A 121,161-nucleotide genomic window follows, 5' to 3' on the forward strand; every position below is an offset into this window, starting at 1 on the left:
TACGTGTAGATGTGTTTATTGTGGACGGCGAATCGTTTACGGTTTTGGAGTGGTGTGAAGACTTGATTGCAAAGCATAAATGGGGTGGGCAGGCTAGGGTTACAGTCATGACCACCACCTTTTTATTTTTATTTTTATGGACCTGCTTTTCTTGTTGGTGTGCAATAACTGTTGGTGAGTGGGTTAGCCGGCATTTTAAAAAGAGTAAAACTTACGTGTTTGCTTTTGACGGTTCCGTTATTGAATTGGAGCTTCAAGCTTCCTTCGCCGAGTGGCTATTGTTGGTTGTAACTACAAACTTTCCTTAAATAGTTATCCAGTCACCATCTGTCACTCTACTATTGAAACACGTGTACCAAAACATTACTCAAAACTCTGATTATTATCACTCCAATGTTTGGTGCTTCTAGAACGTAACCTTTTTCATTTCTACAACCCAATCAAATCATTTTTTATCAAAAAACGTCGAGAGAAGATATTTATGGTATGCTTGGTTTTACAAACATCTAATGTCATCTTCAAGTAATCTAATATACCTGATTCGGACATATAGCTTTTTACTAATTTATTACAACACGAAGCATGGACAACACTGAGTATCGTACAAGCTACCAAAAGGTCCAAAACAATCCACGGACCTTCCGTCTCACGCCTGCCGACTCTTTTTTCAGAAGGTCAAGCCCCCAAGTCTCGAGTCATCACCATGTTCGTCAGTTCGTGTCACCCTAATAGTCATAGTGACGTCTCTCATTATATATATATATAAGTTGAAAATCAAGTCTGATACAACACACTTATGAGGCCAGAGATAAGTCAGATAAATATGTACAAATACAAAGCTTTATCTATCATGCTTCACATGGTTTAGTAGTGTTTTTAATTATAACATGTATATCAGTGTGTGTATATATATACATACGAAATGACATGGAAGTGGAAGAGGGTATAGAGGAAGTTATTAAGCTGCTTCCGCAAATCCAACTTGCAAGTTACCATAGTCGAACACAGTGTGGTAGCGGCCCATGAAAACATCTCCCAAAATCCTGCATGGCAAAACACAACCTCAGTAATTTGAAGAACTCATGATTTCATTTTCAAAATATTCTGGGAATCGCTTTTCAATATAGCAACAAATAAGTGTCTTGATACAGACAAAGATGTCAGAGTGACTATTAATGACAGATGCAAGTACTGAAATCATCTGGTTTTACAGATCAGAAAACATGTTTATTCAAGAAAACGCTAGAATGCTATTTAATTAAATGCTTTGGTTGGATCATTTTGAAACCGTATCCCTAAATCTAATTCTTCAAAACCATCTTATGGTGAAAGACACCAAAGATCTTGTGCTATTACTGCAGGAAGCCGTTGAAGGGGGTGCTTTTTAAGTTTTACTTAATTCTAATCACTTAAAAGATTGTTTCAATTGACGATGGTTAATATTGAAGACCAAAAGACTTAACAATTAATAAGATAAAGACGAATTATGCAATGAGCAAACGCTGGAGGAAGAATACCAGAGAGGACCGCGAGGTGGGGCGATATCTAAAGCAGTGAACCCACTGATGCACTGGGCAACAACTCCCTCCCCAACTTTAAGAACGTACTGATTTTCATCCAAAAGAATGAAGAAAAAACATTAGTATGGCTTGAAACGTACTCCAGACATCCAACACAAGGAAAAAACGAGAGTAAATGAGATAGAGAAATCAAGTAAAAACACAAATATCATATTCTGTTCTTCGCAGTAGGTTATCTGAAAATACCTCTTCCGGGGCAAGGTCGAACACTTTACCACCAATTGTGAATGATACATTAGGCATGGAAGATAGGTTAGTGCATTCAACTACTGACTCTCCATTGGGACTGGGAATTCGATCACAGAGCTGCAAACATATTTGAGGGCAAGAGTTCCCCTCAATGTCATTCCTATATATATATATATATATATATATATATATATATATATATGATTCGCAAGGCTAAATTTGGAAAAGAAGGCGACAAAACCTGATTCACATAATTCAAGATCTGTTCTTCTGTTTGATTTCTCCTAAGCCGATTTTGAATCCATACCACGGCCATTTCACAAGCATAGCACATACCATCATGCAGACCATCGGATGACTTGTCTAGGTTCTTATCCACCATGCTCTCAATGCCCATGCTGTGGGAAAGGTTATATTCATTCATTAGGCTAATAGCCATACCTTGGTCATTCATTAGGCTAATAGACATACCTTGGTATCTAACATAAAACCACAACACCACTGATAATAGTTCTACGAACTACCCATCATAGTTGAAAAAAAGAAAAGTTGAATCTCACCTGACACCCCGAGTCCCATCAAAAGTGCAGAAACCAATCTGAGAGCAAATTTTTTGTGGTTGTGCCTTTTAAAGACCAAATGCAAAAACATAAATCAGTTTATTGTTATGATGTTAATGATTGAGTCTGGGAAGAAGTAAAAGATGACCAGTAGCATCAAATTTAAACAGCAAGTAAAACCTCAGGAAGAGCAGAAGTATGCGTAATATTAGAGAGAGAAGTTGCTAACATATTATTTTACCTCAGCTATCAGCATTTCCAGTATTGTTTTTCCATATTGCTCAACCACTGCTTTGCATTCTTGGCTTACAACACCAGAGGCTCCAATGGCATGATTAATTTGAGTAATGATAGTCTGACAAGAAGTATTAAAAAATGTTGATACCAACAATGATTGCATGACAATAATATGTATATAATGTCATAAGCATTGTGAAGCATATAAAAATCCAGCCAACTGACTATTAAACACCTTGATTTTCCCTTTTTTCCCCTTTCTTTATTTGTTTTTCCATAAAGAGGATATTCAATAAAAAAAAGGCACATCAATCAGATAAATGCAATGCAGTGATTTCAGAATCCAATACAATTTGCAAGTGAAATTCTACTAGTACCAATTTTAAATGGTGCACAAGGGAAGCACATAAAATAAAATAAAAAACCATCTGGAAATTAATGTCAGGTCCATCAAAAAATTACCATTTCATGATTATCAAATTCATGGATTTTCAACTTGGAAACCAAGGACGGTGACAAAATGTTGAGGAACTTATTTCAACAATTCTCTCCATTCCAGACAAAGCCAGTAAAAAAAAAAAGGAATACACCAAAAATATTTCCTATCACGAGGATAAAGCCAAAAAAAAAAAGGAACCCCCTTACCAGCGGAAAAGTTGGAATGTGCAAATAGAATTACGGAAAAAAACCTACCAAAAACACATACCGTTGGACCCGCCAACAAAGAGGTTCCAGAATCAGCAATTGCAGAACACCCATCAGCACAAAATCCTGAAATATGGTGCATTTAACTATCAAGTAAAATGGGCTTAAACATCTAAAAGCATACATCATGCTCATATAGCAAGGATCCTAGATCAAATATTATACAGTTACCAGTTGTTTCCCCATCAATTAGAACATCACCCATATCGAACTGCAAAATGAAACAACAGATAGTCAAATCATTGCAGAAAGGAGAAGATGATTATATCATAAAAAATAGGGGCTAACAAGAAGAACAAATTTGAAATGCTAACCTGCCAATAGCCTTTCTGAGTTACGGGTACATACGTATGATCACCCTTGTAATGCTTCTCATCAACCCCTCCAAACACTATTTCTCCTCCTTCATGTCCTTTGACATTGCGATTTAACCAAAAGGAGAACACAGGATCTTTTACGAGACCCTGATTTACCATGTTGTACCTAAGACCACATACATGGTGGTAAAATTACAAGCCTCAATAAACATATCAAAATTGAAAAGCAGACAATTTATAAAAGAATTCTGATGCAGTGACTAACCAGACAGGAATGGCATTTCCAACAGAAATCTCTTGAAATCCAAGTCCAAGAATACCATCAAACTTGGCTGCCAAGAATGTGATGCCAGGCTCTCTCGTGGCTTCAATGAACTCCTACTTGCAAGCAGTTTCACAGATATAAATAACAATATAAGGCTTAAGGATACCAAAGAGTAGATCGCATCAAAAATTCAAAATTACCTGATCTTTGACAACAAGATCACCGACTTTGATATGATCATTGCTAAAGAAACCTGAAATTGCCCCAGTTCCATAATGGATTTCAGCAGATTTCCCTGCAATGAACATGACACATAATTCAAAGAGTTGGACCCATGACCTCTAAGTTGCAGTAGAAAAAAAAAAAACTTTCACCTCGCCAAGGGGTTGCCCTAGGAGAAAGTACATAGTAAAACAGTTGATCAAACCCTTCGTGCATAAATCAAGCTACACCATGCAGCATACATATATCATGATATAGATTCAATCATATAAAATAAAAGTAGGATATGCACGAATAATTTCTTAATGTTGATATCAGAGTTTACAGAGATTTATGAAGTAATGGATATGCTTTCTATTACCAAAACCATCCATTAATTTTACCAACACTAAAAGGCTGGAAAACATCTCAAAATGCAAAGACAATCAGACAATAAATGTGTGTGTGTGTGTGTGTGTCTGTGTATGTGAGAGAGAGAGAGAGAGAGAGAGGAAGAGGCAAAAGTGTGAAACAAAGGCAGAATAAGAAAAATACCATTTGTTTTGTAGGAACTTGATTCAGCAGATCTATACTTCGAGTGCAAATAGCAGGCAATCTGCAGAGACATTTAGTCATTTTAATTATTTTGATTGTAAATAGCCAGTAGAAGTAAAAGTATAATGAACCAAGAGTTGTAAGGAAGACAAAACCATGGTAATAAGACCAGATAATTTACCGAGAAGTAACACTTTGATGAGGGAACCCAAAGATTGGAACTTCCAGTATCAAATATCACAGTAAACTTCTGAGCAGGGGTTCCAATACCAATCTCACCAAAATACTGAGCATCCAAGTAGTTCTTCAGTGCAACAATATCAGTGTTGGAATCTTCAAGATTCCCCTGGAAGCGATACTTTTTGATAGGAGTTCTAAATACTTCCCCATTTATGGAGTCAACCTGTCCTGTTGACTGGTAAATTTGATCCAGTTTCTTCTTCTTCAATTCAATTCTGATCAACCCATCATTGGGCACAGAAATAACTGCAGGAAACACAAGGAGAAGCGCCAACCAAAAGGATCTAAATAGGGTACCCATATTGACAACTGTGAAATTCAGAAAGGGGAAATCAGCATTAACAAAGTGACGATTATCAATTACAATGATCAAACGATATAAGACAACACTCGATTCAACAAAATGTTTGAAAATATAACATAGAGTAGTGGACTGTAAATTCATCAAAATAGGGCACCCAGTTGAGCTAAAATATTTGACTAATTAGCAAGGATTCTATCTCGGAAATTGAAACAACAGGATACATAATATTTGAGTCGGCAGCAAAGAAAACAACCAAAAAATTAGCAGAACATAACGGCAGTATGATATTTCAAGCAAAAATACCCAAATTGTCAGGAACTAACACAAAACCAAATTACAAAAGCTAGCGTTTCCTAGGTCAACATCATCGGAAAAAAAATAATAATAAAACGGACTTTCTTCCTCATATTCTTCCGCAAGTGATAGAACGAAGATTATAGAAGTACAGAGCCCTTGATCCACACTGCAATTTTAAACTATGCTACTGCAATATTCAATATCAAACTAAACCATCTACAATCGAAAGAAAATTATAAGCATAATCGGATGGTAGCAATAAATTTAACCACAAGCAATCACAAGAAAAGATAAACTCACATACCTGAGAATTTGATCGGTCCGGAGAAGAAAGAATAGATGAAGAATGAAGTGAAATATCTAGTGAGTGTGAAGTCCATTACACTGGTGCGCCAATTCGTTATCCGGACCAATCTAGCCAACGGTGCAGAATTACAATAATATAAGTGGACCCTACGTGGCCCGTGGGCCGATGCAAATAACTAGCTTTTCACTCATATAGTACCAAACGGTCTTTTCATAGCCTGCATAGACCCGGGCTTAACGACGGGATTTAGGCCCAATGTTACGCCCAGCAGGCCAGACAATAGGGTATCGAGTGGGCTAGAATGACCAGAAGAGACCAAATCGAATACGACAAGCAAAAGTCCTCTGTTTTCTTTATTGTGTCCAACAAATCCCTTATGATATGAAATGGGTCTGTTAACGTTGACGGGCATTTGATGCACGTATCTTTGAAAACACCAAGATGTTTATCCTTCTCTCTTCTCATTTTGTCTTTCTTTCTTCTTCGTGTTTACTCTAATTGTCTTCATCTTCAGGAAAAAAACAAAGAACGTAGACTATAACGTATAAAACAACCTTTGTTTGCTTTCCAAAGCTACACAGAAACACTGAATTGTGTTCTTTTTTTTTTCGTTTTCCTCTCTTTTTGACTTTATGTTGACACGTACAACTGGCAAGAAAAAAAATACCAAACCTATGCAGCTACGCTTTGTTAAACATCTCACTTTATCTCTTAATACATAATCCTATTTTGAATAAACAAGAAGAAACAAAAAATGGAAGAAACAAAAATACTAATCTTTAATTCTCCGGGAAGTTTGAATTATTGCTCTTTGTTGCTGTTGCTGGTAGTAATATTGCCATTGCTAGTGCCGGTGGTGGCAAGGCTGGTATTATTATTAGTAATGCCATTTGGGTGGGCACCACCAATTATTGAAGTGATCGCCGCGGCCAGAGCAGCCGTGAAGTTGGGATCTGCGGTGATGGCAGCGGTGGCCGCGCTCACTGTGTCAGCGAATGTGGCCTGGTGCATTGCTGGTGGTTGCAATTGTGCAGGGTGGTCCATATCTTGCGACATTTGTAGGCCAGAGAATTTGGATTGGTTATAAAGGGTCTGACCAAATATATGAGGCAGCAGTGCAGCAGGTGATCCATTTGGGAAGGGGAGAAAGAATTGGTTTTGTGGCTTTTGGAACTGTAAAGAGTTTGGTGTTTGTGTTAGGTCCAATGTAACAGTGGGAAATGGGGCTGAAGCTGATATTGTGGCCATGCTAGAAGAGCATGGAAGGAGAGTCCTGGTTAAGAAATTTGAGTTCATTAGTCCATCAGCGCTTGACATAGAACCCGATAGCAGCATCCGTGCCGCCGATGTAGTAGTTGATGACATTGCAATTGCCGCTGGTGGCAAAGGGTGGTTGTGATTGCCCTCATATGTAGTTATTAGTATTGTCCGATCCTCAGCACACCTTTGCACCTGTTTGATAAAATGTCAGCAAAAAATATCATTAGCCAACAAGAATTAATAATCAGAGACTAATTGAAAGGAGGCTCAAAACATACTTGTTTTCGAACTGGACAACCAGCGGCCATGGTACATCGATAGTAAGCTCGAGGGCATGGATTTCCTTTGGCCATCTTTTGGCCATACTTCCTCCATTGGCATCCATCAGTGATCTGTGAAATCAATTAAAAAACACGTCAAGCAAATTTAGGTTTTTCTGGCATAGACTCCAATCAAACATCAAATTGCATACCATAGTAGCCTCTGATCTTGCTCTGACCGACACGCGAGCCTTCCTCATGGTGGCCTCAGTTTGATCATCAGTTTTGGAAGAATTGAATTTTGGAACCTTATTAGACCCCGAACCATGATCTGGGCTATCCGCTCTTCCGCTAATTCTCTTCTCTTTCGACGCAACTTCTACGTTGTTGTCTCTCGGAGATCCAGACCGGTCCTGGCTCGATGAAGACAGCAAAGGCTCCTCGGTGTCCTTGGCCCGAGAAGCCAGTCCAAGATCCATGAACTTTCTAGGCACTTTATTTTCTTCAGCTTTCCCATCAATTACGCCATGCTTTAATTGTCCATTAATGTTATCAGGTTTCTGGTCCTGCTGCTGCTGCATAATTGTAACTAAATGCATCTGCAGGGCGTTGTAGTTACTCATCACCCGATTCAAAACGTCCCTTAAACGTTGATTCTCTGTGTTGATACGCTCAATCTCAGCTTGAAGAACAGCCATCTGAAATCAATGAATAGTCCAGTAAGAGAAAATAATTCAAAAACAACCAAACAGTAATCACCCCAATTTTGTTTCAATTCTTACCTCGCTCCTTACTCTCTTGTCTTCCATGTTCGATGAAATTCCATCATCCACCACAGACTGATCACTACTCGTATTCGTGGTAAGAAGATTCAATCCAGTCTGTATCACAGATAGAAAACAGATTAATCGAATAACGATAACAAACTTTGAAATACCTTACTCACGTTTACATTCAACTCTAATCCGGCAAGACTTTTGTCGTCCTCTTTCATATCGGTATCAACAGGATTGGGGTCCTGTTTTTTCTGGCGGAAGAAATCCATCTCGTCTATGACGGTCCTTTTATCATCAGAGTCGCAGTTGAGATTGAATGGGAATTGGATGGTGGTTGGAAGAGACCGATCAGGATCAGCGGCGGCATCCATGAGTCTGTACTCGAGGTGTTTGATGTTGTTGGCGTGAGTGCATTCGGAGGAATTGTGAACGATTGGGTTGAGTGGGAAGAAGTACCGAATTGGATCTGAATCAATGGAGAGTCCACCACCTTTGGCCATGAATCTTAAATCAAAGAGAGATATAGAGAGAGGGAGCGGAGCTAAGCGGTGCAGTGCAATGGACTCGGCAATAAAATAGGCATGGAGACTTTAAAAGAGAAGACCGATTACTAGTGTCACTGTTGGGATGAATCAAGTTTGTTTCGTGATGCTGACGTGTGATGATCATAGATGCCAAGTCTCCGAGTCTTGGAGGTATGTGTGGGGCCAGTTTAACAAGTGGGTTCTACCGTCTCCGTGAGACTAAAAGTGGGCCCCTGGAGTGAGTGAAAGTCGTTTGAGCTTTCTGCTTGTCAAAAGAGCGTGGGGGGTGTGAGATTGACGCGTTCCAAAAATTCACCACCCCGATTGGCTCGGCATGAAAAAGGGTTGCCTCAGTCAACGGTCCTGATGGGACCTTGGGCTCACTCTATTTATACTTCTCCATAGACTTAATGGTCCTGATGGAGCCCACTCTTGTGATTTTGACTTTTTGACACGTAGTATGAGTGGGATCGATCTGGAACGACTCCATCGCCTCGTGGTAGACCGAATAACTTGGGTTCAAAGCAATTTGTCTAGACTAGAGAGACCCTCCAAGTCTTGACTCGCTCATTTATTTTCATATTTTCCAATTTCTTTCTTTTTTCTTCTCTTTTATTTCTAGTCCTCAATCCATGATGTATTGCTGTCACGTTAAAAATCATATTATTTCAGTCATAAAATGTGGCCATCACCCATCATTTTGAATCACCATATCACACAAATACACATTATTAAAAAAAAATTGAATCAAATTTGGCCGAATGAGTTTTTCATAAAAATAAAAATAAAAAATTGCACCAAATCACCTCTTCACACGTGTGCACACGAGGTCACAGGTTCTATCACCCATTATGACGTGATTTGACTTTATTTCCGTACTAGGTTTTGATCCAATATCTAACTTGTCTATGTAATTTGTGGGTATTGCATGTGCCCTGTAAACTTATCATTGTGATAGAGTCCAATGAGAATGTGTTTTCGATGAATTCCCTCGTCACATAAAAAAAAAAAATTGACCCTCATCCGATCGGGTTAATGGTGAAGTAGTAGGTATCGATTAATGAGGATAGTTGGTTAGGTGGGCCGCATTGTTTGAAAAAAGTAGTAAAAGGAAGCCATATGAACGTGCATTTCTTCTTCTTATTCTTATAAATTGTCCCTAAGCTAGCTTTACTAGCTACTTGTATATATTCACGTTAATTACTTATATTCAATACAAGACCTATACGGCAATTCATGCACTCACATATAGTCACATTATCATTTTTTTTTATATTATTGTATTGTCATAATTTAAGTCAATAATGAACATATTGATTGATTTTGTTCGTAAAAATTCCCGTGACTTTACTTTAATTATCTCTAGTTTCTAAAAGACATAGTCTTGTGAGTGACTTTTTCTACATGCATGTTTAAAAGTGCATGAACACGAGAAATATTTTTTCCTTTTGCAGAGAAAAAAGGAAGCAAGAGGAGAGAAATGTGGTGGGTAATTGGGTGCTTTAATCAAATGATTTGGTTCAAATTTTAAACATAGCTAGTAGCTCTAGTAGGACCAAATTGAGCAAGGAAAAAGTGGGGGTGGCTGCATGCATGTAGTCCAAAATGAACAAACGGACAAATGGAATTGAAAAGATTAACAAAAAAAAGGTGTCAAGGAAGTGTGATAAGATATCACAAAAGGAAAAATTAAGGAATGAGTGACAATAGATAAAAAAAAACTTACAGTTTAATACATTAAGATCGGTTTTATAGGCCTAAGCAAGAATGTTAGGCCTGGATGAATAAATTTGTGAGGGTTTCGGTCCAGAGCGGACAATATCTTAATATGTTTAGACTTGTGGGCATTACGAGTCTATTCAGAATCCAACCCAATTTATCCGAAGACCAAAGGTTTTCATCAAAGTGAAAGGCTCAAACGTGAGTCAATGAATTTTGCTATCTCTAGTCACGGAACCCTAATTATTTGTTTTCATTCGTTAATTTTCCTCTAGGTTACGCGCTTCTTCTAAGTTCATTAAGAATTTATTAATAAAGTGCCATTTGGAGTCAATTAGAGGGGATAATTAGCTTTCTGCCATAGTCAACATGAAAGGCTCTCTCTCTCTCTCTCTCTCTCTCTCTCTCTCTCTCTCTCTCTCTCTCTCTCTCTCTCTCTCTCTCTCTCTCTCTCTCTCTCTCTCTCTCTCTCTCTCTCTCTCTCTCTCTCTCTCTCTCTCTCTCTCTCTCTCTCTCTCTCTCTCTCTCTCTCTCTCTCTCTCTCTCTCTCTCTCTCTCTCTCTCTCTCTCTCTCTCTCTCTCTCTCTCTCTCTCTCTCTCTCTCTCTCTCTCTCTCTCTCTCTCTCTCTCTCTCTCTCTCTCTCTCTCTCTCTCTCTCTCTCTCTCTCTCTCTCTCTCTCTCTCTCTCTCTCTCTCTCTCTCTCTCTCTCTCTCTCTCTCTCTCTCTCTCTCTCTCTCTCTCTCTCTCTCTCTCTCTCTCTCTCTCTCTCTCTCTCTCTCTCTCTCTCTCTCTCTCTCTCTCTCTCTCTCTCTCTCTCTCTCTCTCTCTCTCTCTCTCTCTCTCTCTCTCTCTCTCTCTCTCTCTCTCTCTCTCTCTCTCTCTCTCTCTCTCTCTCTCTCTCTCTCTCTCTCTCTCTCTCTCTCTCTCTCTCTCTCTCTCTCTCTCTCTCTCTCTCTCTCTCTCTCTCTCTCTCTCTCTCTCTCTCTCTCTCTCTCTCTCTCTCTCTCTCTCTCTCTCTCTCTCTCTCTCTCTCTCTCTCTCTCTCTCTCTCTCTCTCTCTCTCTCTCTCTCTCTCTCTCTCTCTCTCTCTCTCTCTCTCTCTCTCTCTCTCTCTCTCTCTCTCTCTCTCTCTCTCTCTCTCTCTCTCTCTCTCTCTCTCTCTCTCTCTCTCTCTCTCTCTCTCTCTCTCTCTCTCTCTCTCTCTCTCTCTCTCTCTCTCTCTCTCTCTCTCTCTCTCTCTCTCTCTCTCTCTCTCTCTCTCTCTCTCTCTCTCTCTCTCTCTCTCTCTCTCTCTCTCTCTCTCTCTCTCTCTCTCTCTCTCTCTCTCTCTCTCTCTCTCTCTCTCTCTCTCTCTCTCTCTCTCTCTCTCTCTCTCTCTCTCTCTCTCTCTCTCTCTCTCTCTCTCTCTCTCTCTCTCTCTCTCTCTCTCTCTCTCTCTCTCTCTCTCTCTCTCTCTCTCTCTCTCTCTGCAAGTAGGCAAACTGGAAAAGTGACACGCACACATTTATTATGTTTTTTAAGCATGTATAATATTATCTTTTTTGTAATTGTGAGTTACTTTTCCATCCAAAATTAGTCTTCCAACCAAAAAATCGTTGCTTCAGATAGTGAAATTGTATATTTGCACTGAATTTTGGCTCAAAACTTAATCGATTCATGTGATTTATGGGATGTTACTTATTATTGCATATTGCCCATGAATTTACCATTGAGGTGAAATCCAATAGTCTTCTCTCTGACTCATTATACATACATATATATATATGTATATGTATATTAGTTACTTTAAATGAACTGGGATTATGATGACGTTATGGATATCAAAACTATACATACACAAACCTTAAACAAAACTGAGAAAGTTGACGATATGATTATTTATACATATTAAATGGAAAATTTTAATATATTTTAGGGTTAAAGATTGGAGGACCAAATAATTTGAAGTTAGAGATCGAAGTAAAATATTAAATTGAATTATTTCTGGAGACAAGATATTTTTTACACCCGATTTGATCTTCTTCTTCTTCATCGACCTTTGTTTAAGTGTGTGAGGTGAGGGACCACCCTGTGGATTGTATTCTTTAATTTTGTCATCGTTTTCAACACTCTTTTTTAATTTGAAGGCTCAGTAATAATAACCTATTCACTTTTATTTTATTTTCAAACTTCAAACGGGTTTCTCTCAACATTCAAACCAACTTTGATGACCAACTAATCAAGTAAATCTAAAAGAGAGAAAAAAAAATTAGAAAAAATAATGAAATTAAACCTGTTAAAAGAAATGGTGAATTTTTGTTTCACAGAATGATTGATATATATATATATATACGATTAACAAAAATAAAATATAAGTTGATGAAGAAATTAAGTGTGATTAAGCACGATTATATGTGTGTCATATATATATATATATATATTGAAACGAGAGAGAAGGATTCGAATCCTGATTATCAAAGTGATATACACTATTCTTACCACTTTAACTAGTGACTCATGTATATATATATAAATTATTAAATTGATAGTCACTGAATAATATGAGTATTAATGACATGAACGTTTTCAATTTCTTGTTAAAATACTAAACTGAAATATTAAATCCACAATCGACCAAGACTTGTAAATAATCTCACTGAATTCCAAGACGATTCGATTCTCAACCGACAAGGAAGACTAGTATAAAAAATAATATCACCAGTTCACCACTTCTACTTAATATTTGAGCAAATTAACCAACGACTTGAATACAAGGGAAAGGATGAGGAGGCTCGAACTCGAGATCTCTGTGAAATTGTCATCTGAATTATTCGTGATTCTCAGCAACCAAGCAACCAAGCAAACAACTTCTTATAAACATAATTTACATATATATGACCAAATAGTAACTATATATTTTTCAAAGCTGTGGTCCATTTGATCGATCTTGTGTAGGCATGGACCAAGCTGCATGCATTTATATGAAAATAATGTGCAGTCCAAGGTGTTAGTTATACACACAGTCTATTCCCCCAATAATTCTGAAATATTGGGTCTTCCGTAATAATTTTTTTTTGACTTCCCATCACTTCCAAACACTGCATTTTAAGAGAGGGAATAACCACCAATATTGACTTCATATGTATGAGGTTAATTTTAAGCACAAATTAACTGCCTGACTGACTGTTGAGTAGCTGAATTAATACCCTGTGTTGAATTTGCATGTTATAGCAATGTCAAAAAAAAAAGAAAAAAAAAAAGGTTAATGAATGAAGTCCAAAATTTCTATCTACTTAGGTGTGATGTCAGAAATTCAGAATTAGTTGAGGTTGTGGTAATTGGTATTGGGAGGGTGAACGTGTATGTATGTCTTATCCCAAATTGTCAAACCTAACCTGATCATGACCCAAACTCGCAATCAATCTTGGCACATTAACACTCCAGGAGTCTCCGGACAATTTAACTTCAAATTCTTAAATGAATCCGAACACAGCTCAGCTGGCAAAGTAGATACACCCACCCCTTCCTCACGGGCGGGCTCAAATTCCGTCCCACTACTCCGCTGAAAATTATCAATCCAAACACATTGAATATATTGTCTGCTCTAGGTCGTTGATCTGCATGGATTTATTCTTCATGAGACGTCACCGTTGATTCTAGGCCCCACAAAACACGTTTTTAATTTGAGAGGAGATGGGCTTATTCTATAAATTATTCTATAGAATTATGCTGGATCGATGTGGGATTCTTAGTCTATGCGCGTGTACCTTACTCATAAGAAGGGGAAAAAAAAGAAAAAACTCCAAATTCTTCGAACATGTAATACTTTCATAGGGAAGTTGATATCAATTCAAACTTTTTGTAGTCTTAAAGAGAGCTGTTTGTCAGCGTAAATGTGCAAGTATTAACATGTTGCATGTACTTGTCCATGCTGGGATGGGCAATCACAAGTGGCTCAGACTTTGTGGGCACGCTTTCTGCACCATTGAGTCGTTGATTTGGATGCATATTATACAGCTTCGACCATGACAATCCTCTCTAGAGGGTTCTAACCAATTAATAGGACAACAGACTGATGGGTAATAATAATAGCTTTAGCTTATGCCCACTCACATACTCAGCTATACAGTTTACCTGATGAAGTTGGAAGAGATGACCTTGATTTATTATCAAAAGACCAGCTTCATTTTTCCAAGTCTTTCTCCCATATTTCAACACTAGACATAATTAATCAGAGACATTATAAATCAAACTGATGGCCGACGACTCGGAAGAAAGCAGAGGAAGCAATAATGAATACTTGGAGTTTGAATTGACAAACAAAACCAGAAAACCTGCTGATCCAGACTAGATGAATTATGAGCATCTTATGATGAACCTCACTGATTAATTTTCTTCATCAAGCTAGCAATTTGACAATTCAAGGGCAATAATTTTTCATCATCAAGTCTCAATCCACAAATCTCTCATTTCAGTCAAGCTAGCACGACAAGAAAACAAATAACACATCACAGGTTAGCACTGGAAATCAAACAGCACATTTTGTGCACGCGCCGCAAGCACCCTTTCCATCATTTGTGTCAAAAATATTCAAATAAAAAGCACTAGTAAGCAAATGTGCAGTTATCAATAATTGTGACCACAATTGTGTACACAATATGTACTGAATGTAGGGTTCGCAAAAGAGAAACTTAGCAATCACCAGATAGAGAAAAAAGGACTCATCCACAGACTCCAATTTCAAGGGGAAAAAACATGCAAATATTCACAGGAAGCAAACATTATTCGCCAACCAAACCACACAAGCAGTTACATAAGGACTAGACTCATTAGAAATAGCATCAAGTGCAATCTAAAAAGTTGCATCCACACACTTTGTAATAAGATAATTGAAGGCAAATTTGCCAACAGTAACCGGTCAACACATATTTTGGCTAGAAGGCCTGAGAAGGGTTTATCAAACTAGGAAATACTTAAGCAGACAAATATTTGCTCATCCATGACTGGAAACGTGACCATGCTAGCTGTACAGCAGCTTCATCCTCATCAGGCATTCCCATGCCCTTCCTCCTATTCACACCTTCTGGAGATCTGTTCATGAAAGCATGTGCATTGCCTGGATATATGTGCACCTCATAAGGAATTCCTGATACTTTCAGCTTTTCCTCTAGAGCTTTAGCAGCCTATAAATCCAATATCAAAATGGATAGATGTTACTACTTGCTCAAACATCTGGCTAATAAAACACTTGAGCAGTAGCATATGCAATAGTATAAACAAGCAAGTTTTAAATTATCGCAAATTGACAATAATAGAAACATTAAGTCATCTCTACAAACTTCGAACCCCATTCTTTGCAGATTTTTGAGGTCCCTAACACCTCAAAACATGATCGTCATTATACCATCGTCTAGTTAATATACGTTTAAAGAGGCAACCTTAACAACAGTTTTACACGCCTGAAGCAAGAAACTGGCATCAGCTTTTGTTAAGCGACATGATTGGCATTCATTGTGTACCAAAGAAAGTGTAGATGTGGGATGGTGAGGTGAAAAGGTTGAACAACTAGAATTTGAGATAGAAACAAGTAGTAATCATACTCAATAAGTTGATGCATCTAAACATGCAAAAGTTAACATAAAGTACCTCAATACCAATTCAATGTCAGAATTGACAAGTCAGCCAAGGAGAAAGCAATTACAGAGAAGCAAAAGAAAACATTGTTGATGGCTTCCAATGAAGAGTCCAAAAGAAATGGTGTACCATAACATCTGAAAAGCCAACAAAGTTATCAAGCTCTCCAAAATGCGCCTGCACAGGGGCCCTGGCCTTGGCAGGGTCCGCCAATTCTGATGATGGAACCCCATAAAACGCAACAACAGCATCAACATCAGGCACCAAAACAGAACTAGCAATAGAGAGAGCACCCCCCATGCAAAATCCAGTTACACCGACCTATTGCCACGAAGCACAAAGTTTTTAACAAAATGCAAGATGGACTGATTGTATTATTTACAACTTCATTGATGTACATTTGGAAAATTAAAAAAAAAATAAAAAATCATGGCACGACTTGACAATAGACTGGCAATCCATCAATTATATAAATATTTTAAACGTGCAAACTGATTTGGATTGGTGAAAGCTTGTAACAAAATTTTTTGTCAACTCATGAAGTGGACAAGAGTACAAGACACGAGATGACCTAGATGTTACTGTGCAATTTTTACTTGGATCAAGGTTTCGGTCTTATACAGATTTAAATTTGTTTTAAATAAGTTTTCATGCCATACCTACTTCTACTCTGATAATTGTCTCAGAATACAAACCAGTAAACTATCCTATCTATACTTAAATTATGAAGAACTAGCATGTTGAATGACAAACTAGCACTTAAACAAAAATCTCAACCATTGAAATTAATCTAAGGCACCAGAATATTGAATCAATACTCTAAAAACTAAACAATCAAATCAACCAAACAATCACATTTAAGCAAGCATGTGATGATCAATGATTTGATTTCTTAGAAATCAGTCTTAGTCACATGATAGGAAACCACATCAATTTAGATAAACGAAATACCTTCTTTGAACCATTCTCCTTGAGCCACTTCACAGAAGCACTGATATCCTTGACAGCACCTTGCCAATCAAGACCTTCCATCAGATGTTGCGCTTCCGCCACATCCAAACCAACCTTCCCTCGGTACAGACTGAGCGAAATAGCACACAAAAGCAAAGATCGTGTAAATAAAGTAAAATAATAAAATCACTCTTCAAAATATTCAAAAAAGAAAGAAATTGATACTTACTCCGGAATAAGAGTTTTGAAACCAGGCTCCAGCTGAGAGATTTTGATCGCATGGTTCTTGATTTCGAAGTCCACACCCCACCACTCTTGGATCACCACAATTCCGGGAGCATCGTCTTTGCCAACGACATAGGCGTCGAATTTCTGTTCAATTGCGAAATAAATAGTGTGAAATCTCAATCAAAATGTACAACGAATTAATACGGAGAAATTAAGAGAAACTCGTCACCGTATCCTCTCGCTGAATCTGGATTTTCTTGAAAGGAGAGGAGGCGGAGTCAGCCATTGAACGGACTGAGAAGCGGGAGCCGAAGGCGGAGGGAGAGAACTTCCGAGCAAGAGGGAATGAAGTGTGCTTGTGAAGAGGTCCGGTGAAGATTCTCGAACCCGATGATACAAGAGTTGCTAGCATGTCTGTTGGAGAAAACCACACTTCACTGAGAGGGTTTATAGCAAATAAAAAATGTTGCCAGACAAGAAAAATCTTTTTGAAACGGCGCTGTCTCAACGTGCGCTCATTATAAGGAAGGAATATCCTTTGCTATGATGGTGTCTGGCCTTTTTACCTGGGAAGAGAGAAGAAAGGGCTAGTAATCATTCATTCATTTGATCTAATGCACTTATGCACAGACTAAAAGAGGGCTTCAAACTAATTGAAGAAACGACCAATCTCAAAGCCCATGACTTTGCAGTACTCATCTGAGTATCTTCTCCAACTTCTCCAACGTTTCCTCAAACACCAAAACCAAGTCAAGCAAATACACTGCCTCCTAATCACTGACTCTCACCTCCTCAACAATGGAAGCAGCCCATCAAATCCAAAATGGATAAGCACCCTCTTTTACAACACTTTGATAAGAGCCCATTTTGGCTTTGGACAAGCCCACGAGACCCTTCACTTCTTCAATAGCATGCTCAATCACAATGTCCCGCCCAATGGTCACACCTTCCCCTGCCTACTCAGAGCCGCGTCATTCTCACCTTCCTTGGCCTCCCTCGTTGGATCATCTCTCCACACCCAAATCATCAGACGGGGTGTATCATGTGACCCTTTTATACAAACTTCATTGCTCTGTCTTTATTCTGATATTGGTGATATGATCAATGCACGCAAAGTGTTCGACGAAATTGCTTTCCCGTGCGTTGTTGAATTTAACGCAATGCTTGATGCTCTTGGAAAGAATGGGGATATGGGTTCTGCTGTTTTTCTATTTGAGACCATGAGGAAGAGAGATGTGGTTTCTTGGACGAGTGTTATAAATGGGTTTGCGAGGAATGGGCATTTTGGTGAGGCAATTCGGTTTTTTAAGAAGATGATATGGCATGAGGATGAAAACGATTGTTTAACCAAACCAAATGAAGCTACATATGTTAGTGTACTATCTTCCTGTGCTAAATTAGACAATGCAGGAGCTTCTTATTTTGGAAAGGAAATGCATGGATATATCATCAGGAATGAGGTTGCTTTGACTGTTTTCATGGGGACGGCATTGATAGATTTATATGGCAAGTCCGGTCTTTTAGAAACCGCCATCAAAGTTTTCGAGCAGATGGATGTCAAAGAGGTTTACACTTGGAATGCAATAATTTCTTCGCTAGCTTGCAACAGCCGAGAGAACCAAGCTTTGGAGATGTTTGAGAGAATGAAGAGTAATGGGCTCCACCCAAATGAGGTTACTTTTGTTGGTGTTCTTACTGCCTGTGCTCGTGCTAAATTGGTAGAGTTAGGCTTGGACTTGTTCCAATCAATGTCCCGTGAATTTGAAGTTGTTCCAGTAATGGAGCACTATGGGTGTGTGGTGGATCTTTTGGGCAGGGCAGGGCTACTGAGGGAGGCAAGCGAGTTTATAAGTAGATTGCCTTTTGAACCTGATGCTTCAGTTTGGGGAGCTCTATTGGGCGCTTGTAAGATTCATGGAGCCGTCGCACTTGGAAATGATGTAGGGACAAGGGTGCTGGAGCTGCAGCACCTGCAGTGTGGACAGTATGTGGCATTATCACACATTAATGCTGGAGCGGAGAGATGGATTCATGCTGCAGATTTAAGGCAGGCAATGGTGAAGTCTGGAATCAAAAAGATTCCTGCGTACAGTTCAATCAATTCTTTGTAACTACATGGGTTTGCACCTGTTCCGTGGGATGGTAGATTGCTTGATACTCATCAATTTTGTTCTTAGAGTTCTCATGATACAAAAATGGAAATTATGGATGGATGGATGGGGGATGACTAACATAGCATGTGCTGACTGACATGTACAGTTCCAATGGGGCACAGTCTTCCAATCAATCACCTGGTTAACAAAATATATCAATAGCTGACGAACTGACTAAGAACTTTAAAAAAAACAAAACAAACGAACAAACCTCCCTGACGGTTGCTTTAGTCCAGAATATCTTCTTCTCTTTGCCTTTGCCTTTGCCTTTGCTTGGACACAAGCAAGGATCCTATGTATCCTATCTTTTCTGTCTTCTATTTTTGGATGAAGCAAGATGTTGAAAGAGATATGTTAGCAGGAAGTGATTGTATGTGTGGGTGGTCGGGCTGTGCAAGTCAAATCTGCTATATTTCATCCCCTTGCATAAAGTTTTTTCTCGTATGAAATTGCCTAGTAGCAGTCATCACACCTCTCATGTCATGTTTCACTTGCCTCCAAAGAATAAATTCAAGTGTCGTAGGACCATTTCCAAGCTTTTAAGCAAAATTAATAGACAACAAATAAAGATTGTGACTTGTCTTGACTTTCCTTTCATACTGGTGGCTGTGATTAGTATAGTTTGGAAGTGGTCCTAAATCTACACTGTAAGAAAAGAAACAAGATCAGTTGAGTGCTGTGTGTAGAATGAAAGCTGCTTATCCCAGTGAACTTCGAAAAGACAACAAAATTTGGCTCATCTCTAGAATCAGTAAACTTCGAAAACACAACAAATATTTGGCTGATCTCTAGAATCAGTTTCTTTTTATTGTGAGTTCGATAGCTTATTCTAGAACCACAATGCTTCTTTTATATGATTTTTGTTGAAATTCGTAATCCAAACACATTGAATATATTGTTTGCTCTGGTCACGGGCCTGCACGGATTTGATATTCATGGGCCGTCGTTATTGGTTCTTAGACCCAAAAAACACGTCCACAATGTGAGAGGTAATTGAATTTGCTTATAAACCACTTGGATGGGTTATGCCACATCGATGTAGAATTTTTAGTCTTGACAATTTATAGCACAGGAGTTTGGCCATCATTTTCTTCATGGACATACATTGAATTTTTAATATACAGCCCCGACCCAAAAGTTCGGCCCAGAAGCCAAGAGATTTGAACTTGGTCGCCAACCATATCATACATGTTTAGGGAAATAAACATGTGTAATATGAGTATAGTAGATTGCATCTGTGCATTCAATTATCATATTCATTCATTCAATACCAGATGTGGCTCTTATGCTATGAAAGGTAAATGCATGAGCTGTATCCAGTGATAATAATGGAGCTTGCTCTTTTGTAAGCCTGAAAAAAACCAAACAACAGTACTACCATCGCAATGAGCAGGCCTCCACATTTATGTTTGTGGACGTAACACTAGTTGGTTCATAAACGTATCTTGTCCATTCCATAAAGGTTAACAGATGTTATAAAGCTGAGATTGGGTTTCCCTCATTTTCTTATTTAGTTTTCGAATCTCTAGTGTCACTATACATGATCTGTAGGAATACGTACACAGTGGATATGCTTATGTTTTTGAAGAGTAATTCTATGCCACAACAATTGCTGCAAGAGTGCAAGTACATGTCCAACAATATCTCTATAAATGATCATGAAACCACCCATAGAAAGAGAAAGTTCGAGCTAATCTAGCAGAAGGACTTCTAACAACACCACTCTCCTTCTGCATTGAATGGCTCTCTCAAACTCTCCTCCTCTGTATGAGAAAATCCCTCTCAGGAACACTTTTCAAAGAGCCTTGGAGGTCACAATCCTTTGTCTTCTCCTTTCACTCCTTGTTTATCGTCTTCTCACTTTCAGCAAGCATGGATTTGCTTGGTTTCTTGCTTTGGGATGTGAATCATGGTTCTCCTTCATCTGGTTTCTCTGGTTGAACTCCAAATGGAGTCCAGTGGTATACAAAACATACCCCAAATACCTTCTTCAGGGGTAAGAAACATGTCACCATATTGTTTACTACAACGTTATTTTTACACACATAGATGTTAAAGCCATGACTGATTCATTGTCCATGATTTTCTTCTTGACAGGGTACAAGATCTACCTCCTGTGGATATGTTTGTTACAACTGCAGATCCAGTGCTCGAACCGCCGTTACTCACTATAAACACCGTAATTTCTTTGTTGGCAGTTGATTATCCAGCTCACAAGCTAGCTTGCTACGTATCTGATGATGGTTGCTCTCCTCTTACTTATTACTCTCTCATTGAAGCATCCAAGTTTGCTAAGATTTGGATTCCATTCTGTAAGAAATATAGTGTCCAAGTTCGAGCTCCCTTTAGATACTTCTTAACTGATGAGTCCCAGTCTCTTGATTGTCCGCTTGAATTCCAACTAGAATGGAAAACAATGAAGGTAAAGTAATGACAAAACAGGGAGAAGACATGGTGATGATTTTAGGTATGCTTGCAGGTACTTTTAGAAGATTTAATTGTTTGTATTCATCATTACAGGATGAGTACGAGCTGCTAAGCCGAAAAATCAATGATGCTGGTCGGAAATCTGTCCCATGTGATCTAACAGGGGAATTCGCTGTTTTCTCCGATACAGAACGTAACAATCATCCAACAATAATCAAGGTATCTTGATGAGGTTTTGTATAATTAAACATGAAAAAGATTACTTTATCATTAACCAAAACTTTGTAGGTGATATGGGAGAACAAAGGTCTTTCAGATGGGTTACCACACTTGATTTATATTTCAAGACAAAAGCTGCGGAAACATCCACACCGTTACAAAGCAGGAGCCATGAATGTACTAGTAAGTGCCTCTTCATGCCAATCAAGTTTCAATGGTAGTAGTATTTGTGTAACTAATAAACTGAATATTTATTTCCCTTTGTTTGATGATCAAACAGACTAGAGTCTCTGGTTTGATGACAAATGCTCCATTCATACTGAACGTGGACTGTGATATGTATGCCAACAATCCACAAATCATTCATCATGCCATGTGTCTTCTACTGGGTTCTGCAAATGAAAGAGATTGCGGATTTGTACAGTATCCTCAAATGTTCTATGATGGAATAAAGGATGATCCATTTGGAAATCAATTAGAAGTTTTGCAGGAAGTATGCTATTTTTTTTTTCACTTAGACAAGCAATAAGTTTTGAGCTAATAGGTTAACCTATTAGGTTGAGATGGTAAGCATATTGTAGGTGCCAGAATTACTGACTAAAACAACATTATTTTCTGTTCAAGTCTTTTGGGCCTGGAATAGGGGGAATGCAAGGACCTGTCTACGGTGGAACGAACTGCTTCCATAGACGAAAAATTATATATGGTCGATCACCGAATGATGCAAAGAGTGAAAGAAAAACTTTTCCATCAGTTAAAGGTACGCTAACAAAGATCTAAGTAAATTTCTGTTGCAATAAGCAGATATTTTGTTCTGTCTTTCTGAATATTGAAACTTTGCAGGAGAGCTAGATGTGGATGAATTACATAAAATATTCGGAAACTCAAAGGAGCTTGTCAAATCAGCAGCTATTGCATTAAGTAGTGAGACAGGCAACCCAAGCAATCTGTCGAATGCTCTCGAGGCAGCACACCAAGTTGCAAATTGTGACTATGAGTATGGAACCGATTGGGGTAGTAAGGTTGGGAGGAAGCTGATATGCTGATTAAAAAAAATTATTGATTGATTCGATCGTATTAACACTAGAATGTAAAGTTAGAAGAACTATGTACATTTGACTCGTTCGCACCATTAATGGCTACACTGTTTGTAGGTTGGTTGTCTCTATGGATCCACAGCAGAAGACATCCTCACTGGACTAGTGATTCACACCAGAGGCTGGAAATCAGTGTATTGCAAGCCAAACCCTCCGGCATTCTTAGGCTGTGCACCATCAGGTGGACCTAGTTCAATGATGCAAATGAAGAGGTGGGCAACAGGTTTGCTTGAAGTTCTTCTACACAAAAATTGTCCAATTTTTGGCACCCTCTATGGAAAGCTTCAGCTCAGGCAATGCTTGGCCTACATGTTGATACTTGTGTGGGGATTTCGCTCCATTTTCGAGGTCTGCTATGCAGCTCTGCCCGCATATTGCATCATCACAGACTCTAGTTTCCTGCCCAAGGTGAGTTGAGGAGAAATTACATTATTCGTACAATAATTCACTAATCTTGGATTCTCTAATCTCGAAGTACCGATTCGTGAATATATGGAGAAGACTACAATTTCAGAAACAACATGTTTTATTTTAAGTCTGCTCATTATTTTTATTGCTGGATGGCTACACAACTATTCTATACACCAACTCTTGTAAACAGCCTAATTCTAAATTAACATTCACAAATTTGTCAATGCAGGTTCAGGAACGAGCCATAATCATTCCTGTTGCCCTTTTTGTGATTTACAACATATACACCCTATCAGAATACCTTCGAATCGGCTTGTCGATCCGTTCATGGTGGAACAACCAGAGAATGGCGAAAATAAATTCGACAAGTGCATGGCTGCTTGGGTTTTTAAGTGTCATTCTAAAGATCATTGGATTATCTGAGACAGTCTTTGAAATTACACAGAAAGACCAATCTTTTGATGGTGATGATGCTAATGCCGGACGATTCACCTTCAATGCATCCCCAGCTTTTGTACCAGGGACAACCCTTGTGCTGCTGCAATTGATGGCAATGGGTTTGGGTTTGTTTGGGGTGCAGCCACCAGAGCGTCATGGTGAGCAGGGTTCAGGGACAGGAGAGTTTGTTTGTAGTTTGCTTGTGATGGCCTACTTTTGGCCATTTTTTAAGGGACTGTTTGGGAAAGGAAAATATGGGATTCCCTCATCAATCTTAGTCAAGTCCTCTGCTTTGACATTATTGTTTGTGCTCTTCAGCAGATGAACGTCAGTTGGTTCAATAATTGTACTTTGAAGTATCAAATTAGATCACGATCTCTTCTGAATGGAGACAGGAGAGGAAGGGAAGAATGGGCTGGTTGCATTTGTTTTGGGCCTATTGGGCTCGTATGTATGTGTTATTGGTATTTTGCTGGTGTGGATTAAGGCTCATTTGGCTTCCATAGGCAATTCAAGAATGAATGCTAAAGAAGGAAATTCCCCCTCATCAAAATTTAACTTTTATTAATTTATGGCTGACGGTTGTTCGACCTTTTTCTGATCGTTGACCGACAAAAACTAAAACCCATATGGTCCAAACCCGTGTCCCCCGTGCGGGGGTTCAGTAAGAAGTATTTTTTTTAAAACGATAATGATAAATATTTCAACAGGGTATTCTCAGTTATCTTAGTTGTTGAGTTGAACGCACAAATTTTAAGTGAATTCATGGCTTCACATATCCCTCAAGATGCACATAAGATCTTGTGCGTGCAACTCAACAGCTGAAATAACTCAAATACCAACCACTAAGACTCATATCATAACTATTTTTTAAAAACACGGGTATAAGAAACAGTTTTATTTAAACTACAATCAGTATATGTCCGCAATTAAGAAACCGCGCTATACAGAATTTTTGTGTTGTAGTGATTACTGATATCGCTAAGAAGAAGAAATATTCTTTACCTACTATAAAATATTTATGACCTCCCAATAAAGGAACAAAATCTTGTTTAATAATCTTATTAAATAAAATTTATAAAAATTATACTTTTTTGAAATTAATCTTATATTTGAGTGGGATATCAATTTTTTATTTTTACGATATTTTCCCCTTGACTGAGATTTTTTCTCCTCCTGATTTTTTATAAATTTTATTTAATAAAATTATTTAATTTACTAAAAGATCTTATTTAATCGAAAGATAATAGTACGAGGGTTTAATATTGATTGGTAAAGTAAGATGGCTTAAAGTTCACTTGTGTTTTTTTCCTTGGAATTCAATAAAAAACCACGGCAATATAGTATTTTTAAAAATTGGGTATAAGAAACGGATTTGAGACTAACAATTCACATCTAATAGTACGAAATATTGTGTTCTCAATGGCTAACGAAATCTTTCCATCTCTGTACCAAAAAAATCTACCGCAAGAACAATGTTCAAAGAGTGTTGGCGGTGTCAATCCTCTGCCTCCTCCTTTGGCTCCTCATTTATCGTCTTCTCAGTCTCAACAACCATGGATTTGCTTGGTTTCTTGCTTTGCTATGTGAGTCATGGTTCACTTTCATTTGGGTTCTCACCCTCTCCATCAAATGGAGCCCTGTGGAGTACAAAACACACCCAGAACAGCTCCTGCCAAGGTGATAAATTAAACATCCTCAGCATTGTTGTAATTGCTTTGATTTCACTTATTAACTCACTAATTCTCAAGACATATAATACCACATCGGTAAGACACGGATCTTCCTAGTGGTATATATGACAAAACCCACCTTCAAACAATTAATCAAACTTTTCCCGGGCTTAGTGATTTGGGCCACGGCTCCAACCCATGTGGGTATCCGATGTATCTATGGGAATTGAAAATGGAGCGTAAGCAGCAAACAAGCATCCACAAGTAGCCCAAGCATTGTCTGAACTGAAGATTGCTATATAGTGTCCAAACGATGGGGCTATTCTTGGTGAAGAGTATTTCAAACAAGCCTGTGGCCCACCTCTTCATTTGAATCATCGAAGGCAGCCAATCTGTCGGTGCACACCCTAAAAATGCAGGAGGGTTTGGCAATCTTCAGTTCTGTTACCTAAAAATGAAAAACTAATTATTCTTTCCATTAACTACCCATCTCACCAAACTTGTGGAAGTAGTTAATTATGCCATGCAAACATGGGCTTGGCCCAAAACTTCACTTGAATGCAAACATGGGCTTGGCCCAAGACTTCACTTTCAATATGATACAGAGATGATTTTCATTAAATAATAAGCGAGTTTACCATTTATCACCCAGACAATGTCAATATATCAACGGAATCCGGATAATATTAATATATTAATTATCCCTGTGGCATGTTTCATGTGGTGTTAGTGCTGCCATGAAAGAATTACAATCACGTTTGTGCTGTTGCTGCCAATAGATAAGACATGCAGGAAACTACTAATAAAGATGGAAATTCCACCACCTCATCAAAATTAAATCTTAATTTATTGTTGACACTTGACGGTTGTGAAACTTTTGTCCTTATCAATGCGACAAAGAAACTAAAACCATAGTTGACTCCGAATCAATTAGGACTATATGAGGTAACGCCTGGTCGCATGTCGCCACGTGCAGTTCATAGCGTCAAAACCGGTCTCTTTTTTTTTTTTTTTGTCTGAGAATAAAATTGTGCATGAAAGACACGTCTAATAACTGCATGGACATTTGGGCTCCTTCTTATACACCCCGCAAAAAAATCGTGAATCCTGAGAAATTGAAGATGATTCTAATCTTAATGATTCAATAAATTCAATGGGACAGTCACCCTTGCGCACCTGCTAAATTATTATTTTGTGTAAATGATTCCACATTATATGAACCTTCATACGTATAAAATTCAAGAGAGACTGCAGAGCTTCAAATCTGAATCGAACCTATGCTTATAATAAGCAAATCATCACTAGATTACAATGTTTCTCATATATATGCTCAATCTAACTATATATATATATGTGACATTTTCAGTGAAAGTTACTAATTGGATAAACTTAAGGTTTAGAGGGAATTTATGATATAAATGTTAAATATAAACACCATTAATTACCAAAAATGCCTTTTCTCAAATCATTTTCTAAAAATGTGAAGTAATTATAATTCCATTTCCCATATGATGCCATTTGTTTTATTATACTAATAAATTTTTTCTAGTAATAGAAGTATATTATTGTGAATTTATTAATGATCAAACATGTTCTTATCAAAAAATTTATAACTCAAGGTCCTACTCCCTCAGTCAAAATTGGTCAAAATCAGTCAAACCCAATAACACAAGAATTACGTGCCTCCTTCAATAAAAAACAACTCTCATAATTAAAACAAAATAGAAAAAGGGCCGCCACCTTCACTATAAAAGGAGCCAGTACACTCTCCCCGAGCATTTTCTAGTGCAAACGCACGCTGTACGTTCTTACTCACCAACCCCTCACTGTGTAATCCAGATTTATAGATTAAGAAAAGAAATTAAGACTAACGCTCCTTTCCTTTTTTTTTTTCTTTGTTCTTTTTTTCAGGTGATCCAGAGAGTAAGTATGGGAAGCAAACCATTTTCTTTTGATTTCTTGAATGGAATTTGGGCAGACGGCTCTAGCACGAGCTTCTTCAGTGTTGAACCAATTGGTCCACGAAAACCGACTTTCTCTGTGCTGGAGATGGTTAAGGCTCTCCAGAAACCTGACACCCGAGCCCGTGCTCTTCAACTCCTTTCATCGGTATGTATATATATATATTAATATATATATCATCACCACCTTCTTTGTCATTTTGATCTTGTTTTTCTCTTTGTTTGGCTGCCGAGAAATCTCAATGATCTTGTGTTTAAAGCCTTTGCATGTCGCTTTTGCCGTGTTGATCTTGAAAATGAGAGCGTTGAGGTGATGAAATGAAGGTTATTTTATGTGATTGCATTTTGATAAAAATGTTTGTTTTCCCCTTTTCTTTTGTGATCTATGTTTTTCTTTTATGATCTATGTGTTTGAGTCTATGAATGCGATATACATTTGATGTATAAAAGAGAGTTAAAAATGATTTTTTTTTAATTATTTGGTTTCTTTCTTGATGCTTTTGTGAATGAAAACCATTGAATTTATACCATCTATAGACGGATCATTGGATTATGATACGTTTATGTAGAATTAATCTTAGTCCTTGTACTGAAGGAAACCAGTTTCTTCTTTGATTTATTGTCTTTAAGTTTATTAACATGTAGTTAGGGTATGTTGTATGCATTGTTTGTCAACCGAGATCTTCTAGGGTTTGCTTTCAATGGAGATTGAATAAAAATTAAAGGGTTTATTATAATTCGATCTTTAAAAGGGATCTCTGCGAGTGTAAAATTTCAAAATATTATTGTAATTAAGGCGCGTGGGTAAAATTTCAAAATACCGTTGTGATTAATTAACGAACTCACAGAGAACACGTGGCCTAGCATCGAAAGTTCTCACGTACGTTTTTCAAAAGAATTTATATTAAATTATCGAACCCGACAAATTTAGTATTAAATTTTCCTTTATTATAAATTTTTATTGAACTTTAAGTATTGAAAATTATGAAATAGGGCAATCCATGTTATAAATTGCGAATTCATTGAACTTGAAAAATTTTAGATCTTGAAGCAAGGGGATAAAGAAAACAATAGAGTATGAAGGCTATACCACACTGGCACACTATATACTAATAGTTGTTTTATTTATGCTCTCTTTGTTTGCAATGTCACCTTTTAGAGACCAATATCCTCTGTTAGCAAAAATGCATCAACAGTTTCATTACCTGTTGCAGTATAAGGATCCTCGCGGGGATCAGTTGGCACCGCTGTTATGGAGAACTTATGGTACTATCCATGTACTCTTGCAGGTATATATATAGTACTATAACCGGCTTAGTTGAAGCTTTATATGTAATTGCCATTCCTTTGCATTTTACTTCTTTTCCTACAGTATGACAGGCAATCGGTTTTGATATTTCAATTCTGGTTCGAAAAGGCTCCTTTTATTTGTCGTACTAATCATCAATGCCCGTAATATTCACCATTCGCGACTGATCATCATCGCTGCTTATTTTGTTGTAACTGTAGGAAGTAGTTGCAACATATCACGTAGTGTCAACACCACAGCTGACTGATAAAGTGGTAGCTCGAGTGTGCAATGCTCTTTCTTTGCTTCAGGTCAAGTTTGCGGCTTCAACTTCTTTAGACATTACTATTTCCTATTGATGTTGATTGTAAGCATTTACTTAGCTATAGTTAGAAACTATCTGTTTGGGACAACGGCGGTGATGATTACTTAATAGATTCATTAAGACATTATCGCCGGTGCTGATAAAGTAATTTCATCTAAATTGTTGATTAAATGAAGATCTTATTGATGAATATTGGAACATGATCGCATGCAAATGGAGATTGCACTGATGGAACATTTTTCTTTGCAGAAGGTAGCTTCCCACCCAGAAACAATGCTGCAGTTTATGAGAGGTAATTTAATCTTGACAACTTCTTGATTTGCTAAATTTTAGGAACATTGTAATATCCTTTTAATTTAATTCCATTGCCGCAGCTAAGGTACCACAATATCTCTACCCGTTCCTCAACATCACGGAGAGGGATAGGTCTCATGAATACCTAAGGCTTACCAGTTTGGGCGTGATCGGTTCCATGTTGAAGGTTTCATGTTCTTCAAGTGCTGATAAAATTTGATTTTATTTTTTCATTTACAAGCTAATCAGAATATATATGTATAACAGTGCACTAAATCTCTTGCTGTTCATAAGGTCCTGCCATTTTCGCTTTTAGTAGACTAGTTTTACTCACTTTATTTGAACAATGAGTTCCTGATTAATCCACAGGAAGACAGCAATGACGAAGCTGTACTATACCTTCTCGGTAGTGAAGTATTCCCTTATGTCCTTCGCTGCATGAATGTGGGCGCTGAATTGTCCAAAACAGTAAGTACCTCTACTTTCTTGAACTGAAACTAGCTAGTTTCGGACAATGTAATTGTAAGAACTTCTAGGCGTACTTGCAGCACAATCTCGAGTATCTCTTAATGGCTATACGTACGATCCACATGCAGGTTGCTGTGTTCATAATTCACAAGATCTTACTGAATCGGGAGGGGCAGAGATATTGCTGCACTGTCGCGGAAAGGTTCTTTGCGGTGGCTAAAACATTAGCCAGGATTGTTGATGAACTCCCTGTCCACATATCCTGCAAAAGGCTGCTGAAGCATATCATTTCCTGCTATGTTACCCTCTCGGAAAATCCAAGGTACCGACAAATAGATCGATATAACTCTTCTCGTTCGATGACTAAACAATTTTTTGCAGCTACTAATTGCTCTGGCCGGCTTCTTTATTGTAGGGCTTGTGATGGATTAATTACTTGCTTTCCAAGGAGGCTAGTTGATGGTAGCTTTTATCACCTCTTGAATGTAAGTTCTCGAAGAATCAATAACGCAACCACACAGGCTTTTTAAACATTGTTTTTGTAAATATTATATAAAAAATTAGGTGGGTAAATTACTTGTAACTGACTCTAATGACTTGTGCTATTCCATGTCAGGATGATCCGGCGGCGAAAGGTTACCTGCAAAAATTGATCACCAACGTCCAAGGTGGAAGCCAGGCTAAAATTCATCCAGCTGAAGAGGCATTAGCTCGATTGATCGGGCGCTAGAAAACAGAAAGTTCCATCCAAAGTCGGCTGAGGCTCTTCTGGAAAGCAGAGAGCATATATATATATATATATATATATATATAGAAGAGACATGATATAATTTGAAGTTTAGTATCGTTATTATATATCCTGTTTTCTGTATGAAAACTGAATGCGATGTTTCCTTTATGCTTTTGTTATTTGGCTTGTTTTGTTCTGGGATTTGCCATTGTGCTCTTCCTGGAGGATGATACTAATTATTAAGCTATATGATTATGGTTTGCGTTAATTGGTTGTTGTATTTATTTATAATTTTGTTCCATTTGGGAATATGATGAGGTTGCAGAAATCTGATTAGTCATCAAGGGTAATGGTTGAATTAGGGAGAGATTGGCAGGGAACTGGAGGATTGGGGGAGATATGTGGAGTCTTGGCCTCTTGGGGAGGGGGAAGTGGACGCTAAGAATTTAGGGATTTGAGATTGAGAGGAAATCGGGTGCGAGCTCGGCTTTGGGCTTCGTAGCCACTGGGCCGAATGTGTATATTGTTTTATTGGGCTTACTGTTTGGGGTTTTCCTTGACTGGGCCGAGTTATTCTGGCTACTGGCGGTCCTCTTTTTAGTTTTTAGTTTTTACAATGTAGATTTTAAGGCCTACCATGAATTCAAAGCCCAAGTCCAAAATAATCTCAGGCCCTTGAATTTATAGAGCACTGATGAATTTGGGGAGAAAGAAAAGTGTATGCAAAGGATTTAGGGATTTGGGGAATTTTGGGAGGAAATGGCGTACGAGCCTGTAGGCAAGGCTTTTGGGCTTCGTATCTACTGAGCTAAATGTGTGGTTTTTCTGGGCTTATTGTTTGAGGTTGGCAAAGCTAGCTAGCAACCCAGATGTTTGGGCTACTCATGGGCCTCTTTTACAATGATAATTTTCAAGACCTGCCATGATTGAAAGCCCAAATAAGCCCAGTCGTGCTAGACAGTAGATATGATGGCTTGCAACAATCATCAACAGAGCATCCTTATTGTTTTGGCTAAAACTCACCCTCATGAGGAGCCAAATTAAAAATTATAAGCAAAATTGTAGTCAGCTACAAGAGCGAATGTGCTTTTTTATCAGACTTTCACAAACTACCCAGCCCAGCCAACTAAAAGTTGCTGAGCAAAAAACCAGGAAATCAAAGCCATCTAGCATAGAAAACAGATGGACAAACATCATAAAATGTTGAACAAATTAAATCAATGATAATTATTACTAATAAAGAAATTGGATCTAATCTTTAGAGAATGAAGCAGAACCATCTAGTTTAGTGGGTATTGTGAGTTTGTTTTCAAGCATAAACGAGAGATCATGCATCTGTGACATCAACATCTCTACATCTCCATCTTTTGCTTCTTCTTCAGCACTCCCTCCACCTCTGACATTTACATCTGCCATCCTGAAGCATGACAGAAAACATATCAGGAAAAGTTACCAGGCTATTTATTTGTTTTGCCAAAGGTTGACATGTAATCTCTCATAACAGAATCCTAATTTAAAAGAAAATGAAAAATCATCTAAACAGTCAATTATAGCATAGAATGTTGCTTTGAAGCTCATTAGTAATATATATAATACATTGAAGAAATTAGGAGGTCTGTGTACCCAATTACACATACCTCTCAGAAACCGAAGCTTCCGACTGCACAGATATCAATTCTGTAGAACTGCTTTGATTCCTTGGTACTCCTGAAAATAACTCTGGTTGGAAGAAGCTGCCAATATCGAAATTCTGTGATTGTTTTTCACCGCTCAACAAGTTTATCTCTGAGTTCTGTTCACCAGAGGTTTTCACGTGGTTAACTGTTTGTTCCGAAGAACTCTCCAAAGGATCATGCGCACCAGTTAAGCTAGGGAAGCCATCCCAATCAACCAAATCGTCATCTTTTCCCATGGCCTTGGTATCTTGCAAGCTGTTGGCACTGCTGAAAAAGCTTGCTCCAGGAGAGGGCATCATGTCATCAACAGTTGGTTTCCCAGAACTCTTAGATGGATCTTGCGCACCTTTTGAGCTCGTGAAATCATTCCAAGCATCAAAACCATCATCTTTATCCGTGGTTTTGTGATTTGGCAAGTCCACGGCACTACTGAACAAGTTCATTTCCAAAGTCAATTCGGCAGAAGGTGCCAGGTGATTAACAATTGGCTTCGAAGAACTACTGGGATTACCTTGAGCACCAGTTGAACTTGTAAACTCGTTCCAAGCATCAAGTGAATCATCATCATCCATGGCTTTGTCCTCTGACTCCTTGCTTCCACTATTTTGCCATTTATCTCCTTGAGTCCAATCAACAGTGGTAGAAGAAGCATTTTCATACTCCACTTGTCCAACATGCGTGTCACTTATGGCTACTTCAAATTGCTTGTCCTCACCAGCTATGTCAGAGTTGGATGTATGCCATGTATTATGCGAAAACAAGCCATCTGCGTTGGATGTAGAAGAAATTGCATCCTCCATTGCCTTTACATCAGAAGGATCTACTTTAGATCCAAACACTGTATCCAAGTGACCAGAAAGATCCACTGAGGAGCTGGGAAAAGCATCAACCGATTTGGACTCCTCATGATGAGTTCCAGAATCTGCAGAATGAAAATCGGCCTCCCAACCAGTAAAAGAGTCATCTTCAGTAGACCTTGGAACTGCCTCAGAAGGCTGAACATTCTCAAAGAAGTTGATATTGCCATTAACTTCCTCAGACCTCACAGTTGTTTCAGAATGCTGAATATTCTCAAACGATTTAAGCTTGTCGTTACCATGTGTAGTACTCCCTGTAATTTCATCGACTTTCTTTGGTACTATTTGCTCTTCCAATGCATCGGAAGCATTCCTTTCCTCCCCCTCAGCAAAAAAGTTGTCAAGATCAACTCCAGCCAAGTTCAAACTACTTTGTTGCCAAACTGAAGGCTCTTCTGAAAAACTAGACCCAAATTTCTCCGACTCAGAAGTCCATTTTATTTCTAAATTTAAAAGATCAGACAAGGGGAATTCATCTTCTGTTGCATTCTGTTTTCTGCTTGATTCATTTGCTTGAGAGAATGGTCCTACAATCTCCTGCAAGACAACATGCGAATTAAACCTTCCAATTTACGATCAGCACCATAAGTGTCTTCATAAGTAGCACAACTCGTGGCATCAAAGAAGTATTTTTGCAGACTACATTAAAGCTCCATATGAAAACTGAAATAGATAGAAAAAGACAACCACACAAATGACACGATCAAAAGCATTTTCTAAGTGCAGTACCACCAACACTCGATTATCCAGATTTTCAACTGCTATGAACCAAGTTATAGCGAAATTAAAATATTTTGGCTAATAGAACAATTTAACTCACTATACGTCAATCAGGAAAAAGAATTCTTTTTTATCCCTGATTGAAGATAGGGCAACAGAATATATCATTGCATAGATGGGAAGCACTTGTGTTGAAATTTTGCTTGTCGTGATTAATGAAAATCAGTAATAAGTTGAGAAATTCAAATAATATCAATATAAGGAACACAGAGAAAGCAAAAGGCTGAATCACCGATCCATCTAATTCGAGGGATTGAAGTAGCCAACGACACCCCAAAGTGTTCCTGAAGTTGATGGCCTCAGGAGGCAGGTCCTTGCTCTGTTCTCTGCCACAGAAAACGCAAAACAGTGACTCTATTCCCCTAAGCAACCTGCCTTTGCAATGCTTGCACCGGAGGTACGGCGGCGAGGGGTCGAGCGCGGCGATGGATTCTTCAGGCGATGGGAGATCAGGCAGTGAAGGATCGTCCGGATCATAGGAAGAGAGGTTCGCTCGTTTCCGAAGTGAGATCTGGAGTTCGTTAATTAGATTGTGTGGGATTTGGAACGCCATTGTTAGGGCATTTGAGAACTTGTCACTGATCTCAATGGAGATGACGGGTCACGATAAACCGAACCACCAGATTTCAGCTCCCTCAAACGACGACGTTTACAAAAAGCATCGGGTAATTCAGTAATTCTATCGTCTTTTAATTGTGATTTTCAATTTCCAAATTTAAGGACTTGATTGCACAAAAATTAAAATATTAACACTCCATTGAATAATAGTATAAAACTCGAGGGCCTTTTGTCATATTTATCTAACCATCGAGCCGTGTCTGCCATTAGACGGACTTGAATAATTAATTAATGAGAAGGAAGATTAACCCTGTTTTTCAAACTTAATCTCTTCGTTAATTACCGTTTAGATTGATTTTCACTTCCCATTGATAAGGACCGGCATTTACAGCTTTCCATCACACATTCACACCCCACCTGTGAACAGTGAGAGAGTAGTAGTGGTCGTTGATGGGGTTGAACCAGGCGACAGCGGTGAAGGCGGGGCTTGTGCTGCTAGGGTTGTGCGTGTTTGGCTACATATTGGGGCCTCCTCTCTACTGGCAATTCAGGGAAGGCTTGGCCGCTGTCAGTCGCTCTTCTTCCTCTTGCCCCGTTTGTGTATGTGATTGCTCTTCTCAGCCCCTTCTCACAATCCCTGACGGTAAGTCTTCCTCTCTTCTCTTGATATACTGGATTTGTATAGTTAAAGCAGCAGATCTCGCTGAATCACTATGTTTCCTTGTTTGATCTAGCATTAATTTTGAGTTATTTGCGTTTTCAGAATTGATTTCGTAGTTCACGATTGCGTAGTACATTTAAGCTATTGAGTTGAGATTCACTCTCAGTCTGCTCGATTCTGATATACTTCCGATTTGTGAAATTGTGATTGTTTTGTCTTTAATTAAAGGACCTGAGAGCTAATTTGGAGGAAAATAGGGGATTGCCAACAGGCCCAACACAATGTGTGTGTGGTTTCCTCATAACTTTTTGAGAATGATGCTGCATGGTATAATGTATGAAATATTTGGCGTAGGAACATATTTCAATTGGCAAAATGAAGGAGGATGGTTGGTTTGAAATATTTGACATAGGAACATATTTCAATTTTCAAATTGGAAATTACTCTTGTTGAAGAACTTACTGTGGGTTTGCAATCAGTGTGCTTGTTTCTGCGCCATCTTTTGGGCAGTCTGCTTTTGTAAAGCAGTTGTGCCATGGCTTTTCGGTATGTTCGACGCATATTTTGAGACACCTATGTTTTTGCATATAATCTATTAATCATTTCACTAAGCTGGAAAATCTCAGTACGTAGTTGCATCAGTCTATGTTGGTACACAGTCAATTTGCTTATTTCGTTCTCGTTCATGTGATGGTGCAGGGCTGAGCAATGTCTCCTTTGCAGGTTAGTTTCTTCATCGTCAACAAATTATCCAAGGATGTTATTTCTTTTAGTATATGATCTTCAAATAGCATGAGTAATCTGTTCATGAATGTTGCCCGTTGGTATATGCATGAATTGGTATTATCCTCTCCTTACCTTGCAACAACAGAGGGGGTTTTTTGGATCACAATCTTAAATTGCAGTTTATGGCATTATGCTATTATATTATTCTTCGTTTAGTTTGCATGAAACACTTCTATTTCCCTTAACATTCAGAGAAAGAAATAGCTGCTTAGAAGGGAATGCCCTGATTTTGTGATTTGCTAACAAGCATGTTAACAAAAAAAATTGTACGCATAAGATTGTATTCTTTGATTTCAATGCTTCCATAGATTTGTTAGTGGTTTACAAAGGCTTGTCTTGGTTAGTAGTGCCCGCCCACATATTGTTCATGCTCGCCCACCTGCCGGTCCAAGCAGGATCCAATACCTGTAGTGCCTCACTTTCCTTGGTACTAGATAAAAAGATAACTCCATCAATTCAAATATCATCTTCGATTATGGCCAACTTGATCTTTTAGAATACTTTGATATGGTTTCTCTCATTATCCTGTTGTTTCTTTTCCTTCTTTCTCAATATGAAGAGAGTTATCTATCATAACCTGCATGATTTTGCAAATTATGTGCACAACTTTGATAATGATGGTAAATGTACATATGGCACTTTTATTCATTTTTCATTCCATATGATATTTTTCGGAAGTTGAATTGTAGGCTTTATGGTACTGAATGTATTTGTGGACATTAAAGTATGTCGGTTTGAAGCTACAGGGCATCTTTTGCACTGTGCATGAATTGATTCCCCTTGAGAAGGATAATGAAGCCTTAAGCTACTCAGATCACATGGAGCTTACAGTGATTTTTATGTTGCCAAAGATTTTGTAGAACTTAGCTTTACAAATTAATAATATCTCTGCTTTACGTGATCTAAGATATAATAGCTTTTCTCTTTCTACGATATGATTTCTAGTTAACCATCTTATGCATAAAGGATATGGGCATTTTGAAGCTCAAACAAGGACCACATAATTTTTTTTGCTAAGAAGAGGATCATGCCTTTGTAGTCCACAAATAAGTTTCTTATGCACTCGATGTTCATCTTATGGTCAGAGTTATGTTGTGGATATTTTCTGTCCCGTTCCTAATTTCTTATATTATGCAGATTGTGCGAAGCATGACCCAGATGTGAATGAAGACAGTGAGAAGAATTTTGCTGAGCTGTTGACTGAGGAGCTGAAGCTACGTGAAGTTGAAGCTCTCCAAAGTCAGCAACGTGCTGATGTGGCTCTGTTAGAGGCTAAAAAGATGGCATCCCAATATCAAAAGGAAGCAGACAAGTGCAGTTCAGGTATGCAAACTTGTGAAGAAGCAAGGGAGAAAGCTGAAGCAGCATTAGTAGCTCAGAAAAAATTGACAGCGCTATGGGAACAAAGGGCGCGTCAGAAAGGATGGAGAGAAGGTGCCGCCAAATGACACGTTAATTCTCAGGGAAAGGTCCAGGCTGCATAGAAAACCTCCCCAGACCAGGTTTAGTTCATGTCTACTGATTTTACTTCATGCTGGTGCTGATGAAATTTGTGAGCTATGACAGCTAACGTGCATGATTCGCATATATCAGAGTAAAGAAATTCCTTGGCAGTCTTATTTATGTATGTTATGTTTCATGGTGAATGTAGTATTCATTTCTAGGGAGCCATTGGAACTTTAAAGGAGCCAAGCTGTGCAAAAAGGTTCCCGTTTTCTCTTCTTCTCCCCATTTGTATTCTAAAAGTAGAGAATGACACTTGTTTTGACGAAAAGGACTTGATATTATTCCTTGCTTGCAAGTAAATGCCTTGATACTATGGCTCTGGAATGTATTTTGGGTTTTGGGCTGTTCTACTAACTTAAAACCTTTCCTTTGTAGGCGACTTAAAGTTCTTAATTTTGACCTAACAATGGCGGTGGATCAAAGCAGCAAAACTAGCTTGGCCGCTTGGGGCATGATATTTCAATAGGTATGCGATCTCTTAAAAGGCTCTGTCAGATTTAAGATTTTTAATTAAAAACTGCACATTTCAATTTGCTTAGTCCTTGGTATTGTTTATGCTTTACGCAATTATTTAAAAGTCAGAATACATGAATCCTTTTGAACTAATCACTGTTGGTTGGCATGAACACCCAAATAACAACTAGATAACTAGATATGCCCAACCAACCCAATTAACAACTCAGTCCATCTCAACAACCTGATCCCCATCCACATCCAGCCTTGTTCATCCATTTAATCTTAACCAAACTCTCAACTTCCGGCCGATAGTCTTTGTTTTTTTTGTCTCTTTATTGAATTCAAAGCAAACTAAACTCCTACACTCTACAATCATAAGAAAAGGCTGATAGCATCATCTCCGTCTCTTGTCTGAACTCAAGAGTCGTTACATTTGTGTTAATTGTATCCTGAGAAAGTTTGTGTGCTGCCAATCAACCACAACATCCGGGTTGTATCTGTGACACCTCATGCCGTGATCAACAATCACCTGTCACTATTATTGGAAACCATTGATAATCTATTATTCAAAGCACAGGCCTGTCTGTTGTTAAAAGATGTAGCTGTATTATTGACAACTACTACAGTTTTATAATGTTATATGCAGGAAAATCCACTGCTTGCAACAGACTGAAATTCTTGCGTCTTTATGCCCTTTGTGGTTTCTGAAAAGACACTTCTATAATTTCTCCTCCGCTACTTGCTAATACCACACACCTTAACACGTTCACATTGAGTTCACTATTCTTTCCGAGAAATTCCATATATTATAAACCTTTCACTTTCGATAATCAGTACAGGGAGTGCGATTCAATATCAAGTCCTGTAAAGTCTAAAATACTCCTAAAAATAATTTTTTAACTAAAAGAAAGAAAAAGAAAGTTCGTTTTTATTACACATGACGAAAAGTCTACACATTGGAGATAATGCCGGGTGGCCCTCTCTCTCTCCGATCATAGTCAATCAAACATCAAAATCACCAGAAAAGTACAAAACATTATCGTCACCGTACCCTTTATTCAAGTGAGAATATTCGACACGAGAGTTACCGTCCAAAGCATCACGATCACAATTCACAGGGAATCACCCTCCCCTCGCATCGCATGACCGGTTACTCAGGTAGCCTTTACAAGGGCTTTGAACGAACTCGAGTCCCCACTAATAGAATCATACCTGGAAAACAGGTAGGCCAAAAACAAAGCTGCCGAGAGGGTCACGTGATCCTTACCCGCACACTGTTTATTCGACTCGCTTGGTGACCCGCTCTGTGGCCCGTTTGACCAGTACAGATAATTCAGTAATTTCTTACCCTCGCCAACGAACCGGTCCGGCTTAAAAGTCTCCGGTTCATCAAACACTTTGGGGTCCTTCATCACCAGCTGTTGAAACCCACAAAGCAACTCCCCCTTCTTCACATCAAAGACATTGTCGTGTGAGCTGAGTTGGAAATCTCTTCTGGCTCGAGCGTATTGGATAGGAACGGGTGGGTCGAGTCGAAGTGTCTCGTAAACAACTGATTGGACGAGTTCCATTTCTTTGACCGAGTCGAAACTCAAACCCTGGCTTCCTTTTTCTCTAACTTCTTTGACTAGTTTTTCTTGTAATCCGGTCTCGTCACTGACCACTCTATTTATTACACCCGGTAGGAAGAGTGAGAACCCACCAAATGCGTTGAAGCCGAGTGTGAAGAGCAGATTGTGGACGGTCTCTTCTTGACTCAGCCCATACTCTTTCTGACCTCGCTCCACAACTTCTTTACCTATACAGTAGTAACAAATAACATTTGTCAAAAAGCTAAACACCGAATACAAATGATAATTAACATCATATTGGAGTTAAATTAAGTAACTAATCAATTAACTTAGGCAAATAAACTTGCATGCATTACCTTGTTCGAGAATGAAGTTTTGGAGTTTCTTGTAGCCTCCACCGACTAAGAAGAAAGGATAGGAAAAAGAGTGAAGGAAGATCTCCTCAAGGGGTTGGAGGACACCTACATGGACTGTGGGAAGGAGCTGAAGGGCGAGCCAGCGATCGATCATGAAATGACCAGACTTGGCAATCTCAGGAGTGGTGGAGGGGTCGGCTCCAACAAAGGCCTTGCAGAGGAATTCAAAGAGAAATTTCTGCATAGGTAAGAGGAAGCTAGCACTACCTTTCTCCTTGATGGTGGTCTCAAGGTTGTAACACATTGTGTCCAAGCTGGAGAGGAACTCGCTGACCCACACCTTGGAGCCGCGCTTCAATATATCCATCGTGAAATTCTTCACCTGTCATGGTTTCATCGGCCATTCAATATTTGTTCCAAATCAGTACTAGCTAGCTGCCCTGGTCTATACGATTTTATTGCAAAGAAAACTAGAATTACATCAGTCTCAAGGCTAGCACATTTCCAAAGGCCTACATAGACAAGAATAAACTTGGGAATGCAGCCTCTCCACTGTACTGTCGCTGCCCAATGAGCAATATTGGGGTCAAGATTGTTGGTTAAAATCGTAATAACTAGGTCACAAATACTTGGATTTCAAAAACATAAATGCATACAAATGATCTATTATTATTGCATACCAATCGCTTGACCGGATAAACCGATTATACTGTATGTATACCAGCCGTCTGACCAATATGATTCTCGTATAAATATTCAAAACAACGATGTATTGATGTTCACTTTTTTTTTTTGTGTGTAGAGATACACGTATTTATTATGTAAGCATATATGGACATATCGGAACATGGGCTCCGGGAACATGAGCATATTTAGACCGACATTTATTATATATTTAGAGTGCCCAACATGTGCATACTTATAATTGACTGTAATTTATTGTTATTTAATATGTAAGGATGTATGAACATATGGGAATATGTGCATATTTATAATTGACTATCATTTATTATTTATTTATCTACCTGCCCGACATTATTAAAGGGAGTAATGAATTTCAAATCTGGATCTAATAATCTTGGAAATGACCCCACAACTGTTTAATATTATTACTACAATTTGCTCATCCCCATGCCAAGACAGCGTCCTTAATCCCTATCCATCCCCACTTTATATCGTCTGCACGTCATTCAAAATTATCCAGCCGAATATAAATAATGCATAATACATACATAGAATTATAGACGCATACACACAGACCAAATTCAAATTGACCCTAAATGTAGACAACAATATCTAGATATTTCACAAGTACTGTCAAGATGTGGTGACTCATCTCTGTATCAACATCTTTCGTAGGACCATGAGGACCAATTTCATAACCCAGGACTCCACTACTGAACCCTAAAACCAAGCAACCCCTTCTGTGTCTATATATATATATATATATATATATAGACAATCTGACTGGTTCATCTGGATACCCTCACGAAGTCTACCCCCAAGTAACTACTTATTATCTTCAAGGTTCCTGTATAAATACAGAAGAATATAAAGCACACATTTTCTTCCTTTCTTTTTGGGCCGTAAATTTACCAGTCCACATCACATGTGGGCCAGGAAACCCAGACTGTTTAAGCCGGACGATCATCATTATTGCCAAAAAGGCCCCCACAAACTCAAAGACAAAAACACAAAAGTCAAAAAGTGAGCCCACCATGTTCAATCCAGCTTTCTAGTTCGCCTTCCAAAATATTATCCTCCCCTACAATTACACTAAAAGTTTAAGGAAAGATTTTTTTCCCCCTTGTTTCTTAATTTGAAAATCTAAATCTAAATTTCAAATTTGAAAAGAACTGTCGAGAATTTCAGGGTAAAAAAATATCCACCACATAAAGTACTAAAAAAATCAATTCAAAAAAGTACAACCACATCTACATCAGCTACAGAAATCAGATCAGTTTAACTAATTCAATGATTAAAACTTCATCGTCTGAGGATTAATCAAGTAAAAAAAGCAATTCATAACTACATCAGCTACAGTAATCAGATCAGTTTAACTGCTAGTTAAGAGATTAAAATTTCAACGTCGGAGAATTAAAACGTCGTCGTCATATAATCAAATCATGCAGATCGGGAAGAAGCGAAGAAGGTCAAAATCACAAGGCGATTAAATTTAATTAACTAGGTTTCGTTACGTACCTGGGCGTGCTGAGGCTCAGCAGTATCAAGATAAGCACAGACTCTGATGTTGCCGGTGAACTTGACACTAGGCATGAAATCGCCGACCAGTATGTTCTTCTTCTCCACGATGTCCATATCGAACATATGAGCGAAGGACTTGCAGTCAAGCACCGCGATCACGTTTGGATTAACCCTAAAGAAAGGGAAGCTCGGAGGCACATTTGTACGAAACACCGTGCTCTGATGCTTCTCAATGCGATTTTTAAAGAATTTCTCCGGACCTTGGAACCAGAAATAGTCGAGCCGGTCCGATATCGGGCCCAAAAGAGGCCATCCGTAGGATCCGGGGATCGTACGGAGTGGAAGGGACGTGGACGGTTGAGGAGGTTGCGAGGTGACAGACTGCCCAGGTGTCATGCCTGGGGCTGAGCTCATCATTTTCGTCGTCATCATAGTGGTTCCGGCCATAAGATCTCGAGCACTTGCCGTTAGTCCGCGGTGGTTTTGACGACGTCGTAAGGAGAGCGATCGTTTGTGTTGTAGACGGAGGGGTAATCGAGGTATTTATAGTGAGGACATTTGGAGATGCAATCACAAGGGCGTGTGTTTTAAAATGATGAATGGGGGAGAGTGGCTACGCTTCAGCTAGAGATATTTAATAAATTATCTATTAGGATTAATTAATCCTTTTTTTTTTTTTTTGTAAGGATAGATGAAGTATTTCACTAGCGACCGCAATGCAGATTTTTTTAAGAACTCTACAGCTGTCAGAAGGGAAATAATTTTATGCAGTCGTATTTAAATATTTCAGGATAGGATGGTCTGAACTTTGAACTCAAATCAATGTAGGAGTGCAAAAAATTTACCTTGCCGACATTGATAGTGACGTATTAGCCGTGGGTGATGTGAGATTATATTTTAGGTCTCAGATTTACCATAATTATTAATAACTCGACTTATTTTAAAAAAACGATAATTCTCATTTGCTCCGTATACGGACGTCAACTATCATCGTATGGTTACAATAAACCACGCAATAAGTGTGGGCCAATGCCAATGGTGCGGTTTAAAGAGGAGTCCGTAAACAAAATGGGACGTCACGTAGCAGAGAACGACTCTTTATAAAAGAATTGAGAACTTTAATTAATTATAATGCATTATCATCAAAACTTCATAACTAACAATGTAGCCGTTGACCATAATAAATTCATGAGAAAAATTAGTTGAAATCCACCACCATCTGAATTCTAAACCATGCGCTAAATGGAGTTCACGTGAGCCCATGAGCAGCGAATCGAAAAGATATCCTCGTGATTTACGTGGAGGGTGTTGGCCGGTGGACATAAATGATATTTAAATTTTCAAGCAATCCATCAAAATTTCACAAATTTGTCCATGAAGCGAAACGTTTTTCATATGGGGGAAGAGACCACATCACAGGACAAGTTACAAATAGACTCAAGTTACTCCTAATGTTGACCATATTTTATAAACTATAATTATCTTTGCCAGTCTAGAATCACTGTCATTGTCACGTCACAAATGGTCCATGTTTACTATTTTTGTCCGACATGTTTTATAGGATATGATATAATTCTCCTATACGGATTACTTTTAAGAATGTGAATAAGTGAAATAACAAGTGAACCTTATTGCTTTGGAAATCATATGTTCCAAAATTTTAAAGGTGTGAATAAATAAAATGATAAATATGACCCACTGCTTTGGGAACCATATGTTCTAAATCAACGGTGAAAGAGTGGTCCACATTTTATACCCGCATAAAAGAATTAATGTATATATATACACGTAACAAAAATGTAATTCCTGTTATGAATCAATGCGTAAAAGAAATAGTAAATGAAAATGCTGCAGCTCACGCAAGGTGTATCGGCAATTACCTTTTAGTATAAACTATGAACTCTCTCGTTTGTCCCTGCTGCATCTCCTTTGCTGCACTAATTTGTTATGCAAGAACAAAACAATAAATATCTTGTGCAGAAAGTTGTGGAGGAGAAGAAAGTTTACAACACAAGGTTAGCTCTCACATTCACAGAAGCTGGGCCAGCACGACAAACAAAGCCCATAGACGAATCTATGTTAGCCACGTGGGTAACCCTATCATAGTTCAAACGAAAATATAAGATGCTAGAATAAAACAAAAACAAAAGTCTGACCCAAGTTCGACTTGTAAACGGGTAAAAATCATAATGCGTTGGAGTTCTTCGTTAGCAAGATGCGATGGATAAACACACAATCATTGCCATTGCAATCATGAACTACAAAAAAAGCTTTAGTGCAGTCAAGAGTTCTATATCACCTCACTTGTACGCTTACCAGTAGAAGGGAGGTTTATGCTGAGGTCGTCTAAATTGGTGCAGCCATGGATGCTTAACCCGTGCTCATTAGCCAAGTGTAATAGGCATATGAAACACAAATGAGGGGAGATATCTTTGATTGTTGGAGCAGCTCGGCAGTCGCTAGGAAAACTCTCCAAGAGGTTCTTGAAAGATAACTTCTCTTCTTGCTCCTTTTCAGAATAAGAAACAACTGAAGTTAAAAACTTACAAAGCAACAACTAGTTTAGGATTAATAAGGCAGTGGATTAAGGGTATCAATTGGAGTAGTTCAGAATCTAGAAATGATCCCTTTAAAAACTCGATGAACGATAAGTCGATAATAATCAATTCCACTCTCATCCATATTTAGTTTCTCCTAATGAAGATTATCAGCAAAAACAATCTGCAGAGCTTTCAAGTTATTCACTAGTTTCAGAACTCTGCGCTTCAGTTTCTCACCCAATTCCGCTAACTTTTCAAATCTCAAATATTTTAACATTTGAACATTAGTACCGGTAAAGTTCCAACAGTGACAGCGAACATTTCACAAAAGAAGTTACATAGATTCCAAGTAGCACCATATAACTGTTGTGCGAAGACCAATCATAGTACATAATACTAACAAAAGGTTCCTTCACCACATAATGACATGCAGACCCTACATCTAGAAATCAAGACAAATCACGTTTTCACTTGGAATTCAAAGTTCCTGATCAAGTCCAAATTGCATGCTATCGTGGTTCTAAAGACATTACAATAAGTTAACGAATATACCATATTGATAACATATAAGATGCAATTAAAGAGAGCGTAGGTTTTAGCATACCTCCACAGTCATTTGAGGATACTCTTGCATATGGTCCCAAAGAGTTTCTTTTAGTGCCTGGACATCAACTTGCTTCGAAGTTTTGTCATACTGGACTTCAATTTTATTCACCTTAATTAAAACAGGGAAGCAATTCACAACTAAAAAGTAAAGAATTCCCGTGCACAAAACTCCCGTAGTGGGCAAGGTCGGGAACAAGCAAGATGTACGCAACCTTCCCCCTCATAACATGCAGAGAGATTGTTTCTAGGAGTTTGAACTTGTGACTTCTGAGTTGCACCGTGCAACTTAACCACTGGGTCACATGTAGATTGCAACTCTAAAACTACTAACAGAAATCAATGAACCATTGATAGACATTCCTCACACAGATAGAACACAAGTCTTAAATCTGAGACAGAGTTAAGTTAAACATTGCAAACCAACCTGTCGAGGTTGAGATACAAATGTGTTGGGCTCCTCCTCTACGTCACTATGAGCATTTACATCATCAAATTGGCCCCCATGTGCACTTTCATCGTCCCAGGATTGCATTGGCTCATTATCATCAAACTGTTGCCTTAATTCATCTAATAAATAATAGATTGATGATGAGCAAGTACCATAACAATAAATATTGTACAATAAGATCATAGAAATCTGTTCCAAATGTCATGCAGCCACAAGCTGTAACGAACATCATGAAACCATGAAAAATCTAATCTGGCAGCTATTTTCAAAAAGACACCCCTGAAGATGTTTGATGCAATTCATGTGGAGTTAACTTACATGATTTTTTTCCACAAGTTAAAATTGCACAAAGAAGTTGCAAACAGTAGTCCTTAATCAAATATAATTTGAGAAAGAAAACTGGCTTTTCCAGATTAGTGTAGATGATTTCATTAATGACTATATGTGTCAAGCGGTACAACATCAAATGGTAAATGAAGCGCAGCAACAACAGCAGTGGAACCATGTAAAATATCAGATTATTGCTATATTTCATTGCACACATTTTTCTACTTGTCAAAGCAATATGGCAAACTGCAAACAAGTACACGAACTCCATATTATTTCTGAGGTTTTTAAGGGGGGAGAAAACTTTGACACATTCACTGTTATCTTTGACTTGAAATATATTACCTGAGGACTTCTTTCCTCTCTTGCCAAGACACTACAAGCAGAAATTATTTCATCAGTACATGAGGCAAAAAAAAAAGGAATACAAGATTCCCAGAGCAAAGAAAATCACCACTACATGCTCAGTAAAAGCATTACCATTACGTTCGGCAGAAGAAATAATTTGACAAGATCCTCAGGTTGGTAGTGACAATCCTCTGGAAGCATTGTATTACAAGGTGCTCTATTTGCAGGAAGCAGTAAAGACTTGGGGTTTTTGGGAGGAGCAAATACATCTGGAAATTCATCGTCCAAAGCTTTCGTAAAATCAATATCAGGTTCTGCCTGTTTTTTGTTCCTTGATTTATTGGTTGTTACTGATGAACCATTTCCTGTGGCATTGTGATCCTCTAAACCTACATAGAGTTTCAACATAGCAACTTCAGGAAAATAGACTTCCACAAGAAAATTCCAAAAGTGACTATCATCTGCTGCCTTCCTACTGCAGAACACCATCTATCCAAAAAGCACAAGCTATAAGGACGGGTGAATCTTTTATTAACCACCATGCTAACACTCAGCTTCATGCATGGGCCAATTCGGCTAAACTTAAACCTTAATTTGAGAGGCCAAAAACTTGCAACATTTAATTTTATTTTTAGGTAGGAGGTTAGGTTTGCAAAAGGCTACAAGCCTCCAATACCACGTACACATCATCTATGTTAAGAGCTTAAGCTACTAAGAAGGGTGAATCTGTAATTGCTTAACCATCTGATGGTTTTAAAAGCTAGCTTAGCTTGGGTCTTCTTGGGTTCAATTTCTAGCTTTCCCCGATCCAACTCGGCCATTTCAATCAAAATTTCCTCAGGCGCTGGGCTACTGTCATCAAGAGATTATTGGGCTAGCTAGGCTCACTCGTGAGGAGAATCTTAGAATGTGCTTAAATAAATAAATCTACCATTACCAAAATGTTAACCTATTGAGTTGAAACAAATATTCTAACACCACCATACCTTTAGCTTTTCGATACTTCCAGTAATCTGGACCTGCCCAGGAATTTTGACTTGATGTGAATCCCAAATTTAGAAACAAGTATCCATCTACTTTCTCAAATCTGTCATCAATATCAGGGTTGCGGAAAGCAATTGATTCATTTTCCTGCAGCAATTGATCATGGCCCATTAGAAAACAGCATTGACCAAACAGCATAGCCAAAGCCAGGTCTACAGTTATATGAACAAGAACCTCATCATAACTTGGAAACACTGCATCTGCACCATTGGGATCCTCGTTAACACAACTTGTTTCGTCATCATTATCAAATGCCAAGGTCCCACAATTCTCAAATGCATCACCGAACTCTGCTGCACCATCATAATCTGCATCAACTTCTTCAGTTGATTGCTGGCAATATGAAAATGTATCTTGTGGCCTCCTGTTATCTTCATCAAACTGGTTGACAATGTTCCTCAGAGTGGGCGAAATTTCATCTTTTGTACGCATGATGAGTACCATCTGTTCGATGTATTCTGTGAAGTAAGCAAGAAGATAACATTTAGCAAAATAATATTAGAAGTTTGGAGAATAGATAATGCAACAGAGACCAGAAACAACATATCTAACTAAAAGCAACACTTCTCTAGCAAAAAGAATGATGTGATTATGAAACATGAACCGCACCCAACTAAAACAAACCTCTGGAGAAATTAAGATCAATTGCATCTGAATTCTCACATCGGGTTTCACATGATGTGCACTTTCCAGGAACTTCTTGTGAATCAAAGAGCACTCGACATCCAGCATATACTCCAAGATTATTCAGTAAAAGACCTTTGGCCCCACCTTCATCAAATTGTGCAGTTGTTTGGTGATAAAGTGGATCCACAGAAAATGCAACTGAAAAAGAAAGAATATTTCCTCACAAACTCCATTTCAAATTTCACATCAGAAACAAAAACAGAGTAGGAAGGCTAGTCACCATCAAACTTTTTCACATTAAGAGCCTCAAAGGATGATTCCAATGTTGATAAGGGTGATATCTGCAGAGTGGTGTTAGTTCACATTTTTAACAAATTAATATAGTTCAAAAACCAGGAAACGCTTAACCTTTTTGTCCATCTCTTTCTTGGACTGACCTTCCTCATGGTCACCCACAATGTTAGCATCCTCCATATTTGCGTCTGATATTGAAAGATCACATCAACAGTTATTGGAAAACATTGAACTGACATTCAAATACGACGCTACATGTAAAATTTCAAAAAAGATGGTTTTTCAATCTATCCTGGTAATCCGTCCAAACCATGAAGAAGAATATAAAAGTAATAAAAGGAAAGAAAAGGAAACAACAGTTGGTGCACAAAGCTCTCATAGTAATGGCAAGGTTTAGGAAGGACAGATCTATGTGTTGTTACACCAGCCACCAAGGTTTCCCTTACAATAAAGATATAGGGAATTTCAGCTTGCTGCTTCTAAATATTATACAACGCATATTGAAGGTTGAAGCACCCAAACACTAGAAAACTCTTTACATCATCTGCCTCTCTTTGAGGAGGATTACCTACCAAGTTGATAATACTTACTAACTTCAAATTTCAGCTTGTCCTCGATTCATCAGTTGTTCAGAATCAAAAGGTGTAGAATCACCAGCCACAAAGAAGGGGGAAGACAGAAAAAGAAAAGAAAAACTTTGACAATCAACAAAAATAGCCAATCTAAAAAAATGATAACAGAAAAGGACTAAGCATGTAGACAAAGAACAAGCTAACTCTAAGAGTGTGAGATGCCTAACCTTGTTCATTATCTTGACCTGCTCTATTAATCCCACCAAGGACCTTGTATGCCTCTGAGTGTACTGAATCCACCCTTAATGAGTATATTCTAACTCCAGCTTCTAAAGTGCAACTGGCCTGCAGAAATAAAAACAAAAATAGATCTTAATTCAAGTCATTCCCACAGCTCACAGTAATCCACAACCATGCCATTAAAACGAAATTATGCAACAGAAATGTAGAAAGGAACTAAAAGCTAAAAATCAGGGAAGGGGCAGTTCAAGTAAAACCACAACAAATTGATGTCTTCTCCACTCCAAAAAGGCTTAAAGAAACCAAATAAAGATTATCATCTCAAAAACAGAGCTAGGCATAGCCATTCACAAATCTGCAGAGCTAAAAGTACCGAAGTTTAGGAAATGAAGTTTGTTTCTCTTATCAAAATATCCACTATGTTGATTGATGGATCCTTCTAGCAACCAAAGACTAGTCGAAGAGTACATACATTACTAGTCAACCGTCATCACCCATCAGTTCAAATACTTGCTTTAAACACATACAGTTACACAGCTTACACTACTTGTATTTACAATCAGAGTAAATAGTTAGACATCAAACAAAATCATTCGTCATGTCCAAAATCTAAATGCCCCACGCTTGGACGGCTTGGTCAGATTACGCAAATTTTAAGGCATGATTACAGACTTAAAGTGTACTTTTTAGCAATTCATATCCAAAATTACATGCGGTAACCAACTCACACAGGTTATGAACTTACAAATTGATGAAACATTACCTTCTGGAAATTTGTCTCTACATCACCCTCTTCTTCCACCTTAATAATCTCGTAAAGATGGTCAATCAATCCAAACTCCCATGTATTCTTCTGATTAATTTTCTGCGCCACATTACTAGATAATAAGACAAATTAAATAGAACATCACCCAATACACCAAATAAAAAATCGAGGAAACTATTAAGTAATACAACTCTTCCTCGCACTTGAAAATAAATTACACAAACACAAGCAAACTATCACCGACATTTTCGCTTGCGAGTTTGATGCAATTGTTCAGCAAGCCGAGGATCTGCTCCTTGTCTAGGCAGGGGTCAGGATCGCGAGGCTGTGGAGCATTAAACGCTAAGGACTTGCGACGGATGGCCGCAGCACGAGCAGCGCGGGCTTGGGCTCTTTCGAGGTGGTCATCGTTGGATCCAATGAAGAAAGGGCTGGTCGGGGATTGCATGCGACCGACCACGGGGAGCCTCAGCTTCTGGGTCGCCGTGGGGTTAGGGCTTAGGGTTTCTGCCATTTTCTAAACAAGTTCCGACAGAGAAATCAAAAGTTTCTGGCGCTCTCGAGAGAAACAGATGCAATCTACGAACACCGTACAGTATATCGGAGGGTCCTTTCGACCGCCGTTGTTATTTTCCCTTCAATTTCTTCCCTCCAATTTATGTTTTGAATTGTTTTGGATGAGGCCGTGGTGGGGAAGAGACGTTACAGAGAGTTCCCACAGACGTGTTTTGAAAATAACTGTACGATGAAGTATGCGGATCGTGACCGTCAAATTACCTTCTTTTTTAATATAGCGTGACCGTCATAAATTTTTTTTTTATAACCCAGACAATTCCCAGTCCAACAGCCCCTATTGGGCTAGATCTAAACTCCGGGCCACACTCTCACAATGACTGGGCAAGGCCCTGTGACCGCCATTACCTAATACTAAAAGGCTAATAGACCTACTTAGAGAATTTTCACCAATTCACGCCCACTTAAATCAGTTCAAATCTCCTTTTGTCATTGCCTACCAGAAGCCAAGAGCTGGAACAAAAGCTTATAGATAATTTGATTTGAGTCAAAAAAATTTGGAATTACACAGCAGAGTCGCTTATGGAATGTGTCATTGCAAAATACATGAACAAGAATAGACACCAACAAAAACCCATGGATGAGTTCAAACCAATTTGCAAACTTTCCGACGACTACCGGAACTTTTTCTCGTTAAATACTTGCAGTCTTCCTGGCCAAGCACATACATATAATCAACAGCTGCTTCTTACAAGGTCAAAATAATCAGTTTGGTTAATCACATCTCAACTCGTGTTTCTCATCAGATATGCCACAATGCATCCCAACAGACCCCCGGCCACAACCTATAAAAGGGATAACATGTCAATGAAAAGGTGTTTTTTTTTTGACTCCTTTATTTGGCATATTCTTTAAAATGTGAAAAGAAGGAAATGAAGTAATTATTAGTAATAACCTGAAGTGGAGTATGCCCAAGTAGTTCGCGCAGAGGTCTAACACTGGATAAGGGGTGTTCCGGAGGAAATTCGCACACAATTTGATTCAGCAACTGTAAAGAAGACCAAATGAAACAACCATGTCCAAGGATACATGAAAGAGTACGTCAGTATGTCTAACAACAAGCAGAAAATGGAGGCAATGAGGTTTAGATGAATGTTACAGGACTTACTTCAGCCTGCCGACCAGCATGAAGCCTGACCCCTGAAGCATCATACATCACCTGTGTATATCAAATATTTTCAAGCATTTCCACTTCGCTGAAATTTGTATGGGCAAAATAATACAAAACTTAACCAATTCAAGATTAATTAGAGATTCTGTACAACTTCTAAAAGATTAGTAACAAGATAAACCAGCACTAATAAAGACCTCTGATTTGATGCATCAAGATGAAAACGGCATTTCATTATATTTTAAATTGAGTTGCTTTTGAAATGGAAAGCAGATAATAATGCCATGAGTAAAAAATTAAAGTCATTAACATTAGCTTTGTTTGCCTTTGCAGGAAAGCAAGGCGTAAATCAGTCCTGAGTCCTGAGTCCTGAGTCCACTAATCATCCAATCATCTACTCTCAAAATCCGAATTACTATAGACCTCTTGGTCCACAATTTATCCAGAGTTCAGACACATAAATGGTTAAATTTTGAACAACAGCAGTACTTCATTGGCCACATTAGTTTCTAAGGTGGCTGCAATAACCAAACTCTACGAATCCAAGGTTTATATTTCATGACCCATTTGTAACCAAACGATTACAAAGCACCATCAAAGAGAAACTACACTTTTTTGACTCTTTAAATGAACTCCAAAGAAAGAAACAATTTTACACCCCTAGAACTAACAACCCATGAACAGAGCTTTGTGATCCTAGTAAAAAGATTATTTATCTGAGACAAACTTAGTAATATCACAGGTTGGAACCCAATAAAGCTCAAAGCACGAGGCACATACATACTGGACATTGAGAAATTTGATTTATTATAAAAATGCCACAATGAAACTAGGAAACAAGGGAAATGAAATCAAGCAGGTAAGCATGTGACACAATCCAACAAAGAGGACAAGTCCAAAAGCACATACAACACATGCAAAAACCACTGCAATAGCAAACGCTGCTCCTCCAGTCCCATCTTGTAGGCCTATAGCCATCGCTAGAGCTGTCACAGTTGCGGAATGTGACGATGGCATCCCACCAGAATCAAGTATCTTTTTGGAATCCCATCTCTTTTCTTTATACCTGAGCATCTAGGAAAACATGTCGAAAAACTGAGTGATCAATTGGAATACATGAACTACGTATATCAACAACATCAAAAGGACATGGTCACCTTAAACCCAACTTAAATTACACTTGAATACAGAACCCATATCACCCAAAAATAAATAAAACCCCTAACTTGCACCAGCATCCCCAATGGCAGAAGTGAGCCTCTCCCCTGGCAACAGCTGAGATGAAGCAAGCCCACCATGGTGCATCAATCAAGGAAAAAACAGGTCTTAACACTCTGTTTATGCTAAATGCATGACCATGCCAAGGACGGATGATATTCAATTATTACTGCAAGAAGATTTTAAGGTCACATACATTGTTCATTCAAAAGAAAAAGGTCACACAAATTGCATTTGCAATCCAGAGATTACAAAAGCCGCCCACCCTCCAGGACATCTAACTACAGTAATGAGCCTCCAAACGAGTTCATGTTGATCACCTAACACCTTTCTCCAAATTGTCATATAAAAGTATGAGCAACAAAAATTGGACTCTAAAATCCCTCAAGAATTCTCCTATTCAGATTATTATAACGACTAAAACACATAAATTGTTAGATCGTCATTGCCCTCTGAAACAAGTATCAATTCCATCACATTCACATTAATTTTAACTTTTTTCAGCAAAGTTTTAAAGCGGTTACTTCAATTTAGAAAATCACCGTCACAAAATAGAAGAAGAAAACTAAAAGAATTTGGAAATTAACGAATCAAAGAAATGGACGGACGAACAACATAAGGAAATATAAAGAAACTTTTTCGGTTAAATTTGACGGACCAGGTGGTGAAGAGCTTGAGGAATTGAGCGATAGCGAAGGCGAGGAAGGCAGATAGGATAGGGAGGTTATATGGAAGCAGAGACGAAGAACTCGACGTTGCCGTTTGGGCCGTTCTCAGCGATGCCGCATCCGCTGCCGTAACCACCTCGTCCATTTCTCAATCTCGTTAATCAGAATTCGAAACAGGTGATCGAACTCCGCAGATTAAATTAAACTGCTGATCGTGCAAAAAATCTTGGTCAGTCTCACAATTTTCAACTTTTCCTTTTCCAGCAAAAAGTGGGCCCAGTGGAGATTTGAGGCCCAGAAAAATGCTGGCCTGGGCCGATGAATTGAAATTGAAATTGGAAGGGCGAAGTGGTACGAGATTGGATGTTTGGACTGGATCTATACGAAACTACGAATGGTTACTGTTCCTATTGAGAGATCTCCACTCCCCCAACCTCCTCCCTCCTCAATCCAAACACAGTATAAGAATGCAAAATGTATCCGAATCCCTCAATCCGAACACATTCCGAGCGCGCAAAATGTAGGGGGAGCGTGGGAACTTGTCCCAAATGACTTCTGAATGGCCATCTTCAAATTGTAAGGCATTGTCCCTTGAATAACAAAAGATGTATATGAAATTAACAGACACAAAGGTCACACTGTTTCTGCAAGAACAAATATATTTCCCAACAAAGGAGACAAGCAAATATGGCAGGGAAGGAATCTGAGTTTCAGATATAACAACCATCACATACATCACATGCAACGTTACAACTAATAAGATCAGTATCTTGTATACAGTATGCTTAACGGAGCGAAGTGAGTTCCATTGACAATAACCAATGACAACTCCTACACCCCGATCTGATCTGGCCAACGACACGAAGATGGCGAGCAAGGATCGGTCCACATCACTACACAATGTACCTAACATCATAAAACACGCAACTACCTCCATGAAGGGCAGGGAAATGATAATAATTAGATCCCGCATCAATTCTGCTGATGAACAGCAATTTGATGGATGTCCATCTCTTTCAACATGACAGACCGTCCACAGGAATCACATGGAGCAGTTCTAGATCCACATAAACTCTCATGCTCAGACAGTCCTCTTAATCGGTCACGAACATCTGCAGCTGAGCTCCCAGCTTGAACCATGTCACCACAAAACCGACAGGTAATAAGACGTAGGGGGCAATCTGCAGCCTGATGTTGTACCTGTCCAAAATTTTTTAAAAATTAAACCAAAAGCAACATCAGAAAAACAAGTAATGTCAAAAGTAGAACAAGAATACAAATATCATTTCAGATGATTTCAATCGTTTCACTTAGAAAGAGTTCTGTATATCAAGTGTCAGCATCAAGAAAATACCACTACATATGGCTCTGATTTGACTTGAATGAAAATTTTGAATTAAACTGAGGAACAAATTACACAGGTTAGAGAGAGAAAACTATCATACCTATACTCCTACAGTTAAATATTTCTACAGGATACGAGAATATGTTTAACCCTTGTACCATAAGAAATAATGAAGGCAACTATGGAGTCATTTTTAAGACATTCTACGTCAAGGTTTGAAATGAAATTATGTCATTGATTGTAACGTGTCAAAAAACAATGTACATTGCCAACAAATTGACTAATCGATTTCTGAGACAAAATAAACATATGGTTAAACTAGTTAAAAACATTTCATATTCCTGTCAGGACTTACCATTGGTTCCTTCTCAAGGACTAGTCCACATGAACATTGAAGGGGCTCATGGAACACTTTCATGTGTTTCTCCATCTCACCCTGCTGAAAAGCTTTCCCACATTTGTCACAGTGCGCATGGTTCTTTGCCTCTTCAAGCCTCAAAACAATTCCACAACCAGCATGTTGACAAACAATATTGTGTCTGCTGCAGTAGGCTTCATGTAAAGCTATACTCCTACTAGGTATAAAATGCCGACAGTTCCTGCACTCTACTGTATCGGTCTCCATATGTGACACAGAGGATGCTTGCTGACCCACCTTCTGATTGCTATTATCCTGAATACTCGCTGCTAACTTGTACTTGGTCGTTGCCTTGAAGCCAAAGACACCAATGCTGTAACTTCCTGCTCCAACACTATTATCCTTACAGCTAAGGATCAAAGCCTTTGAACCCACGTCATGGGAAGACCATTCGTGATGGTGTTGGGTTGGAAAAATAAGAGGATGTCTGGATATATAAAGATCAGTATCACCACCACCTGTCTCAGCCTCTATCTTGACTTCAACTTCAACAACACCAGTAGCCATTTTTTCCCATGTATCATTGTCAATCAAGAACTTATAATACATATAACTTCCTTCCTCAACCATTCCGGATTCCGACTTTCCAAATACGAGTGGCTTTAGGACCGGCTGGTCAGACCTCTCTGAAGCTGCATCTGAACCAACAATATCAACCTCAATATCTGTTTCCAGGACAGACACACTGGAGGAAGGTTTTAACTCAAGAACCTGCAACTTGTATGTCAGGACTCCATGGTTGACTGTGATCATTTCACCTTGAGAAAGGGTGGCATGCTGGCGAAGGCTTGTTTCAAGAACAGCCTTGTGGTTGGGTATATCCGAAAAGCCAACTACATCTGGCTGAAGTTTCGCATAAGTCCCTTTTGGCAGCCGAACATACGAAACATCAATCAAGGGAGTTTGTCCGCCAACAGTAGCAAACAAATTATTCCATATGTGTGGTGGAAGCCCAACAGAACCTTCCTCTGCAGTGAACTCGAGCACACCTGAATGGGTTGTTTTTCGTTCTAGCATTTCACTAGCAATAATGTTTGAACTACCCTCTTGGTCAACCACTGATAATCGGAAGTAAATTGGCCCTTTATCAAAAGCACCTTGATCAGACAATTCCTTAAAGCAAGAAGGCGGCAGTTTGATTTTATCTCCACTTCCCTGAAAAGGTACAGCTTCTAACATACGAGTGAACATTATTCCTCCACCAGCAAGAGAACTTTCTTCCATATGACGTTCAGCCTGAGAAGGAAAAGTAAAGAAGATCCTCACGAGTGAGCAAACTCAAACTAATGTGAAACTATCTTTCACTAACCTATATTCTCAGGACCAGACAAGCAAGTAAAACAGCCATAATGCAGTTTAAAGAACTGATTAAAAATCTGTACAAAATTGTCCCCAGATGAAAATTAGGGAAAAAAAATTAAAGTTCAAAGGCAATTGAGATTTTGTCGTCTGAATCTAACAAGGGCAAGGAATGATGTAGTGAAAATTGAACAATAATCGTACTGATATCTTCTTGTTAATGTAGGAACAACATGTTTTCGTGATATGCACAGGAACTTCCTAGATGCAGACACAATATGCCATGCGAAGGAACCTAAATTAAGTTAGTTCTTTTATAGAGAAAAGGAAAACCCATGTTCGATTGATCGTTTTCTTCTTTCGTTTTTGATTAGTCATTATTCTTCAAAAAAATCATGAAACAACCTCAAAGAAATTTTTCGTCTCTTCATATACATACACAGACACAGACAGAGGAACAAAAAATAATCAGCCAGATCACTAGAGCCAAATTAAGGGTATTAGAGAAGGGAAGGTAGGTGAGACCTTGAGTTGGGCTTCCATGGCATCGAGCCTTCGAGATCTTTGGACAGCTTCGATTGCTTCTCTTTGCTTCCTGGCATCCTCTTTGGCTTTTCTATCTCTTTCCAGTTTCAATCTGGCTCTCTCTTTCCTCTCCTTCTGCTCCTTCTCTAACTTCTCTCTCGCTCTTCGCAGCTCAAAATCCATTTCTCTGTCTCTCTGAGATTCCTTCTCTGTATAAATATGTCACTGATCGGAGGTGCTTTGTTTGTTCAAATTGGTCGGTGGTGGAATATGTATCTCCGTAATCAATGACGATTCAAGACTTCTTCGACTTCGTGGAGAAGAAGAAACACAACAAATCCGATTCCAATTTTGATTTTATAGAGTCCAGACGGACCAGACCTGGTTGGCAATGGCATTCGGCATTCCCAACTCCAGGAGGATCTGGGCCTTTCTTTTCTGAACAAACTGCTAGTGCTAGCAAGTAGGAACCTCGTCAGCCCAAGTAACTTCTGTCTTAGAAAGGCCCTTAAGGCCCACATAAATATGGGCCTTTCTTTGTTAACTTTATCTGTTAGGAAGCTCTGTGGGCCTCTGGCTGTGCAGTAGAGCCCACGAGCCCAACAGGGTTGTGTTTTATAAAGCCCGTGATGGCGGTGATGCCCATATTGTTAAATTACACGGGCTTCCAAATGGGCTAGATTGACTGGAATTTCACGTTAATTGCATGAAGACATTTTCTGATTCTATGGGAGATGGTTTGAATCCATCTGGGAATTGCATGTTTGACGATATACACCAGGCCTTTTCACAAGCAATAAGATTCTCTCTTTACGTGTGATTTCCAAAATGTCATTTCACTTTGAAGTTTGGGATTGGGATTAAGGCTTGGATGGTTCTGATCAGAACAGCAGAACCATTGAAATGTATAATTTAATTTACAAACTCTTAACTATTTCGTGTGAAGGATCGAAATGAATAGCATAACTTGCATTCACTTTCACACGATAATAAAACAAAAGGAAGAAAAAAAATTCAACTGCATTTACATACAGATTACCTGAGTGGAAATGAATAGTTGCACGCCAACAGAGCTTACCATCTCTACCTTCCTGACATCAGACCAACAAGAGCTTGATTTTCATAGAAGGAACCAACATCCCAATCTTCTGTGGAGGATGAAAGAGTCATCAAGGCGACAACAATGGATCTCATGCTTGGACGTAACTGAGGGTTCTCTTGTGTGCATGCCTTGGCAAGCTGCGCCATCTGTAACCCACGAAAAGACATACTGCTTCTTCAGAAATGAAACCATAAAGATTACTGACAATCTTTCCAATAGATAAACCTCTCACCTTGACGACAGAGTCGAGTGGGTAGCCATCTCCAAGCCTGGGGTCAACTAATTTGCAAAGATCTTCCTTAGGATCAGGCTGGTTGAGAGCGTCCTCAAACTGTTTGACAAATTAAGCTGAAAGGTAAGCTCATCACTCATCAGGCCATTATAAGTGGCAAAGAGGGAGATGTCCAATAAATGTTTGATTCACGTCAAAAGCTGTTTGATTTAGAATATAGGACATGCATGTTAATCATTTAATCAAAGCTAAGTGTTTCAGCCTATTAAAACTCTAAACTAATATATGAAGTCTGAGGTGTGGCAAGATCACAAACCAAAGCAACGAGGCCCTTTGACTCGGCAAGAGAACCATTTGCCTTGACCACGGCTTCCTTAGCAGAAATAAGTTCATAAAGGACGACTCCGAAAGCATATACATCCACTTTGGGCGAAACATCTCCGTATTGAGCATATCTGCACAAAAGAGCGGCAAAAACTCAATTAACGTGACGGACAAAGAAATAAATCACTCCATATTTCTCTCTTTTCACAGTGTTTCTCACAAAAATGTAACTTGTCGACCAATTCGACAAGTATATCCTTATTCCTTCCTAAAATTAAACTTTGTCCGAGAAGTGTTATGTAATGTGTTTCGCACTTCCCATGCCAAAAATAAACAATTCCCTAACATCTCATTCTTATTTCCCTGAAAATGACCGCTTAGTCCAAATCACAACCTCCATCGCTGCTGCTATGAGGTTTTGATCATATATTGTCCCAAACCATGAGCTTCATAGAAGTAAGTCAAAGCATGTTTCCATAGCGATGTTTGCGGCTATTTCACTGCCATTGATTGCCCATCATAATTTGCTATGATTATTAGTTGATAAAATATTTGTACAATCTTCTTTTATTTGAGGACCCGACTCCATTTATTATGCATGATAATGTCAATCAAGGCTTTGAAAAGCTTTAACATGAAACCATTGCTCCTATCATCTTGTCTATGCAGTTATTAAGCTCAAATTCTTATTTTCTCAGAAATCGAAGTTATCTTACTCAGGTGGCATGTATCCAAATGTGCCCACGAGTCGTGTTGGGAGCGATCCGCTGCCAACCTCTGTTAGTTTAGCTAATCCAAAATCTGCAACCTGTAACACCAATATTTCAGTCCACAACAGTTCAAAAAGCTTCAAATAGGTGCTAAGGTAATGAATATGTTATTGCAACCTTCCCATGGAAATTCTGGTCTATCAATATATTTGGAGATTTAATGTCACGATGAATGTAAACAGGAACAGTATGCTCATGTATATATTCAAGACCTCTCGCTGAATCAAGGGCAATCTGCACCCTAGTAGACCACGGCAGTGGGTTCCTATCTGGGACATGGAAAAACATAAACATCAGCACATTTGCACTTGCACTAAAATTCAACAATGATCACACAAATCTAACCTGAGCCGCGCAAATGCTCGCATAAGTTACCATTCTCAATGAATTCATATACCAGGAAAAGAGAACCTTCGACACAGTATCCAATCAAGCGTACCTGCATGAATACAAATACAAAAAAGGTTAACAAAATTAAAACCTACAGGATAAACAATCCCATAGGAACATGCAAGAATATACAGATGCATGCGAAAACACATAAACAAAAAGATTGTGTCAGAGATAATTGATTGAGAGAGAGAGCTAGCCAATCCAAAAGCCTTCCGGCACAAAATTTCTCTATTATTCACTTTTTGGTCGTGATCGTATTAGTATGGCCTATGGAATATATGATGGTGTGCAGCCAGCTGTCATTGACAAGACAGTGAAGACAGATTTCGTACAAAACTGCATTAGAAGTTTAGAACTAATGTAGTAAGGGTAGCTGATGCCTAATTTCTCTAAGTTGCAAAAATGGCGAGCACTTGAAAACAATTGATTGCTCTCATCTATTCATAAGATGGAGCTAAGCATTTCAGAAATGTGATAAGTGAAAAGTACAGAGAAAAAAGGTTTGCTAGCTAATTCAATGATTACTGTAGAAAGCATGATAGATTAGATTCAACTAACATAAACAGAAAACGGCATTCTATTTTTCTTTCAAAAGCCACACATAGTTACTAAAAGAGGGAAAGATTTTTTTACCAGGTTTAGGTGATGAACATGAGTTAAGACTTTTAATTCAGCAAGAAATTCTCGTGATGCTTGCATGTCCATCTTCTTGATTGCAGCTTTCTTTATGAAGACATTGAAATGGGGAGTGTTAGGAAAAGAGAATGTAATAATTGAATAAGATATAAATGTCCAGGGAATATAGAATCAATATGTTATCTATCTATAATGAATCACAGCTATCCTTATACGCCTCTCATTTTATGAGAGTTAGATCAAACTACTAGTGTGGTTTTCCAGAAACCCCATTTATATCTGAACATCTGAGAATACTGACCTCGCCTCTCAGTTTTGCATAATAAACAGACCCAAAGCCACCTTCACCAATCTTTTTAGCCAGACTGAAGTTATCAGTAGCAGTAGCAAGTTCTTCATATGAGAATTCCACAGATTTGTCCACAGTTATGCCAGCAAGACCAGGAGATAAACCACCAACTGGACCACTTGAGGAAACATGTGTATTGGAGTTACTTCCAGAAGCTGAACAAAGGAAGGAGGGAACATGTTTATTGGAGTTACTTCAAAATTATACGTGTAAGAGCAAAATGAATTTGAAATGCAGTGTCATTTTCTTTCAATAACTATAATGAGAACAGGATCATCCTAGTAGTTGCAGCATTTCAAGCTCACAAACATCAAAGAGTTTACTGCATCTGAAATATGAGAAAAAGACATGGTATATAATCGGCTTCAAATATTTGGCAGTGAAGTAGTAGAGGACAGACTGACCTACGCTTGGTTAATATCTGATCACATCATCCAACATGAGAACTATAATGCATTTACTACGAGGTGCTCAGAGCCTCACACATATGAAGAAGCTAGTTGAAAAAAGAAATACATAGAAGTACTTTTTCCAGATTCATAAGAACGTAAATGCATAAAGAGGAAAAGGCCTAAAAATGAATATAGATGTACCGATTCCCGCAGGAGCCAATAGATCCTGAGAACGTGTTGACAGCAATGCTGCCTCCTTCACCTTCTTCTTTCTGTAAAATCCAAAATACACACAAAGTGACACTAAGAGCACTCCAGCCACTGCTGCAACAGATATGCCAGCAATTACCCCACCCGCTACTCCTGCTCATATGAAGAGAAAATGTAAGGTCAAAGTGAGTCAAGTTACCAGTGCATATCTGAGGTCCAGATATCAGAGTGAGGATAATCTTCATAAAACCAGTATGCAGAGATGTCCAAACTACCTGTACTGAAATGAGAAGACGGGAAAACACGTAAAAGTTTAATAATATATATTACATATGAGAGAAAACTCATATTCAGGAAGTACAATAAGTATGGTTGTGGGAGTTACTTCTTTAAGGGCCGATAGCTATTATCTTGATCTGCAAGTAAGAAAAACTTTCTGTGAGGCATATTAATAGCAGTCTATAGCAGCTGGAAGAGTGGAAGCTATAAAATCAAATAAGCTACAGTTTTAATGTTTTATGATTCTCTGCCAGAAAGTTTGTTATGCCTTATAGCACATGGAAACAACTTATGAGACAATCTCCTGTTTCCAATCAGATTTAAATATGAATTTCTACAGGCTTACCAAAATATCACTGACATTAACAAATTTAAATACGGCAAGAAACAAGATTAAGTATTAAGTTTTGATGCTGTGTTATTCAGAATAAAGACTATGACAACCATATTGACATGCTATATTGGGATAAAAAATGACCTAGGCTCGCTCAACAGAACACCAGTAAAGAAAATGGACTACCTACATGGTGTACAGTAAAAACACCTGATTAAAATGTACTTCATCTCGTGTTTGAAACTTTGACATAACATTTGTTCAATGATTCACTTAAACACTACAAACTAGTCTCTTTCCAATCACTCTGCCGTCTAGTCATGGACTAATGCCCCCACTACTTTATTGAACAACATAGCTATCATATCAAATGATGACTCCTCTTTAGATATTTACAAGTACAATTTAGGGCTTCAGGATGAACTAAATTACCTGGGATGAAAGTGAAAGATGCACTGCTGTAAGCTCAGCCAGAAACATGTTAAGCTCTCTCGTGATTTTAGTTTGTTCTTCCTGTTGGTTCTGTTATTTTTGAGTTTGTTGCATCTAAGTCTCCAAGGTTAAAATTGATTATCGCATGTAATACTTCATACATTCGGGTATGTTCACAAACTCCTTGAAATTCAATCACATAGCAGCCAATAGCCATTCCAAACTAACATAGAATTCTCACCCTTGACCTCCATAGAACTAATAACCTCACCGCAGTCAAAGAGGTTGCCCAAACAAGCATCTAGTCCAAAGTGTGTAGTGATCTACTCCATGCTAACCATATTTAACGCAAGAATTATTAATTCAAAACATAACAGCCAAGAAAACAAGAAATCACCTCTGCCTGGAATATACACCAAACCACTCCCTTGGCTAAAATTGATTCCGTCGTTGTATCTCTGCACCAAATCCCTACTTACATTAGCCGCTGCAGCCACAGACTCCAACGTGTCTCCAGGCCGGAGCGGGTAAGTAACAAATAACCCGTAATCCTTGGAAATCTCACTATTCCCGCACGAGCAGTTCACCGTCACATTGATCGGCACATTGGAAGGTATCCTGTTCTCGCTATAATTGTTGAAAGGCAGCAGCCACGGGATTGTCGTCAGGTTCGCGTAATACGGATTCGCAATCTTGTCGTATGTGTCTCCGGTTATGGTTGTGTACTCGAACACGTGGCCGAGGAAAGCGCCGTTGATACAGTCGCAAGGAAACGGAACGTTGATTCTGATATCAGATTGGACACTGTCCTTATTCGGAATCTGCTTGTTGTAACTAAGTACAACATCGAAGTTATTTTCCGGCATAATCTGCGATTGCATAACATCAACGATGAATGTGAGGTTTGATTCGGACCAAACATAGTATGAAGCCAAAGCCAGATCGCATCCCTTGTTGCATCGAGACTCAGTCGTATAACAAACCAGGAACAAAACCAAGAACCCTAACCCTAATTGTGGTACCATCAGATCGGAATTGAAATTGAAGAGCAGAGGAATTGAGACTCAAATCGATTTGATTAATCGGAACGTTGACCGTGTAGTTTTGGAAGGTTTTGGGGGAATGAAGGAGAAGGGATTGACGTTGAGGAGGATTCATTGATTGCGACATTATTTTTGAGAATAAACAAATCAGATTGTGAGGAGTGACCGAGTTTGTTTGCTAGTTCTGTTATGATTTCCCCTCGTCAGTCGACCTAACAGAAAATTCCCGCCGTTTTATGTTTCAATATGGTGGGTATTTGTGGGAGTGCTGTACTCTGGACAGGGAAGGGCATTGAATACACGCGCTGTCCAGAAGAAACAATCCAACAAAGGCGGCAATGTAATTGAAGTGTACTGTTTTTCTTATGCAGCGAGTGGCTGCCCGCCCCCATAAATGCAAGTGGGGATGTAATTGTAAATCTTTGCAGCACGCGTTCAATTGGTTGGAGTTGAAATTGTCCGTCCACGTCAAAAGAAAGAAAGCGACAGGAAATATGCTCAAACCAACCAACTAACACACATGATTAGGATCCCGTCATTACTTGATTAGAGGTGTAAACTGTAAAGTGGGCCTGCACGGCCTACAATCAGGCCCGGAGATTTCATAAGCCGGGCCGTCTGTTGAGATTCATGGTCCGTGTCGGGCAGGCATGCTTAGGGCCCAAGGGCAGCTCTAGCAGGCCCGCCCTTCTTTTCATGAGAGATTGATTTTTATTTTGTTGATGCAAGAGTGAGAGCTAATGTAACTAATCACTACACCACATCTTTTGCAATATATATTCCTCTATGTTATTATTATAAATAAGTTCAATTTTAAAAAAATCCGACGAGCCGGCCCGTGAAGGCCCAGGGTTGGCACGGCGGGTCATCTATAATGGGCCGGATTGGCCTTACCCGTTACAAACTATTGGGCCGGGCCTAGCATGGACAGTTGACCATGGTCAACGGGCCATTGGGCTGTATTTACACCACTACACATGATAACTATTAGCTTCCTGAAACTTTTCCCTCCTTTATTGTAATTATGTATTACCGGATACTTGTTATTAGAACCAGCAAGCTTCGACAATATCTACTGGTGCTAACCTGACAGCTATATGCTATATTGTGGTCGCACTTGTGAAAAGTTTAGAAGTATTTCCTTGTGATAACCTGTGCCATCTGTGAAGCTGATGACTGCCTATGTCCCAATGTTGTGGCTGCCAACCTTTGTGCTACGGTCCAGAGTGAAAGATGAAGTTACGTAAGTTAGCATGCTTGGGTAGTTGTGTTGCGATTTCATTTATAACAAAGCCGTTATTTGTATGACTATATGAACTCTCTGCCTCACCAACCCATGGGAGCAAAGCCACTCGAGTTCTGATCACAGCAAGAGAACACAGGCATGGGCATCAACAAAACCGCCAACAAGAGAACAAATAAAGTAGGCATATATACACTTTGCTTTAAATGTAAGTAGAATTGGTTCGAGGATAGAATAATCGAGGCTAAAGAATAGGGGGAAAAAAAAAAAAAAGATCTCTTTGCAGTACAGAATTAAGTAATATATCAGGAGGAAATCCAAAGTATTAGCTATATAAACCGAACCCCTTATAATACAAGCAATTACACTTCCAAAGCATAACAAGAGAAAAGGGCAGGGTAAAATGAATGAACCCAGAACCCAAAAATCGGAGCAAACCAGTATCAACAGCTCCACCTTCAGCTTTTTCCATTAAGCAAGTGCAAGTATGAACGAGCAACCAAAGAAGAGGCAGACAATCTCTACTTTGCACCATTAGGATCCCAACCTCTTATCATTCAAAAACAGCTGAGAAGGTATCCTACAATAATCACCATGTGCCAAGGCTCTCAGCTACCAACATTAGCTCTCGGACTTGTGCTCGGTGCAATGGCAAAAGTAGGAAACTTTGAGACAAGCACAGCCTCATAGCTTACTGCATGAGAAGCTGCCACATCCTCCAAGCGCTTCCATGTTGATTCCCGCTTGTCCTGTCTCTCCTTCTCCTTGGATTCATCTTCTTGGTATCTAACCAAACACTCATCGAACAATGCTTGATCAGCATCCGAGAATATCTTCTTTACATTGAGGGTCAAACTCTGAACTGCTTGGTTCCAATGACTCCGCGTATTCCTCTCCAGTGCTGGAAATATTATGGGCAGTATAACTTTGCGATTCTGTGTTATCAAATTTCTTATGTGATCATTATTCCACAAAAACAATGCACGTTCTGCTACCTGCCCAAGAAACCAGTCAAAAGGTGAATTAGGATCATTAAAGTAAAAGGAAATTCCAGACTACTTCACTAAACAATAGAGGGACAAATCTATTAGGATCAAAATATGAGGCAGGTGGTGAGCGCTGGTATCATGAATGATGCATGTCAAGTTACAATTTAAAAGCTTGCCTTTCCTATAATTCCATTGTATTTTTAACATTTATTCCAAAGGAGAAACACAGCTTGATAGCATAGCTATACTGCCCACTTGTCCGTATATCACTAAAATTTCACATTTTACTCCCTGCACCCCACCCCACCCGACAACAAATCTCTCTTTCTTTATTTTTGAGGCATGCAATTTCCTTCACTAGTCAAACATTAGTCACAGGCTAATGCTTTCACCGGTACTAACACCAAAAGCACAAGGCTTCTTTGACAGATTGCCCAAGAGCATCTCATGACATAAAACAGAAAGGTAGTTGAAGATGTTGGGCTTTCAAACCAGCACCGAAAAGATAACAGCAGGTGCAGCATTAAAATTCAAGCTCTTGAACAACATACTGTAAGTTACAATCTCACCTGCTATCTTCCAATCAGACCAAGGGCAGATTTCTAAATGCCATACTGTTTCTAGTTGTTCCCAGACTTGTGTAGTAAACTATTTTTTTCATCAGAAAAGGTCAGTTCGCACTTTCTACCTTGCAATAAGGCCTATCAATCAAATCAGTCATAAAATTCTCAATTAAGGGGGAAACCAAATATGTTCAATGAAGACTCATATCCAATTCAATATGCAGATGAGTAGATGACTACATTTGAAATATACGACGATTCATCTAATGACCTGTAAATTGATTTTTTTTTTCAGTTTATTGTTTTCGATTGTATCCGGAAGGCATCCTCCTGGTGCTTTGTTTAATAATCTATTTTTTCGGCTCAAGAAAAAACATAGATTTGAAAAGTAACAACAATCATGAAATGACTGCAGGACAGAATATCCAGATCTTGCTCTTAGTTGCATGCCAATATATCCTCTTATTAACTGCTGGCACAGTAAATACAATATTTTGATTCCATTATCAGGCATTTATAGCATAAACAGTTCCCATGGACTCAGGGAAGGGTATGATGTCCCCATCGTACGAGGAGCCTGTTCCAGTAATAAAGCCCAAACCCTATAACTACCATTCAAACTTCGAGAAATTTATCCTCAACTTCAAATAGCTGAAAGCCTAAACAGTAAGTCCCAACCGTAAGAAGAGTTGACAAAAACTTTTGCTAACAGAAACAAGATCCCAGACTCAACTCCACTCCTGAAGGCCAGCCCAATGGGATATTCTGATATTTAAGCAAGTGTATCTGATGGTGTGTGCACACATCAGAGAAGATTAATCTCACCCAAAAGAAAGGAGACCCCGCACGTGGGGGGTGGAACCCATCACATAAGCTCCCGCAGTGGAGGCAGATTTAGGGGACCTGTGACACCCACGTTACAGTGAAGCGACTTTACCATTACACAAACATGCATTGTTGATTAAAGAAATAAATCAGTACCACCACAATATGCACTCAGATTCAAAACCCAGTGTTTCACCATATTAATACCGCCTTCACTTCAAGAAAAATAATAAACAAAGTTGAAAGGCATTGAAGACAAGAACTACGCGTTTTTTTTTTTGAATGGAAAAATGAAGACAAGAACTATGCGTTGTAGGGCAATGCAGAACATATGCATGCTAATGTCAAAAAAATTACAATAAAGATATCTTGGTTCACCATAGAAAACCGCAAAAAATTTAGCTGTTTTGACAAGTACCCGATCACAACCAAAATGTCTTCCGAGTTCCGAAACTCATCACATCTTGCTAGCCAAAGTAAGCCAGAAGGGGTATCTAGTTCCTTTCTTGACTTTCAAATAATACAGATTTTAAGTGGCATTATCTGAACAGAATGGCTAATTATTATAATACCTATTAGAGCATGCATGTTAATTCGAAGTACATGACTACCTTCTTTTTTTTTAATGTCAAAATTTTATTTGGTTGAGGCCTTTAGCTTAGCCTCCTTGTAGTAAATGACTACTTGCCAAGATGCCACTTTATATGATACCTGGCAGATTCAACAATAAGTAAATGGAAGCATACAGTCACATCAAATAGAAAACTTATGAGTCTCCCGCACAACACTCGTTGCTACTTACAACATAGATGAAGGTAATGTCAGCGAGGCTTCATTTTTCTTTTCCTTGGCTGAACATGTGGTTGCCCCTCATGAAAATTCTATCCAAAAGTTTTATATAAAATAAATACATAAATAAGACCTATACAACATCAAAGCCTAAAGTAACAAGATTAATTACAATGGACACAGATACACTTTACAAACACAAAGGCAATAAGAGGATCTTACACTCATTGCCACGAGGACTGCAGTTCCATCTAAAGGAGAGTAGGAGACAACAAATTGAAAAATGTAGCATAATTGCATGAAATTAGGGGAGAAATGAAACATGGATAGACTGGGAAAAAAATGGTCAATGATGATAATGCATACCGGTCCTTGCCCAATAAAATGATAAGAAAAACAGAGTTAGCAAAGATGATACTGATAATCCTAAATTCAGTACCTGAAAGTGAGAGCTGTTGAGGCAACGAGCAATTTGACGGAATAGAGGGACCATGCAGCGTTGAAACTCTGCTGCTTGTGTAGCTTCCAGAACCTCCTCCAATTCACCAAGGAACATCACCTCCTTCGAACTATTAATAATGGGCCAGTACTTCAGAAGGCCTCGTATAACAGTATCAGCCAACTTGAAATCTTTCTCCACGAATTGAGTGATACAATAAGACAGCTGCTGATGGTACATGGATACACGCTTGGGCTTGTGAAGAGGAATTAAGGCACGGACAAGGAACAGCTTGTGCTCTTCCTTCAATGGCAAAGCAAACCCATTGATTATGCTGCCCAATATCTCAAGCAATTCTGCAATTCCATTGTGTCTCTCTGTCTCGGAAATGAAAAGGTAGAAGATGTTGTTGATGGCCTTCCTTATAAATGGTCGATGTACCATGAACTTCCCATAGATTCGATGGAGAATCGTCTTTAAATACTCCCTTTCTCTTTGGTCCTCAGAATCAAACAAGTCAAGTAATCTCAATACAAATGAATGGTCAATGTATCTTTTAGCAAGCTTCGCATCAGTCTCTGGTGAAGCCACGAACCTAAGCAGCAATTCATACACAACCTGTAAATGGGGCCACGCTGGCTCCATAGTTGGCTCATCTTCTTCTGGGTCATAAATATCCAAAATCTTGTTATCATGATTCGGAGCTGGAAAAGTTCTAAATAAATTGGCTGCCACCATCCTTGTCAGTTCCTGCATTGCCACCTCACTGAACTTTGATGTCACGGATGAAACATAATCAACCAGCTCAAGCAAAGTTTGCCGCTTAATGTCTTTCTCTTTAAGATTCTTGGATGGATCACTAAAATCAAACACAACACAACACATATTCAATTTTCTGATGAAAAGACTCTGCTTTTCTGAGCTTGGAACATCCCGAAAGCTCGGCAATGCCTCATAGACGCCTGAATGCATCATGGGACTGGCTTGGGTGGCCATAGGAGTAGATTTCTTCCCATGATTCAATTTGTTTGCACCCAATGAATGTGATGAAAGGCTCCCATTGTTCAAACGCGTACCGGAACCCAAATTCCCAGACTTTGAAGAAGCTGTAGTCGATTTCGAGTTGTTTAAGGAAGTGGGTCCCTGAGATGAGTTCAGATATGGACCATTGAGTCCGGCATCATTGTTGGAGTCATTGTTAGATGATTTTGAGGGTTTCCGAGGTAGCTTACCCAATATCTGCTTGATCATGTCTACAAAAAAACACTTAAAACCTAACCCTAAACCGAAATCTATCTCAACAATTTTTCCCCTTGAAACAGCTCAGAAAGGCAGGCATTCCCCTAAATCATCAATTTCGAGCCCAATCGACATAAAACAAACCCTAATTAATATGTAATCAATTCATGCAATGCCCCATCAACAGAAGTAACATCCTCTGCAATTTGATAACACATAAGATTCTTAACTGGAATAAAGGTTGATTCAGCCACAAACGAAAATCGAAGGAAAAATTACTTACATGGGGGATACGATCGAAGAGATCTGAGAAAATTAGAGAAACCAACCCGAGAAACCGAAGCTCGATTTTGATCTTGGATTGATAAACCCTAATGAGCCCTCTTTTTCCTCAATTGATTAGAGAGAGGGAAGGAACTAACCCAAACAAAAAACTGGAAAAAGTGGAGGAAATAAAAGGAAACTAAATAAAGCAGGAACAGAAAAAATAGGGAAAATGTATTAACTTATTAATTCCCCACACAAATAGAAATGTCCCTCCCTGGAACAGCAGTAGCAAAGGATCTTGAAACCAGGGTGGTGTAGTGAAACTACCTTTATGCCCCTGGTTCAGTTTTGGAGTAACCAGTTCTTGTGATGCAAATGGTGGTGGGTCCCATTAATCTAATGTCTGGAATTGGTTGACCTGGTATTGCCACCGTATTGGTAATGTAAAACTCCCTTGCCTTGCCCCCGTCACGAGATATTTTATTTTATTTGGATATGCTGCCAATTTTGAATTGTGGGCGTTAATATTCAAATCCACAGGCACCTGCCCCTTCAATATGACAACCCACAATTAATTACAAAGTTTTTTACCATATTTGACTATTTATCCACTCATACTATTTATTTCCAGGTGAAAGATAAGGGTCAAATAACTAATTTTAATATAATGGATTTTTTGGGAGATAGTCTGGTTGATCTGGTTATCTCATCAGGGGATTGGGATTTGGGTAGTTTTCCATCCGTTGTGTGTGGCCTGTGGGTCTTTCAAAAAAAAAAGTCTCGTTTGTTGTGTATATAAAAAAATATTAAAATATGATATAAATGACATTAAATAGTTCACTCCAAATTGTGATGAATGATAAAATAACTAATTTTAACATGCTATGACTCAATCATCAAATATTGATTTGTTATAGAAACAACACTCAATATTCATAAACAAGACAAAAACACTCACTCGGACAGATATGTTATTGTCTCGAACAAGTTTCCTGTTGATGTGGCGAGAAATCTGTTAAGTAGTACCACATATGTAAAAGATGTGGGAGTCTTCCACTTTATAAGATCAAGTCATCCCTCATTACATCAACAATACATTTTCCTAGTTAGCTCAAATGAGTTGGGTTTTGTCTCATGGGCTTTAGCCATTAGTAATTGGGTTAGAGATGAATAAAGCCGTACGAATTCGATATATCATCGGAATCATATAACCCAAAGTAGATAATATTATTGATCAAGAATAAATAATCGAACATAGGCTTGCATAGCAATATATAATATTTTTCTTCTTTTTCAAAAATAAAATAACAGTAGGGCTGCTGCCAGCTTGACATGGTCGGGTCAAGAGTATCAAGTTCAAATTTTTTCAAGTGGGTCTTGTGAACGTGGCCATGTTCAAAGGTTCGACGCCATCGGTTCGGTTTTGTCAACCAGACTTCAAGGTTGACAGTCAAATTTGATACTAAGGATATAAACAATGACCTTACTTTTATGACAGACGAAGAGACTTCCCAAGAAAATCAATATTCATCTTTTGTAAGGGAAAATGGTGTAGAAAAAGGTCAAACGAATCCAATGGATTATAATTACTGTATGCCCCATGCAAATGATTTCAAAAAGTCACCAACTCAAACATCACACGTGCACGTGACTATATAAAGATGACTGATAATGCTTCACACGTGCGAGAGATACTATAGAAAAATTTTCAATGGTTCCGTCTTCTTCCTTTCGATCGGAATAATGATATCCACTCAATGAGTAAGTTTTTGGGCTTGGGCCTCACTAGCCTTTATTTTTCTTTGTTTCGAGCTTGGGCCTCTCAGTCCAGCCGTTTCTCCTTCTATGCCTCAGAAAGGCAAAGTTCTGGGCCTCTGGCCCTTCTGGACGGGGCTACCCCGTGTCTCGCTTCTCACAACCGTAACCTGCCTCACCACAATTCAGTGTTTAAGGCCTCGACGTAAACCTCCGGGCCCACAACCCTAGCTCGACCATTTCAATAATGGGCAATTAGACTTCTTTATAAGTGTACTTACCCAGCCCAACATGTCTTCTCACAATAGAACAGATATAAATCTCAAACTCCCAAAACAATCGACACAATGCTAATAACAGATAAAAATCAAAGCGGACAGAAGCTCGGAAGTGGACCTATCCCACGGGACCAAAAATCCAGGTTGATTCGAAAGCCCAACCTCGGACGATATACTCCCTAAGGTCAGAGGGATCAATTAAGCTATCACCACAAAACTTTCACCCCACCTAACATACAACTACTAAGCATTTTCAGTATATATATTTCAATTGGCAAGTATTGGTTATCAATCCATTAATATTGATTGACTTGACAAGAAATACATATGTACTTCAAAACTCCGTGTACAATACATAAGATTAGCAATAGTTAGGGCAATAGTCATTAAGGCATACAAAGGGATCTGCGAGAGTGAAAAATATAGTTAAGATGGTTGGTTTGCATATATAAATGTCTAGCAGCTAGCCAGGAAATGTCATCAGAGGTGCTTATTAGGCATGTAGTCCATGGAGTAGGGGTTGCCAAGAACAGTATTGTCCATGTTAAAATAGTGAGGATAGGCAGGATCCATCACAACAAACTGCATATCCTCAGTTGGCTTCCAATGGCGTTTCCTCTGATTGATGAACCAGTTGTTAATTTGCTTCGGATCTAGACCTGTCGATTCTGCAAGCGCCATTTTCTGCGACTCCTGCACAAGAACAAGAAACTACATCAATTCGAAACAAAAATTAACAAACGATAATAATAGCAACCAAAAACAACTCAATTAAGTTATAAGTTGCATCAATGGGAGGAGACTGGTATATATAAAGATTAATTACTGATGGATAAGGCCACTTGTCATGTCTGGTCCACCAATCAAGCAACTGCTGCCGCGCTTCTTTTGGTAACTTTCCTTTCTTTTTTTTCTTCATGAATTCTTGCCTGAGACTGCCAAGATACCCACTGTACTTGCGCAAAAGTTTGCCTTTTATATCCCGTTCTTCAGATTCAGGATTCAGGTGATCATCACTCACATCAACTTCATCCTCAGCAGATTCATTTCTATTCGGTATATCCCCGCCAAAATCTGATTCCAAGAACAAAATTGATCAATAACTTTCATGATACAGATAGCATTCGTAGAAGAATGCCTGCATTTCAAAATATGACATTGTTCTAGTTCTTTGCACATAAGTAAATCAATTCGATTTCAATAAAGAAAAAAGTGGACAATGAACAAATGCAGTCTCCTAGCAATGGAGATACATGATTCCTAGAAAATGTACCACAAACAAATCAAACTCAATAAGACTATGATACATCATATAAGAACTACAGAATTTTTTGTGAAACCTTAAAGATCATTTGGACAAACAATTATAATCATCAAGTCGCAAGCCCGTCCGACAATGGAGTCCGGCACATTGTAGTAATGAGATTCAGAGAAAGTAGATATATAAATTTTACAAGGTATATATACTCTTTTTCTAAACCTACAGCTATTTGATAAACCACCCAAATCTAATTTCAAACAATTGACAATCACGAAACATGGCTCTACTAAATATTGATCGAATTCTACCCCAAATCAAATAAGAGATACAAATTTCACACTTTCCTTGTCAATAACTATTCCATTCAATATCACGGAACGAAGCAGGAAAAATTAACTGCCCAAATTCACAGAATGCCACACCTTCTTATACAATCAGAAGTACATTTTGCTCAAAAATCACCAGAAAGCCCTTTAATTTCCTTCTCCCCTTTCAAGAAGAGGAAAGTGAAAACAATCTTAAATCCCAAGTAACGATAATACTTTCGGATTGGTTAGAGTGTGTTTGGATTGAAGGATTTGGGGGGAAGGGAAAGGAAGGGAAATAGAGTTTCCTTCCAATCCCTTGTTTGGATAGTTTATTAAAAATTAAGGGGAGGGATTTGAGGGGATTTGGGAGGAAGATTTCATTAAATTTTTGTTAAAATTCTTTCTCCCCAAAATGGAGTCATTTGAAGGGAAGGGATTACTAATTAAGTCATTTGTAAGTTAAATATCTATTTTACCCTTGAACATAATATTTTAACATAAAAATAAGGATAAATTAGTAAATTAAACAAATTTTCTTTCCTTCTTTTTTATCTATCCAAACATGGGAGAGGGAAAAATAGTCCCCCTTCCCCTCCCTTCCCTTCTCTCCCCCTCCCCTCCCTTCTCTTCCCTTCCCCCCAAATCCCTCAATCCAAACACACTCTTAGAGTTTGAATTTTCAATTTACCGGAATTAAAAGATCTACCCGAGCAATATTTAAAAAATATGGCGAATTTGGAAGAAAAAGATCATATTATGTACTTTTCTCAACTCATTCTAGGGCATATATATATGCTTAACCATAAAAAGTGTAAAATGGTATTTTTAATAGGCGTGAAAAGGCATACAGAAAAATATATGGAGCACAACAAAAGCTTATATCGATGATGAAATCAAGCACAAGATCATGACCATCCAATATATTATATATTTATGGAAAATCTTACTCCTAGGGTATGCCACAAGAAATTAATCATGTGTAGTAAATTAATTATGCACATTGTCACAATATAAAACAAATCACAGGACTAGAATTTCAGATCAAATGTGACTGAAAAAAGAGAGTTAGGGAGTAGCATGATTTCCCAGCAATGTTGATTAATATGCTGTGCCATAAAAAATATCAAAATAACTCCCAAATTAAACCAATCCTTCTTCAGTATACTTTCAATTAATAATTTGGTCTACATATTTGGAAACTAACTAAAACTAAATCATGCAAAACAAATAACCAGATTCTACATGGAGTATTCCCACAATAGCATAATGATTCCGGAGAACCTCTAATTGCAAATCCATTGCAACAATGACCCTCAAATGACACACAAACCCTAGAACAGTCCAAACAAGTTGCAATAACACGTACATGGATCAGGAAACGAACAAAGACGAGCAATCAGATCTGCTAGCTAGTGATATACCTCCCTAAGCCACTCCAAAACAAAATTAGGTCAATTCACAATGCATATATATGCTCATACTTTCTTTTCTTATATTCCTTTACATAAAAAAAAATAAAAAAATAAAAAAACCAACCATATGAATGCTTTTTAACAAAACAAATATAAGAAAACAAAAAAACAAAAATGTTGAAGTGAGCGAGGATCACCAGAAATAGAAGAGGAATCAAGGGTTAGGGCTTTGAACTGGGACTCCATCTTTGACAAGAAAAGCATGGCTTCCTTGAAAGGTTTGGTGAGCTCTTCCTCATACTTAGTTAGCATCTCACAATATGCCTCCATGAACTGGTCAAGTGCCGGATCCTCACCTACTCCTACTGACACCTCATGCTGACTAGCACATACTTCCTCTAGCCTCGCCACCACTTCAGCCGGTGCCCCAACCTAATTACCATTTCTCTCATGCAGCAGTTAGTCTTATTCTTACATGCAAATTAATTCAGACAAATCAAATATGATAATAATAATAATATCAACATTATGTGGATACCTTCTGGCAGTTGACATAGGCAGTCAATAGACGAGGGAAGTGAGGATGAGACAATATTTTAGCCCTATCTTCGGATGATGATGAGGAAGCTACAGAGATTCTTTGGCAACTGGAATAATTGTTGTTACTTTCCAAGAAATAGTTACTAGGGTTGAATTCTTTGGGCATGAAAGCAGAGATAATTGATCGATGGCTATTAGAATTGTTGTTGTTCGTCATCGTAGCTGCTATATTGTTGCCGTTGTCTGCATACCCCATCACACAGACAGATTACCACTAATTTGTCCAGCCTCCATTGATCTCTTCTTCTCTCTTTAAACAAGTAAACGGCAACGTTTTCTATCACTCCTCCCGGATTTTAAGCTTTGAAGTTTGAGTCAGAAAATCCCAGTCAGAGAAATACGATAAGGTTTTCTCTCTCACTCAGTACATAAATAATAAATTATACGCCCTCTCTTGGAAATGATAGGAGGAGGAGTGCACGAGGTGATATCGTGCGCCTCTGCAAATATACTCTCACTGATATTTCTCCTTCCCAATGAAATGCACTCTCTCTCTTACTCTCTATCTCCCCTTGTTTATCGCACTGCCACTGACGCCACTACTAGTACTGTTGCTGTCTCAGATTGGACGGGAGGAAATTAACAGAGAAATACAGAGAGAGGGATATTTTAATGGAAAGTGATTATTTGATAAGCCATGATGGGATTGGCACGTAATAAAAGAGGACGCCCTACGTAAACCATTAATTGAACGGTAATCATATTGTATATAAGGATAAATCTCACTCGTCCATTTCGTTCTTCTTCGACTGTCGTAGCAATCCCCACCGTCCATTCCGTGTTTTCTTTGTTCCACTTTTGGGAGAAACCGTCGAAACCGAGCCGAAAACGACGCCCTTGGATTTATTTCATACACTAATACGTCGTCGTTTTTGTTTTATTGGTTCAAAAGTCTTTTCAGTCATGAGGTAGGGTCCATTCAATAATAATTTAGAGGAGACTGATAAAGTTGGTGGGGACACTCCGAATGTCTCTTCTGCTTTATCTCTATCTCTCCTCTGATATCATACCTTTACGTCTTCTCATACTTCAGTCTCTTTTGCATTCATTGTCATGCGCCCCTTCAGCTCTTGTGGACTGTGAATGAATGTGATCAATTGTATCCGTATCTGATCAGTTTCACACACCCTTCCTGGACCTCGTAGTTTTGCCATAGGCCACTATTTTGAAGGAAGGGAAAAAAAAACCATAAAACTAGAGGTTTTGCCATGGAACACTTGAGCAAAAATATGATAAAAAGGAAGTAAAACTCATGAACCGATCTCATCTTCTCCACGGTCCACCTCATAAGAACTACAAGATCACCCCACTGATATTTGATGTGATTGTTTTTTTAGCTGAACCCCATAATGTGGTCGAATATTTGAAACTACCATGTAAAACGCACTAGAAAGGACATTATCCTGCCGATATATATCTAGATAAGGTTGCATAAGAAGCTATTAAATATCCTTTGACTCCATGATCCTTTCATCCATGAAAGCCTTCATATATTGGAGGGGCATCCATCTAACCTGGTACTAATTGACTAACACTAGTCAATGACATGTTTGAAGACATTAATAATTTTATCATCCTCGTACTCACTCGTAAGTTTCATATGTAGATGTAACACCTTCCCTTTCAATGAGCCTTTTCATTACCCGCACCATTAAAGGCAAACTCGTGTGTCCAGCGAATGGTCTTCCACTCGATCGTCACTTCGCAATTGCGCGTGCTTGGAAGTTGGAACTTGGAACCTCTCTGTTTTAATTTTTATTTATTTTTATTAAGTAGGGTTTCCTTTGACTATTGAGTCCAATTAGGATTCCGCAAACTCAAAATTTTCACCTCGGCCAAGCAGCCCAAGTATTATGTAAGATAAGACCCGGTCCAAGCTAATATCACGCCCAATTCATTTGAACCTTTAAGCCTGCGCCTTGAAGTACTGTCCAGCCACAACAGTGAGCATAGAGATAGAGAGGAGAGAGAGTGAGGAAGAGGTGAGTGCCAACCTAGATTTTCTTCTAGGGTCCCCTCTAGCACGAAATAAAAAAAAGGGGAATATTCGCAAGACAACCGAATTGGCATATAACACGTGTCTCGAAGAAAACATAATGGGTCTACTTTCTATCATATGGATTACGGGCCTCACGGCTGCCGAAATTGGGCTTTCTATTTCACTACAGGCCTTATTACTTGATGGCAAATGGCAATGTTTGATATCGTCCAAAAGCCCAAACACAGTAGAGAGCTTCCGTTCAAACTTCGAAGTCGCTTGATCTACAACGATCGATTGATTCTCAATGGCTTAGCTTAAACCGACTCAGACTGCAATAAAAGATTGCAACATCGGTCTGCAATTTTTGCCTCCCCATTCTCGTTTCGTTCGAATTCGATTTCTGATGCTTAGACCATAATGGTTTTCCTTCTTAGATCTGTTGCGCTTAGCGACAGTGAATTTTCTTAGTGAACTTGTTATGAGTGTGTGATTTTTGAGTCTTGAGAATTGGTTTGTTGCAGTTTTAGCGTAAATCTGAATGTTGATGAACTGTTGTTTTGGTTGAATTATTCCGTTCGGTTTCAATTGCTTTAAAAGTTCAATGCAATCCTGTGTTGCAATCGCTTGGAGCCCTAACTTGTATGTAACGTTGGTGAGGGGCATAAACAGGAGGTCGGAGACTCCATAGGCGTACTTTGGTAGGGGTGTCCATCGGGTTTCCAAACCCGAACCCACCCGGTGACCCGGCCCGACCCGGGGCCTATCGGGCAGGCCCAATAGTTTTTTATCGGGCCGGGTGAAACCCGACCCGGAGATCCCTTAATAGGGTCGGGTCCCGGGTCAACATTTTAACACTTTTTGGGTTATCGGGTGACCCGAGAACTCGGAAGAAAAACACATTTAAATTAAATATTTAAATATATGAGTAATGGTGGGCCTTTTTTGTGATTTTATAACTTTGTTTCCTTGTGCTTTGCTATGTTTTCACGATGTGGGACATACGGCCTTAGCAAATTCATCAGTCTCAAAGCCTCCATTTACCCCTTCTTTATTTTTTGTTAAAACACATAACAAAATAGTTGTAAACTGCTGCAAAGAAAAGGAGAGAGAGATGACACTTGACAGAGATAAGGAAATTGAGGAACTACAGAAGAGAAAACGATGTCCACTTTGATGGACCAAGGCAATCGCAAGCAACATTCACCATGAGTCTATGGCAAAGTTAGTATTCTCCTACTCCTGCAACTCTGCATATAAATATTACACGTCTACCTAGATCCATTTTGATGAATAAAGCTGAAAGTGCTCTTTCTTGTTGTTTGTTCTAATCTTTCAACGGTTCATTTGCAATGTACCAGATCTATAAAGAATTGAAGATTATGGGCACAAGAGGTGCTTCAGAACCAATTATCTCTCACTCACCAGTCACCACCATCACCAACTCTTCAGCAATTTGAGAGATCGACATCCGCCATACTTGGATCTAAGAAGATAAAGTGAGATTCCAAGTCTTCGAGCCGCCTCCACAAACATTGGTCGGATTGAAGAGGAAGAATCCGATGGAATCTCAGTGTACGAAACATCTGATTTATCTGATGCAACTCTTATCGGGCAACCCGAAACCCGGTCCGAAAAACCCGAAACCCGATGACCCGAGACCCGATAACCCGGTGACCTCTTAACAGAGTTATCGGGCGGGTCACACTCCTGTCAAAAAACACCGGGTCGGGTCAAACCCGGTCCGATAACCCGGAACCCGGCCCGATGGACACCCCTATACTTTGGAGACGGTGGATCTTCGCAATTGCAACAGAACTGTAATACGATGGAACACTGCTACTGTCAGGGGAATGCTTCAACAGGTTAATGTACAGCTTACTTCTAATCGTTTCCATTGACGTGGTATTCGTCTTTGCTTGTTAATTTAGTTGTTTTTCTCTCTTCGATCAGATAAAGAGATTGGTGGTGATTGAAACGTAAGAGATGTAAAAGGTTCCACGCACGCCGCGCTTATAAACCATTTGGCTGGAACTGCAAGTGGTTATTCTTGACTGTCTATTTTTCTTGAGGTCAGTATTTTATTCTTAAGAACGTAGTTAATTGCTTGAAGGGATTGGTTTCACGTTCTTCGTTTGTTGTTATAAATCTATTATTCCTGTTTTGTTTGCTTTGCATAATGTTTCAACGGAATAAGCTGTTTGCATAAATGGATGATTTGGTCTCAAGTCTAATGTGCTTGACAGGTTCTTCACAATTAACAATATTACTTTTCATTGTTGTGCAATTTGATGTTATAAACTTGAGAACATGATGGCAATAAAAGGAAATTTGATTGACACTTCCTCTGAGAGAGCAAAGGATTAAATGATCAGAGATGATCATAAATTTTAATAATCGATTTGGCTTCTATAAGCATCACACAACGAATATGTACTTTAACATTGCAATATAAGTGGATGCAAAACTGGCCAGAATGTTGAGTTATTAAATACAGTATTAAGTATTAACAGATTACTGATGAGCATAAAACCTGATCATTGATTTTTCTTTTTAGGGCCATTGTGAAGAGAATATGAATAGTAGGATCTAAATACAACTAAACGCCATATAGAATCAACTTTTGCACTCACAAAGTAAATTGCACTCAAAAACTAAATCACATAATCACAGAAAACTATGGTCCCTCCATGCTGTCTTTCATTTCAATAGCTACTACTGCCATTTCCTTCGATGTCTTTTGTTCCTTCTGCATTGTGTCGCTAGAGCAATCATACTGTTGCACTTTATACTGATGTTTCCTTGCAAAGACAATGAAAACCAGGAAATTCAACACCCCTAGCACTGCAAGCATCCAGTAGAAATAATCTAACTTGCCTTTATTCAAATTGCTCATGAGCCAGTGTTTTTCGGTCACTTTGTCGACTATGGAAACCAACAAACTGCTAACAAAGAACCCCATTGAGAGGGTGCTTAGGAAAAACCCTGTGCTCAATGATTTCATTCTCTCTGGTGCCTCTCTGATGAAAAATTCTAATTGTCCAACGTAGGCAAACGCCTCCCCTGCACCCACTAGAAAATACTGAGGGACCAGCCAGAAAGCACTTATTTGGGTTTTCTTTTCAACAGCATTGTCCCTCCGTTCTTTCTCAATAATGGCAGCTGCCACCATGGCAACTATTGCAAGAATGAGACCCATTCCAACCCTTTGAAGGCAAGTGATTCCTTGGGCATTGTGTGTGAGTCTCCGAGCCAGAGGAACAAAGAGCCTTTCATTTAAGGAAGTGAAGAGGAGAATGGTGATGAAGAGAAAGGCAGAGAAAGAACCTGCAGGAATGGTCACGGAGCCGAGTTTTCTGTTCATGAAAGTTGCTTGTTCTACCGTAAAAGTAGTCATTTGAGAATATATGGTCCAAAAGAGAATGCAGGTTGACCAAACGGGGATAAGCTTCAGTACCAGCTTCACCTCTTCAACTTCGGTGACAGTTGAAACTATCCAAGGGTCACTTTTGTTTCTTGAGCCAGCCGAATAATCTTCTAGTATTGCAGCCTTGTCAAGACAGCTAAACAATGCATGCACATGAACACAAAGCGTTGTCAATTCCAAGGAAAAGATATTGCTGATTAGAAGGTATGAGTTTCGAATTTACTGAAACTTGTAGTTGCTATATGATCCTAGAAATCTTAGGATTTGAAGTTGAGACTTTTGGTTTGTGGAAATAACCAGGTTAGAACAAGCATCTCATAAGGGGTAAATTTAAGCTTTTAAGCTAGATATAACAAAATAATATTCTTTCTAAGAATTCTTAACATGATATCCTGAGTAACTATGATCAATCAGAAAAAGGAGGGAAGGAAAAAGGAAGGCCATATTGAGGACCAAAAACATAATAGTATTTGGCTTTACATTGTTACAAAGCTATACTTACTTGAACCTCTTTGTGTGAGGGACCTTGGCATTTTCATATTGATTCAAGAGGCTGGGAGGAAAAGGGTGATGAAGTCCTCTCTTCTTCCAAGCCAGTAAAAATACTCTCCATATGACAGTTAAGGGGCTTCCTTGGGGCTTCTTGAATCGATACCATGGTGTCCCGCAGAGCAATACAATCACTGCAATCACCATTATCACTGCTGAAATTCCATAGCCCCACCCTCTTCCTACATTGTCTTGTACATAAACCAGCACTATCACAGCAAATAAAGACCCAATGCTGATGCAAAAATAAAATCTATTGAAAAAGAAAATCATTGCCTTCTTCTCCTTGGGGTCAGCTCCATCAAATTGGTCAGACCCAAAACCTGATACATTCGACTTGATTCCCCCACCACCTAGTGCGATAGTATAGAGTGCAGCGTAGAGCATAGCTAGTTGCTGGCCATTTGCCTCTATGCACTGATGATGTTTTCTTCTGTAGTCATCGCATGGAGGTGGTCTCATGCTAGGAATTGTTGTGGCCATTGTTAATAAAATCACCCCCTGTTGAATGATAAAAAAAAAAATCGGAAATTAGTGCCTGAAGTCTCGCTTCTCTCTTCTGGATTTCAGACATATGAAAGGTATTTAAAAATTAGTGTTTTTTGTATTTTCTTATGGATTAGAACAAGAAGCAAGTAATTGTTCATTGTATTTTGAAATTTGCAAAATTTGTTTTAGACTTTTAGTACTTGCCAAAGCAGTGATGGATGCAAATATTGCAATTGTCAAGTAGCGGCCAAGTTTAGCATCTGCTAGGAAGCCGCCGAGAAGACCAAGAAGATTAAGGGTGCCCATGAAGTTGGTGACAACGGTTGCAGACTTAGCTGATGAGAGGTGCAAATCTCCTACGAGGTATGTCACTAAGTTCATTGAAATACCCATCACAACTATCCTTTCCGAGAGTTCGGTAACTGCAGGAAAATTTTAGATTCATATACATTGGTAGACATGATTTTAGGACAAAAACTTTAGTTGATGCTGGTGAAACCCACCTAGGGCGACCCCCGCAGCAAGCCATCCTCCGGTTTTTGATTTATCTGCTGGATTTCCTCGAAAATCTACTGTGTTACCATCATTTGCTTCTTGTTTTTCACCATTGCTTGCTACCAATACCTGTTCCATTTAAGAGAGTTGGAGATCGACAAATTGATGAATTTAGAACAAAATGTAGGATTGTTTTGAGAGAGTAGTTACCATGATGCTTTTGAGAGGAATATAGGGAGATAGACAGAAATGTGATACTGTTTTAGCTGTGGAGTTTATAAGGAAATAACAGGACAGAAGTGTATGATTGGGGTTGGAAAGAAGTGTGTGATATATGAGCGGGAGTGAGTAGGAGAACAGTCTTTTTCCCTTTCGGTGGATGTGAAAGAAATTAGAAAAGCACAACCCACTGATAAATCATAATATTGGGGGATCACTAAATCATATCTTAACATGGAATAGGAGATAGCATTGGGCTTTTTTAGATGTTGGTAAGGAGATAGCATTGGGGTTAGTTGTAGTAAAATTTGTATACAGTTTGTCTAAGTGAATCTTACTTTAGATATGTTAGTTGATGATTCCATAAGAATGGATTATGATTGGTACGTCCAAGCAAACCCCTTTGTTTCTATAGGCGAAAAGGCAAGAGGGGAGATATGAAAGTATGAAACCATTACCGCATTGCGTTCTGTCACAACCAAGTGGGGAAGGACAAGGGAACTCTAGAATTCTCAGTCTACAATTCTCATCCAATAATAGAGAATAAGTTTGATGGAGAAAACACAAAAAGTGTGGTGTTAGCAATAAAGTGTGAAACGTTGCAGGAGCATGGCTTGGATCTCTATTAGATCAAGTGGCTGATTCTGGCTGCTGTTGGTATACGTCAATGTTAGTTTAGTTTAACATAATCTTGGCCTACGCAAGAAAGTCACAGAAGAAATGTGGCTCCATTCTGATCCGTTATGCCTTCACCCTCTTTAGAAACGAATGAAATGATTTTTTTTTAAAACAGCATATCATCTCAATGAAAGGGGTGGAAGAATTCATACCCAATTTGAAAAATGAAGGTAGAATACTTATTTTACAGAAGATTTTGAGTTGTTTTTTATTTCATTGAAGATGGTTTGGTTCATTAGCTCTATCAGTGACCTTTTTTATGATATCGCCACCTGTTTGTGTTACTTTTCTGTTCTCTTTTGTTTGTGTTTCTATCTTCGGTGATGTCAAATCGAAGAAGACCCTCAAATAATTTTGATCACGGATGGAACTAATGATAAGAAGATTAGGACTACTGATAAGAAGATTAGCGATGGTAGGTCTCATTTTTTTCAGAAGAAATTGACCTCCACATTAGCACATACATGTTCCGAAACTAATAATTAGTGGCAAGTGAGCCGTTGGTTGAACTGTAATCACATTGTATGTAAGTGATCATCCACTCATTAGGTCTTGGGTTCAAATCCTACCCCTTCTTCAAATCCCTGTTTCAGAAATTAATAATTAGGATTCACAAGTTTTATAATCACTCTTGCATTCTTAAAATCTTTGCATACCCCACCCCATTTTCGTGGGCTAATAGCTTTTTTTTTCAAGGACAAATTGTAGATCAGAATCAAATGGCAGACGTGGTAAATCCCAATCAGAATCTGTACTAATTGGGTCTGAAATAACTAGGATGGGCCTTTCGAAAATGGGGGTGCTGTAGCCCAGTTTTGGGGGAAAAAATCTTAATAACAAATACAGCCATATATAATTAAATATTATTGAAGAGACGGAATGTTTTGAATTTATATCCAATTTTTAATTTAAAATTAATTTGTTTATATCTAACGGTTTAAAATTATCATATTTTTAATTTAAAATTAATTTTTTTTTCAAGCAAAAGAATGAATGTGTTGTTGGATTCGTTAGATTAAAAGAAAATATTAGATCTACCAGGAGCAAAGAAAAAGAAAGAAAAAAATTAACACTGACTTTAGCGCTACTTTATTTCCGCCTGCTACTTAACTGTAAAGGTTAGAGATTAAAGACGACAGAAGCAATGCAAGTAACACAAAGTATAGCTTTTTTCATTTCACATGGAAAGTGAAAAACTGAATAAACATCCATTTTGAGCTCTCTACACTTTAGTATGGCAACCACTGTGATAGAATGAAAACAACAAATTAAGGTGCAGATGCGGCTTGAACAATTTACTTCAGCCTGGAAATTTTTCAGAAAAAATAAAATAAAATAAAATGGATTCGTATCAATTGATACTATATATCTAATAAGAAGCAACTAAAGGCAGATTCTGACCAGCTTTTTCCTTCTCAAGTTGGAAAAACTTAGCAAAAATTCCAACCAATGGTGCTGTATTGTACGTGCAGGCCTCAGTCTGCATATAATTGTCTCTTTGGTCCATGAACTTGTCTTCAAAATCTGGTCCTCCAACCAATGCCCCAACTAAGTCATTTGGGTTAGGTTCTTCCCTGCCATACCAAATATCATACCCTTGTGTGCACCCAATGAACCCCTTCTCCTCTCTATATGACACAATTGAGGCTCCTCTGTGGTGCACCCTTGTTGGATATTTAGGTCCATAACCCACCAAGTAGCTCATGTTCATTGGGTTAGAGCCTAATATGTAATCAACTTGTGATTTTGCAAAATTGAGGATCTCTTCATGGTCTACTGCTATCTCTCCATGGCAGTTGAGCTTTTGATTCGAGGTTCGGAGGATATCGGAATATATAGTGAGAAGGAAGGCTGCTGTTGAGACATACTGCATGTTGTTCCATTGTCGAACGTATAATAAACCTCCCGGTGTGCGATCGACATTGCTGCCATTGATGTTTCTGTTAATACATGAGCATACGTAGTACTCGGCTTTCGAACGGTACTGTTCAAGTATGTAAGTGTGCTCCTTGTGCTTTTCTTCCATCAGCAGCTGCATCAGAAAGAAACCAATTCATGTTTACCATTTAGGGTTTAAGGTACATTTGTCCCAAATCAGGAAAGTTAAATCCTTACAGAATTACACCAAACTGTCCTACCCAAAATGAAATTCCAGCATGGTGGGTCTAAACAAGTTAAGGGTCTCATGGGGTTGTGCCTCATCTACCATAATCAAATCATAAATGAAAAAATCATGTCCATACACTTGGTAAGGAAAGTGGGATCCACAAAAGCAAATGGCCCCACTTACCAGTTCAGACAAATCAATCAATTTAGTTCTGCAAAATTTATCGAGACCATCTCTCTTTTTCTCCTCCTCTTTACTTTACCTTCTCTGGGCGAAATTCATGTGATGCTTGGAGTCTATCCCTCTGACAAGTGTCACTGCTTCTGGGCTACACCCACTTTAAAAGAACTGATATATATCCCATTTCCACCATCACTAGACACTAGCACATGCTTTTGTTCTTTCTTTAGAACATGAACACTGTTTTGATTTTCTCCCCCCTAGAAATGGTCCTGTAATTAGGGCTTTAACTCCTCACATGGTTTTGTTCTTCATCAACCCCCCATTTGTTTAATCACCACAGAAATAAATAGTTCCTTAATTGGAGTTTACTCTATCTATCAACTTTACCATAAAGTAAAAGAGCCTGCGACATTAATTATTTCATCTTTGAATGATGTGAAAAGCAAAAACAAGACCCCCCTCCTGTACCTCTGTTTGCTAAGATGAATTGATGATAGTGCCAATACTGGAATAATCAATTGGCAATTAATCAAACACTTGGCAGAGTAAAAATGTTTGTACCTGTGAAGCCATAATTTGAATCCCTGCGTACTTAACATCCCAGCTAAACTCTGATATGGCCCATCCAGTACCACCAAAAGAATTAGCTCTGTTAATTAAGTGGTTCAAATACTCTTCTCTGTCGGTGGCTTTGTGTAGCCACATAGCTGCCCATAACAACTCATCCATATAACCACTCACCGACGCATAGTATGTCTTCACCACTCCCACACTCGCGTCATACTTTCCTCTGTATTTGTCCCCAAACTCGAACAGCTTGAACACAGAAAATAAATAAATCCCACATCAATGAAATTCAACTAATTCAATTGAACTGCATTTTAGTGTGAGTTGTTTACCTGTTGGGCGTGGTGTAGGAGTAGATGAGAGTAATGTGGGTTTGTTTTCTTGAACACAATTGAAGCTGCAGCCATGGCTGCCGCAGTTTCTCCGGCGAGATCCGACCCGGGATTGTTCTCATCAATCTTGTATGCCTGCCGTGACGTGGTCATGTCCTCCGGCCGTTGCCAGCAGTAATGGTCGGTATCGCCATCACCCACCTGTGAAATTGAAGTTTTGAATTTGAATTTTGAAATCATTTGAATCACAGAGTGAGAAAACAAGAAACGTATGTACTGATTTTGATTCCCCGTACCTCTGCCCACAACACATTCGGGCTTGTGTGTGCTTTAATGAAGTAATCCGTACCCCATTTAATAGCCTCTAAAGCATGGTCTAGTTGTCCTGCTTCTGCGATCTGATCGCGGAATTCTATGACTCCCCATGAAAGCATTGTGACCGTGAAGGCCATAGGCAGCCCGAACTTCACATGATCCCCTGCATCATAGTATCCTCCCACCAAGTCCACCTGAAAAACAAAATTGTACAAATTCATATACAAACTCTGAACCAAGAAATATTTGCGGAAATGAAGAAGGATTTGAAATTTGAACTGACTCCTTGTTCCAAGCCATCAGTGAGGCCAGAATGGTCACGCCAAGTGACCCGCTGGTTGTATGGCAGCCGACCGGAACGTTGAGACTCGAAGTAGAGAAGACTTTTTGTCAATGCATCACTGTAATCAAAAGCTCTAGTGATGTTAGGTATTGTGAAAATGCAGAGGAGGAGAAGAAGAAATCTGGGAATGTGTTGTTTGGGACCAAAAATATGGTTGTGATTCTTCTGTACTTCCATTGCCTCTTCTGTACTATAGAGGCCCTTCTCTTTCTAGGGTGAAGGGAGATAATAGGGAGTGAGAGAGTTCACACTGTTTGTGACTCTCCCTTTGAAAGATTGCGTCTTTTAGTCTTTATAGTGCATGTGCCTTTCACATGAGAAGTAAACCTCTTCTCCATCTTGTTTTTTGTCTTACAACAGTAGCGTGATTTATGCAGCCGTTTTTATTACATTTACTTCCGCTCAATATGGACATCAACCGTGGACTCCTTTTCTCTTGTATGAATTTTCTCTGTGAAGTCCAAACTTATGTCTAGTAAAAAAACAGACGAGAACCCTGCAGTAGAAGTAAGTGCAAGTGCAGTTTTCATCACAGACGTCCAAAAAATTGTTCTACTATAAGTACCGTTAACCCTAAAAAGAACATGGAATTACATGGTTGGTCATGCAATAATTAAGGATTTTTTCTAGGCAGAACAAAAGGATATCTGGAGATTTGAGTTGACAATTAGTCTCCTGGAATGTTATAACAGAATGGGATCTTCATGCATGCTTTCGTCATTAGGTACAAATGAGATTCTAAACTATGATTAAATAATGTGGAAATCAAAGACCCGTTTGTCTCTATGGACGAGGTTTCGTTGACAGGTTCCACATCTAATGTTTTTGTTTGTTAGATTAGATAAGTATTTGACTGCTGAAACTGAGAGACTTCTGGTAAGGTCCATAGCTACTCCTCCACACACATTTATGCTGGCTGTGCTGGCATGGCCTAGTTTTGTTCAAAATAATAGTGTCGGTTTAGTCGATCTGGTACAACAACTGCTTCAAATTTTTTTTTTAATAATAAAGATACAATATTTAAATTTACACCATTGATGTAAATTACTAATATATATATATATATATATGTATGTTGTAACTCAGATTCAAGGGGACCCACGAGATTTTTGATTATGGTACCAATCAGTCCAAGATTGTGGGGTCTTGTAGAGTATCATATCACAATCACAAATCTCGAATTAGTGGAAAGGAAAGACACTATCATTAACATAGGAAAGCATGATTAAACAAACGTTTTTATTTCTCATTGTTTGTTTGTCTGCTAGTTTTAGTGGTCATAAAAGAACATAATCTTTGATTAGTAGTCACAAACTGCATCATGTTTGTGGACTTGCATTGACTCAATAAAATCATTACCAAAAGTACAACAAAAACCACTAATGCTACATTTGTATTAATATGGGTCTAAACTCGAATCGTTAAATCTGTGCTCATATAAATTTTTCACATGTTGACAAGATAAATTGGGCCAAAAGCCGGCGCGTGATCAATAAATTATTATTACCTAACAATAAATTGCTTATCAACTTTTAACATGTTTTTAAAACTAAATTCAGCAGGTTACGCTGATAGTGTCGGTGCTACGTCCACGTGTAAGAAGACTGACTCGTACGGTTGCCCTTACACAGCTCCTTCATTAGCGTTAAACCGGGAGTTGATAGTTGATCAAGTAAGACCAGTGTGGGCAGTCGGTTTGGAAGCACCAACTGAGTGTGGAGTGTGGACCTGGTTTGTTTCCCTAACCGACACCTCAGTTTAAGCATTTAGTACTTTTGTTTAGTGACAAACCCTAAATTTAATTCCAATCCAGCCTCGAAAAATCCCACAAACCCATGCCATGAATTTGAAAAATTAAAATTCCCTCCTCTTTTTTTGACTTTCTGGCTGAAATCTGTTACACGTTCATGACTTCATTGATCACTTTTAGACTTATTAGATATCTCGTAACGTAAATCAGGCAATTTTGTTTGTTTTTTTTGTTGGGTTGCGAGAAAAAAAGTTATTTAAAATAGTTGATTTACTGTTCTTGCGCTCTCATTAGCTAAAGTAGGATTGGAAAAATTATGTGGACCGTCATCGTCAAGACTCAGTTGCTTTCAATTAAGCCGGGTTTGCGGAGTGATTAGTAGCGAGTGGCGGACCAAAATCCTTCACATATGGTGGTTACAACTTACAAGCATCCATTTGGGCCCTACAGATTTTAGTGGGCCTTTTGCAGACTAGCAGGCCCAGGTGCATTAATACGTAAGGTCCAATTACCAAAATCAATTATAGATGGGGGGGATACTATACCCATCTTCATTTACTATGTCCGTAATGTATGAAGCCCGATCCAGACTCTAGGTATGGGCCCACAGGCCCGGGCTTTGGGCCCTGCAGCTTTTCTTGATTGGGATATCTAAAGTGCCCATATTTAACTTCCCGCCATGTCGGTGACAAAATTGTCTTTTTCGCGGGTTTGCTAATCAAGCCACGTATACAGGCGGTAGCACGTTTTTGTCACGTGATCTGGAGTGTGCTCGTTAGTTTCTCTCTCCGTGATCCGGGTGAGGGAGGCCTCTAGTGTTTCCACTCTGATGGCAAAATTCGGACTCTCAGCGAGGAAGAGAGAGCTTCCCGAGTTACAGACTCGTGGACAAGGTCATTGAACTAAGCCTTGTATGCAATTCTTACAGTTCCTCGTTATTTGTAATTGAATTCTTTACGAGCTTTGTTTGTGGAATTGAGATTGTAGAAAAGGAAACGTCGAAGCAGGAGAAGGTTAGAAGGTTAGCGACGGTTCTGATTTGGGATGGCTACAGCTTTTCCTCACGTTTTGACGGCTTCAATGTCGAATTTTCTCTTTGGTTATCTCGTAGGGTGAGTCCTTCCTATGATTTTATTTGTAAGGCATAAGTTAAATTTGAATTAAACTTTGCCGTTTCGCTGTGTTTTCCCTTTCTATTCTATGCTCTTTGAATATAATGTTTTAATGTTCACAAAGTAGTATCCGAAATACTTAGCAACTCATTGGCTTGTGATTGGTTGAGTACATTTTATTCTACTATTGGTAATCATGAGAACGATGTTTAGTACAATTTAGTTCTATAACTTATAATAAATCTTCCACTAACAAATGGATTGTACTGCTGAAGTTATAAATGTTGTCGTCATGGTGTTGATCAGCTTACGAAACTGTCGGACGGAAGTGTATGCTGATGTTAAATATAAACGGTCCTTTGAAATATGTTTTCCTTGTTATTGCATTGAATTTCGACCTTAGTAAAATGTCTTGTGTGGTTTGCAGAGTGATGAACGGTCCTATTGTTTCCGTTGCGAGAGAGTTGGGTTTCGAAGGAAACTCAATTATTGAGGGACTTGTGGTGAGCATATTCATAGCGGGTGCATTCCTTCGAAGCAGTAGCTCTGGCTCCATAATAGATAAACTTGGTTGTAAGTTTACTATTCAGATTGACGCAATACCACTAATTCTTGGTGCTATTGTAAGGTAAAGCTTGTGTTGCATTTTTCAATTGTATTCCTTAGTTTTGCGGACTTTGTTTCGGAAAGTCTTATGGTGACTGATCTAAGACGACTTGTAACAGTGCAGAAGCACACTTCCTGGATCAAATGCTTTGGGGGAGATCTTGTTGGCCTCAACATTGGTGTGAATACAGCAGTTCTCGTTCCAATTTAAATTTCGGAATGATATTGTTGGCCTCATAACATCATTGTTTTTAGGAATACCTTCTGAAAATGATCCCCATTGGTAAGATTCTTTATCCTATTTCTCGTTCCTTAATTAGTCTCTTAGCTCATTTGGTTAGTTATACCCTATTCCTCTTGTTATACCCTGCTTGCATTGCATGTATAGGCTGTACGATGGAATCTAATGACCATACGGGAAGTCACTTAGGGGGAGTTGGAGAAATTTAACAAGAGATTTGACTATTAGGTCCATTAGAACTGTTAATAGAGATGTAGGTGAAGTCCTTCTTACCGTGCATAAATCAGCATTCTTGTGTTGTACAATTTGGCATTTTCTCTTACTATTTTATAGTTCTTTTTAACGGATATTATCGCTCTGATTGCTCAACTTCTGGAAAAAATTAAATTTCAGAAGCAGAAAGTTTTTCCTGGAAAAAATTTCAAGGCATTGACTTCCATGGTGTTGCAGGTGTCCCTGGCTTCATTCTTGGAATTGGTATGTAGTTTGCCATAGGCCCATAGAGTAGGATTTTCTCACTTCTCTATACAGGCATCCACAAATTTACTTATCGCTTCTTGGTGCTCCTTTCCCTGAGCTATCATACTTTGGCTGTGTAGGTTGGGAGATTGAATGATGCTAAAGAAGTTATTTATAATCATTGGGGACCAAATGAAGTAGAAAGAGCTATTTAAGAATTCCAATCAGTCAACAAAAATGATGATGATTTGGGAAGTACTTGGTTGGTGCTCCTGGAAGAACCACATTCTAGAGGTTGTATTTAGTTGGTTTAAGATCCCACATCTGAAGGATTTTTTATTTCAGTTTAGATGTTGAATCTAAAAACTTACCATTAGATGCCACCTTTTTTTGTAAGTGACTTTCTTGAAAACGCCTTTGAAACTGGTCTTCAATTCCTATTGGTTTGACAAAATATAGGCTGTTTCAAGTAACTCGTGTACCGCATGAATTTTCAGTTGTGGGTGGATGTTCTTCTATAGTTTGCAGTGGCGTTTGTTGGAGGTTGCATTTTTTTTACTTCAACAGTTTGCGGGTATAAATGGAATCCTCTATTTCTTGTCTTTGACCTTTCGTGATGTTGGTGTTACCAGTGGTGCTTTAGCTAGCGTATTTGTTGGGCTTACCATCTTTACAGGTTTGATCTGGTATAGTGATTAATGTTTCTGAGTCTGTTTCTTGCTTGGAATTGTATCTGAATTTTGTTTGGTGGTCAACTGGTGATCTTCGGGTGCACTCTGTGCTTTATACTTAATGGATAAGCGAGGGAGCAGAAGCTTTTAATTGGTAGTTATTTGGGAATGGTGAGTGCATGGATTACTTATGCTGGAGATAAAATCTAGTGACAAAAGAGGGGGTAAAAACCAGTACCTTTTTCTGTTTACTTTTGAGTTCGTTGAATTTCACAGGGATTTAACTCTATATGATGGTACATTACATCTCCCCTCTCCCTTTTGCAGGCGGTTTCAATGTTTCTTGTAACGTATGCCGTCAGTTTTCCATTAGATGAACAACTCAGTCAATAACTTATCAATACTGGGAACTGCCTTGCAAGTATTTGTCGCTTCTGCAGGTTTTGAAATTTAGAAATTTTCAAAAGAATAATTTTAGAGACTTATGTTAGTTCGTTCTTTCTCATTCGCCATTTCCATACTAAGCTTCATATATTGATCCTATTCAAAATACTGAAAATATATTCTGAATTGCAAAACTGTAGAAGGCCTGACCTTTTTTCCTGAGAAGGCATCTTACCAAAATGCCACATGATACATGGGTGATGGGAATTCATGCTTTTTTTAACCTTTTAAGATTATTGACTGTGCTCTGGCCAAATTCAAATGAGGCGATTGGGGCTCTCCACTTGGTGAAAATGTTACTGAGTGAAAATTGCCTACTGTTGTTCGATTGTTTCTTGCTTTTAGTTATGCATGTGATTGGTTTTGTATGGTTGTAGTATTGTTTGAGAATGCATATTTATCTGAATCTTTATTTGCTGATATGTAATATGTAGGAACTGTAAATAACTCCTTTCATGACCCTAATCAAGGTTCCATATAGTAAATTTTCTTCTTACCGTATAATAATACAACTTTTCATTTGGTTGTTGTAAATTGTAATTGATTATTTATTGCAATGAGAAGCGGTCTTACAGAAACGCGAGCAATGGTGCTAGCCTTTCTGCCAGCTCTGGTTTCTCCCGCAAGAAGCTCTGCTTGTCACCTTCATGTGTGTTCCCTCCATTGCAACTTGAAGGTGATGTCTCTGATAATTTTTTTCTTCCTATTTATGCTTCTCGGATAACCCCCTGGCCTGGGCCGGTAATTTAAATAACACCATGCCCCCTGATGATCCTGTTGTTTGCAAAAGAGTCAAATTAATTATAGCCAAAATCTTTTGTATGTCAAGCTCACCAACCTGCCTTTATGACCTTTGATTATTTAGGACAGCATGCTATAAGCTGATTGATTACTCGCCATCAACGGTGCGTGGGTTCCAGGCGAACCCTTCATGACACGTGTCCGCCGTGACAAGTGAGTATCTGAATTTCTATACGCATGAAGGTGTAAGTTTATAATGATCAAGGGTGCCTGGGGTGGAAACTGCAGACAGTCTCTATTGCAGCCCGTCCGATCTGTCTTTAAGTGTGAGACCCAAACTGTTTTTAATTTTGAAAAACAGATCGGACGGTCCTAATTTCGACCGCAGTTTCTACTACACGCACACCCTCTTCTGGTTTATAACGCTAATTCATTAAAACAAACACAATAATGCATTTATTTTTATTCCCCAGGCAGGGAACAATTCCTGCTTTACTACTAGCAGTAGCCGCGTACAGTATTAGACCCGAATTATAATAAACCATAAAGTTAACTTACTCGGAACATGTGAGAGGGTACTTTAGTAAACTAACTAGGATAAAAGAATAATAGCTCCAGTCACATTGAAGAGTTGCTTTGTTACTTTGTTTGGCTGCTAACTGAAAGTTATTCTTAACTTCCATAATTAGTCATAAGAAATTTTATTTAATCTGTCTATTAGTGGTCTATCTGACTTAGTAATCACTTTTTTTTTATTCTTGGATTTCGAAACTCAGTAAATCTTCGAGCGATCTTGAGATCACCGAGTATAATTCTTGAATCCAAACGGAACAAATGTAGTTTAACCTTCAAATGATTATACCAGAAGATTTGAAAAGAAAAGAAAATAGAAAGTTGAGAATATCTTGGCTGTATTTGAAATACAGAGGTTCTTATTATCTTGTGAGAGAATTTGAAAACGAGAGAAGAAGGATTCGTTTAGAAATGGAGAGTATTCGTTACGTTGGTTTTGGAAGAGAATCGGATTTTTTTGGGGGATGTCGCTATCGTGCGCGAGGAATGTTGTTGTAGCCATTTGCCAAGCCGAAAGCTAAACCCCAACCCTCACACGCACGTGCAACGTCACACCCCCTTTTTTTTTTTACTTTACAGTTATATTGTCATATCTGACCATTTTGTCCTCTAGTTTCCACTTATTTACCATCTTACCACTCACTTAGATTCCTTGGAAAGCACATATTCTTTCCCTCTTTAACAAACAAAAGAAATGTTGGCACTTAATAACTATTTATGACGCCAGATGCCCCTGATTCGTCATTTATTGCCTGTCAACTTCACTGCAGTAAATATGCATCCAGAGTACTGTTAAGTCATTTACTATAATTCTTCATTTTGAATACCTACACACTCCCTAGTCAACTTTGCTTGAAACTTTTGTCATTCCATTCTAATTGGGTGCAGTGACTGCATGTACAGTGTGTGCTTTTTTCTCAGTTAACTTGTAGGGACCACTTTGAGAATCAATCAAAGGGCCCATATTAATTCTCAGATGCTGATAATCTGCATCATACGATCGACGTAAGGTGTTATCGGTCCCCACTTCATTCAGTAATACGTAGCAATAACAAATGTACCTGGGATAAACGGTACCGTTTTAACCCCAAGATGGTTTCCGTACTTCATTTATAAGCCTTTTTTGTGGAAACCTGGGGGATCCAGAAAGCTTTCTCGTAATTTCGTAGGATAGAGGGGCTGTCAGGGAATTATGAGAGTAATATATTAAAACAGATTTATATGCTTACTGAGAGAGAGAGGGGGACTTCAGTGCTTCACGGAGGGGCATTGCGTTGTGGCCTTGTTGTTGGCGTTGCTGCTTTGCATATTGTCATGTTTTTTTTATATTTATTTTGAGAAACTTTTGTTCACTTTATATCTGCACTTTACTTTGTGGAGCTTGTTCTTACTTCTTCCTCCTCCTCCTCCTCCTCCTCCTCCTCCTAGTCTTGTGAGACTGTTTGTTTGAAGTTTGATCAATGGCAGACATTACTAACCCACCCATGGAACAGCTACAAGACCTCGAATACTGCATAGACTCTAACCCTCCTTGGGGTATGTGCTCTCCTTCTCTGTATTTTGCTATGGTTTTCTTTCCTCTGTTTTTGTTTTCCCATTCGTTGTTGTTTGAATAGCAGAGGGTACCGAATGGGCTTTGTGGGCATGGGGTAGTTGCTAGTTACTATTGAGAGCAGAGCACTGTCTGGCATTTATGCGTTGCTGTGGAAATGTGACATTAAAAACTCGTCTGCATTGGAACCAAGTGAATATATATGGTTTTCCTCTAGTACGAAGCTGGTGATGAAAGAAAGGTGTTATGTCTTAGTTCAGGATTTATGAGAACATTATTAGATGTATATGTTCGTGGACGATAACAAGATGGATTTAATGGCTGACGGAATAATATAATGAATTTCAAAATTTAATTAATTTTAGTTCTTTGCTTGGTCAACAAAAAATTACCCAGAAAATATAAAAGTTGAAAATTGAAATTCTTAGGATTTTTCGGGGTTTAACTTGATGTCACCAAGCTTGGTGGTCCTCAAAGGAATCCCCTAACATGGTCTTGTTGGCTGTTACAACTTCTCCATTGCTTGTGCTCTGTGAACCTGAATATGAAGCCATAGCTTAATGACTTGTGTTAGGTTTTGGGTTCGAAATGTGGTTTATCATGCACATTTAGGTTTATGCGGTGGAATGTTCCCAGAATAGAATGAGAATATATTTGTTTGAATAATCATGGCGTGTGGAAATCAGAAAAAGTAATTCATATGATCCATTTTAGAAGTATTTAGAATTTGGCTTGAGACTTGAGAGTATCTTCGGCTGCTTGAATTTCAGCCACTTTAGTGCTCAAAGACATTGCCGGATAGGAATTTGGCTTGTTTTTGGTGGAAAGTGTTGCACAGGCTCCTTTGTGTTATGCATTGTGAGAGTTCTCTTTTTTTTTACTATATGGAAATTTATTCTCTACTATATTTAGTTACATTCAGTATGACTCAGCTGGTATCAGCAAATGACTACAAATGTCTGTCCTACTGTTCTCTTTTTCTTCTTGAAAAGGGAATTGCATTAAAGGGCATTAAGAGGGTGCAACCCCATACAATTCCCATGTACCACTTTAAGCATCTATGAAATAGGAGTGGTTGGAGGATTAAGTTTCTGTCATTTATGAGTTCTTGTTTTGTGTGCTTAGGCATCAAGTAGCAGTGAGAACAACAGGTAGATGACTGCCCTGAAATGAATTTTGACATAAAATTGTTTGAAGATGGAGATTCTAAGTATGATAACTGCTGATATTTAATACTCAATTTGATGTATCCACTTTTCTAACAGAAAATTCTCTGGTAACTTCAGGATCTAGGTTCTGATATCACTCTTCATTATCTTTATGCTGATGACATCTATTTTGAATCCCTTATGAAAGGACATGTTATTTTCATGTCTTCCCCATTTACCAACTAAAACATTGTGCTAGATTGCAGGTGAACTTTTATCTATATAAAAAAAATTCCCTTGATAAGTTGGCATAGCATTGCCGAAAGTCAAGGATATCATATTTCACCACAAAGAAACAACATGAAGTCGATCTGAATGATGATTAATGATTGATAGTAAGAATTAGATATGAATGGGTTTGGAAAGCCCTAGCTCCAGGGGACAAAGTATGCATGAAGCTAGCTCTCTTTATCTAATGGAATTAATCATAGGTGATTAGATTCTAACTAATCAAACATCCCTCATATTCTCGTTGGCAATTAGGCATGCGGCCGACGCTTCTATTTTTCCATCTTTGTTTACAATCAAAGCTTTTTCTTGCAGCTGAAACCATCATATTAGCATTCCAAAACTACATTCTGATGCTGGGAACAAGCGTGATGATCCCTTCGTTATTGGTCCCTGCAATGGGTGGAAGTGATGTAAGCTGGCTTTCTGTTAAATTACCTATGCTATTTTTCAATTTCACAAGCATACTTTTGTTCTTGGTTCAGAAATTTGGATTTTTGTCCCAACCTACTACTGTGAAAATGCTGGAAGCTTTCAGCTCACTGATTACTTGGTCCCTCCTAGGACATTCTAAATAGAAATTTCTTTCATTTTATGGTGTTTATTCTTTCTGCTCATTATTTTTCTTGTCTGAACATCCACTGTGAATTGGATAATGTGGTATATGAAGATCAAATTTTGTGTGGAGGATATACTCGTTTGGTGGTAGTTGTAACTCGTAACTAGGGTTGTTCAGCTACAGTTCAACTTTTATCTGGACTCTCCTCGTGTTTTAATATTCTTCTACTTTTTTTCTTTCCTAATTTATGACCTTTTATTGCTGACATGACCAGGGTGACAAAGCATGTGTGATACAGACTTTGCTCTTTGTAGCGGGCATCAATACACTTCTCCAAGCACTTTTTGGAACTAGATTGCCATCAGTTGTAGGAGGCTCCTTTGCATTTTTAGTTCCCATAGCTTATATTATCAGTGATTCCTCGCTGCAGCGGATTACCGATCATCATGAAGTAGGTTGCCTCTTCTCCATCTTTTTAACACTACACACCCATGGTTTCTCTATGAACTAGCCCACATCTCCATCATGAGGAGATAGCATAAAGATTTTGGTATTGCCTGAATCTACCACGAAAGCAGACAAGATTTTTTCTGAATGGCCAAAATTTCCGTGTGCATGATAATAATGGTCTAAAAATGGAACGTAGAGGAACCTTAAGTGCTCATTTTGTTATAAAAAAAAATCAGGACAAATCAAGGTTGCACTATTGCTGTTTCTTGGATCTGTGGTTAAGATTTCTTTTAGAAGTCTATATAAGAATATTTGGTTGATTCTGAACGTTGTTGTATGATACTATAACCCTCAAATGTTGAAACTTGAAATCCTTAACCGTGAGGTTACAGTTCATGTCCCATTATGGATGTTCCTTCCATTTGTAGTCCCTTCTTAGAAATTGTGCTTATTAACTTTCTCATCTGATAGGGTGATTGAAAGAGATCTTCCGCTGTGATTGGTTTGCAGAGATTTATACAGACAATGCGAGCTATCCAAGGAGCGTTAATTGTAGCATCAAGCATACAAATCATCTTGGGTTACAGTCAAGTTTGGGGACTCTTCTCGCGGTATGTCAGTATCATTTTAAAATGTTATGAAGTTATTAAACTATATTTTTCAGTATAATGTTTAATCCTCTGGGATTCCTTTTATAGGTTCTTCAGTCCTCTTGGTATGGCACCCGTAGTTGGATTGGTTGGCCTTGGAATGGTTCAACGAGGATTTCCTTTGGTAGGTTTGATTGTATAATGGAGTTTAATGTATCCATGCGGCTATCGTTCATACGAGATAATCCTGCATCCCAAATCCCAACATATTACGTCTCATCTTCCCGTTCCTAGGGAACTAACATTTTAGTTGCATTTGGTTTGTTTATTTAGCTGCTCTAGCAGTCTGAAGTTCTGAAAATCCTTCAAAATGAACTCATAGAAGTTGTATACTCTTGCTGAAAAATTTCAGTTAAGAATTATCAATGTGAAGAAACAATAAAGAAAAATGTACGACTTCCTGATAGATCTTTTTGCCCTATGTTTCCTGATAAGTCATCATGCATGTTAAATTCATTGCGTTAATGATATCAGATTGGTACTTTTATCCTATTTTCTATAACTTTTCTTTTAAAGATGATTGTTAATGCGATATTTGTTTTCCAGTTAGGTAATTGTGTGGAAATTGGGATTCCAATGTTGTTGCTGGTCATTGGAGTGACTCAGGTAGGTGGTTTTGTACTATCTCAGTGACACCCTTTTCATATGAAAATTTTTGTTTTCTAATCCTGATATGATTTTGTGAACTGCAGTATCTAAAGCATGTGAGGCCAATTAGGGATGTGCCCATTTTTGAACGATTTCCTGTGTTGATATGTGTCACAATTATTTGGATCTATTCCCTTATTTTAACTGCCAGTGGGGCTTACCGTGACAAGCCGGTAAAGACTCAAAATAGCTGCCGCACAGACAGAGCTAATCTTATATCTACTGCCCCGTGGTATAATGAAAGGCGGAGACTAAACTCCAACTCACCTCATTTGTGCTGTTCTTCTCTTGGTGTTCAAACTGCATATGTTATTTCATTTCAGGTTCAAGTTCCCATACCCTCTACAGTGGGGGCCACCTACATTCTCGGCAGGTCATTCATTTGCTATGATGTCTGCAGTTCTTGTTTCTATGGTCGAGGTAACTCCCTGGCTCCATATTCAGGCGTAATTTCTATCTGGATCATGCTATATAACATACAAGCTAGTAACGCATATTTACAATTGCTTGCAAATTTCTGATTTTGAAAATTTTGCTGATGTTGAGTTCTATCTGTAGTCAACTGCCGCATACAAGGCTGCATCTCGATTGGCAATTGCCACACCACCTCCCGCTTATGTCTTGAGCAGGGGTATTGGCTGGCAGGTGGGCTGCTTTCATATTGTTTTTAGCTCTTCTTGTTTTTTTTGTTTTTTTTGTTTTTGTATATTTACTTAGTCTGCACTATTGACCGTATAACCTTTTGCATTTAGAATTTATGGCCTTATGATTCAATATGATGTATATCTAGCTGGTAATTCGATATGTATTTGGTGAAAGGTGTAAATTATATTTATTATTTTTGCAGGGAATTGGCATTTTGCTTGATGGTCTTTTTGGAACAGGCACTGGTTCTTCTGTTTCTGTGTAAGCCATACACTTGATGATCCAAAACCCTTCTCCTGTCCCAAATTATATTCACATTGTATGTGCTTTATTAAGATCTTGTTTTGGTATAACAGGGAAAATGTGGGGCTTCTTGGATTGACCCGGGTTGGAAGTCGGCGAGTTGTTCAGATATCTGCGGCGTTCATGATATTCTTCTCCGTCTTAGGTTGGTGCTATCTTGTTTTCAAGATTTGAAGAGGGTACTTTTAATTTTTCTTTAACAATGATTTGGCTTTTCTAGGAAAATTTGGAGCTGTATTCGCTTCTATACCCTTCCCGATATTTGGAGCATTGTACTGTGTTCTTTTCGGCCTAGTGGGTATGTCATTAGCTCCATAACTGAATGTTATCATCTTCTTCTCCCTATTTGCTTCTTAGCAATACCTTCTGCTTGTGACAGCTTCAGTTGGATTATCATTTCTTCAATTCACAAACATGAATTCCATGAGGAACCTTACTATTACCGGCCTCTCTCTATTCCTCGGAATAGCTGTCCCCCAATTCTTTGGTGAATATTGGAATCCGTCACACAGAGGTCTTGTTCATACCAATGCTGGATGGGTAAGTACTAAGTACTGCCTTAACAAGCTTTACATACCAGATACCACACTGAGTCAATTAACTTCCTGACATATCATCTTTGTTCTTTATGCAGTTCAATGCATTCTTAAATACAATATTCTCATCGCCAGCAACTGTGGGTTTGATCGTTGCTGTATTCCTTGACAACACAATCGAGGTGGAGAAGTCGAAGAAAGATCGAGGTATGCCATGGTGGGTGAAGTTCAGAACATTTAGAGGAGACAACAGAAATGAAGAGTTCTACACTTTGCCATTTAATCTGAACAGATTCTTTCCACCAACGTAGCCGGCCGAGCTTGGAAAACCAGCAAAATCCAATTCCAAGTAACAAGCTGTCTTCTTTAGAGCTGTATATGCTGGATCATGAGACACAATTCTTAGGACAAAAGTGCTAATCTTCTTCATTTATTCTACTCAATTTTTGTGGGGACATTCACATTCTGTAATGATACCCAGATAGGATTGTAATCCAATGGTCATGCAATAAGATATCAAATTTATTTCCTTCCCCGCATCGAGGAATTCCAAGCAGACTAGCAAGCCTAATTCATTGTTTCACACCGAATTCATAATTGTCATCAAATATTTCCTTTTCTTTTTATTGGGAAATCCCCCAAAAAAATAAAGACAAAATACTTTCAGAGAATCAAACACATTGAAACCAAACACATTGAAACGGCGTCGTTTTCCAACTTTGAAAGTAAGCTTGGGGTGCTGGTGGTGCTGTCTCCCTCTCTTCTTCCCTGTGCGTGTTCAGTTAGTTTCAAATTGCCGTCCTGGGAGACGGGACAGTCGGTCAACAACAAAGCGACTGCTTTTGTTAGGAAAGTAAAAGAGAGGCTCTTCTTTGGTCCTTTTACGAATCATAAAAATGTCGATGGGGAGTGACACGACGTGGGTTGGCAAGAAGCCTCTCAGACGCATCGGTGGCATGGCCGATGCTATCTCCATTGCTGCCGATCTCGGTTTCTCCGTCTCTCTTCCACCTGCCCAGGTACCTCCTTGGTTAGATTCTTCATTACGACCTTTCAATGTAGATTGTGTAGAATCCAATTTGGGGATTTTTTTTTTTCAAACAAATTTTCCCTTTTTAACATTGGTTTGAACTTGTGTTTACCTAGAAGTTCCAGATATACTGGTGGAATGGAATAGCTTCTTCGAAATGCTTTTCTGAGGTGTTATTAAAGATCCCGATCCCTGAACTTGAATTGGGTCGTTTTTCCTTGGCAGTAGTGACTAAGTTCTATCAACACAATAGACATACACTAAAATGCCATACCAATTTTCTCATACTTATTTGTGTTCCCTCTGTCAATGGATTTTTAGTGGCACTCTTATTCGTGTGTATGAGATTGCTATTTGTTAAGATTCTAAATTAAGCCGCAGTTCTACTTAGGATTATATAATTTCTTCTTGTGTAGGAAGACCTCCAAAACTTATCAAATGGTGAAAAGGGCGACAACTTAATAAGAGTTTTGAGGGAGTTAACTACTGTACAAAGAAAGATAGCAGATTTACAAGTGGAACTTCAAGGTCGAAAGGTAAAGGGTTTCTGTACCAAATCTTCCATTTTCAACAGGAAGGAGCATATCAACATGTGATGCTTGTGGGTAGCGGGGTTGTTTAGTTACAGACGCCTTCATAATTTCAGTGTGTCAAGCATTGAACTGACTGTATTTTAACGACTTAGGATGATAAGAATGTGGCACATTTGACACATGCGAGTGAAATGGAAAAGAAGATCGAGACTCTAACAAGGATTACCACTATATTGAAAGATGTTATTCAGAACAAGGTAATTTACTTGCCCCGGAGCTGTGTCCTTATATATGATGCCTTTTTTCCTAATCTAACGTCCAATCCACTATTACATATGCTGCCCTGGAGTCTGGACATATAGCTTCATCTATCCTGTATAACTCTGAAAGTGTTTGGCAGGACCGCATCATAGCTCGTCTTCAACAGCCCTATTCTCTTGATTGCATTCCAGTGGAAGCAGAATATCAGGTTTGTCGTACCCTGAAGGTGTACTTTGTTTAAAGTAAGTTTAACATATTGAAGGTTTACTTTGCGAGTACTGCAGAACTTAGTTTTGACTGAGAGCTTCACATTTGTTTTTGATTGTTGGATGGGATGGGGTTTCCAAACTCCTACCCTTAAGGAGGGGAGCTTGACCGCTTAAATCAATGGTGCTCCTTAACTGAGCTAACATATATTTGCTTGGATTGTGCATGGTATTTGTAACTTTAGTTGACATCTACTGGAGTAAAGAACTTGAAAGTGGGAGAAAAGCAAAAACTGCAGTCAGTTTTACCCATCTGACAATAGAATTATTGTCACACAATATATTGGTTGATCGTTTCTAGGTGCATATTGACCTTTATTTTGAAAAAGAAAAACGGATATTTGACTACTTGATCTATCAATCGAAGTACTCAAATATGTTAACAGTTGTGCAATAAAATCACATTACCCTACCAGTAAGATGGCCAAACAAAGGTGACTCAGTTGGTGTTTGCACACAAATATCTCAAAGACGAAGAGCATTGATGGATTTGGATTTTGCAATTTGCTTCAAGGAGTGATGACAAAATTATATTCTTTTTCTTTAACAATTTGAAATGTAAATTCAAGTCCTGTGTTAGGTAAATCCAAATGGTTTGGAGGGGCTGCTGCTCTGTTTATTTTCATCCATGATGCAGGCAAATGGTTACTTTAGTTACTCTAGCTATTTGCAAGCCTTCATCTTTCATTTCTTGTTTTTCATTTTCCTAATGATATGCAGCACTTTAAAAAAATTGATTATCCACATTTGCTTTTTGGATTCTTCACAGAAACAATTTTCGGAATTGCTGATGAAGGCTGCCAGTGATTACAGTGGCTTGACAGCTTCTGTTGCAGATTTCCAGTGGAGTCAAAACTTCAGGGAGTCTCCCTCAGTATGGGGGGTATATATCCAATGCAATTTTTATTAATTCCAGAATGAAGTATTTAGTTTATTTGTTACACATCCTCACATGATATGCATGCAAAAGAAGACCCAATTTATAGATTTTAGAAATGAGGATAATTCTTGAACTTTGCTGCAGTTGTGATAACTGTTTTTATTTTGTTGACAGGAAATGCTCCGTCCAATTCCTGTTGCTCTGGCATCATGTACTCGGTTTTTTGAAGCCATGTCTGCCATGCGAGAATCGTTTACTACGCTACAAAACTTAAGAGTTGGTCATTCATCTTTGCCTACAACACCAGCAAAGGACACCTCCCAAAGGGTACCTGGGGATTCAGACTGTGTGACCCCTCTTCCATGGAGAAATGAATCAAGCTTTGATGACTTAGCTATCAAGAGCCTGAGGATATCAGAACTTGAGGGTCAAGAAGCAGAGGACGTTAGTAGTGAAGTTGGCGACTCTAATCAGGTTGATGGCACTAGTCACAGGAGATTGTCTTGGCCTCCATCAGTCAAGAAAAGCGGTATGTAGTCTTTGTGCCATCCATGTATCCATGTAAATGTCTGTTTTGGGGTTTGTGTTCATCTGCACTATTATGGAATGAAATTCTTCCTGATGTTGCATCAAAATTGTGATATCTTCCTCCAAACAATATTCATTCTTTGCAGTTATATGTAGTTTCATGCCCCCTTCAATGGCTGTTTGAAGCGACTGAAATTCCACATTTCTTGCATTCACAACTTATTGGCCACCTATTGGGCCGGGCTTTCTCAAATCATGGTTTAGTCCATTTTAGTTAATGGGCTTCTATGATAGGTTTGGCTGACCCGTTTAGCATGAAAAAAAAAAAAGAACCCTTGTGGGGCTGCTTAAGGATGTCTTGGCCCGTTTACTGGATGTATTGCAAATCTCTGTTAGATATATTTCTTACAATACATATCACTGCGTGCTGTCCGAAAATCCTTTTGAAATTAAATAACATAATGTGCGTACAAAAAAAACAAAAAGCAATGATATATGTTGTGAAGAACATATATGCTTTCACCAGGTGGAATTTCGCATGGGCATAACAATCTAAATTTAGGTTTGTATCTAATATTCAAAAGACAAATTTATATATTATCATTCTCGATTATTAAAAAAATATATATATACTAGCAGTTATGGTGAATCAAATTTGGGCCTCAGGTCTTGGGCTTCTTCTCTTGGTTGTGCGATTACATGCGTAGGTACAAAACATTTGGATTGCAGACAATCAATCGAGCCACCTTTCAGTATTTTGTTGTGTTATTATTATTATTATTATTATTGAAGCTAATTCCAATCAATTATTGATTTTTTTTATGGAGAGTGCACATACATGCAAGTATGCAACTGGCCTTGACTTGTCAACAAAGACAGCGAAACAATGTTGATCCAGTTCCAGCTTCCAGCACACAGCCTTCGTCTTTCATTTTCTCTGACAAACCACCACTTGCGAGCTTCAAGTGATGACGATGTTACATCATGGTAACAATGAACAGCCACGATCACGCCGCATATACACCTCTGTCCTTTCTTGATTATTCACCTATATATATATATATGTCCTTTCTTGATTATTCTATATCCATATGCACCTATGTCCTTTATTGATTATTCACCTATGTCGTTTCTTGATTATTCTATATCATCCCAGATTATAAAACTATAACAACAACGAAAGGTTCATGGGCCTCCCTCTTAACTATTTTTATAGTCAGTGGATTGCTTGCTAGTCACAGAACACATGAGTCCAAAAAAACTATGTGGGTCACATTATTCCGCATCATTTGAGGTGGGCCCCACTTATCCAGAGGACCATTAAGCCCAAAGTGTGTGTAGGATCCCCACTGCAGTGGTCCATCTTTGTCGGATTAAAGGGCTCTGTAATTAGTTTTAAATTTTAAAGTCCACAATTAAAATCTAATGGCTTGAGATATGTGTCACATCACATCACATTTTTGTTTTTTCATTTTTAAAATTTATATGATTTTTTCTTTATCATTGGATATGAATTGTAGACTCTAAGGAATTGCGGAGCCTCCAAATCCATCTTTGTTGTTATTATTTATTTTTGCTCAAATATAAGTTCCACAGGTTTATAGGGAATGCGTTGTTAAGACGAAGATTAGGGGTGACAAAAAATTGATTATAGATCAGTTTTGGGTCGTATAACATCACATATCTACGAAAATATTTATATATCTAGATCCTAACCCATATTGAATTTCAGATATACTTAATTGATTAAATCCGAATAAGTAAATCGGATAATGACTTAATTCGGTTTAGGGTCCGAACAAGATTTCTATGTTTGAATCCGAAAAGTCGGATAAGAAATTTGTGTCCGACGGAATAAAGCTGCATTAGTATTTGATTGAGATAGGCACGCATGCATCTTAAATAAGCATCCAACATTCAAAACCTCTTAACAATGGCAATTCATTGCAATCACTTAAATGTAAATTTAGATTCGCATGTGGGTACAGCCGCAGACAATTTAAAGCCAATTTGCTTTGGTAGTAGGACCTATGGTGAATTTAATATAAGCACCATGCGAGCCCCAATAAAGAGTTAAAAGACCATCCATATATATGTACACGCGCTTTGTTGGTGGAAGTGCTTGGTTCTGACTTCTTTATAAGAAGACGCAGCTATTCGAGGGCAAGGTAGTCATTTTGTTCTTTTGTTTTCTTTTTTTTTTGGCAAAAACTTAAGAAAAAGAAAAGCCCAGCCCAGAGCCATGAACGGTTGGGTCGAAAGTCAAAACCGCTTAAGAACCAGTGCGGTGGGAATGCTGCGGGACCCACGGCCTTAGCGGCCCATTTAGTTGTGGACAGATTGGCATCATCGTGTCGTTCTCAAATATTAATCGCCTGGTTAGAGCTGGACGCGGGAATCATCTGTTCCTGGATTTACCAATTTACCCTCTACAGAACTCCAAAATAACGGGTCGTGTCTTCCTTAGAAGCCAAGCAAGCCTCGAATTCAACCATTAACAGTTGTCTCTTCTATCCAAGAGAGAGAAAGAGAGGGGGAAAGAAGAACGCATTCACATTTCACTATTTTTATAGACAAATATAGAAAAAGAGGTTGAATTGTCTGTTTTCGCCTTAATATCCGAGAGAGGGTGGTGTATGTATACGTGATGGTTTCTCTTCGGTGGCTTGTCTCGGTGTTCGTGTCGTTTCTTCGCGTGTCTCGATCTACAAGCCGTCCTCTCATCCTCTCTCTTGATTTTGTCCAGCGTGGACGCGTCTTTCTTTCTCTCTCTCTTTCTCCGCTGTTATGAAGTTCGGCGGTGATTGCTTCTCTTCTCTTTCTCCTCCTGTCCTTCCACTCTTGTGGAATTTTCCTGATCAAGGTCTTTCAATCTCGATATAGAGATATTTGTTTGTTGTGTTGCCTCTTTGTTTTTGTGTTTGTGTGATTGATTTGGAGGAGGCTAATGAGGATGTTTGTGTTAATTGTTTGTTAAGCAGTGATTTGCGGTGAATCTGGAGGCAATTTGAGGTCAAAACGAGATTTGGATTGTAATTTGAATGGGGAATGGTGATGACAGCAAGTTCGCTTTTCCTTTAACCAGCCTTCAAATCGGGTATGAATTGTTTGCATGATGGAATTTGATCATTGATTTCTTATGTTATGGTTGCATGTCCTTACTGGCTAATTCGGTTGTGATGATGTATTCCTTTCTGTTACTGATAGAATTCGGAGGGAATTCGTGAGTTTTATTTTCCATATTGATATTTTGAATTTTAATCTTTGTAAGATTATAAAGAACTATCATATATACTTGGTTAGTTGTTGCGATGAATGGAACAAGAGACCTTTTGTTCTATATTCGGTTAGATTATTGATTTAAATTCCAAATATGCTACCATAAAAAGTTATATAACAATTGCGTGTATTTAATTCAAATTTTTTCTAATTGCGATCAATGCTTCGGTTGCTCATATTTATCAACCTGTTTTTCCGTTCTATTTGTTCTTTCCCTGTTTGGTACGTAGACTTTGATGATGATGAGCGATTAGTTGTTCACTAAAGCTAAGCTGAAAGTAGAGGGAATTTGTGCCTGTGTATGTTCGTGTGTTAAATGGTGATGCAGGTTGTCTTCTTTTGTGGCATCTGGCGTCCTATTCATGTTGATAAAGGGGTAACAGATAATGGCGAGCAAATTTGTGTCATAGATTCGTCGTGTTTCACCCTTTTCCATGAATATGGTGATCTAAATCGTGACAGGAATTGCTCACGACCTTCCTTTTCAGTATTAACAGTTTGAACATTATTGAGTATTCAGAAGATTTGACAATTTGTTCTGCTCTTCATCTGCATTCAAAAAAGAAAAATGCTGTTGTGAACTTGTGATGTAACATTGATAAACCAGCACTCATCACCTTGACCATGGGTTTGTACTTTAACAGTTTCCTGGGCTGGTTGTATATCATGACTGAAGCCAATGACCTCTCACATTTACTATGAGTTTTAATTAAGGACTGTAAGGATAAGCAAAAAGTGTGGATAGATTTATGCAACATTTTATGTCTTTGTTTCTTTGTAAGGATTTGTAGCTCCAACACAGTTTATAGAGGGTTAACGGAATTACCAGAAGTTCAGGCCAAGATAAAGGGTTACGGAAAATCACGAATAGTTTCTGCCAAATAACATTGATTATGATTATGCTATAACCCATTGCAATCATGTCAGGTACTGATCTGTCTTGATGAAATTTTACTAGGATACATGTATTATTGAATGACGCTTTATTTGTGGTGAATATACTGTCCTAATGTTGTTTGCATTGATGCGTACTAAAAGTAGTTTAACATATCTATGGATTGTATCTATTTTTATTGTTTTAGCATATTTAGATGGTGAGTTTAGTTACTATCTTAGAGAAGACAGCCTATATGCTTACTTTGTGCTATACATCATTGCAGCGACTTGCAGTCTTACCATTCCAATCTTACACTTTTTCTGGCCCCTGAAAGTTGCAAACTATATATCTTGGTGGACAACCGGCCATGGTTGAGTGAGCTTGGTTCTCGGCCTGCACACTTATGGCAATTGATGGTTACCAAGGTTGCTAATAACACATTTATGTTTTAAGATATTTACTTTTCCTTTTTATGTTTTCAATTTTTCTATATTATGTGAGGCATAATACTCTGGATGGAATTGCAGTCCAGGTTGTCTCCTTTTGCAAACACCAAGGCGCGGAGGGAGAAAAAAGAGGGAAAGAAAACTTGCTCACCATCCACTACCACCAAATCAAAGAAGTTTGGCCAATGGTTCTCATTAATTGATGCGGCCAACTTATCCCAGGAAAGGGTATTGTTAACTGCCAAAAAATTACAGAATTCAGTTTTGTGCAACGAGTTGCATAGGACTTTGTATGGTTTTATTGTCTTTGAGGTTACATGGAGCAATGTTCGAGGCATAAACTACTTGAATGAACTTCAGGTACAACTCTTTATTTGCTCTTTTTCCTTTTTGCACTTTATAAAGATTGTTGTGGTATTCAGATGTTTTCCATGTCACTTGCAGAGTGATACATCTCTTGCTATTGAGACAAAGTTTATGCAAAGATGGGAATTTGATAGCATATCTCAAGCTGCTAGCTGCATTTCTTCATGGTTTTCAGGAACGTGCTCTGAGCAGCTCCAGCTGAAAGAATATCTTGATTCTGCCATAGGTATCTGCTTACCATCATGATCTGTTCTATTGTCAATGATGGTTTTCCATATACATCTTTTGTTTTCTTGGATGGTATTGGTAACTATGAGCCTGCATGATGCAAGACTCAATTTCTCATTTGGAACTTTTTAATGCTTTTTTCCTTGTGTGAATCCCATTGAGCATTAGTTAAATGGGTTTCCTTCTGTATTTCACAATAACTTATACGAGATCATATGATCCAATTTTCCCATAGGTTTTGTGTCAACATGGTTTCCTGGAATTCATGTTCTTTGATATTGTTCATATTGTGACATAATATGGAGGGATTTGTGTTTCATTTGCATTATTCAGTTCACCCAGATAGTAAATTTTGAGCGGAATCTTGCTATGGTAGTTAACTAGTTATTGTTGCACTTAGCCATTCTGGTTGAGTCTCGCATGTAATCCATGATATTTTTCATTTTTCTTAGAGCATCTTTAATCAGGTAAACAGAACATGTTTTGAGGCAAATGTTTTTTAAGCATTGGTCAACAGCTTCTTTTTGTTGAGATTTGGACTTCACATCCGTTGGAACGTCCTCATTTTCTGGGTCTACTCGGGTTAGATTACACTGGGTCGCGCATGATTATATATCTTACTGCAATAGTTCTTCAGAATAATTGAAAGGAGTTTATAATTTTCAATTCTTTTCAGGAGAGGTCTTTCATGATGCTGAAGAAGATTTTTTAAGGACCATCCATACTGATGGTGATGATGATGAAAATATTTCCAGTAATAGCCTGTGGGTTGGGAATGATTCAGCGCATTTCGTTGGTAGCTGTTTTAGTACGTACCCTGCAACCTTGGAAGATGAAGACTGTCTGCTGCATACGCCTCCTCCTACTGGGCCTTATAAGAGGAGGAGAGTGACTAGGTCCACTACTTCTGGAGCTGAAGTTGATTTTTACGCTGAGGAAATGCAAAGCGAAATGGAAGGCCCATTTGACAGTTCTGATACCTTTTGCATTGATTATAAACACATAGTGGGTCCTACTCAATATAGGGATGTCTTGATTTTGTTTAGGTTCAATGATCGTGACCTCCCATTCATGTTGAAGCAAATGGTAATGTCTGATCTGCGATTGCTTACTTTGTTAGAAGCTGGACTTCCATCTTGGGTTGTCTTTCTCCAGTCATATCCTGGGTTTTGCCATCTCTATCGACCTTGGATGTGCCCTCTAGCAAGAGCTCTATATGTGCTGATCTCGATCGTCACTGTCCTAATAGGATTCTACGACCTGTACAAAAATGTTCCTGTTCTTAAGGCTACTGCTTCTCGTTTATTTGGGCCACTTTTTGATTGGATTGAGACATGGGAGATGGTTTCAAGGATCAAATACTTGGGAACAATGTTATTTCTGCATAATTTTGAGAAGGCTGTCACGTGGATTTTAACTTTCACACGCACCACTCGATCATTTTTTTCAGTTCTAACCCAACCACTGGCGGGACCACTCATGGAGTTTTTAGGCTTCCTTCTTCCTTTTTGGGACGTGTTTGTTGAAACAACGTCTAGCTTCTCTTCCATGGTTTGGATTCTTATTGGGTCTTCTTGCAATGTGGTGGGGGATTTAGTTGAGATGATACTGTGGCCCATATGGTTTGCCGTCTCTGTTGGCTGGAATATTGGTAAGCAATAAGTTGCTTTGCAATATTCATTTTGTTAGCTATTTGATTGAGGCCATATATTTACAAAATCTTTTATATCATATTGCAGCAACTTCCATAGTATATCCTATATTTTACATCCTTTGGGAAGTGCTATATGCTCCGATACGCATCATCCTTGCCGCTGCCAGTCTTGTGTCATTTCTTACTGCATCCATATCTGAGGTGGTTGGAGATATTTGGCAGTCCACTAGTAGTATATTCCAGTTCGCTTCGAATTCCGGAGCAACTGTTAGCAAATACGAAGTTTCCATGTGGCGATCACTTTGGAATGATCTTTTTTCCCAGGTTGGAAGATGTTATTCGACTCTATACATAAGTATCAATTTTTAATTTTATGTTTCTTATTTTTCATGTTTTATGGTTCCTATTTTTATTATTTGTGGTAGGTATTTCGTGCAACCAGAAGTATATTGAATGGTTTTGTTGCCTTCTTTGCTGCGTGCAATCGGCACCGGCTTAGGTACGTGTAATCATAACGACTCTTGACTATATCTTGTGATGAAGTCAATTTTTGTGATGTTTCTAATACACCTTGCAGCTTAGTGCAGCATCCCGTTAGGTAAGGTAAACAACTTAGTGCACAAGGCTCTTGCAGTGGGCAGGATTGGGGATAGGCGGGATGTATGCAGACCTTATCCCACATATTATGTGGGGAGGCTATTTCCAAGAATTGAATCCGTGACCTCTATAGGTTGCCTTGCATCTTGTTAGATTGTTAAAAATGAGAATATTCAATCATGAGGACTCTGTTACTGTTTTCTTGTATGGTCAGATTCTCTGTTGAAATTTAGGGTTCATTAGTGTTAAAATTGTTGGGAAGCTCGTTCATTTGACGAAAACTTCTTTGATGCTATTGCTTGCAGCATTTATAATCATTTACAGGAGTTTGTTCAAAGACTAGAAGGCCGAATGCAAATATCACATACCTCTGATTCTAGACATAGTAGACCAGCGCATGGAACTCAGACCATGGTATGTATATATTCATATCATATGAATGTTTTGAGCATTTTCATTTCTTACTTTCTAGTGCAACAATCAGCTGGCACTTGTATTGTTTGTTGCTAAATGTTCTTTCGGTTTCTTTGAAAATGAAATTTTAACTTCAAGAGACAAGATTGTTCAAGGACTTCTCGATATTTAATTTTAGTAATTTCTCTGTATAGAAATCCTTTTACTTAATATTTGAAACCCTTTGCGTAAATTTCTTTTAAAAAAATCTCCTGGGTTTACTGTTGCCACTTTATACCTCATTTCCCTTAATGACATTAGCCACTCCTCTCTGGATCTGGATCTGGATCTGGATCTGGATCTGGATCACCCGCAGTATAGCATGGTAAAAGAGTTTCACTTGGTGGACAGAGATCCTAATCCCTCCTTCCTAGCCTCGCGTTCGCTGTTGGTCTTTCTGTACTTTGCACTTAACAATAGCCCTCCTTTCGCTGCTTTTATCTCAAGATAAAATGTTGTCACCATTGAACAAGCAACATCGAGTATTCTCATCTGTGTCTAGATTCAACTAAATTCGATACCCAAAATTTTAGAGATTAATGAGATCAGTTCTTTGATTATAATTATGATCATGATCTCTACTCTCAAGTTGTGATCTCTCGAGCTGACTCTTTACGCGTGGTTTTGCAGTTTGAAGTGAGAAGGAAAGTACATTTTAGCTAATGTGCTACCATTTCTTTAAGCCTGACAGAAACAAGAGGATATCAATATTTAGGAGAGCCTGTTTATAAACATGAGACACCTGGTGGAACTGGCATCTTTGTCCTGCTTTAGAAATCAAGGCTTTTTACGGAGTACAGCAGTAACAGCTTCATTATTTTATTCTTTCCACTAATTTTTTAGATTTAAGGCTAACAAATTGATAGTTTATAGAGGGACAATGCTAGACACCCCCAAAATATCACCCCCAAAAGTCCCCCAAATCTATGTGGTATTAAAATAACTATTGATTAAAAATACACATGTAGGACTCACTCCACATCCAACACTCCACATTAAATGGGGGTATTTTGGGGGTCACTTTTTGGGGGTCTCAAGCATCATCCTTTATAGAGGATGTAAATAATATGTATAGGGCAGCTTGTACATCTTTAATCAGAAAAAGAAAATGTTTTGGGATCCCATCAGCCTTGTCTCATTATTGGTTGTAACATTATATAATGCAAATGCTGATGTGAGAACTTTTCAATTTTGGACACTGCATTCGAAAATTCACTTTCCTAGTGCATATTTTTTTTGTTAGTAGTATTAAACAGTTAAATTTTTGGCATGTTTTGATCTCAGGCAGTATTGTTTCAATATTAGCCCGCCCAACATCACTTCCTGGCTCCGTTACTACTGTTAACCCAACATCACTTGGCTTGTGAAATTTTTATAAAGCGCTCAGACAATATTCTTCGTGTGATCTTGATTCTACGAGAAAGGCCTGCATAATTTTTCTTTTTAGGGTAGCGATGAAACCATTGAAGTTTGACAAAGTGAGAATTCTCTTTTTGGAGGCAACTTTTATTTGTATATTCCATGTTCTACTAGTGGAGTATATGTATACGAGTATATCCTCTCTCATCCATTATCCACGATGAGAACTGTTTTGAGTAAGAATCGGATCCAATCAACTTTTTGAGCATCAATTTGTTTCAAGTATGTCCTACATGGAATTCACCTTTCACCATGACCTTATCCCTTGGCATAAACCCTAAACCATGACTGCGCGTCCAAGGCCACTCACTCAGACTTTCAATGCTTTTCTAGCAAGGTTCCATAAAATTAAAAATAAAGTTACTTTATATGAGGAATTCCATCTACTTTCCCTGATAAACTTTATATGAAGAATATCCATAAATTCACCATCAGGAATAAAAGAGTTCATTGTACAATTATATCTGTAATCACGACTAAAAAGTGACCGCTTCCAGTCATAATGTTTGATAATGGAACTAGATTTTGATGGTAACTGGCAACTATTTCTACCCAGATCGGAAATGGTCCACAAAAGGGCCATATCTTCTGAGAAAATCCAATACAAGACGCAAAATTTAAAGAAACTTGCAATAGTAATGGGAGGCGAATAAACATTGAAAATTGGAATATAACATACCATGTGGAACGACTTAATTACAAAGACGAGTCATCTAATCACCCCGAGACACACAACTACTCCACCACAGTTAATTAGTAGTACTTTAGTCCACCAAAAAATATAATAAAAAAAAATAGCTACAATAAATAAAAGCTCTAATCATTCCCCAAAGCACGACCCAAATCGTCAATTAGTAGCCACATTATGTCTTCAGTCTTTACAATCTTCAATACCCAGTTGGAAATTCGCACTGACCAAACCCTGCAAAAGCCAAAAACAGCACAATCTTTAGACTCACTCTGTAGAGAAGAAATGCAAAAGAACGAACAGCACATGCATACAACAATTTCAATTCAACTTAGATACACTAAATCCATCTATGACCCTGTCTCATTCAAAACACCAAATATTACCAACTCTGCTGGTAATCGATAACGACTATTCACCACTCCAATTGGTAAAATTGTAAAAAGACTCGCGCCAATTAATGCACGCCACGACAGCATAAAGATTCCTGTAGCATTGCCCTGCACATGGTGTCGTCTTTTGACCAGGCGTGCATCGTAGATTCATCTCTTGCACATTCTACCCACGCACACACTTCCTCCTTGGCGCATGTTAGGCATACTACTTTAATAAAACTAAACGTGCACATAACATAAAGGGGAGAGATGCTAGAATACGCACTTGGTGGTTGGCTGACTACGAAAGCCGCGCCACTAAAATCACAGGAACCCATCGCGCGCTTATTCTTCTGGTAAAAACTGTTGAATGCGTACGATGCGTGGGCCTCGATCGAGTTGGGCTCGTAACAAGAAGATCCGGCCTGGATCGGATGGCAGTCCGCCTTACCTTCCCCGCAGGCGTAATCTAGAGCGTTCTGTAGCTTCTCCCTCCCCACTTCAGCATTCGCGATGCACCACGTGTTAGCCGATGAACTCTTCGACACTCCTCGATCGCTGATCGGCGTCGATACTTGTTGACCAGCGGAAACCGGCGGTGTCTTGTCCTTGTAGTGGCTCAAACCCTCGAGAGTGAACGGAATGTCGTAGACTCTTTTCTCGTCTGGGTAAAAGAGCCCGTAATTTCTCTCCGATGTGGGGCCGATCTTTTTGTTTTCGTTGAAAAGAGCGAACAGATAAACGGTCAGATCTGCTTTTGGCCTCAACGGGGTCCCACCACCAGTAAGAATCCTACGGACAAGGTTTCCGTTGTAAGCAGCGGCGTTTTCTACACTAGCTCCGATTTCGTTTTCATCACCCTTGGAAGGCCAACCGGTTTCAGTCACAACGATCTTGACGTCGTCGTATTTGAGAGCAGACATTGCCGCAAAAACGGCGTCGATTTGGGCATCGAAGAGGTTGAAGTACCGTAACCCGTTACCTGCATCGACCACACCTGGATTTTCTCTAAACAAAGCATAGTCCATGGAGATGACATCTGAGTTTGACTCATAAGCGAAGAATGGGTATGCATTGACCATGAGATAGGAACCGGTTTGGCGGAGAAAATCTAACATTGGTTTGAAAACCGTTTCAACTAGTTCGGGTCGGAAAGATCCGGCTGAAGATGGGTAAGAGTTCTGGAGGGCACTGAGGGCTATGGGAGAGGAGACTTTAATGGAGGAATCAAGGTTATATTTGACCAGGGCTTTCTGAATGTTTCTCATGGCGGGTAAGAGAAACTTTGTGGTGTTGTGTGGATCCACGAAGACTTCATTGCCCACTGCAACGGCTTCGATTTGAGTGTCTGGATGATATCCTGCAACGTTTCTTTGTACCCATGAGTAGGCAAAGGACTGTTTTCTCGCTACGGAGTAGAGAAGCTCGTTAGGCAAGTCGACGGTGACCTTGATCTTGGACCTGGACAAGGCCTTGAGAACAGCCGGGTCAGTGTCGAACACCTTGACCCGCTCCAACCCCTGAGACTTGAGCAGCTGCACCACTTTCACTGCTGATGGCAGATTGTTGGCGATTCTGCCGTAGTTCACCCCAATCGAGCCCGCATCTGCAAAAATGGAAAATGTACAACATACGAGGTCGTTAGTACCAGAAATGAAGAAAGTGCAAGTAGTTTTGTAACCATATGGTTTCATAGTCCTTACCTGCAATGGAGAAAACTGAGAGGAGTAAGACAATGCAAGAGACAAATGCGCGCTCCATGTTCTCTGATTATCAGAGAAGCTTAGGAGGAGAGAGATGGAGGAGTGGTTTTGGTGCTGGACCTTCTGGGCTGAAGTAGTGGCTAGTGAGTGAGGGTGAGGGAGTGAGGCAGTGTCCATATAAAAAGAGGAGAGAGAGGATCGAGATGGTGGAGTGGGACCCATTTGTCAAACCATGACAAGATCAACGGTCAGATAGATATCCGGTGAACGAACCACGATCTAAGAGTACAACTTGGACGAGGAGGAGGAGCTAAAATGAAGGCTATCTACCCACGTGGCCCCACTTTTCACTCGGCCCCACAATATTCGACCGTTTAGTGGGGTAGTGCCAAAAACAGCTCATATTTTGCTTCTTAAATTTGTGTAGTAATGACAACAGGATTCATCATTTTTCTATATAATCTTGACATCTGTAGCTTACAAGTGTCTGAAAGTCCAGAATGCCGTTCGTTGGGTTTAATTGTGTGAGTCGATGTGTGTTTGACACTGTGTCTACCATAGTTTGTCCCACATCGGTAGTGTGAGTCACTCCTTCTCAGTAGATAAGTCTCAACTACCACTTGACTTTTTTGCCTGCGTTCTTCGTAGGTGTCAAGTGTGTAGTGTTGTCTTATCCTGTTTAGGTTGTAGTTTTTCGAAAAAAAGAAAGGCCAGAGTGCCGTTTGTTGGGTTTAATTGTGTGAGTCAATGTGTGTTTGACACTGTGTCTACCACAGCTTGTCCCACATTGGTAGTGTGAGTCCCTCCTTCTCAGTAGATAAGTCTCAACTACCACTTGACTTTTTTGCCTGCGTTCTTCGTAGTTGTCAAGTGTGTAGTGTTGTCTTATCCTGTTTAGATTGTAGTTTCTCGAAAAAAAAAAGTGTCTGAAAGTCAATGCATTAAAACGTTGTAAAGAAATAAATAATCCAGGTGAATTAGGTGGTGACTGGTGAGATGATGATGTGTTGTTTTTAGTAAATGGTTTTAGAGCCGTTGCTTTGGGACCCGAAATGTTTGATGCTTAACTGGAATTAGGAAAAGCAAATGACCAACACGATGCTTTGTATTGTAGGGTAAACGCGTAAAAAATGAGTCGTTCTGTTGTGAACAGCCACAAAACGTTCATTGTCGCTGAGCTAATTGTCATAAGATGCAGAAAATTTTAGGGGACAAGGGCAGGTGGAATATCTGACGTTACAAATGGTGAAAGATAATTTTGTGCATATGATAAAACATCGGGGGTTAGCTGATCTATCATCTATGTCTATGCCTGAAATATATAATTTCATCCGTTTGACAGAATGATTGTTGTGGTTTTCAACACCTTTTTAAAAGTTGTACAAAATAAGCCGGTTAATAACTTGTGAAGTATTTGGAGAAATTTGTACATAACGATAAATTTATTATAATCTGTGAATTTTTTTTTTAAAACAAAAAACTGGGCGGCTACCAATGGTACCATTCTATCAAACGGGCACATTGTATCAAATTAATATTGTCAATTTTTTGTTATAGCATGGCCAATATGACGTACCTTTGAATAAAATAGTAACAATACTCTTATTGTGAAAAAAAAAAAAAAAAAAACCTTGGTGATAGTATAGTTGGTGAATTTTAATAAGACTAAGGGTCCGTTTAGTAGACAATTTTGACAGTAGCATATATTGTAGATAATAAATTGTGGTAATAAATGGTAGCATATATGGTTCATGAAATGCTGGTAGATGTTTGGTGCTACTTTTGCTGGTAGCATATATTGTGTTAAGATTGTTGTGTAAATTATGTGTAGGGGTATTTTGCATTTAAGTTGTAAGGAATTTATAATAATATTGAAAATCATTTAAATAAATTTAATAATTTACTTAATAACTATAAAATTTAAATTTATATATTTATTAAATAATAATTATTTCTCTTTCCATTATTATTACATTATTACTGTAAATTATTATTATTAAAAAATTTAAAATATGCCATTAATATTACTTTTTGTTTCTAGTCCAAAAAAAACCCTTTTGTTTTGTCTTCATTTCATCCGTCTACACCTACAGACCACCATTTGCAACCACACCATCAACAGACAACAAAATCAACCACCATCAACAAACACTTGCAGACCACCATCAGCTGCTCACCGATTCACCATCACGGGTGTGCTCGGGCAGACCTGCATCTTCACCTACACCAATGTACATACGCTTTGGTGCCCCTAAGAGAGAAGGTTGTACAGTGGCTGATGAAGGTTGTTCTCGTCATCGCGATGGTGATGAAGGTTGTGCTCGTCATCAGAGGAGGACGAGCTGGATGAGAAGGCATTGATGAGGAAGAAGAGGTGTAGAGAGCTGTGATGGAGGTAGACGTACAGCTGGTAGGGTGTGTTCAACAAGGAAGAGAGAGGTGAAGAAGATGAGGGTAATTAGGGTATCACATTGAAAAGTTGAGGGTAATTTGATAAGAAAGTGTGAAATGTTATGAAATGGTCAAGAAATTGTTCATCTGAGAACAATTTGAAAATCACAATATTATTGTTATGGAATTGTCTCGAACTATGGGCCCTCAAATGGCTGATTGGTGAAGCTCAACAATTTATTGTTCAAAAACCATAAATTGTTGTGCAAAATGGTTGCCCAAACGGGCCCTAAATCATATGGACTCGGGAGATATCAATTCGATTCACACTGAAAAGAGAATACCCTTGTGACTACGCGCTAGGATTTAGCCCAATGATAATCAAGCTCATACAATGGCGACCTTTTCATTTTGCAGATTGCAAATTAATAACCAGCATAGTCCAATCATGATCAACTATGCTGTGCTACAAACGTTGTGTGAAGTCAATAGGAGTGATAAGGTGGCTGGGAGAGATAAGGATGATATTACACACGTGGTCAGGTAAAATATTCCTTATGAGAAGTCTGGTACAAGTACAACTCTCTCATGTCAAGTGATATATCCATGCAAACAAAATGCTTCAGATAAACTAAGGGTTGATCAACATATATCTTCGGTTGGAGCCAAGTCAGTACTCAGTACAAAAAATTGATAAAGGGCTACAAAGGACCTCATCTCTTGGCTTCATCCCTTGAGATATAGCCAAGCTAGCACCTGATACGGTTCAGCACTCAAATATTATCCTTTACTTTATTTGTTAAATCCTTTAAAAAGGATATAGATAATATCTGTTGTTGGGTAGTCTACTACGTACATCCTCCATTATAAAACTGTACATCCTCCATTATAAAACTGTGTCGTGCAAGTCATGTAATTTTTCAAGCTCATTCCATAAAAGATTGTCTCAGTTACTTCCTTTAATTATCTCCATCAGAGTTTTGTGTTTTATCTCAAATCACCTATTAATTCTTAAAAACACGAATCCTAAAAACATCTTAACAGTGTGTCACTCATTCACTAGATGTGATTCTCAATGGGTCCCTGCTATGATTTTTTCACACCCAATGAATAATTGTCATACACTATTAGGATAACTTTTGTGATGGTTATCACTTGGATCCTTAGCATTGTTGTTAATTCATCCAATTTAGTCGTTTTTAGGCGAATAATTAATTATTGGTTCGGTGGTTCCTGAGGACTACTAACGGGCCTGAGAGCTATTATTTGTTGGGGGCCTAGATGGTTGTCACATCAATGAATATCCTAGCCCATAAAATAGCTACGTGGGCCTTAAAGGTCCAGCCAGTAGCTCAGCCAGAGAGAATGGCGCATTCAACTCTGTCTGTTCACTAGTGTGGGGAAAGAAAAAGAAATCTGTGTTTACTAGTGCGAAATTAAAGCCCACAAGTTAAAGAAATTGAAAACGAAATAAATTATTCATTTAACGAAACCTGGTCTATCATCAATTGATTCATCAGAGGCATTAAAAAAAATCTGGGAATTCCAGCAACTATACATTCTCCATCCCCTTTTTACTAGTGTGAGTGAGGGGAAAAAAAAACAAAATACCCTGTTTACTATTCTACTTTGAAATCTACAGTTTATGATACTTTGTTATTTAAGGTATTGACCATATAGTATTAATTGTCAGAGAGGAAAAAAAAATCTTCATATTAACATGGAAATAGAAAAATATAAAATAATTTTTTCAATATTTCAAACCAAACATGTTTTCTGTTTCTTAAAAAATGAAAACAGAAAATAAACCAAACGCTCTCTTAGAGTCCATTTGGTTTGTTTTCATTTTCCATTTTTATTTATATTTTCTATTTCTATTTTCTAAAGATTGAAAACATGTTTGGTTTGAAGTAAAAAAATGTTTTTCTAAAACATAAATAGGGGAAAAAAAAAAGAGATTGAGAACTCTCCTGATAGACATCCTTTCACCGGATCAATGCTCCATTCCAATATATATTATGACATGATATATATATATATATATATATATAAGAATTCTCTTATAAGTACTCAAAGTAATGACTTAAAATAAGTACAGCTTTTTCACCATTGATTTAAAACATGTGGGATCTAAAATAGTGGGTCCCACTAGTCATTTCATTTAAATCAATAATAAAAAACTGTACTTATTTAAAATCTTTATTTTGAGTACTTATAGGAGAATTCTTGTGTATATATATATACACACAAACATGTTAATTATAATATTTTACAAGTCTTAAACGATGTAAAATTAATGAACTATTATTGAGATTAATTAAACGCCGTCTTCGACATGGATGAACTAAAATGCCCAGGTTTTGAGCCTACAAAAGCTGCATTATGGGTAGGGGTGATAAAAAATGCGTCCGGATCGGATAACGTCACTTATTTACGAAATATTTACATGTCCGAACTCGAATGAGATTTCGAGTATATTTTTGTTTTTGCATTACGTGATATTTTTGTTTTTCACTTTAATTTGTTATATAATCAATGAAAAATTAATTAATTTTTTCTATGAATAGTTCAAACAAATTTCCTCCCCCGAACCCCGCCAACTTTTTGCCCCATCCGCAAAAAATCCTGACTTCATCCTGGTTGCATGTAAAGTCAAACCAATTTTCTACCTGAGGTTCACATACTTGATATTTCTCCCAATTGATCATAACT

The 121,161-nt window shown here is 38.5% G+C and overlaps 20 protein-coding genes, 1 long non-coding RNA gene and 1 pseudogene across 38 annotated transcripts; 8 read left to right on the plus strand and 14 right to left on the minus strand.

Moving 5' to 3' along the window:
- Positions 1-728: 728 nt before the first annotated feature.
- On the minus strand, positions 729-5,904 carry LOC119999945 (aspartic proteinase-like). Its single transcript, XM_038847778.1, has 14 exons — positions 5,755-5,904; positions 4,791-5,158; positions 4,610-4,670; positions 4,054-4,148; positions 3,854-3,966; positions 3,586-3,754; positions 3,443-3,482; positions 3,273-3,337; positions 2,571-2,684; positions 2,330-2,394; positions 2,011-2,167; positions 1,767-1,886; positions 1,518-1,606; positions 729-1,043 (listed from the first exon to the last, which is right to left on the minus strand). The coding sequence occupies exons 1-14, from the start codon at positions 5,828-5,830 to the stop codon at positions 959-961; spliced, it is 1,617 nt and encodes a 538-aa protein (XP_038703706.1). The 5' UTR covers positions 5,831-5,904; the 3' UTR covers positions 729-958.
- A 396-nt stretch (positions 5,905-6,300) lies between these two features.
- Positions 6,301-8,629, minus strand: LOC119999944 (probable WRKY transcription factor 31). The gene is made up of 5 exons (XM_038847777.1): positions 8,224-8,629; positions 8,060-8,158; positions 7,490-7,975; positions 7,296-7,409; positions 6,301-7,209 (listed from the first exon to the last, which is right to left on the minus strand). Exons 1-5 carry the CDS (start codon positions 8,551-8,553, stop codon positions 6,559-6,561), a joined length of 1,680 nt encoding a protein of 559 aa, XP_038703705.1. The 5' UTR covers positions 8,554-8,629; the 3' UTR covers positions 6,301-6,558.
- Positions 8,630-15,014: 6,385 nt separating this feature from the next.
- On the minus strand, positions 15,015-17,490 carry LOC119999695 (protein usf). Its single transcript, XM_038847404.1, has 5 exons — positions 17,319-17,490; positions 17,091-17,233; positions 16,862-16,991; positions 16,040-16,231; positions 15,015-15,459 (listed from the first exon to the last, which is right to left on the minus strand). Exons 1-5 carry the CDS (start codon positions 17,373-17,375, stop codon positions 15,250-15,252), a joined length of 732 nt encoding a protein of 243 aa, XP_038703332.1. The 5' UTR covers positions 17,376-17,490; the 3' UTR covers positions 15,015-15,249.
- Positions 17,491-17,769: 279 nt separating this feature from the next.
- LOC120000094 (putative pentatricopeptide repeat-containing protein At1g10330) lies at positions 17,770-19,625 on the plus strand. The gene has a single exon (XM_038847966.1). The coding sequence runs from the start codon at positions 17,770-17,772 to the stop codon at positions 19,198-19,200; it is 1,431 nt and encodes a 476-aa protein (XP_038703894.1). The 3' UTR covers positions 19,201-19,625.
- Positions 19,626-20,834: 1,209 nt separating this feature from the next.
- LOC119999856 (cellulose synthase-like protein H1) lies at positions 20,835-24,386 on the plus strand. The gene is made up of 9 exons (XM_038847626.1): positions 20,835-21,238; positions 21,340-21,664; positions 21,763-21,888; positions 21,958-22,071; positions 22,169-22,381; positions 22,513-22,648; positions 22,732-22,910; positions 23,043-23,393; positions 23,626-24,386. The coding sequence occupies exons 1-9, from the start codon at positions 20,982-20,984 to the stop codon at positions 24,157-24,159; spliced, it is 2,235 nt and encodes a 744-aa protein (XP_038703554.1). The 5' UTR covers positions 20,835-20,981; the 3' UTR covers positions 24,160-24,386.
- A 7,193-nt stretch (positions 24,387-31,579) lies between these two features.
- LOC120001035 lies at positions 31,580-34,529 on the minus strand. The gene is made up of 3 exons (XM_038849249.1): positions 34,119-34,529; positions 32,211-33,643; positions 31,580-31,990 (listed from the first exon to the last, which is right to left on the minus strand). The coding sequence occupies exons 1-3, from the start codon at positions 34,437-34,439 to the stop codon at positions 31,825-31,827; spliced, it is 1,920 nt and encodes a 639-aa protein (XP_038705177.1). The 5' UTR covers positions 34,440-34,529; the 3' UTR covers positions 31,580-31,824.
- Positions 34,530-34,801: 272 nt separating this feature from the next.
- On the plus strand, positions 34,802-38,003 carry LOC119999262. 4 transcript variants are annotated; one of them, XR_005468388.1, is made up of 5 exons: positions 34,802-35,087; positions 35,805-35,828; positions 37,029-37,393; positions 37,543-37,596; positions 37,773-38,003. XR_005468388.1 is itself a non-coding variant. In XM_038846738.1 (3 exons), exons 1-3 carry the CDS (start codon positions 34,895-34,897, stop codon positions 37,337-37,339), a joined length of 528 nt encoding a protein of 175 aa, XP_038702666.1. In that variant the 5' UTR covers positions 34,803-34,894; the 3' UTR covers positions 37,340-37,692. The 4 variants fall into 4 exon arrangements, 1 of the variants encoding a protein (XP_038702666.1); XR_005468386.1 differs by having other exon boundaries at positions 37,556-37,596; XR_005468387.1 differs by lacking the exon at positions 37,543-37,596 and having other exon boundaries at positions 34,803-35,087.
- A 727-nt stretch (positions 38,004-38,730) lies between these two features.
- LOC119999261 (fatty acid hydroperoxide lyase, chloroplastic) lies at positions 38,731-42,600 on the minus strand. Its single transcript, XM_038846736.1, has 3 exons — positions 41,983-42,600; positions 39,781-40,162; positions 38,731-39,651 (listed from the first exon to the last, which is right to left on the minus strand). Exons 1-3 carry the CDS (start codon positions 42,430-42,432, stop codon positions 39,008-39,010), a joined length of 1,476 nt encoding a protein of 491 aa, XP_038702664.1. The 5' UTR covers positions 42,433-42,600; the 3' UTR covers positions 38,731-39,007.
- A 1,138-nt stretch (positions 42,601-43,738) lies between these two features.
- LOC119999259 (condensin complex subunit 2-like) lies at positions 43,739-50,540 on the minus strand. 4 transcript variants are annotated; one of them, XM_038846734.1, is made up of 15 exons: positions 50,042-50,539; positions 49,795-49,896; positions 49,019-49,136; positions 48,334-48,407; positions 48,206-48,266; positions 47,923-48,123; positions 47,473-47,756; positions 47,241-47,385; positions 46,387-46,643; positions 46,252-46,282; positions 45,556-45,698; positions 45,130-45,240; positions 44,302-44,494; positions 44,013-44,082; positions 43,739-43,917 (listed from the first exon to the last, which is right to left on the minus strand). In XM_038846734.1, exons 1-14 carry the CDS (start codon positions 50,309-50,311, stop codon positions 44,060-44,062), a joined length of 2,013 nt encoding a protein of 670 aa, XP_038702662.1. In that variant the 5' UTR covers positions 50,312-50,539; the 3' UTR covers positions 43,739-43,917; positions 44,013-44,059. The 4 variants fall into 4 exon arrangements, with proteins under 4 accessions (XP_038702662.1, XP_038702661.1, XP_038702663.1 ...); XM_038846733.1 differs by having other exon boundaries at positions 43,739-43,922; XM_038846735.1 differs by lacking the exon at positions 43,739-43,917 and having other exon boundaries at positions 43,947-44,494; positions 45,130-45,219; positions 50,042-50,540.
- Positions 50,541-50,824: 284 nt separating this feature from the next.
- On the minus strand, positions 50,825-53,597 carry LOC119999576 (uncharacterized membrane protein YuiD). Of its 3 annotated transcripts, none has more exons than XM_038847233.1 (5): positions 53,358-53,496; positions 52,391-52,555; positions 51,479-51,529; positions 51,266-51,358; positions 50,825-51,155 (listed from the first exon to the last, which is right to left on the minus strand). In XM_038847233.1, exons 2-5 carry the CDS (start codon positions 52,553-52,555, stop codon positions 51,096-51,098), a joined length of 369 nt encoding a protein of 122 aa, XP_038703161.1. In that variant the 5' UTR covers positions 53,358-53,496; the 3' UTR covers positions 50,825-51,095. The 3 variants fall into 3 exon arrangements, with proteins under 3 accessions (XP_038703161.1, XP_038703159.1, XP_038703160.1); XM_038847231.1 differs by having other exon boundaries at positions 50,837-51,155; positions 52,391-52,547; positions 53,358-53,592; XM_038847232.1 differs by having other exon boundaries at positions 51,109-51,155; positions 51,475-51,529; positions 52,391-52,547; positions 53,358-53,597.
- Positions 53,598-54,008: 411 nt separating this feature from the next.
- LOC120000831 lies at positions 54,009-57,289 on the minus strand. Its single transcript, XM_038848988.1, has 3 exons — positions 56,955-57,289; positions 55,068-56,366; positions 54,009-54,567 (listed from the first exon to the last, which is right to left on the minus strand). The coding sequence occupies exons 1-3, from the start codon at positions 57,135-57,137 to the stop codon at positions 54,340-54,342; spliced, it is 1,710 nt and encodes a 569-aa protein (XP_038704916.1). The 5' UTR covers positions 57,138-57,289; the 3' UTR covers positions 54,009-54,339.
- A 474-nt stretch (positions 57,290-57,763) lies between these two features.
- LOC119999750 (lysM domain receptor-like kinase 3) lies at positions 57,764-63,652 on the minus strand. Its single transcript, XM_038847481.1, has 12 exons — positions 62,805-63,652; positions 61,748-61,778; positions 61,638-61,642; positions 61,354-61,515; positions 60,713-60,915; positions 60,409-60,498; positions 59,728-59,821; positions 59,500-59,651; positions 59,329-59,420; positions 58,605-58,743; positions 58,289-58,387; positions 57,764-58,202 (listed from the first exon to the last, which is right to left on the minus strand). The coding sequence occupies exons 1-12, from the start codon at positions 63,430-63,432 to the stop codon at positions 58,038-58,040; spliced, it is 1,860 nt and encodes a 619-aa protein (XP_038703409.1). The 5' UTR covers positions 63,433-63,652; the 3' UTR covers positions 57,764-58,037.
- Positions 63,653-64,919: 1,267 nt separating this feature from the next.
- LOC120000042 (serine/threonine protein phosphatase 2A 59 kDa regulatory subunit B' gamma isoform-like) lies at positions 64,920-70,105 on the minus strand. 5 transcript variants are annotated; one of them, XR_005468568.1, is made up of 4 exons: positions 69,821-70,102; positions 68,299-69,736; positions 67,071-67,148; positions 65,551-65,688 (listed from the first exon to the last, which is right to left on the minus strand). XR_005468568.1 is itself a non-coding variant. In XM_038847913.1 (3 exons), the coding sequence occupies exons 2-3, from the start codon at positions 69,547-69,549 to the stop codon at positions 65,302-65,304; spliced, it is 1,638 nt and encodes a 545-aa protein (XP_038703841.1). In that variant the 5' UTR covers positions 69,550-69,736; positions 69,821-70,093; the 3' UTR covers positions 64,920-65,301. The 5 variants fall into 5 exon arrangements, 2 of the variants coding, with proteins under 2 accessions (XP_038703841.1, XP_038703842.1); XR_005468567.1 differs by lacking the exon at positions 67,071-67,148 and adding an exon at positions 66,252-66,383 and having other exon boundaries at positions 65,556-65,688; positions 69,821-70,105; XR_005468569.1 differs by lacking the exon at positions 65,551-65,688 and adding an exon at positions 66,368-66,383.
- A 2,019-nt stretch (positions 70,106-72,124) lies between these two features.
- On the minus strand, positions 72,125-75,980 carry LOC120000043 (annotated as a pseudogene).
- A 3,197-nt stretch (positions 75,981-79,177) lies between these two features.
- Positions 79,178-81,133, plus strand: LOC120000414. 2 transcript variants are annotated; one of them, XR_005468617.1, is made up of 3 exons: positions 79,178-79,261; positions 79,350-79,468; positions 80,447-81,133. It is a non-coding gene; the product is annotated as an uncharacterized LOC120000414 (long non-coding RNA). The 2 variants fall into 2 exon arrangements; XR_005468616.1 differs by having other exon boundaries at positions 80,526-81,133.
- On the minus strand, positions 79,918-83,804 carry LOC120000412 (protein NRT1/ PTR FAMILY 6.4-like). 2 transcript variants are annotated; one of them, XM_038848492.1, is made up of 5 exons: positions 82,567-83,804; positions 82,365-82,485; positions 82,066-82,283; positions 81,326-81,873; positions 79,918-80,959 (listed from the first exon to the last, which is right to left on the minus strand). In XM_038848492.1, exons 1-5 carry the CDS (start codon positions 82,567-82,569, stop codon positions 80,074-80,076), a joined length of 1,776 nt encoding a protein of 591 aa, XP_038704420.1. In that variant the 5' UTR covers positions 82,570-83,804; the 3' UTR covers positions 79,918-80,073. The 2 variants fall into 2 exon arrangements, with proteins under 2 accessions (XP_038704420.1, XP_038704419.1); XM_038848491.1 differs by having other exon boundaries at positions 82,365-83,803.
- Positions 83,805-84,404: 600 nt separating this feature from the next.
- Positions 84,405-87,445, minus strand: LOC120000413 (endoglucanase 11-like). The gene is made up of 5 exons (XM_038848493.1): positions 87,041-87,445; positions 86,739-86,951; positions 86,443-86,643; positions 86,105-86,359; positions 84,405-85,285 (listed from the first exon to the last, which is right to left on the minus strand). The coding sequence occupies exons 1-5, from the start codon at positions 87,275-87,277 to the stop codon at positions 84,623-84,625; spliced, it is 1,569 nt and encodes a 522-aa protein (XP_038704421.1). The 5' UTR covers positions 87,278-87,445; the 3' UTR covers positions 84,405-84,622.
- Positions 87,446-87,856: 411 nt separating this feature from the next.
- Positions 87,857-92,233, plus strand: LOC120000095 (probable plastidic glucose transporter 1). Its single transcript, XM_038847967.1, has 11 exons — positions 87,857-87,875; positions 88,663-88,772; positions 89,702-89,871; positions 90,390-90,585; positions 90,688-90,747; positions 90,824-90,904; positions 91,143-91,286; positions 91,409-91,465; positions 91,797-91,944; positions 92,070-92,110; positions 92,216-92,233. Exons 1-11 carry the CDS (start codon positions 87,857-87,859, stop codon positions 92,231-92,233), a joined length of 1,044 nt encoding a protein of 347 aa, XP_038703895.1.
- Positions 89,599-100,787, plus strand: LOC120000350 (nucleobase-ascorbate transporter 1). Of its 2 annotated transcripts, XM_038848397.1 has the most exons (22): positions 89,599-89,962; positions 90,390-90,590; positions 90,688-90,851; positions 91,203-91,286; positions 91,409-92,163; positions 92,267-92,379; positions 92,948-93,059; positions 93,249-93,337; positions 95,126-95,233; positions 97,001-97,098; positions 97,519-97,695; positions 98,205-98,305; positions 98,393-98,468; positions 98,891-98,950; positions 99,037-99,224; positions 99,316-99,412; positions 99,551-99,637; positions 99,840-99,898; positions 99,994-100,085; positions 100,161-100,238; positions 100,320-100,480; positions 100,575-100,787. In XM_038848397.1, exons 9-22 carry the CDS (start codon positions 95,158-95,160, stop codon positions 100,785-100,787), a joined length of 1,563 nt encoding a protein of 520 aa, XP_038704325.1. In that variant the 5' UTR covers positions 89,599-89,962; positions 90,390-90,590; positions 90,688-90,851; positions 91,203-91,286; positions 91,409-92,163; positions 92,267-92,379; positions 92,948-93,059; positions 93,249-93,337; positions 95,126-95,157. The 2 variants fall into 2 exon arrangements, with proteins under 2 accessions (XP_038704325.1, XP_038704324.1); XM_038848396.1 differs by lacking the exons at positions 89,599-89,962; positions 90,390-90,590; positions 90,688-90,851; ... (4 more) ...; positions 93,249-93,337; positions 95,126-95,233 and adding an exon at positions 95,520-96,888.
- Positions 100,788-101,169: 382 nt separating this feature from the next.
- On the plus strand, positions 101,170-104,101 carry LOC120000351 (AUGMIN subunit 2-like). The gene is made up of 6 exons (XM_038848398.1): positions 101,170-101,495; positions 101,923-102,042; positions 102,192-102,296; positions 102,440-102,508; positions 103,336-103,449; positions 103,621-104,101. Exons 1-6 carry the CDS (start codon positions 101,373-101,375, stop codon positions 103,981-103,983), a joined length of 894 nt encoding a protein of 297 aa, XP_038704326.1. The 5' UTR covers positions 101,170-101,372; the 3' UTR covers positions 103,984-104,101.
- A 2,387-nt stretch (positions 104,102-106,488) lies between these two features.
- On the plus strand, positions 106,489-113,428 carry LOC120000173. Of its 3 annotated transcripts, none has more exons than XM_038848111.1 (10): positions 106,489-106,837; positions 106,956-107,071; positions 108,414-108,555; positions 108,658-108,936; positions 109,021-109,168; positions 109,847-110,821; positions 110,910-111,148; positions 111,250-111,323; positions 111,727-111,835; positions 113,159-113,428. In XM_038848111.1, the coding sequence occupies exons 2-10, from the start codon at positions 107,016-107,018 to the stop codon at positions 113,177-113,179; spliced, it is 2,043 nt and encodes a 680-aa protein (XP_038704039.1). In that variant the 5' UTR covers positions 106,489-106,837; positions 106,956-107,015; the 3' UTR covers positions 113,180-113,428. The 3 variants fall into 3 exon arrangements, with proteins under 3 accessions (XP_038704039.1, XP_038704037.1, XP_038704038.1); XM_038848109.1 differs by lacking the exon at positions 113,159-113,428 and adding an exon at positions 112,505-113,102; XM_038848110.1 differs by lacking the exon at positions 113,159-113,428 and adding an exon at positions 112,505-113,102 and having other exon boundaries at positions 106,502-106,774.
- A 501-nt stretch (positions 113,429-113,929) lies between these two features.
- LOC120000216 (glucan endo-1,3-beta-glucosidase 13-like) lies at positions 113,930-116,383 on the minus strand. The gene is made up of 3 exons (XM_038848168.1): positions 116,059-116,383; positions 114,642-115,961; positions 113,930-114,215 (listed from the first exon to the last, which is right to left on the minus strand). The coding sequence occupies exons 1-3, from the start codon at positions 116,114-116,116 to the stop codon at positions 114,181-114,183; spliced, it is 1,413 nt and encodes a 470-aa protein (XP_038704096.1). The 5' UTR covers positions 116,117-116,383; the 3' UTR covers positions 113,930-114,180.
- Between the last annotated feature and the right edge of the window lie 4,778 nt (positions 116,384-121,161).

This window comes from Tripterygium wilfordii, chromosome 6 (assembly GCF_013401445.1).
Source record: "Tripterygium wilfordii isolate XIE 37 chromosome 6, ASM1340144v1, whole genome shotgun sequence".
NCBI lineage: Eukaryota > Viridiplantae > Streptophyta > Magnoliopsida > Celastrales > Celastraceae > Tripterygium > Tripterygium wilfordii.

What these genes read in the sequence shown, in the direction of transcription:
- LOC119999945 (XM_038847778.1), bottom strand. Translation starts at nt 5,830, where the DNA reads ATGGACTTCACACTCACTAGATATTTCACTTCATTCTTCATCTATTCT. An exon ending in ATCTTGTTGTCAAAGATCAG is followed by an intron (nt 3,967 to 4,053) that starts GTAATTTTGAAT and finishes GCTTGCAAGTAG; the next exon opens with GAGTTCATTGAAGCCACGAG. An exon ending in CTTTGTTGGCGGGTCCAACG is followed by an intron (nt 2,685 to 3,272) that starts GTATGTGTTTTT and finishes ACTTCTTGTCAG; the next exon opens with ACTATCATTACTCAAATTAA.
- LOC119999944 (XM_038847777.1), bottom strand. Translation starts at nt 8,553, where the DNA reads ATGGCCAAAGGTGGTGGACTCTCCATTGATTCAGATCCAATTCGGTAC. An exon ending in GATTAGAGTTGAATGTAAAC is followed by an intron (nt 8,159 to 8,223) that starts GTGAGTAAGGTA and finishes TCTGTGATACAG; the next exon opens with ACTGGATTGAATCTTCTTAC. An exon ending in GTTGTCCAGTTCGAAAACAA is followed by an intron (nt 7,210 to 7,295) that starts GTATGTTTTGAG and finishes TTTATCAAACAG; the next exon opens with GTGCAAAGGTGTGCTGAGGA.
- LOC119999695 (XM_038847404.1), bottom strand. Translation starts at nt 17,375, where the DNA reads ATGGCTGACTCCGCCTCCTCTCCTTTCAAGAAAATCCAGATTCAGCGA. An exon ending in AGGAGAATGGTTCAAAGAAG is followed by an intron (nt 16,232 to 16,861) that starts GTATTTCGTTTA and finishes TCGTGGCAATAG; the next exon opens with GTCGGTGTAACTGGATTTTG. An exon ending in TTGGCTTTTCAGATGTTATG is followed by an intron (nt 15,460 to 16,039) that starts GTACACCATTTC and finishes TTGGATTTATAG; the next exon opens with GCTGCTAAAGCTCTAGAGGA.
- LOC120000094 (XM_038847966.1), top strand. Translation starts at nt 17,770, where the DNA reads ATGACTTTGCAGTACTCATCTGAGTATCTTCTCCAACTTCTCCAACGT.
- LOC119999856 (XM_038847626.1), top strand. Translation starts at nt 20,982, where the DNA reads ATGGCTCTCTCAAACTCTCCTCCTCTGTATGAGAAAATCCCTCTCAGG. An exon ending in CCCAAATACCTTCTTCAGGG is followed by an intron (nt 21,239 to 21,339) that starts GTAAGAAACATG and finishes TCTTCTTGACAG; the next exon opens with GGTACAAGATCTACCTCCTG. An exon ending in AATTAGAAGTTTTGCAGGAA is followed by an intron (nt 22,382 to 22,512) that starts GTATGCTATTTT and finishes TTTCTGTTCAAG; the next exon opens with TCTTTTGGGCCTGGAATAGG.
- LOC120001035 (XM_038849249.1), bottom strand. Translation starts at nt 34,439, where the DNA reads ATGGCGTTCCAAATCCCACACAATCTAATTAACGAACTCCAGATCTCA. An exon ending in CCCTCGAATTAGATGGATCG is followed by an intron (nt 33,644 to 34,118) that starts GTGATTCAGCCT and finishes GTTGTCTTGCAG; the next exon opens with GAGATTGTAGGACCATTCTC. An exon ending in GAAGCTTCGGTTTCTGAGAG is followed by an intron (nt 31,991 to 32,210) that starts GTATGTGTAATT and finishes GTCATGCTTCAG; the next exon opens with GATGGCAGATGTAAATGTCA.
- LOC119999262 (XM_038846738.1), top strand. Translation starts at nt 34,895, where the DNA reads ATGGGGTTGAACCAGGCGACAGCGGTGAAGGCGGGGCTTGTGCTGCTA. An exon ending in CCTTCTCACAATCCCTGACG is followed by an intron (nt 35,088 to 35,804) that starts GTAAGTCTTCCT and finishes GTGATGGTGCAG; the next exon opens with GGCTGAGCAATGTCTCCTTT. An exon ending in GAGCAATGTCTCCTTTGCAG is followed by an intron (nt 35,829 to 37,028) that starts GTTAGTTTCTTC and finishes TATATTATGCAG; the next exon opens with ATTGTGCGAAGCATGACCCA.
- LOC119999261 (XM_038846736.1), bottom strand. Translation starts at nt 42,432, where the DNA reads ATGGCCGGAACCACTATGATGACGACGAAAATGATGAGCTCAGCCCCA. An exon ending in CTGAGCCTCAGCACGCCCAG is followed by an intron (nt 40,163 to 41,982) that starts GTACGTAACGAA and finishes AAACCATGACAG; the next exon opens with GTGAAGAATTTCACGATGGA. An exon ending in AAACTTCATTCTCGAACAAG is followed by an intron (nt 39,652 to 39,780) that starts GTAATGCATGCA and finishes ACTACTGTATAG; the next exon opens with GTAAAGAAGTTGTGGAGCGA.
- LOC119999259 (XM_038846732.1), bottom strand. Translation starts at nt 50,311, where the DNA reads ATGGCAGAAACCCTAAGCCCTAACCCCACGGCGACCCAGAAGCTGAGG. An exon ending in AGAAAGAGATGGACAAAAAG is followed by an intron (nt 48,267 to 48,333) that starts GTTAAGCGTTTC and finishes ACCACTCTGCAG; the next exon opens with ATATCACCCTTATCAACATT. An exon ending in GAGAGGAAAGAAGTCCTCAG is followed by an intron (nt 45,699 to 46,251) that starts GTAATATATTTC and finishes ATTATTTATTAG; the next exon opens with ATGAATTAAGGCAACAGTTT.
- LOC119999576 (XM_038847231.1), bottom strand. Translation starts at nt 53,512, where the DNA reads ATGGACGAGGTGGTTACGGCAGCGGATGCGGCATCGCTGAGAACGGCC. An exon ending in ATGCTGGTCGGCAGGCTGAA is followed by an intron (nt 51,359 to 51,478) that starts GTAAGTCCTGTA and finishes TCTTCTTTACAG; the next exon opens with TTGCTGAATCAAATTGTGTG. An exon ending in TTGGGCATACTCCACTTCAG is followed by an intron (nt 51,156 to 51,265) that starts GTTATTACTAAT and finishes TCCCTTTTATAG; the next exon opens with GTTGTGGCCGGGGGTCTGTT.
- LOC120000831 (XM_038848988.1), bottom strand. Translation starts at nt 57,137, where the DNA reads ATGGATTTTGAGCTGCGAAGAGCGAGAGAGAAGTTAGAGAAGGAGCAG. An exon ending in CCATGGAAGCCCAACTCAAG is followed by an intron (nt 56,367 to 56,954) that starts GTCTCACCTACC and finishes TTTCCTTCTCAG; the next exon opens with GCTGAACGTCATATGGAAGA. An exon ending in TCCTTGAGAAGGAACCAATG is followed by an intron (nt 54,568 to 55,067) that starts GTAAGTCCTGAC and finishes AATTTTGGACAG; the next exon opens with GTACAACATCAGGCTGCAGA.
- LOC119999750 (XM_038847481.1), bottom strand. Translation starts at nt 63,432, where the DNA reads ATGGTACCACAATTAGGGTTAGGGTTCTTGGTTTTGTTCCTGGTTTGT. An exon ending in GGTGTATATTCCAGGCAGAG is followed by an intron (nt 61,779 to 62,804) that starts GTGATTTCTTGT and finishes TCTTACTTGCAG; the next exon opens with ATCAAGATAATAGCTATCGG. An exon ending in TTTGGATACATGCCACCTGA is followed by an intron (nt 58,744 to 59,328) that starts GTAAGATAACTT and finishes TCTTTTGTGCAG; the next exon opens with ATATGCTCAATACGGAGATG.
- LOC120000042 (XM_038847913.1), bottom strand. Translation starts at nt 69,549, where the DNA reads ATGATCAAGCAGATATTGGGTAAGCTACCTCGGAAACCCTCAAAATCA. An exon ending in TCAACAGCTCTCACTTTCAG is followed by an intron (nt 65,689 to 68,298) that starts GTACTGAATTTA and finishes TTTCTTGGGCAG; the next exon opens with GTAGCAGAACGTGCATTGTT.
- LOC120000412 (XM_038848491.1), bottom strand. Translation starts at nt 82,494, where the DNA reads ATGGAACAGGTATTGGTAGCAAGCAATGGTGAAAAACAAGAAGCAAAT. An exon ending in TGCTGCGGGGGTCGCCCTAG is followed by an intron (nt 82,284 to 82,364) that starts GTGGGTTTCACC and finishes ATTTTCCTGCAG; the next exon opens with TTACCGAACTCTCGGAAAGG. An exon ending in CCTCACACAAAGAGGTTCAA is followed by an intron (nt 80,960 to 81,325) that starts GTAAGTATAGCT and finishes TGCATTGTTTAG; the next exon opens with CTGTCTTGACAAGGCTGCAA.
- LOC120000413 (XM_038848493.1), bottom strand. Translation starts at nt 87,277, where the DNA reads ATGGAAGTACAGAAGAATCACAACCATATTTTTGGTCCCAAACAACAC. An exon ending in CGAATGTGTTGTGGGCAGAG is followed by an intron (nt 86,644 to 86,738) that starts GTACGGGGAATC and finishes TCAATTTCACAG; the next exon opens with GTGGGTGATGGCGATACCGA. An exon ending in TCCTACACCACGCCCAACAG is followed by an intron (nt 86,360 to 86,442) that starts GTAAACAACTCA and finishes TCTGTGTTCAAG; the next exon opens with CTGTTCGAGTTTGGGGACAA.
- LOC120000095 (XM_038847967.1), top strand. An exon ending in AAGCAGGAGAAGGTTAGAAG is followed by an intron (nt 89,872 to 90,389) that starts GTTAGCGACGGT and finishes TGTGGTTTGCAG; the next exon opens with AGTGATGAACGGTCCTATTG. An exon ending in TGGGCTTACCATCTTTACAG is followed by an intron (nt 91,945 to 92,069) that starts GTTTGATCTGGT and finishes TTAATGGATAAG; the next exon opens with CGAGGGAGCAGAAGCTTTTA.
- LOC120000350 (XM_038848396.1), top strand. Translation starts at nt 96,810, where the DNA reads ATGGGTTTGGAAAGCCCTAGCTCCAGGGGACAAAGTATGCATGAAGCT. An exon ending in GCAGGGGTATTGGCTGGCAG is followed by an intron (nt 99,638 to 99,839) that starts GTGGGCTGCTTT and finishes TTATTTTTGCAG; the next exon opens with GGAATTGGCATTTTGCTTGA. An exon ending in TGTTCTTTTCGGCCTAGTGG is followed by an intron (nt 100,239 to 100,319) that starts GTATGTCATTAG and finishes TGCTTGTGACAG; the next exon opens with CTTCAGTTGGATTATCATTT.
- LOC120000351 (XM_038848398.1), top strand. Translation starts at nt 101,373, where the DNA reads ATGTCGATGGGGAGTGACACGACGTGGGTTGGCAAGAAGCCTCTCAGA. An exon ending in CAGTGGAAGCAGAATATCAG is followed by an intron (nt 102,509 to 103,335) that starts GTTTGTCGTACC and finishes GATTCTTCACAG; the next exon opens with AAACAATTTTCGGAATTGCT. An exon ending in AGTCTCCCTCAGTATGGGGG is followed by an intron (nt 103,450 to 103,620) that starts GTATATATCCAA and finishes TTTTGTTGACAG; the next exon opens with GAAATGCTCCGTCCAATTCC.
- LOC120000173 (XM_038848109.1), top strand. Translation starts at nt 107,016, where the DNA reads ATGGGGAATGGTGATGACAGCAAGTTCGCTTTTCCTTTAACCAGCCTT. An exon ending in ACTACTTGAATGAACTTCAG is followed by an intron (nt 108,937 to 109,020) that starts GTACAACTCTTT and finishes TGTCACTTGCAG; the next exon opens with AGTGATACATCTCTTGCTAT. An exon ending in ATATCTTGATTCTGCCATAG is followed by an intron (nt 109,169 to 109,846) that starts GTATCTGCTTAC and finishes AATTCTTTTCAG; the next exon opens with GAGAGGTCTTTCATGATGCT.
- LOC120000216 (XM_038848168.1), bottom strand. Translation starts at nt 116,116, where the DNA reads ATGGAGCGCGCATTTGTCTCTTGCATTGTCTTACTCCTCTCAGTTTTC. An exon ending in CTCAGTTTTCTCCATTGCAG is followed by an intron (nt 115,962 to 116,058) that starts GTAAGGACTATG and finishes CCATTTTTGCAG; the next exon opens with ATGCGGGCTCGATTGGGGTG. An exon ending in CGTAGTCAGCCAACCACCAA is followed by an intron (nt 114,216 to 114,641) that starts GTGCGTATTCTA and finishes TGGCTTTTGCAG; the next exon opens with GGTTTGGTCAGTGCGAATTT.